At 40.9% G+C, this 144,179-nt stretch overlaps 2 protein-coding genes, 1 long non-coding RNA gene, 1 other non-coding gene and 1 pseudogene across 7 annotated transcripts; 3 read left to right on the plus strand and 2 right to left on the minus strand.

The window, feature by feature from the left end:
* Positions 1-13,007: 13,007 nt before the first annotated feature.
* On the minus strand, positions 13,008-13,157 carry LOC122890778. The gene has a single exon (XR_006381201.1). It is a non-coding gene; the product is annotated as a small nucleolar RNA SNORA62/SNORA6 family (small nucleolar RNA).
* A 2,772-nt stretch (positions 13,158-15,929) lies between these two features.
* LOC122889214 (cilia- and flagella-associated protein 91-like) lies at positions 15,930-22,085 on the minus strand. Of its 4 annotated transcripts, none has more exons than XR_006380848.1 (3): positions 20,183-20,203; positions 18,014-18,181; positions 15,930-16,527 (listed from the first exon to the last, which is right to left on the minus strand). XR_006380848.1 is itself a non-coding variant. In XM_044224135.1 (3 exons), exons 1-2 carry the CDS (start codon positions 21,827-21,829, stop codon positions 21,226-21,228), a joined length of 384 nt encoding a protein of 127 aa, XP_044080070.1. In that variant the 5' UTR covers positions 21,830-22,085; the 3' UTR covers positions 15,930-16,527; positions 21,214-21,225. The 4 variants fall into 4 exon arrangements, 3 of the variants coding, with proteins under 3 accessions (XP_044080070.1, XP_044080071.1, XP_044080069.1); XM_044224135.1 differs by lacking the exons at positions 18,014-18,181; positions 20,183-20,203 and adding exons at positions 21,214-21,561; positions 21,782-22,085; XM_044224136.1 differs by lacking the exons at positions 15,930-16,527; positions 18,014-18,181; positions 20,183-20,203 and adding exons at positions 20,279-20,307; positions 21,214-21,561; positions 21,782-22,085.
* Positions 22,086-44,995: 22,910 nt separating this feature from the next.
* Positions 44,996-58,634, plus strand: LOC122889215. The gene is made up of 5 exons (XR_006380849.1): positions 44,996-45,069; positions 55,513-55,534; positions 57,249-57,337; positions 57,560-57,634; positions 58,571-58,634. It is a non-coding gene; the product is annotated as an uncharacterized LOC122889215 (long non-coding RNA).
* Positions 58,635-58,868: 234 nt separating this feature from the next.
* Positions 58,869-77,069, plus strand: LOC122889216. Its single transcript, XM_044224137.1, has 9 exons — positions 58,869-58,939; positions 61,566-61,667; positions 69,084-69,144; positions 69,367-69,434; positions 69,558-69,652; positions 70,631-70,695; positions 73,643-73,796; positions 74,371-74,453; positions 76,899-77,069. The coding sequence occupies exons 1-9, from the start codon at positions 58,896-58,898 to the stop codon at positions 76,917-76,919; spliced, it is 693 nt and encodes a 230-aa protein (XP_044080072.1). The 5' UTR covers positions 58,869-58,895; the 3' UTR covers positions 76,920-77,069.
* A 39,528-nt stretch (positions 77,070-116,597) lies between these two features.
* LOC122890725 lies at positions 116,598-116,695 on the plus strand (annotated as a pseudogene).
* Positions 116,696-144,179: the final 27,484 nt, after the last annotated feature.

The raw sequence follows: 144,179 nt of genomic DNA on the forward strand, positions 1-144,179 counted from the left end.
AACTTGGTTAGATATTCGTTCTTTTATTTCTCCAGAAAGGGCTTTTATATCTCTGGAGAGGGTTTCTCTAATATCTTCCATGCCTTTTTCAAGCCCGGCTAGAACCTGGAGAATTGTCATTTTGAACTCTAGATCTTACATATTACCAATGTCTGTATTGATTAGGTCCCTAGCCTTCGGTACTGCCTCTTGTTCTTTTTTTTTTTGTTGTGAATTTTTCTGCCTTGTCATTTTGTCCAGCTAAGAGTTTATGAAGGAGCAAGTAAAATACTAAAAGGGTGGCAACAATCCCAGGAAAATATGCTTTAACCAAATCAGAAGAGATCCCAAATGGTGAGGGGGGATTTCTCCCCCCCACACGATTGGGTGAGGGATCTCCTCTGATTGGGATCTCCTCTGATTGGGATCTCCCAATCTCTTCTGATTGGCATCTCTTCTGATTTGGGGATAAAAAGAGGTTCAAAAAGAAAGAAAGAAAAAAAAGAATTAAAAAAAGAGATTGAATTAAAAATTCAATCAAGAATTTAAAAAAGAATTTAAAAAAAGATTGAAGAGATTGGGATCTCTTCTGATTTGGGGATAAAAAGAGGTTCAAAAATAAAGAAAGAAAAAAAAGAATTAAAAAAAAGAAAACGAATAAAGAAAAGTATAAAGAAGAAAAATATATATATAGATAGATAGATAGATAAACTAGTTAAAAAACGTTAAAAAAGAAAAGGGTAAAAGTTAAAAAAATTTTAGCAGAAGAAGAGAAAAAAACTGAAAAAGAGAAAAATTAAATTAACTGAAAGACTAAAAAAATCACAGGGAGAAAGCCATGAGTTCCGTGGTTTGTTTTCTCCTCCTCTGGAGTTCTGCTGCTCTCTCCTTGGTATTGCAACTGCACTCCTTGGTAGGTGAACTTGGTCTTGCCTGGATTTTTTGTTGATCTTCTGGGGGAGGGGCCTGTTGTAGTGATTCTCAAGTTTCTTTGCCCCAGGCAGAATTGCACCACCCTTACCAGGGACCGGGCTGAGTGATCCGCTCGGCTTTGCTTTCAGGAGCTTTTGTTCCCTGAGCGCTTTCTGTAGAGTTCTGGAGGATGGGAATACAAATGGCGGCCTCCTGGTCTCCAGCCCAGAGGAGCCGAGAGCCCGGGGCCCCGCTCCCCAGTGCACCCTCAACGAACAGCTCCTAGTAACTCGCGTCGGCCTAACCTCCGGCCGCGCTCCGAGCTCACCGTGCCTGCAACCGGTTCAAGGCAACACTGAGCTGTGAGCTTACTGTCGGCTCTGTCTCTATAGCCGGCTTTCCCGTTCCAATATCCGCAAGCTCCACAACACTCAGACAACCGCGATCCTTCTGTGACCCTGCGGGACCTGAGGTCACGCCGTCCCCGCGTGGGCTTCGCACCGGTTTAGCCTCCGGAGCGATGTCCCTCAGCGGAACAGACTTTTAAAAGTCCTGATTTTGTGCTCCGTTGCTCCACCGCTTGCCGGGAGCCGGCCCCTTCCCCCGGGGTCATCTTCCCGTCGCTTTGGATTCACTTCTCCGCCAGTCCTACCTTTCAGAAAGTGGTTGTTTTTCTGTTTCTAGAATTGCTGTTCTTCTTCTCTTCGATCTGCCAATGGATTTGCAGGTGTTTGCAATCTTTAGATAAGCTCTCTAGCTGATCTCCTGCTAGCTGAAGTAGTCTCAGTCTGCTACTTCTCCGCCATCTTGACTCCTCCTCCTCATCATGTACTTCTAAATGTACTTCTGAAAGCCTCATATAACCATGCTGATCAACCTTCAACTCCAAGACAACCAGATGTCCCATATGACGAGACAATCTAGTATTTCCAATGCATGTTTTGTAGAGCTAATCTCATAAACTTCAAAAAGGACAAAAGCATGTAAAGCATTCCACCTCTGCCAAAGTACTACAGAGAGCTCCACAATCATCTATGAAGAAAATCATCCGAGAAGAATAATCAAAGGAAAGGCGTCAAAAAACAAAGGAAATCTTAGGGAGTTTTATGCATGTGATGGCAACAACAAATCACCACCCACATTCATACATCTCTCCCACTGGGAGACATTAGGTCCACAGACAAATCAAGAGAAAGATAATTCACACCCTGAATCCCCTTGTATCAAATTTCCCTGTTGTGCAAACCAAATCACAGGGCTTCCTATGACAACACCCAAGTTTTGGAAGTCTAAGATAGTTCAGACTGTAACGGGGAGTATTTCACGGAAGTGCTTTCTACAGAGAAAAATGAGAGCTGGAAATTGAGAAGAAACAGTTCTTATTTCGTTATGAAATACACACGTGCCTACCACAGTTCTGAATCTTCAATGTAACGAAACCATAAAATCTGAGGCATAATAGCACTCATACTGCAGATTACAGAGGAATGCCTCTTATCATCTTCCTAATGCTTGGTCTTTCATAAAGGTGATATGACTTGGCAGAAGAGGACAAAACTAGTCCAGAAGTCTAGTCCAGGTTCTACTACTACTAGCCTGTTTCGTGACTTGGGGCCAGTCACTTAAGCTCACTGGATACCTGGATGTAATGACTGGATAACATGATCACTAAGGTCCATTGTAAAGCACTTTTTTCATGGAGGAAAAACAGTACCCGGGGTAATTCAAAGAATTGAATTGGGCCAGCTGCAACTATAGTCATTATGAATGTAGATTGAACATTAGTTCATTTTATAAAAATTTTCCTTATTTATTTCCCAACAGCCTACAGGCTTTAAGTAGAAAGCACAGTGCTGCTCAACAAACCCTAAGCACAAGAAACATGTAGAACACAACACCAAGGACCATCATAAACTGCTAAAAGCCAGGGATAAAGAGAAATCTTAGAAGGAACTAAGACACACCTTGTAGACAAGGAATAAAGGGGGTGGGAGATGGCAGCAGATTATTCATCTGAAAAAATGAAACCCAGAAAACAATGGAACACCGCCTTAAAGGTACTGAAAGAAAGAAACTGAACCCAGAATTCTATACCCACTGAAAACATCTTTCAAAACAAGGACAGAAACTGGAAGCCTCATACACCGTTGGCAATATGAAATGGTGCAGCCAATTTGGGAAACAGCCTACACTTCAAAAGGTTAAAGAGTTACCATTTGTCCCAGTGATTCCAAGTCTAAGCCTAAATCCCAGAGAAATTAAAACATGGATCCATACAAAAACGTGTACACTCACGTTCATGGCAGCATTATTCATTCATAGCCAAAAGGTGGTTTACCTATACAACGGAATATCATCTGGCTATTAACAGGAGTAGGTACTGATACATGCTACAACATACATGTTTCCAAGGTGAGCCTTAGAAACATGATGGTAGTGAAAAGACCCAGTCACAAGAGATCATATGTCATCTGATTCCATTTATACAGAATACCCAGAACCCCGAATCTATAGAGAGAGGGTTTATCAGGGGTTCCCTAGGACTGGCGATGGCTGTGTGCACTGGGAGTGGGGGCACCCTGAACAGTGACAAGGAAAAACCAGGGGATTCCTTTTACGGGGGATGAAATGAGGCCACAGCTCATAAATCTGCCAATACACTCAAGACCAATGAACTGCACACTTTAACTAGATGAACCGTATTATTTATGCGTTGTATCCTCAAAAAGCTCTTATCAGAAAAAAAGCAAAAAAAAAAAAGCAAAATAAAAGCTGAGAAATAAACAGAAGAATCAATCACTGGCAGACCCAAACTATAAGAATGTTACAGGAAGGGGCACCTGGGTGGCTCAGAGTCAGGTGGCACCTGACTTCGGCTCAGGGCATGATCTCAGGGTCCTGGGATGGACTCCTGCATCGGGCTATCTGATCAGCAGGGAGCCTGCCTCCCCCACTCTCTCTTCCTGCCTCTCTGCCAACTTGTGATCTCTCTCTGTGTAAAATAGATAAATAAAGCCTTAAAAAAAAAAGAATGTTACAGGAGGTCCTTCAGGCAGAATGAAAACATTCCCCATGGAAATCTGGCTCTACACAAAGGAATGGAGAGCACCAGAACTGGTACGTATGTAGAAAAAAAGGAAGATTTCTTCTTTTATATTAAAAGATGAGTGAATATATAAAAAATTCTTTTACAGAGGATTACAACAGCACTATCAGCAGAAAGGCTAGTTACAGGAAAGTGGCAGCATACCTGTACTCTCCTACTACAGATGAACCTTGTACAACATGGTTTGAACTACGTGGGTTCAAGTACAATTGAATTTCTTTTCAAAAAAATACATGGTATGAAAAATACTGTACATGTATTTCTCTTCCTTGTGATTTTCTTAGTATTTTCTTTTCTCTAACTTAATTCACCACATTATACACTGTAAAATATAGACAGCATACATAATACGTTAACTGCTTATGTGATTGGTAAGTGTTCCTGTAAACAGTAGGCTGGAAGTATGTAAGTTCTGGGGGACACATCAGTTATATTGGGATTTCAACTCTATACGGGGCTGACATCCCTAATCCCCAAGCTGTTCAGGGGTCAGCTGGATATGGAAAAATCTGGAAGATAACTTTAGATACATACTAAAGAGGTATACTAAACAAACAACTAAATCTAGAGAGTTATAGCTAAGAAGAAATGATATAAACTGGATTTAAAACAAAAACAAAAACAAAACAAAAACCAATTCAACTAAGCCAAAGACAGTAGAAGAAAAGAGTAAAGAGGATGGGCTGGAAATACAGAGAACAAATAGCAAGACAGATTTAAAACAAATCATATCAATAATTATAACCAAAAATGGTCTCTTTAAAGAGGCAAAGACTACCATATTTACAAAAAAGAAACACAATTTTATCTGCATGAAGTAATCCATGTCAAATATCAAAAGCTTCTGCACAAGAAAGGAAACAGTCAACAAAACAAAGGCAACCCACAGAAGATATTTGCAAATGACTATACAGACAAAAGGCTGATGTCCAGGATCTATAAAGAACTTCTCAAACTCAATACACACAAAACATATAATCATGTCAAAAAATGGGCAGAACACATGAAAAGACACTTCTCCAATGAAGACATACAAATGGCTATCAGACACATGAAAAAATGTTCATCATCAGGGAGATTCCAATTAAAACCACATTGAGATACTACCTTACACCAGTTACAATGGCCAAAATTAGCAAGTCAGGAAACAACGTGAGTTGGAGAGGATGTGGAGAAAGGGGAACCCTCTTACACTGTTGGACGGAATGCAAGTTGGTGCAGCCAATTTGGAGAACAGTGTGGAGATTCCTCAAGAAATTAAAAACAGAACTTCCCTGTGGCCCTGCAATTGCACTACTGAGTATTTACCTCAAAGATACAGATGTCGTGAAAAGAAGGGCCATCTCTACCCCAATGTTAATAGCTGCAATGGCCATGGTCGCCAAACTGGAAAGAACCAAGATGCCCTTCAATGGATGAATGGATGAGGAAGATGTGGTCCATACATACTATGGAGTATTTTACCTCCTTCAGAAAGGACGAATACCCAACATTTGTATCAACATGAAAGAGAAGAGATTATGCTGAGTGAAATAAGTCAAGCAGAGAGAGTCAATTATCATATGGTTTCACTTATTTGTGGAGCATAACAAGTAAGATGGAGGACATGGGGGAGATGGAGAGGAGAAGGGAGTTGTGGGAAATTGGAGGGGGAGATGAACTGTGAGAGACTATGGACTCTGAAAAGCAATCTGAGGGTTTTGAAGGGGTGGGGTGGTGGGAGGTTGGGGGAGCCTGGTGGTGGGTATTATGGAGGGCAGGTATTGCATGGAGCACTGGGTGTGGTGCATTAACAATGAAATCTGTTACACTGAAATGAAATTAAATAGAAACAAACAAAATTTTAAAGAGGGGCTATACAAAGAGTAAAATTAAAAAACTAAAGAGAGGAAGTAAACGAATATTGGCAGTATATCTAAGTCATTTGCCAAGTGCTTTTTTTTAAAAAAAAATTATTTATTTATTTGATAGACAAGGATCACAGGTAGGCAGAGAGGCAGAGAGAGAGAGAGAGCGGGGGGAATCAGGCTCCCCGCCGAGCAGTGAGCCTGATGTGGGGACTCGATCCCAGGACCCTGAGATCATGACCTGAGCTGAAGGCAGAGGCTCAACCCACTGAGCCACCCAGGCGCCCCCAAGTGCTTTTTTTTCAGTTTTTTTTCTTAAGATTTTAATTATTCATTTGACAGATGGAGTAGGAGGAGAGGCAGGCAGAGAGAGAAAGGGAGGGAAGCAGGCCCCCTGCTGAGCAGAGAGCCCGATGCAGAACTCGATCCCAGGACCCTGAGATCATGACCTGAGCCGAAGGCAGCGGCTCAACCCACTGAGCCATCCAGGTGCCCCCTCCAAGTGCCTTTTAATAATTTTAATAGACATACCCTATTTGCAGAAAAAAAAAAAAACACTGACCAATATAGGATATTATTTTTAAAAGGAAACATATTAAAACTCGAGATTGGGAGAATGGATTACACTTTAAAATTATACCTAAGAGTACAAATGCTGTAGCACATTAGGACCTTGCCTCTGAAGTTTTAACAATGTGTCAGAGGCACAATCCTTGGCCATGTGGGCTTCCAATTTAAATCTGGGGTAAAAAAAATGTAAAAAGGAAATTCCAACACAAAATGAAATAAACATACTTCTTCAGTGACCACAGAAAAAAAGGAATCAAGAGGTTTCCCCAAAGAGTTTACAAGAGCTAGGTCTTACATCTAAAAGTGGCTTTTACCAAGTAAAACTAAGAAGTGGAAAGTCTTCAGGAAACACAGGGACATGAGAGAACATGCTGAGGAACACAAGTTTAACCCGAAGGCGCATGGTAAGAAGTGGCAAAGATGAGCTGGTAGGTAGGACAGAGCCAGACCGTGAACAGGCCTCACAGGTCATTCAAGGAAAAAAGGCAATACCTCCTCAGGCAATCAGGCAGCCATCAGGCAGCAACCAAGAATTCTAGGCAGACAAGCTACATGAGCTCTATGTTTCCTACAGAGATCACTGGACACCTGGCTGAGCAAAGCTACTCCAAGAGTCCAGGTGTAGGTCTGTACTGTAGAGATTTGCAATTAATGAAGTTCACACTGAACTGAAAAATTAAAGAATGAGGACTTAAATTAAGGTGGTAGTGACAGGAATACAGGAGGAATCAAACAACAGAATTTGGCATCAGACTGCTACAGTGGGTGGCTAATGATGCGTACAGACTGGTGGTTGTAGTGATGGTAATACCCTTTTCAGGAAAAGACCTTATTAAAAACAATACAAACGTGAAGTTGGAAAAGATCTGAGTCAAGTGCAATAGTACAATATAGACCCAGCTGGAAATGTAAACTCTAAGGCTCATTTTGTTACCTGCCAAATGGAGCGAAGTATCACACCCTTAAAAGGATTAAATGAGACAATCCATGAAATAGGCTTAATATAGTGCCTATTTATTAAATGCAGGTTAAGTGGTGGCCCTTATCAGCATTCGTATTAGGGCGAGTGTAGGTTACAGATGAAGACTTGATAAGGTGTCCCACTCTTCTTCCTGTTACCCAACGAAGCTCCTTCTCGATCTGTTGTTCCGATTACTCCCTCAATAATGGACATTCAATAAACACTAAGCATGAAAAAGTGCAAATGTACACCTGTTTTAACAAAACCAAACGTTACCTTGGGGCATCACACAGTATTAACTATTTCAGTAATACACTTTCCAAAAAAAAAAAAAAAAGAAAGAAAGAAAGAAAGAAAAAGAAAAAGCGAAGCACTGAGTCTTTCTTTTAATTAAACAGCAAAGACTATGACGACCCGTAGGGCTGTAGTACACGATTATGTAGGGAGTACACCTTCCACACTAGGTATTTTGACAGAAAACTCTTATCTTAAAGATCTGTAAATAGGAGGATTACTGCGTCTAGTCATCTGGTCAGTCTGTGATGAGTTTAAGTTCTTAGACTGGGAAAGAGAAGACAAATATATTTAAGTCCATAAATGAAGGATTATTAGTGAAGGATTTGAACATATAAAGCTTAATTATAACTTAAATAAGGAGATTTCCACTGTACATACTTTTTTTAAAAGATTTTATTTATTTGAGAGAGAGAGAGAGCACAAGCAGGCAGGGTGGCAGGCAAAGGGAGAGAGAGAAGAAGGCTCCCCGTCTAACAAGTAGCCCGATGAGGGACTTAATCCTAGCACCCTGGGATCATGACCTGAGCAAAAGGCATCCGCTTAACCGACTGACCCACCCGGCATCCCCAACTACACATACTCTTGCCAGCAAGTTTTAACAGAGAAAACCTTCCTATTCAGAGATTTGGAAATGTATAAGTAGCTACTGACATATCCTGGGGGTGAAGGAGTGAGACATTACCAATCAATTATTTTCAATAAACTTTAGACAAGTAATTTGGCATCAAGATATTTCATAATTGCATTAGAAACTGCCAAAACTGACATAAATCACAGCATAACTGGAGGAACCAAGAAATCAATCAGTTCCATGAATTTCAGTGAACTTCAATTAACTGCAACCCAGGGTTTAAAATCCCAATCTGCATATGTGTCTACACATACATAATATCCTTTAATGTGATATTTTTAAAGCTTTTATCCACAAAGTTATTATTTACAAAAGCTCAGCAAGAACAGTGAGTGATCATATAGATCTTTTAGAATCTGCTGTACTGGAACTTCTTGTAAGGAATTTCTAGGTTGAACTTGTTATAGCCTCTCCAGGACAGAAGCCAAGCCATGTACTTGCCATCAGACATGCCTGCAATACCTGTCGATTTGGGTGAATTCCTCTTCTTGAGGTCCCCAAGGGTATCCCGAGGTTCCAGCACCTGCCAGGAAGTGACATTCTTTACACACCTGGTGAGGCTGCTTGGAACACTGTAAGCCAGGTATTGGGCCAAGAGTTCCAAGGGGCTTTATGGCTCCAGGTTTCAAAATGGCAACCTTAGTTCCTTAAAGCTGTCTGGTCATATCTGAGTTGTTCTTTTTGTCTTTCTCAGATAGGGCATTCCAGTCAAAGCCTTGGTAAAATAACCCATGTTTCCCATGGTTCTATTACAAGGAGAACAGATTCTTATTGAACTTATTCAAATGACTGATTGCCATGGAGGAAAATACTTACTGAGACCTTTTGAGTTTTAGAGGGTTCAGATAGAGAAAAAGGTGAATGTTTTATTTACAAATAAATATTTTTACATTGCTGTAAGTCAAGGACCTCTTAAGAAAAAAGTTTCCTTAGTCTGGAAGAGCAAACCTTAGAGTACCAGCAATGGTTAAAAGGACAACTCCAACAGAGGAGCAGAAGCCATATTTTCCCGCCAGGAAGGAGGGGTTAAGCAGTCCATGTCAGGCCAAAGAAGAAAGTGAATTTCCCTGAAACAAAGGTAGCTTTGGCAGCTTCCTGGTAATATTCCTCAAAGTCTCCATCTCGAATTAGACTAACCACAGTTGGCTCCAGTTATAGCCATTAACACAGAAATGAGTAAGGGAGAAGCCCCCACATCTATGAGGAGAAACAGAGAGAGGCAAAGTCAGAGTCCCCTTTCCTAGGGGTGACCTAGCAACCTGGGTTTACTAGAAGGCTTATTTATGTAATTATCACCCAATATGTCAGGAGGGAGTTGACTAGCTCACTCGTTCAGGCAAACACATTCTGCAAAACGCCCTTAGGTCGGGGTCCTGGTGTAGAGCAATGATGGCTTAGGCATAAACAATGAAGGCACCCTAGGTTTATTCACCCTCTTTCCTGTACAGGAGATCTAACTGATAGATCCCACTGAGGCCATGCAGTGTTACAGGAGCTCAGTCCTCTCCTAAGTTCTGCAATCCAAATTATTTCCAGTGGGTTCAAAGAAATCCCACGGTAGAGTCCTTGGGACTGAAGAAGCCTACTGAAACCATGCTCCCAGAAAAGGAATGAAGGTCCATTACCTAATCCCCCCTGATGCCTGGGTGGCGTCCCACACAGGATATGTCAGAGCTGCCCATATGTCAAAAGCCGCCCTCAAGAAGGCGTCCCTCAAGACCTCGCTATTGATCTCCATTCTACCTTCTCGGGAAGGCATTCCTGCCATAAAAGGCCCTGGAGGGGCGCCGGCGACCCTCTTCTTCCCCATCGCATCCTAGGCTACAGATGGGTGCCCGGTGAATAGACTAGGATATTGTGCCATCCTATACTCTAGAAGTTGTGGGGCTGCCCTGCCATTTTTAACCCATGGGAAACAAAAAAAAAAAAAAAAAATGTTTGTCAAGGGGAAATTACCCAATTTCATAGCTTTAAGTAGTTTGGAGAAGACACTGACGTGAAACAATAAAGACTGAAACCCATCATGGTCTATGTGACATTCCAACACATAGGGTCCTTACCGCCCACTTCCCTAGTAAACGATCCACGGTTGCGTTTTAATTCAATCGGGTACTGCTTTTGGCCATCTCCCAGTGGAGGTCCCATGGCAGGAAGTGGCTAGGCCAGGCATGTGGAGGAGATCACATTAGATCATTCAGGAAGAAACCTCACATGGGAGTCTTAAGAGTGGCAGCGGTCCTTCCTGGTGACTTAGGTGGCTGTCCCGTGCCCAAGAAAGCCATCTTTATGTAAGAACAGGAATAAAGAGACGACATCAAGTTTCTGGGTCTTATTACCATTCCAGCCAGCGTACTAACTTCCAGCCAAAAATCTGATGTTTTCTTCCCTGTGGATTAGCCACGGGCTAGAGGATTAAAGCCTGAGCAACTGACAATCAAGTGTTCCAATAAGAACATACTCCTTGAAAAGCCCTGAAGTGAGAGTAAAGGAAGGAGCGAGAACGGACTCACCAACTTTGCACCAAAGCTCAGAGTCCACATGTAAAGACTCACAGCCCCAGTTGGACGCCAAATGATGAACTTCTAGAACATAGGTGAGGTTTGGTGGGGTGAGGTCTGGAGCTCAGTACCAAGAAAGGATTCTTGAGGCCTCTCTGGTGAAAAATGGTGATTTATTAAAGTATGGGGACAGGACCTGTGGGCAGGAAAAGATGCTGCCCTGGGGTTCTCAGGAGTGGTCAATTATATACTTGTAAGATGGCAAAGGGATTAGGGATGGTGTCAGTCTCTAAGGAATTTTGGAAGCAAGGTTTATAGGACCTTGAGGGGCCAGCTATTTTGGGGGGGAAAGGTTATTCACTACTAGTAGTAAAACCTTTTTGTGAGACCCTTTACATGTCTATCAGTAGGCCATATGCTTGGGAATGATCGTCAACACTATCTGGGAGGTTTAGAGATAAAGTTTCCAAAGGAATTGTTAAAGTGCTCACAGGGTCCTGGTGAGGGGTAGGGGGTCTAAATTTCTTAAAAATGATTTCAACAAAGGACACCTGGGTGGCTCAGTTAATTAAGCTTGAGCTCAGGTTGTCATCTCAGAGTCCTGGAATCAAATTCCACATCCAGCTCTTTGATTACCAGGGAGCCTGCTTCTCATTTCTGCCTGGTCGGCCTCCTCTGCCTGCCCCTCCCCCTGGATTGTGCATGTGCCCACAGGGGCTCTCTGGCTTGAGAGCACATCTGCTCGAGCTCTTGCTCCTGCTCTTGCTCTCTGACAAAAAAATAAATAGAATCTTTAAAAATAATCATTTTGCCTGCTTTTTACTTTCTCAATGTGGTTAATGAAGCTTGAAATTTCATGTGGCCTGCAATGTATATACTTACATTGGACAACACTGGGGAGTCAGAACATCAAACGGGACATTTGTCATACCAAGAGCAAAAAAACAGCTTTAAATTTACATACACAACACGTTTTAGAGGATAAATATACTCTCCAATCTCAGCTAAGCGCTATTTAAATGCTAACTTGGTGTAACCAATATAAACAAAACTTTACAATCTCAATGTAACTGTTATTTAAATTTCAACATTCCAGAATTAGATTTTTGGAACTTATTATGAATACAGTTTTTCAAACGACAAAAGTGATACCTGCTCATCTAAACTATCGACGTTATAGAGAAGTATACACACACTCACAAAAGAATCCAAAAGAATCCACCATGCTACTGCTCAGAATATTTTGATCACTCATTACTTCCAGGTAAATGTATTAAGTGATATGAAATATTAAAGTGGGATCATACGTTTTATCACTTTGAAACTTGTTTTATTCTAATACTGTGAACACTTCCTTTTATTAGATATTCTTTCTAAAACTTCACATTTTAATTTGAAATAATTACAGATTCACAGGATGTTGCAAAAACAGTATGAAGTCCCATATAATTTCCACCCCATTTCCCAGACAGGGTTGCATCCTCTGGATTACAGGACATCAAAACCAGGAAACTGACATCGGGATGCATGTGTACCATTTTAGGTCACCTACTCACAAGTGTTGATTCAGGTAACAACCACCACAATCAAGATCAGATTTCATCAACACAAAAACATTCCCTCTCAGTACCCCTTTCCAGTCACAACTGGAACTGAATTCACTTAAGCAACTGAATTCAGCTCCCGTCATGATCCCAGAGTTCTGGGATCAAATCCCACATGGGGCTTCCCGCTTAGCAGGGAGCCTGCTTCTACCTCTGCCTGCTGCTCTCTCTGCTTGTGCTTTCTCATTCTCCCCCACCTCCTCCAACAAATAAAATCATTTTAATTAATTAATTAATTAATTAACCTCATCAGCCCTAACCCTTTGGTGACTGCTAATCTAACTTTGTGATAACAAAAACGTGAATGGCTGCCTACAGTGTGTCACCTGTACAGATTGGCTTTTTCCACTCAACATCATGCCCTTGAAATCCACACTAGTTGCTGCATGCATCCAGAGTTTGTTCCTTCTTAATTGCTGAGAAGTATTCCATCTGGTATGGATGTGCCGCTCATGTACTGAAGGACATTTGGGTTATTTCCAGTTTTACCATACGAAAAGTAAAGCTGACATTATTAAGACCTGCAAAATATTTGTAACTATTACACAGTTTTGCATCAATTCCCTGACCTCTATGTAGACTGTTTTGTTTGTTTGTTTTTAACTTGCAGCAAGAATTACTATCAAACTCCACTTTTTGGGCCACAGACCCTTGTGGTCTTAGCAAAAGACCTGCTCCTCATGAAGCATACTACCAACATTTAATGAGTGCATTGGCCAGGCAGCTATTTTTTGTTGTAATAATGATGTAACAAATGAATTTACACAGAAAATGTATATGCAGAGAACACTAATTCCTAGTGCAAATGCTGGGTCACAAGCTAAAAATATTTTTAAAGGAATTGCTACCAACTGGCCTTCAGAAAATCAAAGCAGCTTATCTTAGCCACCAAGGCTGTTACAATGTCCACTTCTTACAAGATGGACTAAGATTTTTGTAGTCTTTAAAATCTGACTTGCCAACAATGTTGTTTTGTATTGAAGTAATAGAAGTTATATATTTCTCATGTTTCTGGATTTGATTTGTCATTCTTTAACTATCTATCCATATTCTTTGGCCAACATTCTATTGAAAAGTTAGTTCACTAACCTATCAAACTTGGCTCTAACATACGTTACAAAGAAATAGCCTTTAAAACTACATGGATCTGAAATCCAACACACATATTAATAGCCCAAGACAATATCTGACTTTTCAATGTGGACGATAAAAATTTAGTGGATATGGTTCCCCAATTGATTAAGTGCTCTTGTACTACACACAATGTCTTTATTAAGAAATCGCCCTAATTCCAGCTCTAAGTGAAATAAATGAATGTAGGGATGCCTTGGTGGCTCAGGCACTTAAGCAACTGAATTCAGCTCCCGTCATGATCCCAGGGTCCTGTGATCAAATCCCCCATGGGGCTTCCCACTTAGCAGGGAGCCTGCTTCTGCCTCTGCCTGCTGCTCTCCTTGCTTGTGCTTCCTCATTCTCCCCCACCTCCCCCAAAAAATAAAATCATTTTAATTAATTAATAAATTAATTAAAACATGAATGGATATCACTTCTCTTAAATTCCCTGTGAAATACCAAAACATCAATTTTCTGTAACATCAAAACTATCTCCAATTTCATTAAGAAACATGGCTGGCCTCTCTTTCACATTTAAGGTCATCTAACCAATAGTTCCCAATAGCGCTCTTTAGACCAGCACTAGCAGCACTAACATCACCTAGTAACTTCTAATAAATAAATGCAAATTCACAGGCCCCACCCAGACCTACTTCATAAAAAAAAAAAACCCAGAAGGTGGTGGGTAGAGCCAGAAATCAAGCAATGTGTTTCAACAAGCATTCCAGCAGATTCCGATACACAGGAAAGTTGGAGCACCACAACATTAAACAAATTTAGTAGAAAGACATTAAATCTGGATTGTCTTCCATACTTTTTCTCTTCATGAAAGACTTTGGCAAAGTTAATCACGCCACAGATACTAAGAATCCAGAAACATATTTTCATTCTCCCCCAAAGCAAAACAAAATAAAACGAAACAAAAAGAAAACTGGAAACTGGAGGTTAGCTTTATTTCCTACAAAAAGGAATCCCTAAAACTATGAAGTGATCACAAACAATTTCCTTAAAGAAGAAAAACCCAAAATGAAACACAGAAAACCAACAGGTCAGAACTTATGTCTTTCAAACCAGAGACTCAATTAGTTTTGTATCATACACTGCCTGATACCCTCATTCCTACACGGAACTACAACCTATAGCACTTTCAAAATTCAATGAACTAGCATATTAAACAGCACCTAGAAAACTATAATTACGCAAATATTTGTGGTCCAGGGAACAAACAAATAAATTGGTCAAATAAAAGTAATTCTGCATGGGCAGAATAAAAATGACCTTTATGTTGTTTTGTCCCCTAATTTCTTTTAAGCATGTATTACCACCTTCACATCCAAAAGAAAGGAGAATCAGGAATATATGGAATGATACAGGAAAATACCCTACAAATACATCAGTTATTTTTTAAATTTTACCAATGCGCTGATAATCTCTCTCCTTCATGGGATCAAAATTCAAAAGAGGCTTTGGTAGAACCAGATAAACTGAGTTCCAACCTTCATGCTTATTAAAGTTTGAAACTCAAAGTGAACACATTACACTATTAACATTACGCTATTAACACAGTTACAAGCAGGTGTTATTATGGTAGCTACCCCCTATCCACCTGGGTAAGTGCCCCATTTCCCTCCAAGTAAGAACTTCTGAGCAGGGAGCCCAATGTGGGGCTCAATCCCAGGACCTCAGAATCCTGACCTGAGCCAAAGGCAGACGCTTAACCAACAGAGCAACGCAGGCACCCCAAGACCACAGAATGGTTTGTTTTTGGTTTTTTGGTTTTTTTAAAGATTTTATTTATTTATCTGACAGAGAGAGATCACAAGTAGGCAGAGAGGCAGGCAGAGACAGAGGAAGAAGCAGTCTCCTGCTGAGCAGAGAGCCCGATCTGGGGCTCGATCCGAGGACCCTGAGATCATGACCTGAGCCAAAGGCAGAGGCTTAACCCGCTGAGCCACCCAGATGTCCCAGAACGGTTTGGTTTTGACTGAAGTTCGTTTTAAGTTGAATTTTTATTTCTTGAAACCTGGAATATTCTGGCAGACTTATGATATTCGACAACTTTTACTTCTAGAAAAGAATGAACAGTGTATAAACCTTCTACCGTACATAGGAAATCTCATCTCTTCTCAGAAAGCAGTCATCAGGTTTATTTTCTCCCTGACTAACCACCAAGTACTCGAGAGATTTTAAGATCCAATACTGGCTGATAATACTGGCATTCTACATCCCTTTTAATTACCTGTTCCCCGCAAAAGCAACTTCATCTTTAAATGTATTGCGAATGCTCTTAATATGAAGTTTTAAGTAAGATTTTTTTTTAACATATCCCTCTACCAGTTTCTTCTCTCAACCAAAGGATCATTTAAATAGTTTTTCTAAACTGAGAAAGGGAAGGAAAGGAGAGCATGATCTAATCCTGTTGAAAAATTAAAAATTCCCTTGTTTACCTTATGATTTCCACTATTCCTGATTTCTGACTAACACTGCAGTTTTCTTGCAGTGTCTTTACTGACAATTCTTCTTGGACACGACAGTCAATCACTGCATAGAACTGAAATTAAAGCTCAATACGTGGAGTGAATGGTCAAGACTTCCATTTAACAGAATTAATCCACAGTCCTCAACAGAATATACTCTGTGTACAACTTCCAACTTATAGGTATATGAGCACAAGACAACTTACATGATGGACAGCATAACCCCTCCATCGATACGCAACATGTTCTGTTCCCATTCTTAAACTGCCTTTAGACACCAGGTCACGTGCACACCCATCTAGTTCCTCAAAACTGATTTTGCGCATGATGGATCTGCACTTCCTCAGCAGACTTTTAAGACTTTCTTGGCCACGTAAATAACCAAATGGACACCCAAAAAGGATTAGGAATCATCTAGTTGTTGCTCAGGTCAATGTGCTCATGCTCTGAAGCTCCACACCGTTCCAAGAAGTTCTTTCAAGGCACTGCCTACAGCATCCAAGACTCAAGTTCTGGGTTTAATTTCCAGCCCCTGGTGAGATAAACAAAATGAGAAAAACAGGTATATTACTTTTAAGGACACACTTCATAAAGACAACTTTCCCCTATCCTAGTATCATTACAGACACAGGATTCAAGCCCTAGGTATGAAAGCTTATTTATTATATAAAACTTTCAAATGGATGGAACAGTTTGAGGCGGGTTCCAACTAAAACTCGTCTTCATCTATTCTATACACTTTTCCTGAAGCCCTGTCACTGCCAGGCACTGTACTACACAGTTTAGAAAAATAAAGATGTGAAAAGAGAGGTCCTGCCCTCAGGGGGCACCTGTGTGGCTCAAATCAGTTAAGGGTCAGATGCTCAGCATCTCAGGGACATCAGATGGAGCCTCATGCGGGGCTCAGAGTCTGCATGAAGACTGCTTAAAACTTTCTCTCTCTCTGTCCCCACCCTCCCTCCCTCTCTCAAAATCATTAGGTTGTTTTGTTTTGTTTTTAAAAGGTCCTACCCTCAAAAATGGTAAAAAGTAATAGGTGATCCAATAAAACTTCTGTTCAAGTGTTAAATGAATTGTACATGATTTGGAGGGTGAGGTAAACCAATAAAAATACAATTGGAGTGTTGCAAAGATGAGCTACACCTCACTGGAGTGATGAAAAGGCTTCCTGAGACATCTAGGAGTCCAAATGGTAGTGAGGCAGGACAAAGAAGCAAGGGAAAGCATTTCAGAGAAAATCCAGAGGAAGAGAAGGTGTGAAGGTATGGAAATGAGGTCCCATGGTCCCAGCCCAAGACACAAGCAGTTGGAAGTAAACACAGACCCCTATATGTGGAGGGCACATGGGGATTGGTGGCAGTCTGCTTGAAGAAATCGTAAAGGAGCACTAAAGAACTGAATCAGGAGCCCCTCATGATGCATGGCATTTGAACATTATTTCAAAGGCAATGAGAGGGGCACCTGGGTGGATCAGTGGCTTAAAACCTCTGCCTTTGGCTCAGGGCATGATCCCAGGGACCTGGGATCCAGCCCCACATCTGGTTCTCTGCTTGGCAGGGAGCCTGCTTCCTCCTCTATCTCTCTCTGCCTGCCTCTCTGTCTACTTGTGATCTCTGTCAAATAAATAAGTAAAATCTTTTAAAAAAAGAAAATAAAAAGGCAATGAAAACTGCCACGTAATTTAATTTGACCAAGCAGAGAGAGTCGGATTTGCTTGCCTTGGGCCTGGACGCATAAGGCTGGTGATGGTTATTATACAGTAAATGGTAGTTACCAGCCTGTGGGGCGAAGTGGAAAGGTGTGGATGCCCTCTGAAGTGAAGGAAGAGCTGAAAAAGGATGGAGGAGGGAACAAACAACTAACTTGTATGGGTCTGCCCAACAAACGACCTCCAAGAATCATAAATCCCAGATTCAGTAAGGCCTTTCCCAATGTACCCACAGAGACTAACTATCTCTCCCATGGACTCATTTATTCCATGGGTGCGCCTCCCACCACTGAAGACTTAATTGTCTCACCTTTTCAACATCCGTTTGGTTCCCTGAAAGCAGGCATATTCTATCCACTTCACCAATGACTTGAAAGAGCGGTGACTGATAAAACTCTACAACTGAGGAGGCAAAAGCTTTCTCCGTTTATGGGCTGTAGAAAAGTTCCACACACCAGGCTTGATCCTTACACTAGAGCTGAAAGAAGACACCTGTGTTCAAGGATGCAGGTAATTAAAAGGCACCAAGGAGCTATCCTATTTCTAGGATGTCTAAGGGTCTACACACAGAGTGGAGCTCTAAAATAGTGTGAGGATGAAACAGCAGCACTGGTAAACTCACAACCACACACACAAACACGGATGACTCTCCGTAAGGCAGGCCCAGGAGTGCATCCAACTGGATGACTCCACGTACACCAAATTCACGAACATGCACAACAGCTCCCCAGCAACGGAAGTCAAGAACCATGGCAGAAGTGACCCTCACGAGGGTTATCACAGACTCTGGGGTCCTGGGTGTAAAGTCACATGGTGTGTTCCCCTTGTGAAGGTTCCTCAAGCTTTTGGCTTATGATCTCTGCACTTCTCTGTATATATGCTGCGGTTCAAAAAGTTTACTTAAAGGGGTGCCTGGGTGGCTCTGTGGGTTAAGCATCCAACTCCTGACTCTGGCTCAGGTCATGATCTCAGGGTCCTGGGATGGAGCCCTCAGTCTGGCTCCTGGCTCAGTGCAGAGTGTACCTGACATTCTCTCTATGTCCCTCTGCCCTCCCCTGCCCCCACAGAGACTCTCTCAAGGAAACAAGTATCTTTAAGAGAATAAATAAGCCTTAAAAACAAACAAACAAACAAACAAACACAAAACTCCCTTCCCTTAAAAAGAAGAAGGGAACTTCCCCATGGGGAGGAAGACAACACAACCAAAAAGGCCCAGGTGAAAGCGCCAAAGAGAAACTGAGAGCCAAAACAATACAGCATGTTTCAGTTCAGACTGCAAAGAAGACATCCAGGGATCCACTATTACCTGAAGTTCTAACGAATTGAGTTAGTGCTGACCACTTCCTCACCCAGCTGCCGTTTACCAAAATAGGTTTTTTTTTTTTTGTGGTAGGGGGGCATAAAGAGAGAGAGAAAGCACACAAGCAGGCAGAGAAGCCGGCAGAGGTGGAGAGAGAGGCAGGCTCCCCACTGGACCCCAGGACCCCAGGACCCCAGGATCATGACCTGAGCCGAAAGCAGTGGCTTAACCCACTGAGTCACCCAGGCCTCCCTACCAAAATTGTTTTTATTCATCTTGGCATTTCTTCAGTATTGACTGAAGCACAGGATGAACCTACGTCAGTCAAACCTCCCATCCCAGCAACTAACAGCATACACTGACAGGTTAGCTGGCCTGGCCTCAGAAAATGGCAAGCAACTAAGGAAAAGCAGACTATCCTCTACACAAAGGTCTCAATTTTACATTATCCCCAAACCAATGAGCTAAACGGCAAAGCCTACAGTAATAACCTACAGAAGTAACTACCCCTTGCTACAAAAGAAAGGAGATTGTATGCTGCCCAAAAGGACTAATGTGTATCTTAACACTGTCTAGAAAGACACCCATCACCACTGCAGAAGATCATCAGAAAACAAACAAACACAAACTGACAATTGAGCTTTCCAAAAAATTACACTTTCTTTATCCAACCCCAACGTTTATCTTCAAACACAAGAAAGGAACAGACATTTGCCGCTCAAGACAGGAAAAGCACAACAACCAGCATAACTGTACCTCCACCACCAAATCGCTCAGGAGAAGAAAACGTAATTCAGGACATGCAAATTAAAACCGTTCTACACATGGTCAAAAGAACATGTGTAAACTCCTCCAATCCACAGAAAAATCCCTGCTTCCTCTCTTTTTGAGCCCATCCATACCAATAACCCAATGGATACAAGTGGCAAACCAATCCAGCCCGTTAGAAATGAGACAAAAACTTGGACAAATGTCCTCCCACAAGTCATGCAGTGAAAAGGACCCCTTTGCACCCAACACGAAATACACACAACCAAAACCACACATCAACCACCTGCAAATACAAAAAAGGCATCCTCAACAAGTTGGAAAGAGGACCTCAAGGAGAGCCCTCCACACTCTCCCACACCTTAAGCAACAAAAGTCCTCCCACCAAAGCTAACCCAGATCTTCTAGTACCTGGTGGAGGTGCCTTCCCTCTCAAGGCAGAGGCTGCCTATGAAGGCTTCAGCGCAGCTTCTGAAGGTGCAGATGCTCAAACCCCAAAAGCCTTTCTCTACAGCAGGTTCTCTGGTCATTCTGGCCTTCTGAGGAGTGAGAAGTGGGGGAAAGGGGAAGGAAGAGACAGGGATCCAGTTAAAAAGGAGAAGAAACAGCAAAACACAGGCACTGGTGAGCCCTTGCAACTTCCCAAGCATCCAGTGCCTCAAACTTGGCTCTGAGGCCAAACACCCACCCTTTCCAGGGACCCAAACAGGGACCGGGGAGTGCACGGGGTGCCCCCAAGGGCACCCCACAATCCAGGGCCCAGACCCTGCTACCTCTAACAGGCGGCAGAGATGGCAGCGGCCAAAGAGAGGACGCGGTGGGCGCGGGGAGCGGGCGGACTTGAGGACTGCAGTGTGGGGCTATGGGGGGGGCGGGGGGGGTGCAGCAGAGGAGATGCTGGCTGGATCAGACGGGGCACGCAGAGGCAGCCAGAGGCCAGTGGCAGAGAGTGGGCCGGCTCCTTCCCTCTCCCCTCCCAAGCTGGCTCCCTCCCTCCCTCCTCACCAGGGTAAATCTCCCTTTCCCTGGGAGGAATGGCCATGGCGGTGGCAGCGGCGGACGGCCGCTGAGGAGCAGGCGCCAGGGCTGCTGCACCAGAGCAGCCAGGCCTGAGCAGGAGCGACCTGGCCCACTGCCGCCGCAGCCTCCCCCATCCCCAAGAATCTCCATTTTAGCATCGCGGGCCTCCCTCGGCCCTGGGGAGCCACGGAGACTTGTCGTCGCCAGACCCTTCTTGCCACCAACCCTCCCTCCCCTTCCACCTTCTCAGCTCAGAGCAGGTACCTGGTCGGGCTCTCCTTATCGCGCAAGGACAAGGGTTGGCTGTACCCCAGCCCGCCCACCCCGAAGCCCAAAGTGGCGCCAATGGAAGGAGAAGTGCCATCCAGGAATTCCTCCCAAATCTGCCCCCCTCCCTTCTCCGCGCCAGTCCTCAGCCCTACCTCTGCCCTTCCTCAGTTGCTGGGCCTCCCTGGAGCTGCCGCTGCCGACTCTTCCGCAGCCCCCTCTGGCATCTGCGTTGCTGCCATCTGTGTTGCTGCCATCTGTGCCGGATCTGCCGCTTGAGTCAGATGTGGCATCTGTGCCAACACCGCTTGTGCAGCCCACGCAGTCTGCGCCGACGCCGCTGTCTGCTCCACCGCTGCTACCACCGCGGACGCCGCTGCTTCCGCTGCTGGAGCCGTGGACGCCCAAGCGGTTGTCGCTTGTGCAGTCCAACTCTGCGCCAATGCCGCTTGCACCGACCACACCGTCGTCTGTGCTGCCGCCGTTTCCGCAGCCAACACCGCCTGTGCCACAGCCGACAATGCCGCCACCACCAAAGCGACCGACGCCTGCACCGCCACCACTTTCTGCCCAGAGGCCGCCTGAACCGCCAACGCCATTGTCTGCGCCACCGCCGCTTCCGCCGCCGCAACCGCCGGCGCCGCCGCCGAAAAGGCCGCCGCCACCAAAGCTACCGCCATCTGCACCGCCACCCGCCTTCGCCGCTGACGCCGCTGTCTGCACCTCCGCTGTTACCGCTGCCGCCGCCGACTCTGCCGCCGCCGCTACCATCAGCGCCACCACCGCCACCGCTTCGCCGCCGCCGTCTGGGCCGCCGTCGCCACTTGAATCCCCACGCCGCTTGTGCAGCCTAGGCCGCTTGCGCCGCCGACGCCCTCCCCGCTTGTCTGGCGACGCCGCCACCTGCGCCGCCGCCTCTTCTCTGGTCAACGCCCTCTGCACCGCCTCAGACACCGGTTAAGCCGCCCAGGGATGCCCCGACTGCGCCGTCCCCGCTACGGAGGCTGATGGCGCTGGCGGCGCAGACAGTGACGGCGGCGGAAGCGGTGGCGGCGGAAGCGGTTGCGTCAGAGACGCAAGCGGCCCTGCGGCGTAAGCAGTGGCCGCAGACAGCGGCGTTGAGGGCGCCAAGCGGCGTAGGGGCAGATACCTTCAGCTGCATAAGCGGCTTCGGCTCCGAAGGTGTCCAGGGCTCAAGCGGTGGCGGCAGCGGCATAAGTGGCGGCGACGGCGGGGATAGCAGTGGCAGCGGCTTTAGCGGCGGCACAAGGGGCGTCGGTGACGGCGCAGAGGACGTCAACGGCGAAACCAGCGATGGCGCCAAGGAAGGCGTCAACGGTGCAAACGACCTCGCCGCAGACAACGGCGGCGGTGCAGACAGCCACGGCTTCAGCAGCGTCGGTAGCAGCGACAGTGCAGACAGCGGCTTCGGCGTCGCAAGCGGCGGTGCAGATGGAGGTGGTTTCAACGGAGCAAGCGGCATCGGCGGCGGCGCAGGCAGTGTTGTCTGCGGAAGGGGCGGCCACACAGACGACGGCGTCGGCGGTTCAAGCGGTATTGGCGCAGACAGCTGGACTGCACAAGCCGCGGCGGCGGCGGCGTCTGCGGCGGTAGCAGCGGTGGAGCAAACGGCGGCGTCTGCGCAGACTGCTTTGGCTGCACAAGCGGTGTTGGCAACTCCAGGGGCGGCTGCGGCGCAGATGGCAGCTACGCAGATGGCGGCGGGGGAGCGGCGGCGGGGGCTGCGCAAGCGGCGGCAGCGGGAGCCCGAGGGCCGGCAACTGAGGAAGGACAGAGGTAGGGCTGAGGACTGTCGCCCAGAAGGGAGGGGGGCCGGTTTGTGAGGACTTCGTGGATGGCATTTTCCTTCCAGTGGCGCCACTTTGGCATTTGGGAGGGGGGCATGCGGGGGTAGAGCCCACCCTTGTCCTTGTGCGATAAGGAGAGCCCGACCAGGTACCTGCTCTTAGCTGAGAGGGTGGGAGGGAAGGGAGGGCTGGGGGCTAGAGGGGGCTGGCGACGACAAGTTTCCGTGGCTACCCAGGGCGGAGGGAGGCCCGCGCTGCTAAAATGGAGATCCTGGGGCTGGGGGAGGCTGCAGCAGCAGGGGGCGCCGTCGCTCCCGCTGGAGGCTGGCGGCTCTGAGTGCAGCAGCCCTGGCAGCTCCTCCTCAGCGGCCCTCCGCCGCTGCCACCGCCATTACCATTCCTCCCAGGCAAAAGGAGATTTACCCAGGTAGGGAGAAAGGGAGGGGGCCAGCCTGGGAGGGGAGAGGGAAGGAATTGGCCCATTTCCCGCCACAGGCCTCTGGCTGCCTCTACATGCTCCCTCCAGATCCGGCCAGCGTCTCCCCTGCCGGCCCCCTCCCCAGCAGCAAGCTGCAGTCCACAAGTCAGCCGCTCCCCATGACCGCCTTGGCCTCTCTCAGGCCGCTGCCATCTCCACTGCCTGTGGGAGGCAGCATGGTCTGGGCCCAGATTTTGTGGGGTGCGCATGGGGGCGCCCCGTGCACTCCCTGGTCCCTGTTTTGGTCCCTGGAAAGGGTGGGTGGGTGGTCGGTCTCCCAGCCAAGTTTGCAGTACTGGATGCCTGGGAAATTGCGAGGGCTCACCCGTGCCTGTGTTTTGCTGTTTCTCCTCCTTTTTAACTGGATCCCTGTCTCTTCCCTCCCCTTTCCACCACTCCTCCCTCCTCAGAAGGCCAGAAAGACCAGGGAACCTGCTGCAGAGAAAGGCTTTTGGGGTTAGAGCATCTGCACCTTCAGAAGCTGTAGTGAAGCCTTCATAGGCAGCATCTGCGATGTGAAGGAAGGCACCTCCACCAGGCACTTGAAGATCTGGGTTAGCTTTGGTGGGAGGATTTTGTTGCTTAAGGTGTGGGAGAGGGTGGAGGGCTCTCCTTGAAGTCCTCTTTCCAACTTGTTGAGGGTGGCTTTTTTGCATTTTCAGGTGGTTGATGTGTGGTTTTGGTTGTGTGTATTTCGTGTCGGGTGCAAAGCAGACACATCTCCGATGGAGACATATAAATGGCCATCAGACACATGGAAAAATGTTCATCATCACTAGCCCTCAGGGAGATTCAAATTAAAACCACATTAAGGTATTACCTTACACCAGTTAGAATGGCCAGAATTAGCAAGACAGGAAACAACATGTGTTGGAGGGGATGTGAAGAAAGGGGAACCCTCTTCCACTGTTGGTGGGAATGCAAGTTGGTGCAACCTCTTTGGAGAACAGTGTGGAGATTCTTCAAGAAATTAAAAATAAAACTTCCCGGGACGCCTGGGTGGCGCAGTTGGTTGAACGACTGCCTGCGGCTCAGGGCGTGATCCTGGAGTCCCGGGATCGAGTCCCACATCAGGCTCCCAGCTCCATGGGGAGTCTGCTTTGCTCTCTGACCGTCTCCTCGCTCATGCTCTCTCTCACTGTCTCTCTCTCTCAAATAAATAAAATAAAAATAAAATAAAAAAATAAAACTTCCCTATGACCCGGCCATTGGGCTCCTGGGTATTTACCCCAAAGGTACAGATGTAGTGAAAAGAAGGGCCATCTGTACCCAAGTGTTTATAGCAGCAATGGCCATGGTCACCAAACTGTGGAAAGAACCAAGATGCCCTTCAACAGACGAATGGATAAGGAAGATGTGATCCATATACACTATGGAGTATTATGCCTCCATCAGAAAGGACTAAGGCCCAACTTTTGTAGCAACATGGAAGGGACTGGAAGAGATTATGCTGAGTGAAATAAGTCAAGCAGAGAGAGTCAATTATCATATGGTTTCACGTATTTGTGGAGCATAACAAATAGCATGCAGGACATGGGAGGATAGAGAGGAGAAGAGAGTTGGGGGAAATTGGAAGGTGAGGTGAACCATGAGAGCATAGGAACTTGGAAAAACAATCTAAGGGGTGTGAAGGGGCGGGGGGATGGTAGGTAGGGGGAACCAGGTGGTGGGTTTTAGAGAGTGCAGGGATTGCATGGAGTACTGGGTGTGGTGCAAAAATAATGAATATTGTTATGCTGAAAATAAATAAGAAATAAATTAAAAAAAAACAAAAAAACATTCCATTGTGTATACATGTATATATATATATATATATAGATATATATATATATATATCTGTTTATGTATGCATATGCTTGTGAATACATGTAGTTTTCCAATTTGGGGCATTGTGAATAGAGCTAAGGACATCTGTGTAATACGTTTGCATAGTTTTATATGAAAAAAAAAAAAAAGAAAAGGTTGAGTTTCAAATATGCAATTTAAGAGTGTGTAACCTTGAGAAAGCAATTTATAACCCTATATATTATACAGTAACTAGGTGGTACAGGAGAAAATACACACATTTTATCTCAATAAAATGCATTTTATAACTTTTATGTAGAAATATGTAACATTTGATGTAAAAATGCATAAATATTAAAGTATTAAGTAGAGCTGATGTTATTCCCAGTTTACAAATAAGAGCATAATTTAATGATTGATTTGTCTACAGTCTGACAGTGTTTAGATGCAACAATTAAAACCAAGCTCAACCTTTTGTCTCGATATCCATTTTACATCACATGTCTATGATGCGTAGGCAGAAAGCGTGACACAATTTGAATCCCCATTTTTCTATGTATTTAATAATCTTTCTTGATTTGAGTGTATTGGGGAGCTCAAGTCATATGAAAGCATACATTTGTGAAAATTTCACATTTCATTTGTGAAATGAAAAACAACATTTGTGGTAAGAAAGCCAATAGAATTTTGTTGCACTCTTGATGCACACTCCATGGAGTAGCAGCTAAAAGAGAATCATTGTATAATTAGAAAATAACATCAAAAAAACATTATTCATTATTTTTTCACCACACCCAGTGCTTCAGAATGTTTTTCTGAAAATAAATAAATTGGGGAAAAAAAGAAAATAACATCAAAATTAAACAGCAGTAAATAAGTAATAGACATATGCATTCCACTACAAAGGTTAATAATTAAAATACAGTCATATGAAGTGTGCAAATATGTGTATGTAGGGGGGAAAACAGAGTGAAATGTAGTCTCAGGAGATCTGGCCTTGATGTTTAGGCTACCTTTCAAAACCCAGGGGAAGGATCTACTTTCGATAGTTACCACATTATATTGTTTAAACCTTAATTTTCTCAAGAAATTGCACAATACTCCAGCAAAAGTGAAGTATAGCTATCTATACACTAGGAAAAAAAAAAAAAACAAAATACAATTAATTAAAGCCATTTCCAAAGAACTCCAGATATAGTTTGAATGGATAAAGACGTGGACAAAAACGGTCATTCTTAGTTTCCATATGTTAAATAACTGAGGAAAAACCATGTTTAAAGAATACACCGGGGTGCCTGGGTGGCTTAGTGGGTTAAAGCCTCTGCCTTTGGCTCAGGTCATGATCCCAGAGTCCTGGGATCTAGCCCAGCACTGGGCTCTCTGCTCAGCAGGGAACCTGCTTCCTCCTCTCTCTCTTTCTGCCTGCCTCTCTGCCTAGTTGTAATCTCTGTCTGTCAAATAAATCAATAAAATCTTACAAAAAGGAATACACAGGAAGTACAAGAATGGTGCCCCACCAAATCAAGAATATACTAAAAATAAAATTAGAACAGAATGAAATGAAAGTTGCATTATAACTGAAATAAAATATTCTCCAGATGAGCTCAGTGATAGTAAAAGATGAAATAATCAGGGAATATAAATAGAGATCAATTGAGATTATCCAGTCTGAAAAACCAAAAGACCTATAAATGTAGTATTCATGTTGAAGAACTAAAGTCACTCAATGTATGACTCCATACAATAAAATAAAGGTCATTCACAAAAGGAAACAGAAAATTCACAAATATGTGGAAAATAAATAACACACTCCTAAATGAGACAGGAGTCAGAAAAGAAATCACAGTAGAAGTTAGAAAATACCTTGAGATGATTGAAAGCCAAAAATCTGTCAATTGCTCATCTCTTGAAAGTGAAAATATAAAATACAAAGTCTTATGGGATACAGTTAAGTTGTTTTTTTTTTTTTTTTGAGGGAAACATAGGATTATAAACATATATTTAAAAAGGAAGAAAGTGTTACTTTAATAACCTATCATCATAAGAAATGACAAAATGAAAAACAAATTAGGGGCTTTTAGGTGGCTCAGTTGTTTAGGTGACCAATTCTTGGTTTTGGCTCAGGTCATGATCTCGGGGTTGTGGGCTCAAGCCTCATGTTGGGCTCTGTGCTCAGCGAGGACTGCTTTTGTCTCTCTGCTCTTCCCTTCTCACTCACTCTTTCAGTCTCTCATATAAAGAGATAAAAATAAAAACTTGATAAAGGAAGAATGAGTTAAAAGGCAAGCAAAAGGAAAGAAATTTTGAAAGATGAGATCAGATATAAATGAAATAAGACACAACAGAGAAAATCAATATATACAAAAGCTAATTCTTTTTTTAAAAAAATATTTTATTATTTGACAGAGACAGATCAAAAGTAGGCAGGAGGCAGGCAGAGAGAGAGGAAGGGAAGCAGGCTCCCTGCTGAGCAGAGAGCCTGATGAGGGGCTTGATCTCAGGACCCTGAGATCATGACCTGAGCCAAAGGCAGAGGCTTTAACCCACTGAGCCACCTAGGTGCCCCAAAAGCTAATTCTTTAAAGAGATGAGCAATTGACAAATTTTTGGCTATTCTTACCAAAAATAAGATAAAAATACCAAATTATGAAAAAATCTGGAATGAAAGGGAGGCATTCCTATTAGCCTTATAGAAATTAAAAGAATTAAATTGCAATACGAGGAACAATTGCATGCTAATAAATTAGAAAACTAAAGGAATTTGGCAGGTCGCTAGAAAGACTCAAATTCCTTAATCTTAACCCCAAAGTAGACATTCTGAATAGAATTTAAACAAGTAAAATAATCGAACAGGTAATCCAAAAACTTTCCATAAAAAAAATCTGAGACCATATGGCACACTGGTGAATTCTGTGAAAACATTTAAGGAAGATTCAAAAATCATTCAAAAAGTAGAAGTGGAGAGAACAGTTCGCATTCATTCTGTGAGAATCAGTATTAGCGAGATCCCAAAACCAGGTAAAGAACACACAAGAAAATGAAATTATAGACCAATATCTCTTAGAACTGTAGACACAAAAATCTTCAATACTAATGCTAGTAAACTGAATTCAGCAACACATAAAATGCTATGGCCAAAGAGGATTTATCTCAGGTATGCAAAGTTTGCTCAAAATGTGAAAATGGGGCACCTGGGTGGCTCAGTCATTGGGCATCTGCCTTCAGCTCAGGTCATGATCCCAGGGTCTTGGGATCAAGCCCTGCGTAAGGCTCCAAGCCTGGCAGAGGGCCTGTTTCTCCCTCTCCAACTTCCCCTGCTTCACTCATTCTCTCTCTTTCTCTCTCTCTCTCTCTCTCTCTCTCTCTCTGTTAAATAAATAAATAAAATGATATTTAATCCATATAATTAATATACCATATTAATATAATAAAGGGTAAAAAACATGATTACCTCCATAGATATAGAAGAAAAAAGTTGTTAAATGTCAACACCATTTGGTGATAATAATCTGTCAACTGAATAAAAGAGAATTTTCTTAACGTAATAAAAAGCTGTATATGAGAACCCACACTTACATATTTAATGGTAAAAGGCTGGATGGTTCCTCCCTAAGGTCAGGAACAAGAAAAAAAGCCTGCAATTGCCACTTTTATTCAACATTTTATTGGAAATTCTGTCTTGGGTATTTAGCAAGAAAACGAAATAACAGGAGTATGAATAAGAGTGGAAGAAGTGAAAATGTCTCTATTTTCATAAGATACTATAGAAAAAAATTCTTCTATAGAATTCTTCTATAGATGGGCGCCTGGGTGGCTCAGTGGGTTAAGCCGCTGCCTTCGGCTCAGGTCATGATCTCAGGGTCCTGGGATCGAGTCCCGCATCGGGCTCTCTGCTCAGCAGGGAGCCTGCTTCCCTCTCTCTCTCTGCCTGCCTCTCCATCTACTTGTGATTTCTCTCTGTCAAATAAATAAATAAAATCTTTTAAAAAAAAAAAAGAATTCTTCTATAGAAAAAGATTAATCCACAAAAATTCCATTAGGCCTCAGTATGTCCAGCATAGTTCCACGATGCAGGATCAGTACTCAGGACAAGTTGTAGTCTTATTCACCAAAATTGAGCAGTGCAAAAATGAGATTAATAGATTAAGAACAATCCCAGTTCCAAAAAACATCAACCTAAATGATTTAGGAATAAATTTGACATAATCGCAAAACTCATAGATACTCAGTCAAACTCATACTTAAAAGATCCATGATCACAAAACTCAGGCACTGAAAATGCAGCCCCGTAAGGGGGACACAAGGGTTCCAGAGTCCATCACTGCTTGTGGGGCTCCCAGGCTCCACCTCGCCAGGCCCCCGGGTCACCAGCAGTCCCACGCTCCCTGAGCAAGCACACCCACCCAGGGAGGCGCACGGAGAGCTTGGCACATGGCACAGCACACCACGCTGTGCCATGCCACACCACTGCACGCCTCGGCACAGCCTTGCCCCTCATCAGTCACTTGGAGAAGGCGGTGCAGTTGGGAGGGAGACTGGCAGGGAGACTGGCAGCTGCAGTGGTGCAAGCAGAGGTGTCCTGGGAGCTTGAGGCCCAGGGACTGAGGTCCAGCTGAGGTCGGCCATGGAAGGGCTTGGGGAAGGGAGGGGGACTGCGTTTCTTCTCCCAGCAGTGCCACTTCCCGCTTGGGGTGGGGGTGGGTTGCTGGGGGTACAGCATATCATTGACCAGGTACCTGCTCAGAGCTGAGGGTGTGGAAGGGGAGGGAGGGCTGGGGACTTGCTGTGGAACAGTGACTGCTGGGCTCCAGGGCCACCCAGGGTGTGGGGAGGCCCGCGCTGCTAAAATGGAGATCCGTGGACAGGGAGAGACGGTGGCGGGGAAATACACACAAAACACACACAACCAAAACCACACATCAACCACCCCCAAATGCAAAAAAGCCATCATCAACAAGTTGGAAAGAGGGCCTCAAGGATAGCGCTCCACCCTCTCCCACACCTTAAGCAACAAAAGTCCTTCTGCCAAAGCTAACCCAGATCTTCAAGTATCTGGTGGAGGTGGCTTCGCTCACATTGCAGATACTGCATTTTAAGGCTTCAGAGCAGCTTCTGAAGGTGGAGACGCTCCAATCCCAAAAGCCTTTGTCTGTGGCAGGTTCGCTGGTCCTTTTGGCTTTAGGAGGAGTGAGGAGTGGGGACCCGGAGCAGGGGAAAAGTGGGGAGAAACAGCAAAACACAGGCACTAGCAATTTCCTAGGAATCCTGGACTGGAAACATGTTTTGGGCCACCACCCACCCACTCTTTCCAGGGACCGAAACAGGGACTGGGGAGTGGACAGGGTGCCCCCACTGGCACCCCGCAACATCTGGGCCTGGACCATGCTGCCTTGCACAGCTGGGGTCATGGTCCTGGGGTCCTGGGATCCATCCCTGCATTGGGCTCTCTGCTAAGCAGGGAGTCAGCTTCCTCCAATATCTCTGCCTGCCTCTCTGCCTACTTGTGATCTCTGTCTGTCAGATAAATAAAATCTTTTTAAAAAAGAAAAGAAAAGAAAAAGCACTTACTGGGGGCTGAATAGATTTTGTTTTGCTCTCTGAAACAGGGAATTCCATCAAATGGCATGAAAGTTGAGCCTGCTTCCCCCTCTCTCTCTGCCTGCCTTCTGCCTACTTGTGATCTCTCTCTATCAGATAAATAAATAAAAATCTTTAAAAAATGTTATTTAAAGCAGTGTGATTGTGTTTAATTTATGTGTCCTGTTTTTTTTTTTTTTTTTTTACATGTAGTATCCCGCAGAGGCCAAACCTCTTTATTGTGTTATTGCTTTGATTGTTCCCTTAGATGATGTTCAAGTAAATGGCTAGGAAAGTCCTAAGAACTTGAGAAATTTACCAGTGAAGACCAAAACCAAATTCAAGTTTATACTGATGTATTGCAGGGAATAATTATCTTCTAATGAAATGCATTTCAGTTTCTACATGTTTCTTAAAAAAATCTGATTTACCAAATTTTGGAAGCATGTAAGAGGTTTTGATTTTAAAAGTCATAGAAATGTTCGAAGTTTGTTCCAGAGTTACAGATGTTGAGAGTGACATTTCGATTTTTAATGAATCTAGGAACCTAGATTACTGAAGTCAGACTGTTTTAGGAACAGGATACTTCTCTCTTCTCTTTAAGGGTTTTCGTGTAATTTTTTTTCCAATTTATTTATTTTCAGAAAAACATTATTCATTATTTTTTCACCACACCCAGTGCTCCAAGCAAGCCATGCCCTCTATAATACCCACCACCTGGTACCCCAACCTCCCACCGACCCGCCACTTCAAACCCCTCAGACTGTTTTTCAGAGTCCATAGTCTCTCATGGTTCACCTCCTCTTCCAATTTACCCAAATTCCCTTCTCCTCTCTAATGCCCCTTGTCCTCCATGCTATTTGTTATGCTCCACAAATAAGTGAAACCATATGATAATTGACTCTCTCTGCTTGACTTATTTCACTCAGCATAATCTCTTCCAGTCCCGTCCATGATGTAAAAAGTTGGGTATTCATCATTCCTGATGGAGGCATAATACTCCATAGTGTATATGGACCACATCTTCCTTATCCATTCATCCGTTGAAGGGCATCTTGGTTCTTTCCATAGTTTGGCGACCGTGGCCATTGCTGCTATAAACATTGGGGTATAGATGACCCTTCTTTTCACGACATCTGTGTCTTTGGGGTAAATACCCAGGAGTGCAATTGTAGGGTCATAGGGAAGCTCTATTTTTAATTTCTTGAGGAATCTCCACACTGTTCTCCAAAGAGGCTGTACCAACTTGCATTCCCACCAACAGTGTAAGAGGGTTCCCCTTTCTCCACATCCTCTCCAACACATGTGGTTTCCTGTTTTGTTAATTTGGGCCATTCTAACTGGTGTAAGGTGATATCTCAATGTGGTTTTATTTTGAATCACCCTGAGAGCTAATGATGACAGGCATTTTTTCATGTGTCTGATAGCCACTTGTATGTCTTGATTGGAGAAGTGTCTGTTCATATCTTCTGCCCATTTTTTGATGTGTTTGTCTGTTTCGTATGGGTTGAGTTTGAGGAGTTCATTATAGATCCTGGGTATCAACCTTTTGTCTGTACTGTCATTTGCAAATATCTTCTCCCATTCCGTGGGTTGCCTCTTTGTTTTTTTGACTGTTTCCTTTGCTGTGCAGAAGCTTTTGATTTTGATGAAGTCCCAGAAGTTTATTTTCGCTTTTGTTTCCTTTGCCTTTGGAGACGTATCTTGAAAGAAGTTGCTGTGGCTGATATCAGAGATTACTGCCTATGTTCTCCTCTAAGATTCTGATGGATTCCTGTCTCACTATGGGATACAGCAAAGGCGCTCCTAAGGGGAAAATATATAGCCATCCAAGCCTCGCTCAAAAAAATTGAAAAATCCAGAACACACCAGCAGTCAATACACCTTAAAGAACTGGAGGATCAACAACAAATCAAACCAACTCCACACATAAGAAGGGAAATCATCAAGATTAGAGCTGAGATCAATGAGGGAGAAACCAGAGATACAGTAAAACGTATCAATGAAACTAGAAGCTGGTTTTTTGAAAGAATCAATAAGATCGATAAGCCACTGGCTACACTAATCCAAAAGAAAAGAGAGAAATCCCAAATTCATAAAATTATGAATGAAAAGGGAGAGATTACAACTAACACCAAGGAAGTAGAAACAATCATCAGAAGTTATTACGAACAGTTATATGCCAATAAGCTTAGCAACCTAGATGAAATGGATGCATTCCTGGAAAAATATAAACTACCAACATTGAGCCAGGAAGAAATCGACAACCAGAATAGACCGATATCTAATAACGAGATTGAATCAGTGATCAAAAACCTCCCAAAAAACAAGAGCTCAGGACCTGACGGAATCCCTGGGCAATTCTACCAAACCTTCAAAGAAGAAATAACACCTATTCTCCTGAAGCTGTTTCAAAAAATTGAAGCAGAAGGAAAACTTCCAGACCCTTTCTATGAAGCCAGCATTACCCTGATCCCCAAACCAGGCAAGGACCCTACCAAAAAGGAGAATTTCAGACCAATATCACTGATGAATATGGATGCTAAGATTCTCAACAAGATCCTAGCCAACAGGATCCAACAGCACATGAAAAAGATTATCCAACATGATCAGGTGGGATTCATCCCTGGGCTACAAGGATGGTTCAACATTCGCAAATCAATCAATGTGATACAACAAATTAATATGAGAAGAGAGAAGAACCACATGGTCCTCTCAATTGATGCAGAAAAAGCATTTAACAAAATCCATCATCCGTTCCTGATTAAAACGCTTCAAAGTATAGGGATAGAGGGAACATTCCTGAACCTCATCAAATCTATCTATGAAAGACCCACAGCAAATATCATCCTCAATGGGTAATAGCTTGCAGCCTTCCCATTGAGATCAGGAACAAGACAAGGATGCCCACTTTCACCACTCTTGTTCAACATAGTATTAGAAGTCCTAGCAACAGCAATCAGACAACAGAGAGAAATAAAAGGTATCCAAATTGGTAATGAAGAAGTCAAACTCTCTCTCTTTGTAAATGACCTGATTCTTTATATGGAAAACCCAAAAGACTCCACCCCCAAACTACTAGAACTCACACAGCAATTCAGCAACGTGGCAGGATACAAAGTCAATGTGCCGAAATCAGTGGCTTTCTTATACACTAACAATGAAAATACAGAAAGGGAAATTAGAGAATCGATTCCATTTACTATAGCACCTAGAACCATAAGATACCTGGGAATAAACCTAACTAAAGAGGTAAAGGATCGTGTAATTTTTTGATGTCTCTGCTTGAGTGGGATTTCAGATTTCCAAGATCAGAAGACTTAACACTCTGAAAAGTGTTGCCAACTTTCTGTGGCCTTTTTGTTTCATCTTTTTTTTTTCTTCCAATTTATTTATTTTCAGAAAAACAGTATTCATTATTTTTTCACCAGTTGGTTATTGTCAGTATTTAGGTGTTGGAGAAACATTCTTGAAGCCATCTTTAATTGGAAAGCAGACCCCATTTGGGCTTTCTTAGGCTAGAAATGGGATTCCTGTGGAAAGGGGACTTTCAACAGGTCTTCACCCAGGTGTCATGAGGTAGAGAAGCAGTTGGTTAATTTCCCTGCCATCCTAGTTACTGCTCTGTGATCTTCCTGGGTCTTTTTCTTGTAATTCTTTTTTGGTACTGCAAAGATTTCATACTTTCTGTCTTGCATATTGGTATTGATGACAGTAGAAAACTTGTTGGGTTTGGATGCTGAGGATGAGGTAAGAATTTAGGATTTTAGAATAACTTTTAAAATTATTAAAAGGGGGGGTGCCTGGGTGCTCAGTGGGTTAAGCCACTGCCTTCGGCTCAGGTCACGATCTCGGGGTCCTGGGATCCAGTCCCACATTGGACTCTCTGCTCAGCAGGGGGCCTGCTTCCCTTCCTCTCTCTCTGCCTGCCTCTCAGCCTACTTGTGATCTCTCTATGTCAAATAAATAAATACAAAATCTTTAAAAAAATCTTAAAAGGGATTCGTTAACCTCTTGGCTGGTGTAGAAGTTAGGTTTTATTGCTCTGAGCTGGTATTTCATATTGGTATTATGACAACAGCCTCACTGGTGGTCTAACCCATGGTCATTTTGGAGTTTGTTCATCATTTTGGTCTTTATTGCCATAATTGACCAAGTCTAGGAAGGAAGTCAGAGTTTGATGAGTGGTAGGTCCAGTAGGACACAGAACTGTATTTACCCTTTGAGGATAGAACAGGTGTCACTTAATTGGGTGAGGAGAATAATAACTTCCCCAAAGAGCATTTATGAAATTCCTAGGAGGTGAAAGGTACTGGTCAAGATATTGGTGAGGGGTGGAGGAGGAGTTGGTTAGAAAGGCACTAGGATGAGCAGAATCCAAGTTTTACAGCCTTGGAGACAGGTATAAATAAGGTGATGTGTGGGAGATTAGAGCACTCTGGCTAGGGGAATCAATTTGAATGCCTCCTTTTCCTTCCCATTTATTCTGAAAAAAGGAATCGACTTCTACAAGATCACCTGCCAACTTTTCATTGTTATTGCCAGGTGTACTTTATGTGTTGAATACTCCAGGTGGATTCGTGGAAGGGATTCATAAGGTCTTCTCTGGAGCAGAATGGGAAGTAGGTTAGATGCACCAGAGGAACATGTGAAGGGAAGCAGGAGGAAATACTGAACAGGATCCTCGGAGTTTCTGGGAGCAACAGAGATGTATATTGGGTGTGTCAATCATATGGAGGGTCTCTTTGGGTCTTGGATACACTCCTTTTTCTAACTGTGTCATCGCAGTCTGCCCCTGGCTGGTGATTATTGTGTAGTTTGATGGAGGTATGATTTCCATCTTGTCGAAGTCACTCATGGTAAGTGCATGATTCATTGAATTTCAGTTGTTTTAAAGACTTGTGCAAGCATCACCACAAACCAGTTTGGAAGATTTCCATCCTATCCTGTGGTTGTCTCCTGTTTGCTCTGTGATACAACTTAAGAGCCTGAAGGGGTCACCTGCTCCCGGCCAGGAAGGTTGCCTCCTCACCATGCTGAGAGAACTCTACCCTAAGCCTTTCAACACAGGAAATAAAGGGGTGTATATTGAAGGTGGCTGTGGGTGGGGAGGAAACTCTGTCCCTTTCTTCTGTGATAAGAGGAGACGGATAAAGTAGGGTTTGCCAGTGTCATGAAGGATGATGCCATCAGCTTTTAGGATGAGCCACCCCTGCAAATTGACAACTTTACTTAACCCTTTTGTGAAGTGGACGTTCTTGACTGTTGAGCAGAGTAACTTCTTAGACTCGGTGGTAGATTCGATGTACTTTGCTTCGGTCTTGCTGCTTCTCTGAATCCAATCATGTCCTTTTTGGAAGTAAAGATGGCCAAGATACTGCTGCAGCAGGAGATGATTAGTGCCTCTTTGATCATAGTGCCGCATTTGAACCCTCAGCTACTGCTTACGTGACACTCACGTGCATTCCTCATATGGCATAGGTTTCTCCTGTGCTTCTGTCAATGCTGTAGAAATTCCAAGACTCGTAAACGCTCTTTTGGTAAACGGCAGCTACTTGAGGAAGTTGTCAGCACTAACTCAGTTCAGTAGAACTTCAGGTAACAGTGGATCCCTAAATGACATGTGCTGCAGTCCTTTGGCTCTCATTTTCTCTTTGGCTCTTTCAGGAGGGCCTTTTTGTGGGTGGCGTCTTTGTCCCCATGGTTCCCTCCTTCCTTTTTAGGTAAGGAGGGTTTTGTTTTTGTTTTTTGGTTTTAAAGGTTTATTTATCCTTTTAAGGATATTTGTTTATTTGAGAGTCTCCATCGGGGGCATGGGAAGGGTAGAGGGAGAGAGTAAAAATGTCAAGTACACTCTGCACTGAGCCAGGAGCCAGACTGAAGGCTCCATCCCAGGACCCTGAGATCACGAAGTGAGCCAGAGTTGGGAGTAGGATGCTTAACCCTCTGAGCCCTGAAAATGGGCTGAGAATATGTAGTATGACACTGCTGACTGTACTACTGTTTGTCACTTTACTCATTCAGAAAATTACACAATTCCTCAAAAGAACATGGCATGCCATCATTAAAATCAGTAGTCCCAGGCAGGAGAGAGATTGTGAATGACTCCCCCCCCACACAGGGCACTGGTGTCTGGACAGGGTCTGATGGAGCATGTGTAATTAAGCCTTTGGTCTCTGTGTTGTCATGTGTGGATTCAGCTTTCCAGGGTATGCATTGCTGTCTTTATTTTGTCAGCACAGTTCTCTCCTGCCTCAGGAGCCTGGGAAGGGGCTTCAGCCTGGGATATGGGCAGGAGGCCAGAACTCTTAGGAGAGGCTGCTCCAAAGCTCCTGGTGGCAGAAGAGCAGAAGGGAGCAGGGTAACTGGGGCCAAAAGAAAGAGGCCCGCTGGCTCCCAGGGCACTCCAAGCCTGGAGGCATAGCAAGCAGCACTGGCAGTTGCAAGCCTCAGTGTGGGGAACTGCTTCCCTGGGAATGGCTCCTGGACTGGGTCCCCGCTACAGCCCCTTAAGGCAGACTTGCAAGGTCCGGAGCCCATCGACACTTGCCAGAATCACACGCTCCACCTCGCTGGGCCACTAGGTCACCAGCAGGCCCGCGCACCCCCAAGGAGCACACACTCCCTGTCATGCACTCAGTGGAGGCAGCACAGGTGGGAGCTGGTCTCAGGAGACTGGCAGATGTGGAGGCTCAAGGAGCGGCGGTGGAGGCGGTGGCAGTGGTGGAGTGTGCTCGAGGCCCAGTGGCCTAGGTAGGGCTGAAGTCCTGGTCTGTGAAGGGAGAGGGACGGACCACGAGGACTCCACCTATGACGTTACTCCTCCAAGCAGCGCTGGTTTTGGCTTTTAGGGGGTGGGCGGGGTACAGCCCATCTTTGACCATGGGCCACAAGAAGAGCCTGACTAGGTACCTGCATGGAGCGGAGGGGATGGAATGGGAGGAAGGGCTGGGGGCAGGCAGGGACTGGCAACGGCTGGACTCTGGGGCCACCTGGGGTGTGGGGAGGCAGGCACTGCTAAGATGGAGTTCCCGGGGCTGGAGGATATCCTGGCGCTGGGAATGTATCTCTCCCGCTAGGGATCGGGATTGGGGCTGTTCCCACTGCTGCAGTCTTCGGAGCTCCTTCTCAGGGGCCCTCCGTGGCTGGGTGGCTCAGTCAGTTAAGCATCTGCCTTTAACTGGCATCCTGATCTCAGGGTCCTGAGACTGAGCCCTGCATCCTCCCTGCTCAGCGAGGAGGCTGCCTCTCACTCTCCCTCTGTGCCTGCCCACAACTTGTGCTCACTGTCTCTCAAATAATAAAATCTTTCTAAGAAAGTAAATATAAAGTTTATTTAGCATAATGTTGAGAAAAACAAGTTCAATCTTTAAGAAAAAATTATGATAGTGATAGGTATAAGTTTAAAGTGATAGGTATCAGTTTAAACTAGCTTTGTATGTTGGAACTCGATGAATCTTGGCATCCATGCCCTGAGGAATGAAGCCGTCCTGTCCCTACATCACAGAGAAGGACACAGAGGTTTGGAGAGGTGAAGGAATTTTCCAGGCAAAGAGTAGAAATTGGAAAAATGGAAACTGGTCCTGTTCTCTTCCAGAGGCTCAACTGGCAACTTGTTTTTTACATTTCCTTAATAAATATATACTTTTTAGACTATCAACCAGTGCTACATGCTGTCCCTCCAGGATTCTCCCCAGGCCCCTAGCCATCAGAGAGGGCTCTGGGGCCTGATTCTCCCTCCCTGTTCCAGGGGCCCCGGGTGACTCCTTCTGTCTATTCAGAAACAAGGACACAGAGCTCTGGGGAGGGACCCTTCATTGGCTGTGGGTGTGCACCTCTGCTTCGCTTTCCCACGCCCTGCTGGAAGGTGAAGTCAGGGTCAGAGGTTGAGTGGTGGCTGGGGAAGGAGGAGGAGGCCAAGGGCATCCCAGCCTGGTGATTCCACTTACCTGCCAGACCATTCTTCCCAGGTCCATCCAGCATCCCATTGATCTGCTGCTACTTCTGTTGCTGGTGCTGCTGTTGCTTCCAGATCCCTGACAGCACCAGCAGGAGTGTAGGAGGGATCTGCCCTGTGGGGACCCAGGAATCTTGTAAGATGCCTCCAGCCCTTTCCACAGGTGCCCAATTCCCCATTCCTTCCAGGGTGCCCCAGAGCTCAGTTCACCAGTCCTGTATAATCCCTCAGTTGATCACCCTTCCCCTGTTCCAGGAATCTCTCAGTCTTGCCAGGGGCCCAGAGCTCTCCCCACAGTTCATGGGGTCCTCCTGCCATTGGAGCCGGAATGCTGATGTGGGCAAAGGGTAGGGCATAGCATGCCTGAAACAGGAGGGACATGTGGTTGTAACCTGGGCTGCCATTAACAGGGGTGAGACATGAGGCACTGGATCTCCAAAGACACTGAGCCCATGGAGGTGATGACGCCACTGCCTGTGTGTTCTCAACATGTGACTTTTTCTTGTCCTCCACACAGTTATGGACACTCCCAGCCCACTGAAGGAAATGAGCACCGGGCCAAACAACAGGTAAGCAGGACAGCTGGATCTCAAACTCTAGGCTCCCGGCTTGTCTCCAGGGGCTACAAAGGGTTTCACAGATGGGAGGCTGACAAAACTCCATGACTGATCTCACCTGTTGGAGGCCCCCAAACTCTGTCCCCTGCTTCTTTCCCTGCTCCCAATTCCAGTTCTAGTCAAGGTGACTCTGGCCATCTTCCATGGAAGTCCCTGGCCCCCCTTACAGGTTGGACCTCTCTCCTGTTCACTTTTGGACTAGTCTGACTCCACCCCTTCCATAGCCGGTCTCCTTCTACAACCAGGGCAGCCCAACTCTGGGGCTCTTGAGGTGGACAGCAACATCTAAGCAGAATTGAATACTTTGTTTTGCTATCCTTGTTTTGTTGTTGGCTTGTTTCTTATGGTTTCTGTATGTGTATGTTTAAGGTATTGTTTTAACTGAGGGTGGCAGGAGTGGAAGTGGGTGGGAAGGATGGGGTGGCTGGGGAATGGGCATTGGAGAGGGTATGTGCTTTGGTGAGTGCTTGAACTGTGTGAGACTGATGAATCACAGACTACCCCTGAAACAAAAAATACATTATATGTTAATTAGAAAAAACAAGCTGTTGTTCTAATTAAGTGTTCTATTTAAGTTGTTCCTGTTTACAAAAAATATACACAATAATAAAGTGGTGGTTTATAGAGCACTGACAATCAGCTGTCTTGGGCCAGAAGGAGTTGAGGAAATATTTGAGAGTCCTAGGGAGACACAGTTTAAGAAGTTCAGCTCAAGACAGGCCCCAGGAGAGAGGATAACAAGGGTTTTGTCTAGTCTGCTGGGTCCCTGGCCCTGCCCACCTGCTTGGCTGTCCCCACCCAGCACAGATGGAGCTGCCAGCTCTCTGGGTGTTGTCCTGGATCCGCCAGGGTAGAAGCTGGTTAAAGTCTTCTCTTAAAAGGCTCTCATTCCTGGAGGTCCCAGAAGATGACATTAGAGTCTGAATGGATTGTTTCCCTGTAAAGTTTCCTCATGTAAAGCCAAAGCTAGTGGGTAGGAGGGTCACAAAGAGAAGTGACAGATCCACTCTGTCGGAGGTGTTCCAATGTCTCAGCCAATTGGGGATGATTTTGAGACCATTAAGTCTTCTTAGGCTAATACTGGAGGATATTCCAGCCCAGAAGACATATTTGATTTCAATTGTATCATCCTCATATCATTCAGTTCCAGTGTTGCTCTTTTCCTTTTCTCTTTCTTTTTTACTTAACATTTTATTTACTTATTTGACAGAGAGAGAGAGGGAGAGATCACAAGTTGGCAGAGAGGCAGGCAGAGAGGCAGGCAGAGAGTGAGAGGCAAGCAGGCTCCCTGCTGAGCACAGAGCCTTATGTGGGGCTTGATCCCAGGACCTGATCATGACCTGAGCCACCAGGAGCCCCTCTTTTTTCTATTTCTTTACTCCTGTTCCATTGATAGAGGTACTTATCAATTTCTAACCATATGGGAATTTCTAGTTCACTTTTTATCAGTGATTTCTAGCACATTATATTGTCACAAGATGCTCTGTAGTTGCCTGAATTAATGCATCTGAAACAAAATTGAAATTTCCCTTATGGCTAAAGTTAATTGGGCGCACTTTTGTAATGGTCTCCTATGTGCCTAAAATCAGTGGATGTGGATGTGGACAGATGTATGGAGACAGCTATGGGATTCAGATGGTTTGCCATTAAGGTCTACATCTTGTGGACGTTCTGTCTGTGTTGAGTTGCTGAGAGAGGGCTCGAACCTCCTACTCTGGTTGTGTACTTGCTTGTTGTTGCAGTTTGGTTCTCCTTTGCTTTCTACATTGTTCAGCCAGTGGCTCTCAGATGGGAGTTTGGAAGGGAAGGAGAGAGCGCCCAGAAGAGGGATCAGGGACCTGGGTTGGAGGGAGCAAACAAGAAGTATGGCCAAAGATCCAGAGAGGATCTGTCATTGGGATGGCCCGTGTTGGGGTATCAGATGGGAAGGGGCTTTGTACAAATGAGGTCCCCTGTGGCATCATCCATGTTGAGCTACTAGGGGCAAAGGCAGCGGATTGGTGGAGAGATTAGAATGTTTCTAGGTTGCTAAGGAAACGTTCAAACCCGGGAAGGCTTGGTGGAGGATGGATTCTCCACACCAACTGCTCCTGAGAGTTCACTTTACCTGCTAATGTGTCCTGCTGACCTTGTCCTTTACTAACCTGCTGACCTCCTAACCTTTCTGAACTGTGCTATTTCCCCTCGAGTACTTTATCTGACACTGACACGTCCCTGACCCCTTCTTCTCCTGACCAACACCTTCCCCATTCTACCCTCTCTTTCTTCCCTATTCCCATTCCTAATTACCACCCAGCCCCTCCCCACCCCTTCCGAACACCCTCACCCTCCCCTGCCCCCCAAATATCTTCACTTCCCCCCTGGGCCCAGTGCCCCTTAAAAGGACCATGACATGATGGTGCAAAGGCTGCTCTTCTGGCTTATCTTGCTCCAGTGTCCCAGTTCCCCAAATCCAAATGTGAGTAAATGTGACACTTCACTCGTGTCTTCCTTCTTCTCCTTCTTCCCCTTCTCCTTCTCCTCCTCCTCCTCCTCTTCCTCCTCCTCCTCCTTCTTCTCCTTCTTCTTCTTCTTCTTCTTCTTCTTCTTCTTCTTCTTTTTATATTATTTATTTGAGGAATAGACAAAAAGGGCTCATGTGTAGGGGGCAGAGCAGAGAGGGTGGGAAAGAGAAAATCCCAAACCAGCTGTGAAGTGAGCACAGATCGCAAAGTGGGCCTCAACCTCAGGACCATGAGATCATGACTTGATCACTTATCTGACCAAGACTTGGTCACTTATCTGACTGAGCTACTTGGGTGCCCATGAGCTGCTAGTGGTGTCTTTCTTCCAACTGGGTTATTTAACCAGAGCTTTTTCATGGGATTCTTGATGGTAACTTTAGAAGAACGAGAGTTCTTCCTGACAACTGGGCACCACAGGGCAGGCTTCAGGGTCAACCTGAAGGGATTGTGGCCACAGCCATTTCCCTCATGTTTTGGGTCCTGTCTGTGCTGCTTGGTCCAAGAAGCACAGCTATGGTAGGATGGAAACCTGAAGGCTCCAAGTTTATAGTGTCAAGAGGAAGGATTTGTGAACATAGGAAAAGCCATTGAGCTCTTTGTCCTAAATAGGGGGCTTGTGTGATATATACATTATATCCCTTTAAAATTGTCTTTGAAAATGTCAGGAATTCTAATTTAGTAGGAGCTAGGGGTGTCAGATTATCCCCTGGAATCCCGGTGAAGATCCTAATGCAAGCCTGATAAATTCAGGGTCCAGCTTCTGTTTAGTTTGTTTTTGTGTCAGCGCATTGTTTATATTTGTAAAGTTTGACAGCCCTGGGTATCTTAAGCATTAGTGTTGGGACTTGAGTGTTAAGAAGTGAAATGTCCTTTTTGCTCTGCTTCTTGGTTGGTTGACTTTTAGCAATTTCTGAATCAGCGCTTTCCTTCTGTTCTTGGAGGCTGTCCCCAGGGACTGTGTGTCCCACCAGGTCCATGGAGACCTGAGAATCCCAGAAGACACTAATAGACCACAACCTGCTGGGATATATGTCACGGGAAAAGCACTAGGAGTGATGTGATCAGGAAGTGAATGAGTTGTTGTCCTTTCTTTGACCAAGTATGTGCAGAGTGTTGATTTCCCCAAAATAAGAGTTCTGGATGTCCTTAGGATTGTCCAAATATAAAGAAATACGTGGTTTCCAGCATTAATATTTCACTCTGTCATGAAAAAGTAAACCCTGTACCCGAGGAGAAAGACAGAGTCAGACAACAGTTAGGGAACACCCCTGGAAATAAGTAGACCTCTTTAGATCCGCTCGCACCAGATTATGAAAGAGGGATCCGGAAGTGTCAGTAGTCAAGAAAGATGCTTGTATTGAGGCAGACCCATCCCACATGAAGACCTCTAGTCAAAGGAGACTTCATTCTGTTTCATTTGAGTCTTCAGAAGAGGGAATTTCTTGGTCGTCTGGATTGGAATCATTCCCCTCTACCTGGGCTGCATCTCATGGATCAGTTCACCTTTCTCACCCTTCATGAGAACTCTTGCCTAAATGAACTGGTCCTGCATTTCCCACCTCCACCTGCTCATGGCCACTGTTGGAGGACTGAGGGTTTTTGACCCTGCTGGCTGTCCTCTAGTTAAGACTCAGCTACTGGTACCAGCATCCAGACAGCTGCCAGATGTACTGAGTGCCCACAGCTGGGCATGTTTTACATTCCTGACAAGACAGCCTCTGTCTTTTGTGCATTTGATCCCCATGACCAACCATTGTGCTGACAGCTACTGCTCTCTTCCACACAGTGGCTATTCAAAGACAATGTACGTTTCCCACCAACACACATTTTCCTGACCTCAGGTGTGAGGGCTGAAGAGGAAAATGTTTTAGATTTCAGGAGCTCCTTTCTAGAGAGGTGGGCTTGCACAAAATTAAAGCTTGGTGTGAATTAGTATGAATTGCATTGTTAGTGTCTTTTCTCCTGAAATACTTCTAAATGTAGTTTTTGTAAAATGATGTGTTCCTAGCCTTGGTGTTCATATCCAGGAATTTTGTATTCTTAGAACTCACAGGCACCTGGGTAGTTCAGGCAGTTAAGTGTCTGCCTTAGGCTTGGGTCATGATCCCAGGGTCCTGGGATTGAGCCCTGGTTGGGCTCCCTGCTCAGCTGGCACTCAGTTACTCAGTCTCCCTCTGCCCTTCCCCCTCTCTCTTTCAAATAAATAAATACATTCGTTAATATTTTCCCTCTTTAGAAAGTTAAATTTTAAGTTGCTCTTGCATGACTCATTTACAGTACCAAGAAATAGGCACATGAATTGCTTCCATTGGCTTTTTGGAGATACTAAACCTCACAGATATCCTTAGAACATACATGATCACCTGATTATGTACTTCAGAAATCTGACATCTGGGTTTGTGATTCAGAATCAGAGTGAACATTGAAAGAAAACATCAATGTTTTCAGAAACTAATCAGTAACTCTGATTTATTTTTATTGAGCAATAATCACATGTCATATTAATGAGCAGCCTCCTGTCTCTCTCACTTGTGTCCTGATCTATAAACATGTGTCCATATAATGTGCTCATTTGTACCTCTAGTACAAATTCTATTCATGCTTTCTCTCATTCGTCCATAAATTTTGGGTGTAGTTTTGGAAATGGTCCAAAGGAGTTTTTCCAGGTCCTTCATGGATGTACAATACAAGTCACTGACTCCTTACCTATTCTAAGTTTACATTGACTTACCTTGTTTATTTTATGTTGGCTTATAAATTCTCAAGTTCTGTTAGCTATAGAAAAAACAATCGCAATGTGCTTGTAGATAAAATCTCTTAAGCTTTGTCTATTAGATTTTGCCTGAAGCTTTAGTGTGTTATAATGTATATATGATCACAACATCTTTTCAAAGAATACTTTTTGTTGATATTAGACATAGGTAAGCAACAAGGAAGCCATCATCATGGTAAGTTGATAAACATACTCATCACTGCCAAAAGTTTGCCCCAGCTCCTTGGAAATGCCTCTGTGCTCCTTCTCCTCCAGGAGGAGGTAGTTGAGAGGTATGCTTACCTCCTGGAGGCTGATTAAGTGTTTGTAAAGTTGATTTTTTGTGACAGATACACAGTAAATATCTTTGAGATTCCTCATTGTCTCAAATGGTATTTCAGCTTGTCCTTTCCTTGCCTGACCATTTCCATCTTGGCCCTCATGGGATTAAAGTTCTGTGGAAGCTTCTCATTTTAACTGCCTTCTTGGGAACTTGTGCCTTTCTCATTTACCTCTGGAGAACCATCCTCGCTGTAAGTATATTAATGTACCTTCTGTACTTTCATTCATAAATAAGCAAAAAATGTTTTAGTCCCTGGACATTTTTATGTCCATTCAGTACTACAAATTTCCCTCTAATATGTCAATTTTGATTATCACCTAGATTGATGTAGTTTTAAATTTCTATTGAAGTGCCTTCTTAATCCTTATGTTCTTTTTTTTAAGTTCAAGCATAATTGGCAAACAGTGTAATGTGAGTTTCAGGTGTACAACATGACTCCACAATTCTGTACATTTCTCAGTGCTCAGCAGAAAAAGTGCACACTTCTTTCCCTTCACCTCCTTCACCCATCCCTCCACCCACCTGCCCTTCCACCCATGTCTTCCTTAGAAGTGGGCTGTTGAATCTCTCTCTCTCTCCGGTCATTTCTCCAGCTATCTTTCTGTTCTCGATCTCTAGTTTGAGACATCTGTGGTCGGAGAGCATAGTTCCTGTGATTTCGATCCCTGTGGTGGTTCCTATGTGTTGTATTGCCCCAAATATGGGCTCTCTCAGTGACAGTTCATGTGAGCTTGAGCAGAATTTCTATACCTCATTGTTGAATTAAGTATTCTGCCGATGTGTGTGGATGCGGTGGATGGGTGATGCTGGTCAGTTCAACTGTGTTCTCATGGAACTCCTGCATCTCTGGATCTGTCAATGAGGGATAAGAGGATTTTGAATTCTCCAGCTGTAGGAATGGATTCATCTGTTCCCACCTGCAATATTTTCAGTTTCTGCTTCATGTGCTCTGATATTCTGTTGTTGATGCATGCGCATTAGAAATTGTTGTGTCTTTTTGGAGAATTGACCCCCTCATCATTGAAATAATGCCGTCATTATTCCTGACGGGTTTCCTTACTCTGTGGTGTGTTTTGAAGGATCATTTCACTGGCCACAGGTTTCTAGCTCGATGTTCCTTTAAACAGTATAAACACTTCATCCTTCTTGATGGCACGGTTTCTGAAAAGAAGTGTGATGTCGTTCTTATCCTTTTTCTCTGGAGTAAGGTGTTACTGCTCACCTCTCCCCTTCCCACACACACTCCCAATCCCTGCTCCAGATTTCCAGAACAATTTCTTTGTCTTTAATGATCTGTAGCTGAATATTCTAAATTAGGAAACATTGGTGTTTTTGGATCATTGTTTGTGTTTGTGTTTTGGTATTTATCCTGCTTACAATGTTTTGATTTTCCTGGTTCTTGATTAGGTAACTCCATTAATTTCAGACAATCCTCTGTCATTTTTGCTTCAAATAGCTCTCCGTCCACTCTCCTATAGGAATAGGTATTCCTGTTATGTGTGTGTTACACATTTTGTAATGACCTACCAGTCTTGGGTTTTCTGTGTTGTCTGTGTAATTTTTGTCTTTGTGTTTCTTTTTTGGAAGTTTCTTTACTGTCAATGATTCTTTCCTCTGGTTTATTTTGAGTCTCTTCATGAAGCCAGCACAAGCACTCTTGATTTTTATAATGGTGTTGTTGTCTTTCTAGACAACATGTTACAATTTTAGAGTTTCCTATCTCTGCCCACATTTACCATCTCTTCTTCCTCTTGTGCACTTTTCCCTTAGGCCCAGTATCATACATCAAAGAGATTTTAAAGTCCAGCCTGCTCTCCCCGTCACTTCTGCCACAGAAAGTGTGATTCTCGTGCTTGCTGTGATGGTTTTTACGTACAGCATGCCTTGTAGGGTTGTGTTGAAAGCTAGATACCATGTCCTTTTGAAGGAAGGGAGGTAAGTGGGAGTTAGGGTGAGGTTTTCTGCTCCTCTGGCTCGGGGTTAGACTGAGGTCCTCGCCAGTGAGACAGGGAGGAGATGGCACTGGAGTTGAGTATTTCCCTCCCTCTTTGGGAAACCGCCAGTTAGACTCTGGAGACATAGTTTCATTTGAGGGCAGACCTTTGTAAAAAGAAAGAATTCTTTTGAGTTTATTTCTCTGTTGGACTATTCCCCCTCTCCCTTACAATGGAGAATACTTCCCTTCAAAGAGAAAAGAAAAATATTATATATTTGGTGTAGCCATCGACCTTTCCACTTCCCCTGCCCATGGGGTTGGTGACATGGGCCACAGGAGCTCAGAGATTCCTAATCAACATGTGAAATTAAAGGAATAACCATGGCTTTCTGATTTCTCTCCCCTGATGCACTCTCCCCAACAACATACTATGACTGGTTTATTGATAGCATGGTGATATTCCAATAACCTGGCAAGATTTGGGGGTTGGCCCCAGCCTCTCATTATCCTGTAAATCTTTTAAAACAGGAAATATGTTAATGGTGTCAAAATGAGGTCTTGCCTAGATGTTATTGAGCTATAATAACATGAGGGTGACTCAAATCTGAATTGCCTCACTCCCCTTTTTGGAAACATCAGCTGTCATTTCTGTCATGGCTTATGCTTCATCTCATCACGGGCCACTCTTTATCTCATCCGATGGCTTTTACTTCTTTTGGATGACACTGCATTTAAACAATCTGGAAAACTTCATAGCACCTGATGTGCCATAACTGTGTGTGAATTCAGCAAACAGCCAACTCTTTGTAAGGTTTCAGGATAGCTTTGTAGAGAAGGAAAGAGGTGGCATATCCTTGACACAGCCTTTGCTCCCTTGCCTGCCTGCCTGCCTTCTTTCCTCCTTCCTTCCATTTTCTTTCTTTCAGTATTTTAAAATAGTCCCAGATTCTGTACTTCAGTGCAGATACTGGGTTGCAAAAATGTGAGGGAAATATACTAAGTGAAATAAGTCCAGTGGAGAAAGTCAATTATCCTTTGGTTTCACTTATTTGTGGAACATAAGGAATAGATAGGCAATATTTGGAGAAGGAAGGGAAAAATGAATCGGGGGGAAAGAGTCAGAGGGGGAGATGAACCATGAGAGACTATGGACTCTGGAGAGCAAACTGAGGGTATTAGAGGAGAGAGGTATGAGGAGCCTGGTGATGGGTAATAAGGAGGGTACCTATTTCATGGAGCACTGGGTGTTATACGCAAACAGTGTATCCTGGAACACTACATCAAAAACTAATGACAGGAGGGACAAAATGGCACGGGAAAGTAGGAGGAGGCACCTTTTCAACCTGTACTCTAAAGTGAGCTGATTACCTACCAAAGAACTCTGATCACCCATGAAATCAGCCTGAGATCAGAATTTTACACATCTGGATCTCTACAGAGGCAGAAGACTCTTTACCTGCCAATGGGCAGGTAAAGCGGAGTGGGAAAGGTGGACTGATACTGCAAGATAAACAAAAGGCGGAGGGTGCCACCAGAGCTGACCAGTTGGAAAGTAATACCCTAATACGAGCGAGCGTGCCCTGTGTCTGTGGACCAGCATTAACTTGGAGACTGGTTGAAAGCACTCCAAAAGAGCAAAGGAACGCGGCGGGTAAATTGTGGGAATCGGGGCAGCTAGGGACAGGGGCTTAAGTTCCCAGTCCCAGGACAGCCTCCCCTGCCTCTGAGCCAGAGAGAGTGTGACAAGGAAACCAGATCTTGGTCCCAGAGCCTCCATCACACCTGAGTTTGCGTGGGTTCTGGCTCCTGTGAGGGGATGGGAGCCACGCAGGACGGCAGAACGTGCGAGCCCTGCTACAGCGCGTGTAATGCACGCATCCCTCATCCTCCCCTGAGAGAGGGACAAAAGCCCAGCCAGCGCTCTTTGATACCCGCCATTGTTTCAGAGCCTAACACAAGCACCCCATACTCTCCCACATGAGAGGTGCACGAAGGCCCAGCCTGGTGCTTTCGGACCTGCACCCGTTCTCAGAGCCTGAGACGCGCACGCGACCCACAGCCTCCCCCGAAAGTGGTACACGCAACCCAGGTGCTCCTAGACCCAGAAAGACTAGGCACTCCCAGCCTGGGCCAGCGGGTAAAATCTCAGAGTGTGATCGCTGCTTAGAACCTCTCTGGCGGTCTGGAGATCCCAGACAGCCGCTGCTGCCATGCTTTTGGGTACAAGCAGAAGATCCTGCGTCCCCAGGGACCACGACTCAGAACCTACTCTGCCAGCAGCCAAGGAGAAATTTATATGGGCTCCGCAACACCCACAGAAGAACAGACTGAGGCTTCTCTCTGAGAGGGAATTCAGGGTAAAGTTTGCTTTCCTCTAAACCTACAAAAACCATCAAAAGAGGTCAAGGCGGGGGTGGGGGGGAAGGTGAACAAACATAAAAACCTCCAGAGAACAAAAGCCTGAAAAAAACGGTTTCCTCAGAGCCCACTCCCTAGAGGGGGACTGGAGGACTTAACTCAGGGAACATTACTGACTGAAAACCAATGTGGCAGGCACCTCCCCAAGAAAACCAACCAGGAAAGAAAAAAAAAAAGACTACAAGAGAACCACCACCACTACTTCATAGGACAACTTTTATTTTTAATTTGTTCCCACTATTCTGGCTCATGTCTTGTATATAGATAATTGTTTAACCTATTTACCATCACAGTGAGTTGTCCAGCACATCAAATTCCATAATAAACTTCCATCCTGAACTTTATGATGCATACACCTGTGTTTCTCTTTTGCACTTCTAATTTTTGAATTTTTAAAAATTTTAGTTTAGTTTAGTTTATTCCTTTTTTATTTTTATTTTCTAGTATTCATATAGAGTTAAACTTCAAAGTAATCCCCATTCCCCAATCAATACTACCCCTATAGGTAAACCAATTTTTAATCCCCCTTTATCCTAGGAAAGTTGAGTCCTTTAACAAAGATATCAAGATACATCCAGGAAGGATGAAAACAAACTTCCTTAGCCACACTGAGAATTTATAACCACTCTCCCATCTCTTTCTTCCACCAGTGTTTCTGTGTTTTTGTGTTTGTCCTGATAGTATATAAATCTTACACTTGGGGTTCTTTTCAACGAGGTTCTTCCTGTATTTGCATATATTTATATATTTTTCTCTTGTTATATTCTTTTATTAGTCTTTTTCTTTTTCTGTTTTCGTTGTATACCTCATAAATCTTACCTTGGGGTGCATTTGGGCTGAACCTTCTCTTTCATCTTCCCTTTCTTTCCTGTCTCTCTCTCTCTCTCTTATTTTTCTTTCTTTTTCTTGTCTTTTTTCTCTCATTTGGGTGGGGAATCCTGACTGATCAGAAGAGTTCCAGAATGCACCCTGACGGCACCACGGTCGATACATGCAACTACATCTGTTCAGTCATCTCTCACCAAAATGACTAGGAGGAGGAAACCCAATAGAAGAAAAATACAGAGGATGGACCTTCCACAACAGAGCTAAGGGCTATCAACATAGACAATATGTCGAAAAGAGAATTCAGGCTAACATTTATCCAGGCAATATCTAGGTTGGAGAAAGCCATGGATGACCAAACGGAATTGATTAGGTAGGGCCGAGCTGAAAGCGACCAGACAGGATGTTCACAATGTTAGGGCAGAGTTAAAAGTTACCAGGGCTGATGTTCACAATGCTCTCAATGAGTTCCAATCAAATCTAAATTCTCTCAAACCTAGGTTAACTGAGACAGAAGATGGAATTAGTGATCTGGAGGACAAACAGATAGAGAGAAAGATCAAGAGGAAGCCTGGAACAAACAGCTTAGAAACCACAAAAACAGAATCAAGGAAATAAATGATGCCAGGAAACGTTCCAACGTCAGAATTATTGGAATCCCTGAAGGGGAGGAGAAAGAAAGAAGTCTAGAAGATATAGTGGAACAAGTCCTTCATGAAAATTTCCCAATCTAGTGAATGGAACCAGCATTCATATACTAGAGGCCAGATGTTCTCCACCCAAGATTATAGATTCCAGAAAAACATCAAGACACCTGATAGTCAAATTGAGGAATCATAATTGTAGGTATAATCTCTTGAAAACCTCTAGCACAAAGAGGCTCCTTACTTAGAGAGGAAAGCCCATGAGAATAGTTTTAGACCTGTCCACAGAGACCTGGCAAGTCAGAAAGGGCTGGCAGGATATTCAGGGCACTAAATGAGAATAACATGCAGCCAAGAATACTTTATCCAGCAAGACTGACATTCAAAATGGGTGGAGAGATAAAGAGATACCAAGACCGGCAAGGCTTAAAAGATTATGCAACCACCAAGCCAACGCTGCAGGAAATCTTAAGGGGGGAGTTCTGTAAAAGAGGAAAAATCCTAACAATAGTATTGAACAGAAATATAGAGACAATCTACAGGAAGAAAGACTTAAAAGGTAGCACGATGTCAATAAAAACATATCTATCAATATCACTCTCAATGAAAATGGCCTAAATGCTCCCATAAAATGGCAAAGCGTTGCAGATTAGATAAAATGACAGGACCCATCCATATGTTGCCTACAAGAAACCCATTCTGAACCTAAAGATACACCTAGACTGAAAGTGAAGGGATGGAGAAACATCTTTCATGCCAATGGACCTCAAAAAAAAAGGCTGGGGTAGCAATTCTCATATCAGATAAATGAGATTTTAAACTAAAGACTGTAGTCTGAGATACATAAGGACACTACATAATCCTTAAAGGGACTATCCACCAAAATGATCTAACAATTGTAAATATCTATGCCCCCAATATGGGAGCAGACAATTACACAAGAAAACTGTTAATCAAGGTAAAGAGTCATATTGATATGAATACATTAATAGTAGATCTTAACACGCCTCTCTCAGAAATAGACAGATCATCGAAGCAGAAAATCAGTAAAGAAACAAGAGCATTGAATGACACATTGGAACAGATGGACCTCATAGAAACATACAGAACATTCCACCCTAAAACAACAGAATACTCATTCTTCTCAAGTGCACACGAAATCTTCTCAAGAATAAACCACATACTGGGTCACAAATCAGGACTCAACCGATACCTAAAGACTGAGATGATTCCCTGCATATTCTCAGATCACAATGCTTTGAAACTGGAGCTCATTCACAAAGAAAAGTTACGAAGGAACTCAAATACCTGGAAGCTAAAGACCACCTTGCTTAAGAATGCTTGGATCAACCAGGAGATTAAAGAAGAACTGAAACAATTCATGGAAACCAATGAGAATGAAGACACTTCAGAGAAACCAGAGATACAATAGAACGTATCAATGAAACTAGAAGCTGGTTTTGGGAAGAATCAATAAGATCGATAAGCCATTGGCCACACTAATCCAAAAGCAAAGAGAGAAAGCCCAAATTCATAAAATTATGAATGAAAAGGGAGAGATCACAATGAACACCAAGGAAGTATAAACAATCATCAGAGGTTATTATCAACAGTTTATATGCCAATAAGCTTAGCAACCTAGATGACATGGATGCATTCCTGGAAAACTATAAACTCCCAAAATTGAAACCAGGAAGAATTCGACAACCGGAATAGACTGATGTCTAGTAACGAGATTGAAGCAGTGATCAAAAATCTCCGAAAAACAAGAGTCCAGGTCCTGACGGATTCCCAGGGGATTCTACCAAACTTTCAAAGAAGAAATAACACCTATTCTCCTGAAACTGTTTCAAAAATTGAAGCAGAAGGAAAACTTCTAGATTCTTTCTATGAAGCTAGCATTACCCTGATCCCCAAACCAGGCAAAGACGCTACCAAAAAGGAGAATTTCAGACCAATATCGCTGATGAATATGGATGCTAAGATTCTCAACAAGATCTTAGCAAATAGGATCCAATAGCACATTAAAAATATTATCCACCATGACCAGGTGGGATTCATCCATGGGCTACAAGGATGGTTCAACATTCACAAATCAATCAATGTGATAGAACAAATTAGTATGAGAAGAGAAAAGAACCACACATGGTCCTCTCAATCGATGCAGAAAAAGCATTTGACAAAATCCAGCATCCGTTCCATTAAAACGTTTCAAAGTATAGGGATAGAGGGAATATTCCTGAACTTCATCAAATCTATCTATGAAAGACCCACAGCAAATATAATCCTCAATGGGAAAAAGCTTGCAGCCTTCCCGTTGAGATCAGGGACACCACAAGTATGCCCACTCTCACCACTCTTGTTCAACATAGTATTAGAAGTCCTAGAAGCAGTAATCAGACAACAAAGAGAAATAAAACGTATCCAAATTGTCAATGAAGAAGTCAAAACTCTCTCTTTGCAGATGACACGATTCTTTATATGGAAAACCGAAAAGACCCCACCCCCAATCTACTAGAACTAATACAGCCATTCAGTAATGTGGCAGGATACAAAGTCAATGTACAGATACCAGTGGATTTCTTATACACTAACAATGAAAATACAGAAAGGAAAATTAGAGAACTGATTCTATCTACAGTAGAACCAAGAACCTTAAGATACCTGGGAATTAACCTAACCAAAGAGACAAAGGATCTGAACTCGAGAACTACAGAACACTCATGAAAGAAATTGAAGAAGACACAAAAAGATGGAAGACCATTCCATGCTCTTGGAACGGAAGAATAAACATTGTTAAAATGTCTATACTGCCTAGAGCAATCTATACTTTTAATGCCATTCCAATCAAAAATTTACCATTATTCTTCAAATACCTGGAGCAAATAATCCAAAAACTTATATGGAATCAGAAGAGACCCCGAATCGCTAAGGAAATATTGAAAAACAAAAATAAAATGCGGGGCATCATGTTACCTGATTTCAAGCTTTACTACAAAGCTGTGATCACCAAGACAGCATGGTACTGGCATAAAAACAGACACATAGACCAGTGGAACAGAGTAGAGAGCCCAGATATGGACCCTCAGCTCTATGGGCAAATAATCTTTGACAAAGCAGGAAAAAATATACAGTGGAAAAAAGACAGTCTCTTCAATAAATGGTGCTGGGAAGACTGGACAGCTATATGTAGAAGAATGGAACTCGACCATTCTCTTACACCATACACAAATATAAACTCAAAATGGATAAAAGACCTCAACATGAGACAGGAATCCATCTGAGTCCTAGAAGAGAACCTAGGTAGTAATCTCTTCGATATCAGCCACAGCAACTCCTTTCAAGATATGTCTCCAAAGGCAAAGGAAACAAAAGCGAAAATAAAATTCTGGGACTTCATCAAAATCAAAAGCTTCTGCACAGCCAAGGAAACAGTCAATAAAACATAGAGGCAACCCATGGAATGGGAGAAGATATTTGCAAATGACAGTACAGACAAAAGGTTGATATCCAGGATCTACAAAGAACACCTCAAACTCAACACACACAAAATAGATAATCATATCAAAATATGGGCAGAAGGTATGAACATACACTTCTCCAATGAAGTCATACAAATGACTATCAGACACATGAAAAAATGTTCATCATCACTAGCCCTCAGGGAGATTCAAATTAAAACCACATTGAGATATCACCTTACACCAGTTAGAATGGCCAAAATTAGCAAGACAAGAAACAACATGTGTTGGAGGGGATGTGGAGAAAGGGGAACCCTCTTCCACTGTTGGTAGGAATGCAAGTTGGTGCAGCCTCATTGGAGAACAGTGTGGAGATTCCTCAAGAAATCAAAAATAGAACTCCCCTTGGACCCTGCCATTGCACTACTGGGTATTTACCCCAAAGGTACAGATGTAGTGATAAGAAGGGCCATCTGTACCCCAATATTTATAGCAGCAATGGCCATGGTCGCCAAACTGTGGAAAGAACCAAGATGTCCTTCAATGGATGAATGGATGAAGAAGATGTGGTCCATACACACTATGGAGTATTATGCCTCCATCAGAAAGGACGAATACCCAGCTTTTGTAGCAACATGGATGAGACTGGAGGAGATTATGCTGAGTGAAATAAGGCAACAAACAGAGTCAATTATCATATGGTTTCACTTATTGGTGGAGCATGGTTGACATGGGGAGTTAGGAGAAGGGAGCTGGGGAAAATTGGAAGGGGAGGTGAACCATGAGAGACTATGGACTCTGAAAAACAATCTGAGGGGTTTTAAGTCTTGGGGGTTGGAAGGTTGGGGGAACCATGTGGTGGGTATTAGAGAGGGCACGGATTGCATGGATCACTGGGTGTGGTACAAAAACAAAGAATACTGTTAGGCCGAAAATAAATAAAAAATAAATTAAAAAAAACAAGAAAACAAAAACTAATGACAGACTGTGTGGTGACTAACATGAAAAAAGCTAGGGAAATAATGAATTAATGTATATTTTTTCAATGTCTGCATGATCCCTTGTCAAAATTGAATAGGTTGAACATTCATTGAATACTATGTGAATAGAATTTGGGGGCAAAAATAAGTTAAACACACTGCGCTCTTTATCATAAATTTATTGTGAACCATGATGACTTCATCAGAAATTCTAATTATATCTTCCATTTTAATCCTGTGAATTCATGCTGCTAAGCAAAGTGATTGTTTTAATATCTTTGGATTTCAATTGTGGTACTATCTGTACTATAGATTATTACTCATAATATGTTTTGTCATCTAGCTTATCTTTGTTTCTTCCTCTCTTAGATAAAGCCTCGACAATATGAAGGTAAGATTTGGGGCTTCAGTTTTCTTTGCCAAAAATTCTCAGTACCCGTGTTTGATGTGTGTTTAATTTGATGCAGGATAAATATGGTGACTTCTGATGTCTCACTGACTTAAGTCTTGAAAATGCTTCTCTTCCCCATGGGGAGTCTTAAGTGACAGTGTGGAGGGAGTTGCCATTTCTATGAGACCAGGAGAAGGAACTCTTTGTGGGACTAGGGAGAATACAAGGTGTAATTTTGCAGAGAGATGTTTAGGAGGCAAGTGATGATGACAGCGTGATGTCTGGAGAGAGTACTTCACCATGAGCTGGCTCTTGGTGAAATGTCAAGAGGAGAAAACACTCAGTCTAGCAAACCAGCTACACTTAGAGAAGAAGGCAGATATTGCCATGCAGAGCGTGTGTCACAGGAGAGAAGTAAACCATGGTTTTAAGTCTGAAGTGGAGGGGGCCTTTCCTGCCAGGGGAGAATGAATGGAATAGAGCCTGTGCCAGAGGGGATAATGGATAGTGTGTGGGGCTCATGGATTGTGGTGATTCCATGGTGCTGGCTGATGACAGCCTGGGTGGCCACCTGGCACTTAGGAAACCATTGAATGTTGTTGTTCGTTTTTGTGAGTGTGGAAGTGGTACTGGTGAGAAGAGAGGTCTCAGAGCAGGAGAGTGCTCACAGTGGGTCAGGAGAAGAGAAGTTTGCACTTTGAGGCAAGATTAGAGAGTTATTTTTTTAAGAGATTCTGTTTATTCACTTGATAGAGAGAGAGAGAGCACAAGCAGGCAGAATGGGAGGCAGACAGAGAGGGAGAAGCAGGTCCCTGCTGAGCAGAGAGTTGGATGTGGGATGCGATCCCAGGACCTGGGCTCCTGATCCCAGCAGAAGGCAGACCCTTAACCAACTGAGCCACCCAGGTGCCCCACGATAAGAAAATGAAGTGGCTCTTAGAGGAGTCTGTGTTCTAGACCTTTCAAGTGTTATGCAGCTGCCATCAGTCTCCTCATGAGTGTTGTTTTCCTTTAAGGGTGGAGGGTAACATTCTCCTGTTGTGATGAAAAAAGCTTGTCTTCTAAGTCTTGTGCATTATCCAGGGCCTCCAAAGACTCTCTGTAACATGGAGTGTGTTTATAGCAGAGATCTTGTCCTCTAGAGCCCCCAGCCTGGGGTCCATGAAAGGCGATCTCTGAGCAGCAGAAAGTCTCTGAAGGCCTGTGAGTTGTCACTCACCTGACATCTTGAGCTTTCCTTGTGTGGAATTCCAAGTAGGACCTGGAAGTGGACGTTCCACTGAGCAGGAACAAAGTATAGTTTTGCTCATTATGGGTTGTTTGCAGGGACCTGCTTTTGTATCTCAGTCACTGGAGGAGAGAGATGTTAGTTGCTAGGATGCTTGATTTTTCAGTCACATCTCTGGCGATGACATTAGCATATGCAAGGTTTGAATTTTCCAAGAATGGTGCTTACAGGTGGGAGAAAAATGAGAAAGCATTCGATTGTTTTTTTATTTTTATGTTTGAAAAACATTTTAAGTAGGAATCTCACTGATATAGAAAGTCTTAGGTTTCAAATGCTGCTACAACATGCTTCCTTCAGGCACAATGGGAATGCTAGCAAGTTAGTGACACCCAAGTGTCAGAGAATGTACTCTGGTGCTAATATATTGGGATTATTCAATGTCGCTGTTTTTGCTAATTATCTTAAAATTCTTCTTTCTCCTTTCAGTTACTTTAGACCAAATCAAGATGAAGATTAATGATTTTAAAAACGAAAACAGGGATCTTGAAAAAAACATAGCGAGTTGGGAGGAGAAGGTATGTGTGCCCTTTCAAATATTTTCTTGTGATTTCATTTTGGTTACTTACCTTCTGGTAGTTCATTCTATCGATCATATCATGCACCCAGAAATGGTCCTTGAGTAGGAGAAGCTTCACAAATGTAGAGTACTGCCTCTTTCTTTGTGAAAGGAGTCACAAATATAGGTTTCTTTAACATGCTATTTTGGACTTCTAATTCCTTTTTCATATTTTTTATAGGCCAGGGAAGCAAAGAAGCAAGAAGAAACAAAAAGAGAACATAAGTGTTCCCTTGCTGGAGTACGTATATTAAAAGTAAGACTCCTTTCTTTGCCTGACATGTGTTTTAACAGCAGAAATAAATGTAATAAAATATTATTATTATTATTAAAATTATTATTATTTCAAAGATTGATTTGAGAGAAGGAAAGAGTGAGGGGAGGGGGTCTGAAGGAGACAGAGAGAGAATGCCAAGAAGACACCATGCCGAGTGTTTCGCCTGATGCAGGGATCAATCCCATGACCCTGAGATCAGGACTTGAGGCAAACGAAAGCAGGAGTCAGACACTCCACAGACTGGGCTACCCAGGCGCAACCCAGGTGCCCCAAGGAATGAATCTTTGTTACTCATTCAATATGTTTTCTTGAAGAACATCAAAAAGGTGGAAGAGATTAATGAAAATTTGAAGGTCTCCCTTCATTGTAAACAGGCTCTCTTACAAGCTCAGAGAGAAAAGAATATCAAGAATGTTGATGTGGGAAAAGTTAGGTGTTAATTGTACTATAATGTGGCTTGGGAGGCTTTTGGTTCATTGGGTGAGGTGAGTGCAGTGTACTCGTGTTCTGTTTACGCAGTAGAGCCTGGGCATCTGGGACCTGCAACTCCTACTGAACCGTGAGCTGTGATTTCACTTAGGACCACCCCGATGAGGTTTGCAATTTCAAGGCCTAGGAAGTATGGCTTATTTCAGAACTGGGTAATCATCACATCATTCAGCACTGCCCTCCAAGTTATGTAGAAAATCCCACAAAATACGTGAGCAGTGAAGGATGATAGCAAGCCCAATTTGTATAGTAGAATATTATTTTATATCAGTTCCTCTAAGAAAGCCATTTGTGCTTTTTTTGACATGAACGAGTTTCTTTACTTTCCCCTTATTCTATTTATGCCTCAAGGGCTTTCTTTGTTGCCCTCCATGATCCTGTCCTGTTAGGTGCCCTCATATGTCTTTTCTCAAATTTGTCTTAAAGGCCCAAGATGCACTGGCGGATCAAGAGCTGAGAGCCTTGACATCAAAAAACGAAGAACTGAAAGGTACTTTGTTTTGGGGGATGAAATCTCCATATGGTGGCAATGAGTTTGCATTGGGCAGGGAGAGAATGCCTTCCTGCCTTCACGGCCTTGCCCTTCTCCTTTCCCCATTGAAACCAAGTTCTTAGGTCATGGCACAAACACAGAAAAGCAAACTCATCCTTTACAGAAAGGAAAACAATCCTGGAAGACCAGTGTAATGCCCTGAGTTCTCACAAAACATCTAAAGAAGCAGAATTGAACCTGCTAAAGAAGAAATTGGATATGGTGGTGGAGTTCTCTGAAAACCGAAAACTGACTGCAGAAGAGTAAGCTATTGCTGTGTTGTCATAGATACTCTTGCATGAATTTTCATGGCGGCAAGTATTTGGACCTTTTGGAATTGGATCTTTGCGTACTTTTGCCAAATGCATTCTGTAGAATTGTGCCTTCCCTTCCTATCTTGATTTGTGTAACCTGAATTTTCCTTTCTGTTCCAATGACTTGCCATATGTTGTTGTGTGATTCATTGGGGAAGAAGTGGGAAGGTACCAGCATTAATCACTTTGATACCTGGATCCCCTCTGGGTCAGTCTACATTGTCCCTTTATTTTAACTCTCATCACGTGCTCTGACCACTCCTGCATTAGGTCCATTTCTTGTTCAGTATGAGACTTGGGTCCAGAAAGTGCAGAAAAATGGAATTCTCTTCCTGCAGAAACAGGAAAAGTTTCTTTGTGGAAAGTGCACTGGGGCTCCAGCAATACTGTGTCCCTTTATCTGGTGTACAACTGAGATTATTCGCTGCAGCCCAATACCTTAGAAAACCAGGGTATTTCCTGTCCACCTCATTTTCTGTTTCTTTTCTTTTCTTTCTTTCTTTTCTTTCTTTCTTTCTTTCTTTCTTTCTATCTTTCTTTATTTCTTTTTTAAAACTGATTTTATTTATCTATTTGACAGAGAGAGAGACACCACGAGAGAGAGAACACAAGCAGGGGGAGTGTGAGAGGGAGAAGCAGGCTTCCCGCCGAACAGGGAGTCCAGTGTGGGACTCTATTGTAGGACCCTGGGCTCATGACCTGAACCAAATACTATTAAGCAGATAGTGACTGAGCCATCCTGGTGCTCCTCCACACGATTTTCTAGGTGTAAGTCTCTTGGATCCCAACCAAAGCCTGCAGTTTCACTAAGTCTCATCTTTGCTGGCTGGATGAGAGCTTCTCTTGTTGCATTCCAACCTGTCCCCCAAAGGTTGCTTGTTCATTTACTTCGTATTCACTAGCCTGTTCTAGAATTCACTGATGTGTCCTCAGGAAACTAGCTCCCACTGCCAGGCTGGCTTTCTCCTAGGCTTCCTTCTTCTCCATCTGGTTATCATGTTTCTTCATGTGCTCTTTAGAAATTGGGTGCATTCACTCACAAGTTTTCTCTCTTGCCCAGTGTTTCCTTTTATTTCTCAGGAGGAGATAAGGACGTTGGAGTCCCTCATTCATGTGGAAAAGCAAAACTGTTCCTGTCTACCCTGGAGATTCAGCTTTGTGTTATTCCTTCCCACATCGGGGGTGGGGGCTGCTCTCTCTCACAGGCACTTGGGTTCTGTTCATTGGTAAAGACCCCCTCCCCTCACTCTTTCCTTCTCTCAAATCAATCTTTGAAATAATAATAATTTTAATAATAATAATAATAATAATAATTCATTACTTTTATTTCTGCTGTTAGAACACAATTCAGGCAAAGAAAGGAGTCTTACTTTTAATTTACATACTTCAGGACCTTCTTGGGGCAGGTCCAATGTCCTGACCACCTTTCTCTCTTCAACAGCATATCCCTGAGCCACACACTGACTGCCGCTCCAGAAGACATTTGCTGAAGGATAGTTGAGAGACCAGAAGCAAATGCCCCTGTCCTTCTCTTTCTAGAGCTTTTGTCTGTCCCTAAGTCTTTCTGCATGAGATTCTTGACAAGTGTCCTGTTGAAACCTTGTGAATGAACACCATGAACAAAAGAGTCAAGGGCAGCCCAGCAGACCAACCTTTCTAAGCATCGCCATTTGCTGCCTTCACCATCCATGAACTTGGTCTTGGTCAAGAAGGTTGACTTGGGGCGCCTGGGTGGCTCAGTAGGTTAGAGACTCTGCTTTCGGCTGAGTTCATGGTCCCAGGGTCCTGGGATGGAGCCCTGCATTGGGCTCCCTGCTCAGTGGGCAGCCTGCTTCCCCCACCCCCTGCCTGCCTCTCTGCATACTTGCGATCTCTCTCTGTCAAATAAATAAATAAAATCTTTTTTTAAAATAAAGGTAGAGTCAATGGAGCTGACAGTTCTACATCTGAACTTTGTTCCACTGAGATAACACCCTGAGTATGTGACAGTTCACATGGATTATTTGAGGACATATTTTCGGCACTAAGATTGGCCTTTTCCTATACCAGGATCTTTCACAAGGGGCCAGGGGTTGTACTTCTAAAGCCTAGAGATGTGTGGGAGTGAGTTTCCATACCAGTGAAGCCATATTCTGAAAGTTCCTTTGGGCTGACTGTGGGGGCACAGCCTTGGTCTGAGGATCAGGGCTCCCCACGGAGACTAATGGTGGGCCCCTATTCATCCTAACGAGTGTAGCTCATCAAGCTTGGCTTTTCACTTTGAATTGAAATGAGACTTCACCATCTCAAACCAAAGACGTATTCCAAGAGGGCACGGAGTGCAATATTATTTGGTGATATGGTGAATGAATTAAAGTATACAAGTATAAAGATTGCAGGGAGCCTGGCCAGCAGCCAGAGTTCAATGTTTCTTCAACCCTAAATGGGGCCTTCATTCATTTTCCTGTTGTGTTGTCAGTCTGTGCTTTTAGCGGGGACATTCCAACATAGGCCATCAAGTGTGCTGGGAGAATAATAAATGGCAAAAATTCAGGACCTTGGCTACTGGACAATGTATATATTTCTCCCATCTTAGGAAGCTAGAAGAGACACTGTATAAATTGAATGCAACTAAGAATGAGCTGTTAGCTGCCGATAAATATCTGAAAGTAACTGAAGAAGAAATGGAGAAGTACAAGTAAGTTCCGACACTACATACTATTGGCTCCTGAAGAGTTCCCTTTGGATTTTTTTTTAATTTTTTAATTTTCTTATAAACCTATGATGTATTCTTAGCCCCAGGGGTACAGGTCTGTTATTTGCCAGGCTTACACACTTCACAGCACTGACCATAGCTCATACATTCCCCAGTGTCCGTAACCCCACCATCCTCTCCCTACAACCTTCCCCCCAGCATCCCTCAGTTTGTTTTGTGACATCTTGTTTAATTTATTCTTTTCCTACCCCACAGCCCCCCATGTTGCATCTCCACTTCCTCATATCAGGGGGATCATATGATAGTTGTCTTTCTCCGATCGACTTCTTTAGATAAGGATAATTCCCTCTAGTTCCATGCACGTCATTGCAAATGGCAAGATATATTTCTTTTGATGGCTTCATAGTATTCCATTGTATATATATACCACATCTTCTTTATCCACTCATTTGTTGATGGACATCTAGGTTCTTTCCATAGTTTGGCTATCGTGGACATTGCTGCTGTAAACATTTGGGTGCACGTGCCCCTTCAGATCACTACGTTTTTATCATTAGGGTAAATAGCCAGTAGTGCAATTTCTGGGTCATAGGGTAGCTCTATTTTCAGCTTTTTGAGGAACCACCGTGCTATTTTCCAGAGTGGTTGCACCAGCTTGCATTCCCACCAAAAGTGTAGGAGTGTTCCTTTTTCTACGCATCCTCGCCGGCATCTGTCATTTCCTGACTTGTTAATTTTAGCCATTCTGACTAGTGTGAGGTGGTATCTCATTGTGGTTTTGATTTGTATTTCCCTGATGCCGAGTGATGTGGAGCAATTTTTCGTGTGTCTGTTGGCCATCTGGATGTCTTTACAGAAATGTCTGTTCATGTCCTCTGCCATTTCTAGATTGCATTATTTGTTCTTTGGATGTTGAGTCTCCAAGCTCTTTATAGATTTTGGATACTAGCCCTTTATCTGATATGTCGTTTGCAAATATCTTCTCCCATTCTGTCAGTTGTCTTTTGGTTTTGTTAACTGTTTCCTTTGCTGTGCAGAAGCTTTTGGTCTTGATGAAGTTCCAATAGTTTGTTTTTGCCTTTGATTTCCTTCCTTTTGACGATGTTTCTAGGAAGAAGTTGCTGTGGTTGAGGTCGATGATGTTGTTGCCTGTATTGTCCTCAAGGATTTTGATGGATTCCTTTCTCACACTGACGTCCTTCGTCCATTTTGAGTTTATTTTCCTGTGTAGTGTAAGGAAATGGTCCAGTTTCATTTTTCTGCATGTGGCTGTCCAACTTTCCCAACACCATTTGTTGAAGAGACTGTCATTTGGACATTGGACATTCTTTCCTGCTTTGTTGAAGATTAGTTGACCATAGAGTTGAGGGTCTATTTTTGGGTTCTCTCTTCTGATCCATTGATCTATGTGTCTGTCTGTTTTTGTGCCAGTACCATTCTGTCTTCTTGATGACAGCTTTGTAGCAGAGCTTGAATCCCAGAATTGTGATGTCACCAACTTTGGCTTTCTTTTTCAATATTGCTTTGGCTATTCGAGGTCTTTTCTGGTTCCATATAAATTTTAGAATTATTTGTTCCATTTCTTTGAAAAAAAAATGGATGGGATTTTGATAGGGATTGCATTAAATGTGTGGATTTCTTTAGGTAGCAAAGACATTTTCATAATATTTGTTTTTCCAATCCAGGATCATGGAACATTTTTCCATTTCTTTGTGTCTTCCTCAATTTCTTTCATGAGTACTTTAGAGTCTTCTTAGTATAGTTTCTTTGCCTCTTTGTTTAGGTGTATTCCTAAGTATCTTATGGTTTTGGGTGCAGTTGTAAATGGGATTGACTCCTTAATTTTCATTCTTTTGTCTTGTTGTTGTGTAAAGAAATGCAACTGATTTCTGTGCATCGGTTTTATATCCTTACACTTTACTGCATTCCTGTACAAGTTCTAGCAGATTTGGAGCAAAGTCTTTTGGGGTTTCCACATATAGTATCATATCATCTGCAAAGAGTGAGAGTTTGACTTTTTTTTGCCGATTTGGATGTTTTTGATATCTTTTTGTTGTCTGATTGCTGAGGATATGACTTCTAGTACTATGTTGAATAGCAGTGGTGATAATGGACATCCTTGCCGTGTTACTGACCTTAGTGGAAAAGCTCTCAGTTTTTCTCCATTGAGAATTATATTTGCAGTGGGTTTTCCATAGAAGGCTTTGATCACATTGAGATATGTGCCCTCTATCCCTACACTTTGAAGTGTTTTGATCAGGAAGGAATTCTGTACTTTGTCAAATGCTTTTTCAGCATCTATTGAGAGTATCATGTGGATCTTGTTCTTTTCTTAGTGTATTGTATCCCATTAATTGATTTGCAGATGTTGAACCAACCTTGCAGCCCTGGAATAAATCCCACTTGGTTGTGGAGAATAATTGTTTTAATGTACTGTTGGATCCTATTGGCTAGTATTTTGGTGAGAATTTTTGCATTTGTGTTCATCAAGGATATTGATCTGTAATTCTCTTTTTTGATGGGATCCTTGTCTGGTTTGGGGATCAAGGTGATGCAGGCCTCATAAAACGAGTTTGGAAGTTTTCCTACCATTTCAGTTTTTTGGAACAGTTTCGGGAGAATAGGAATTAATTCTTCTTTAAATGTTTGGTAGAATTCCCCTGGGAAGCCATCTGGCCCTGGGCTTTTGTTTGTTTATTGATTTTTGATGACTATTTTAATCTCCCAACTCGTTATGGGTCTGTTAAGGTTTTCTATTTCTTCCTGGCCCAGTTGTAGTAGATAATATTGTCTCTAATAGTGCACCCATTTCTTCCAGATTGTCAAATTTGTTGGCGCAGAGTTGCTTATAATATGTTCTTATAATTGTTTGTATTTCTTTGGTGTTGTTTGTGATCTCTCCTCTTTCATTTGTGATTTTATTAATATGGGTCCTTTTTCTTTTCCTTTTGAAAGGTCTGGCCAGGGGTTTATCACTCTTATAAATTTTTTTCTGCTCCTAGTTTCATTGATTTGTTCTATTGTTTTTTTGTTTGTTTGTTTGTTTGTTTTTATTTCATTGATTTCTGCTCTGATCTTTATGATTTCTCTTCTGCTGAGTTTAGGTTTTCTTTGGTGTTCTTTCTCCAGCTCCTTTAGGTGTAGGGTTAGGTTGTATATTTGAGACCTTTCTTGTTTCTTGAGAAAGGCTTGTATCGCTATATATTTTCCTCTCAGCACTGCCTTTGCTGTGTCCCACAGATTTTGAACCATTATGTTTTCATTATCATTTGTTTCCATGAATTTTTTTTCAATTCTTCTTTATTTTCCTGGTTGACCCATCCATTCTTTAATAGGATGCTCTTTAGCTTCCTTTCTCTGTCATTTGAGTTCCTTCCAACTTTCCTCTTGTGATTGAGTTCTAGCTTCAGAGCATTGTGGTCTGAAAATATGCAGGGAATGATCCCAATCATTTGATACCAGTTGAGACCTGATTTGTGACCCAGGATGTGATCTATTTGGGAGAATGCTCCATGTGCATTAGAAAAGAATATGTATTGTTGCTTTGGGATGGAATGTTCTGAATATATCTGTGATGGTCCAGCGTGTCATTTAAGGCCTATATTTACTTGTTGATCTTTTGCTTGCATGATCTGTCCATTTCAGTGAGGAGAGTGTTAAAGTCCCCTACTCTTCTTGTATTATTGTTGATGTGTTTCTTTGATTTTGTTATTAATTGGTTTATATAGTTGGCTGCTTCCATGTTAGGGGGATAGAGATTTAAAATTGTTAGATCTTCTTGTTGGAGAGACCCTTTAAGTATGATATAGTGTCCTTCCTCATCTCTTTTATTATAGTCTTTGGCATAAAATCTAATTGATCTGATAGAAGGATTGCCACCCCAGCTTTCTTCTGATTTTCATTAGCATGGTAAATTGTTTTCCACACCCTCACTTTAAATCTGGAGGTGTCTTTGGGTCTAAAATGAGTTTCTTGTAGGCAGCATATATTTGGGTTTTGTTTTTTTTTTATCCATTCTGATACCCTGTGTCTTTTGATTGGGGCATTTAATCCATTTACATTCAGGGGAACTATTGAGATATATGAATTTAGTGCCCTTGTATTGCCTGTAATATGACTGTTACTGTATGTTGTCTCTGTTCCTTTCTGATTTACAACTTTTAGGCTCTCTCTTTGCTTAGAGGACTGCTATCAATATTTCTTATAGAGCTGGTTTGTTGTTTGCAAATCATTTCTGTTTTTGTTTGTCCTGGAAGGTTTTTACCTCTCCTTCTATTTTCAATGATAGTCTAGCTGGATATAGTATTCTTGGCTGCATATTTTTCTCATTTATTGCTCTGAATATATCTTGCCAGTCCTTGCTGGTCTGCCAGGTCTCTTTGGATAAGTCTGCTGTCAATCTAATATTTTTACCATTGTATGTTACAGACTTCTTATCCCGGGATACTGTCAGGATTTTCTCTTTGTCGCTAAGACTTGTAAATTTTACTATTAGATGACGGGGTGTGGACCTATTCTTATTGATTTTGAGGGGGGTTCTCTACACCTCCTGGATTTTGATGCGTGCTCCCTTTGCCATATTAGGGAAATTCTCTCCAATAATTCTCCCAATATACCTTCTTCTCCGCTCTCTCTTTCTTCTCCTTCTGGAATCCCAATTATTCTAATGTTGTTTTGTCTTTTGGTATCACTTATCTCTGGAATTCTCCCCAAGTGGTCCTGTAGTTGTTTGTTTCTCTTTTGCTCAGCTTCTTTATTCTCTGTCATTTGGTTTTCTATATCACTAATTCTTTCTTCTGTCTCATTTATCCTAGGAGTAAGAGCCTCCATCTTTGATTGCACCTCTTTAATAGCTTTTTTGATTTCAACATGGTTAAACTGTAGTTCTTTTATTTATGCAGAAAGGGCTTTTATATCTCTAGATAGGGTTTCTTTAATATCTTCCATGACTTTTTGGAGCATGGCTAGAACCTTGAGAATCATCATTCTGAACTCTAGATCTGGCATATTACCAATGTCCGTATTGATTAGGTCCCTAGCCTTCGGTACTGCCTCTTGTTCTTTTTTTTTTTTTTTTTTGGGGGGGTGAGTTTTTCCGCCTTGTCATTTTGTCAAGATAAGAATATATGAAGGAGCAAATAAAATACTAAAAGGGTGGCAAAGACCCCAGGAAAGTGTGCTTGAGCCAAATCAGAAGAGACCCCAAATCATGGTGGGAGAGAAAGGGGGTAAAGGAAGTTCAGGGAAAAAAACTAAGAAAGAAAACAAATAATGAATTAATATAAAAAAGAAAAATATATATACATATTAGACTGGTGACTAGAACAGGGTTACTCACTTAATTTTGGGTGTATTTTTGTCTCTTAGAAGAAAATACCTCCCCAAATTTTAAAGAATGGAAAACATATATAAGAGTAAACACAATGAAGGGACGGAATATGAATATTAAGATGAAAAGAATTTTTTTTAATTTCTAAAAAAAGAGTTGATATGTAAGTTGGTTGGGACAATAAAGAAAAAGAAAGTGGAGAAGATTTGCTCAGGCTGGAGAGTAGAACAAGCCCGATGGTAGATTTAGGGTATAGTTCCATCTATTAGAAGAAGTTGTACCCCAAATTTTTTAGAAGAAAAAACCCTATGTGTATACAAAAACTGAAGTTAGATACAATGAAGGATAACATATGACAATAATAATGAAGGTTTGAAAAATATTTTTTAATGAAAAGTATTGTTAAGATAAACTAGTTAAAAAACGTTAAAAGCAGAAAGGGTAAAAGTTAAAAAAATAGCAGAAGATAAAAAAATAAAGTTAAAAAAATTAACTTTGCAAGACTAAAGTATCATGAGGAGAAAGCCATGAATTCCATGGTTTGCTTTCTCCTCCTCTGGTATTCCGCTGTTCTCCTTGGTAAGTGAACTTGGTTTTGGCTGGATTTCCTGTTGATCTTCTCAGGGAGGGGCCTGTTGTAGTGATTTGCAGGTCTCTTTGCCCCAGGCAGAATTGCACCACCCTTTCCGGAGGCCAGGCTAAGTAATCCGCTGGGGTTCGCTTTCAGGAGCTTGCGTTCCCTGAACACTTTCTGTAGAGTTCCAGAGGTCAGTAATGAAAGTGGCGGCCTCCCAGTCTCTGGCCTAGAGGAGCTGAGAGCTCAGGGACCCACTCCTCAGTGCGCCCTCAGAGAAAAGCGCTCATCATTTCCCTCTCCCTGGCCTCCAGCTGCGCTCAGACCTCACCCAGGCTGTGACCAAGCGTCTCTGTCTCTGGCACACAGCTCCACCTGGAGTCTCCGAAACCCTTAGATTGCTGAGCTCTGGATTACGGTTCAAGGTAATGCTGAGTTGAGAGGTCACTCCTCGGCTCTCTTTCTGTTGCCGGTGTCCCCGCTCTAATACCTGCGAGTTCTATGATACTCAGACACTGCCGGTCCTTCTGTGACCCTGCAGAACTGGGGCCACACCGTCCCCGCTTAGGCTTCAGCCCGGTTTAGCCTCTGGAGCGACGTCCCTCAGTGAACATCGCTTTTAAAAGTCCTGGTTTTGTGCTCCGTTGCTTGTCAGGAGCCAGACCCGCCCCCCAGGGTCTATCTTCCCATCCCTTTGGATTCACTTCTCCGTGGGTCCTACCTTTCAGAAAGTAGTCGATTTTCTGTTTCTCAAATTGATGCTCTTTTTCTCTTCGATCTCCTGTTGGATTTGTAGGTGTTCGGAATGGTTTGATAAGCTATCTAGCTCATCTCCTGCTACCTGATGTCAACTCAGCCTGCTACTTCTCCACGATCTTGACTCCTCCCTCCCTTTGGATTGTTAATCTTTGTACATTTTGAGGACTTAATTAAATAATATACACTAAAATTCAGAGGATGTATCCAGAGCGAATTAACTGACACGGAAAGATAAGGCACAAAACAATTACGTTACTATACATATCCGGATCCCCAGTGTTGGCCTGACTGTGGAAACTAGCTCCATACCAGCGTCCTTGAGGTGGTGTTTGGAGGAAAACAGTTAGTCCTAGGATGAGTCCTTCCCATAAGCCCGGTAGTGGCATCTGATGGTGCTGGTCTTTGCAAACCTGGGAACCATAGCGAGGATAGAAGTTAAAGGAGAATAGAGCTTCATGACAAAAGACATTTGTCATGTGATAACTGAGGGAAAGATTGAAAACGGGTAAGGAAGTTATGTCGGTTTTGATCCTGTAGGCAAAGAAAAATGATGAAGGAAAGGCTGTAAGAATAGCTTTGATCCTACAGTCCAATTATAGTCAGGTGAAAGTGTTCCCTGTGTCAGGATCAATTGTATGAGGGGACAGATAAGAGGAGGATGGCCACATTGGCAGATGATTGAAAATCACACCCAGTGTTGGGTTATGTCTGATGAAAACAATTGCCCCCCTCACAGACAAGAAGTGGAAGAAATGCGAGAAGAGCTGCAGGAGTCTAACCTCACCTTCAACCACAAGGTAACCGGAGTTGTGTCCAACACACTGACCCCTTGGCGCCCCCTGCAGGTGATGGTAGTGGCCCTTAGAGCCCTGAACATGGGTTTCTGGTGTGTTGGCTTTTTCAGATGGCAGTTCAAGAGAGGAATGCTCTGGCTAACTGAGTAAGTGTTTTCCATTTCCTCATCTTCGTTTGTGGTACAGTTGGGCACAACTGAAGGTGGGTGTGTTTTTCTGCCGCAGATGAAGGCTCAGTATTGGGAAACAAGGATGATGCAGCAGAGCAGGGAGAACGCCTACCTGAAATACAGGTGTGAGAGTTTGACGTGCGTTTTTATGGGTGTTTGGAGAGGTGACAGCTATGCTGTTTACTGCCTAGGAGAGGACGTGGTGTTGTAATTCTTAGAGATGTCCACTCTTTTTCTGTGTTCAAGATTGCGCATGATGAAAGGGGAGATGCTGCCTGTGGGATCCATGAGGCATGAACTGATGCCCGGAAGGCCTGAGTTGCAGAAGCCTGTGTGGCAAGGTAGGGAGCACGATGTGAAATGCAGCAGCAGCCTGATTTCGGCTGTGAAACCACACGATGTCCTTCCTGTTCCTGTGGGTGATCGCTGTGTGTCCTGCAAAGAATCACAAGCCTGCAGCTTGTCTGAAGGGGTGACAGGAGGGTGCATTCCTTATATGCCCCCAGGCAGCAGGACACTTGCCCCCGTGACAGGTGGAGATCACGCCGCTCCACACCTTCCCCCTGTACCCCCTTCGGAAGAGCTGAACCTGAGAAGGTGGGAGGCGAGCACCCTTCCCACCTTGACTCAGTAGTCAAACCTTGGCAAAAAAAAATGACTATTTGTGAATAAGGGCATTTATTTACTCATTATGGAGGCTCCTATATTTTTGTTTTATTTGTCAGCCATAGGACCATATTGAGCAATGAAATATATCTTTCTCCTCTCGTGTTATCGGTGCAATGCCATAGCTTTATTGCTCAATCTGCCTATGATTCCTTGTTCGTGACTATACAAATGTCAACGTCTGTTACTTCCCTATAATGTTTATTTGTTGGCCAGTCACGCATTCTAGGTCCCTACTGCAGGATAGACAAATGAACCATCCGCCTGTGGCTTGAGAAGGGAACATGGGCTGTTCATGTTAAGGGTTTGTGGATGTCACCCATGCAAGGCTATTCTTACTTAGGTATTTAATCTATGAAGAGAAAGTTATTTTGTCTGATGTTTGTTGAGCACCCCAATTTTAGTGTTGATTTCCAGCCAGTTGTACCCCGACCAGTCTACACATGATGGATTACTTACAGAAACACTGGAGCCAGGGCCCTGGAGTGTCTCACGCAAGAGGTGACTGGTGTCTCTCTTTGCAAAGGAGTCACTTGAGACCCGGGTGAAACCCTCTGATAAGGGACCCAATAGTGGGAAAGAGTGCACGATGGGAGAGGAAGGCAGGGAAGGCATGCAAACCACAATAAACCTCTGACCTTTGTCTGATCTAGCATCTAGACTGGTTCCCAGGATGAACAGCAGCACTAGCCCTCAAAGGGACCCAGAGATGCATATGGTAAGTGCTTGGGCATTTTTAGTCATGTCCGTTTCTGAAATGGATTGCAGTGTGGACAGGTCCCTGTCCTGGCCTTGTGGCCTTGGTGTGTGTCCTGCGATCATCCCTTTCAGAGTGCATGCTGTTCACTGAGGAGCCTCCAGGCTGCTCCGTTAGAGATCTTCAATTGCGTGCTTCCTCCCAAAGCTGTAGATGCTTTGAGACATGTGATGGAAGGATGCTCACCTCATGCATCTGTGTGTGTGTGTGTGTGTGTGTGTGCGTGTGCACGTGCGTGTATGTGTGTGTGTACATAACTCGAGGAGGATGACATCTCACTCCACAGTGAAGTCAGCTAGCCCAGCTGACTCCTTGCGGTTTGCTTTCCTGTGGGAGAAGGAGTATTTTTAGTATTCGGGGCAGGAGACTCACCTGGAAATGGGTCTGCAGAGGTCCTCAGATGGAGAATGGGAAAAGCCAGGACTGCGTCACATGTGCCCCACATGCTTTGGGCAGCTTGAGTGTTTGTGGAGAAGGTGAGCTGTGACCTCCTGTGTGTCCCATCTGAGTGAATGAAGATGAGAGCTGGAATCCTTCCAGTTGGCCCCTGGGTGAGATGATGGTGAACTCTGGCAGGTGCCAGGTGTGTCATAGAAAATACCCCCTGGAGAAGCAGCCCTGAAGAGGGAATCCCAGTGACTCTCTGCAAGGCCCAGACCTCACATGTGTTTTACGTGTGCTCCCGTTAGCGGGTTCTGATGGGGTCTGATGGCTGTGCCAGCTCATAGCATCTCTCCCGACCCATCCTGGGAGCATTGCCTGTGCTCTAGACACACTGGTTTGCATTTGGGGATATCGAATCGGCCCATCAGTGGTTCTCAGCACCAAGGACTAGGCATTTGCTCTGTGCCTGAGCTAAGGACTGTCCAAATGTCAGGGACATGGATCCACAGTGCTGGTCTCGCTCACTCGAAGGGGTCCTGTTTCTCCGCAAAAGCACTCTTCCAGGTCCTCTGCAGGACTCCAGACACTCCTATCTCCTCAGCAGTGTCTGTGGCCCTGGACAGACCTTGTGGAGCGTAGAAGATCCCATTGTCAGGGAGGGAAGCAGAGCTGGTCAGGTGGGATGCTGGTGAGCTTCCAGTTGACCCACAAGTGCCTGCACTTCCACGTGTGGACACCAGGCTTCTCAGGGCCTCTCATTGTGTTTGTTCTCAATGTATAGAAGGAGATGCTGTGCTTGCCATGATGGGGGAGGTGTGGTCCCAGCGGTCAATACTGACCTGTCCTGAATGGAGTTTTTCCTTAGTTGATTATCCTTGGTGGCACACTCTTGTCTCTGTTGAGGTGTGCAGACCTATATTAACATGTGGTGACAGTAGTTTTCCCCATGGCATCTCTTCACCCCAGGTTCTAGGTGAGACACAGGGGGCGGGCAGCCATTCTGGCACAGATGCTACTGTCTTGGAACATGATGGTGGGGAAGATGCGTGTGCGGATGTGTACCCCCAACTGCCCACAGTGCACACCAGGGAAGTAACTGGGGGAGGAGGACCCCTCCCTCCACAGTGAAGTCCTCTGGCCAGCCCGACTCCATTTAGGTTATGTTCAGGTGCACTGGTGTTGTCTCATGCTCGGGATAGATGGGTCTGGTAATCCTCACAAATGGAAACTGGGGAAAATTCTCTCTGCATTTTATACTGTCTCCTTTGCAGTCTGCAGTGTTCTCAGGGCATGTTTCACGAGTCATCCCCATTTTACTTCTGCTGGAAAATGTGCCGTGCAGAACCAGCCCACTTAAGACCCTTTCTACAAGTATTTTGAAGTGTCAATGCTCTCAGGTGCACTCTTGTAATCGCACACTGACTCACACGTTCTGAAGGGGGATATCAGTGATTACATGCATGACTACTGCCTCCCAGCCCTTCAGCTGGGTTTCCAGGAGCAGCTCATTTGGTCCTAAGTTAGTGTGAGAGCTGATTTCTTTTCTCATCACACGTGTGGAGCTTTCCACTGGGAAGCATATACCCTTCTGTGAATTCTCTTATATGGCCTTCCCATCTTCATTTCCCATTGTACAAAATTACTCTGGAACTCAGTAGGTTGAAATTTCCAAATGACTGTGTTTTAAGACAAACACAGGGGGCGCCTGTGTGGCTCTGTGGGTTAAAGCCTCTGCCTTAGGCTCAGGTCATGATCCTAGGTCCTGAGATCAAGCCCCACATCAGACTCTTTGCTCAGCGCAGAGCCTGCTTCCCTTCCTCTCTCTCGCTCTGCCTCTCTGCCTGCTTGTGATCTCTGTCTGTCAAATAAATAAAATCTTAAAAAAAAAGACAAATACAGCTGTTGAGTGTAAATAAAGGTTTTTGGTATCATGTCCCGTGGAAGACACTTTTCCAGTGCCCCTGTCAGACCACAATGCCCTAATTCCTCAATTGTCTTTGTAGCCATGGACAGAAGCTGTAGATTGTTGAGGACCCCTTTTTCAGGAGCGAGGCAGCGTGGGGAGAGTCGGGGACTTACAGGCCAATGATTCCCCTCAAGTGGCTCGGAAACTTTGTGGAGAAAGGACATTCAGTTTAGTCACATTCTCTCTATTCTGACCAAACCAAAATCTTCTCTGGTGGCTGAGGAGGATAGAGGAAGTATTGTCCAGGATGTCGATGCCTTACTAGTTTGCAGTGATCTTTTTTCATCTTTAAGTCACGACTTCTTGCTGGAGAACGTGGGCAGACATGGGCAGTGATGTTTGGTGACAGGCTATTCCTGTAACAGCCATTGCCCTCTCCCCCCTCATTGTACTGGCCCCAGCTGGGAGGGGCATGTAAGTTTTCTAGCACGATGCAGCTCTCCTGGAAGGTGGCATTGGAGAAGGAGCCAGATGCTGAGAGCTCTTTGTTTTGGTTTCTTTTCTTGGTGTTGCAACTTTTGTCTGTTTTGCTAAAATATTTTCTTGTCTGTTCTGCAGGTCGGTAGAGGTGTGAGAGAGTTCCCTCATTGCCCAGGGCTCCTCCGTATGCCCTACCACATGGGGTGGAATGTACCAGACTTCACTCCTCCTCATCCACCTCCACAGTGGTGGACATGGGGGCCTCGGCCACACCTCATTCCTCCACCACATGGTGAGATGATCTGAACTGATGTGGGTTATCGAGCTTATTCGTAGTTGAACCACTTCTGTTGGTGGAGAGGATGGAGAGGTGGTACCACAAGACTTTGCAATGCAGCAATAAGCCCAAGTGAGGACATGGTAACATTCCTCCACTTTGTCTGACGTCCATCTCATGGACTGTCTGGTTCACTATACAGAATTGGGCAGCAGGCCTCTACCATGGAGAAGAAAAGTGACATTTCACAGAGGACAGACAGAGAAGCATTGCCAGGTGCACTGCGCAGACACGATGTTTTGGGCTCTGTGCTGGACGAAGAACAACCTTCACATCAGTCTCACATGTGGAGGCCCCAGTTGTCCAGCATGATAGATTAATTCTGGAAACATCTGTTCCCAGGCAGAGTGGTCGTATCTGTGAGGGTGATGGACAGTTCCCTCCTTCGTCCACAGGGGTCAGGGGAATCCTGTGAGAAACAGAGTGGACCCTCCAGAGGGAGAACGGGGAAAAGGCTGGGGCAGCGGGGGAGGTTTGGCTTGATCCTGTGTGGTCATCACCAGTCTGAATCCACCTCTGTCCCTTCTAGGCCTCCAGTCCCAATCAGAAGCCTGTGGAGCTCAAGGCCACAATAGCAGCACTGTGCCCGAGAAGGTCCCAGAGAAGAACCAAGTAAATGCTGGGGTGTTTTCAGTTGTACCCATTTCTGGAGTTCTTTTCCTCTCTGGGCAGCACAGTGTCCTGACATGTGTGTGTTGGGTATATCCTGGGGTCCATGTGTGGTGTCGTTTCACATTCAAAGTGGCAAGTCTTCATGTAGAGCTTACAGGCATCTCTGTTTCCAGATCATCACCTTCTGGTTGTGTCAGTGGAGCAAAGGCAGAGTTTGTGTTCAGGGCTTGACACTGAAGGGGAAACCAGGCTGGGGACGCTGTATGATTCTGAAGTTCTTCAGGACACACGTGCATGTGCCTGGCTATTTGCACACACTGAGCAGTGGGCAGGTGCCATTGATGGGAAGGAAGTGTCTCCATTGCACAATGGCAGACTTCTTTCTCTTACCGTCGTGCACATCCAGTATCTGCATAAGTTGTTCTGGGAGGGATGAAACACCTCTCACTCCATCTGCAGCATGTTGGGTTTAAGCATCATTTCCTTAGTTGTATAAATGCCTGACACAGGGCTGTGGTCCCTGTATTGTTCATTAGCACAGGAGTCTGTCCTTGTCCTCCGCAGTTTAGAAAGTTGTGGGTAATGCTCTTGACTGGTCTGGGAGGTGAGAATGAAAGAAAAAGTGGCAGATGCCGGAGGCAGGTGTAGAGGGTTCATTGGAATGTTGCTCAGTCACTTCCAGGTGGAGAAGCTTCTGTCTTTTCCATGGTGTGGGTCAGATACAGATGCTGGCGTGTCCTCCACAAGGACTAGTGATGCTGCCCACAGGCCTCTCGTGGCATGGCAGAGTGAAGGCTGCTAAAGACATGGTAACTTTTTTCTGGTTGTTCTGTATTTAGAATTGATGGACCTTGTCTTCCAGTCATACTGAGAGGGTTGTAGGTTCCTTGTGGTGGCAGAGAGCTTCCCTTCTCCGAAAGCTGTGCACATCAGGTGTCACACGCACATGGTATGGAGACGATGTTCTGTGCTCTGGGAGGGATGAGGCCTTAATGTGAGTAATTGAGGGTGTGTGACTGAGAGAAGGGAGGGACACACTGATGACAGGACATAGACCGTGTGTTCTGTATAAGGGAAGAACTAGAGATGTATCCAGAAAGAAGGGAGGGAGCCCCGAGTCACACAGAAACAGGAGGATGTGGATGCCGAGAAGGCTGGAGGTATTCAAGGGAGAGGCTGGGCTTCTCTCAGGGAGGATGAGGCTGTTCCTGGCTGCCAGCAGCCTGAGAGTGAGTGTGAGGACACGGTGGGGCCTACACCGACTGCTGCATGTGTTCACTCACACAGTGTGGATCACGCCGTTATTTGCCTCAGAATGTCGTTTTTGCCATGAAGCCATTCACTCATAGTCTGTGAAGAGCATTGTTGCCCTGAATTTCTGAAAATTCTGAACCATGTGAAAGAGTGTCGTGGAGATTTGGGAAACTTAACTTGGTCTTTGGGGATTCTTGTCTGGCTGACTTTAAGTCCCGCAGTGAGAAAGAATGAAGACAAGACGGAGAACCAGTGAAGGGTGGCCGCCCTGCCCTCAGCCCGAGTCAGAATGTTAGTGGGAGAGTCACGGTTGGCCAGGAGCCGCCCTAGCTGGAGCCCTGTCACCAGGCCTCTGCATCTGCATCACCACCATGCCTGCAGCTGTGCACTTCCCTGGGACTTCAGTCCCAGTGTCCAGATTTGCCTGTGTTCCTGAATTCTCAGCCCAAATACCAGCTCTCAGTGGGGCCTTCTCAGGGTGTCAGCTTTTATTTTAATCTGTCATAGAGAGAACATATTGGATTCTGAGGTCACTAGAGCAATAGGAGCATGAAGAACCTGCAGGGGCTCCTGGGCTACTCAATCGGTTAAGCAGCAGAATCTTGATTCCTGCTCAGGTCATGAGCTGGAGCTTTTGAGATTGAGCCCCAAGTCGGGCTCGGTGCGGAGTGTGGAGCCTATCAGGGATTCTCTCTCTCCCTCACCTTCTCCCCCATCCCTCTTTGCTCACAAGTTTGTGCTTTCTCTGTCTTTTTCTCAAAAAGAAAAAAAAAATAATAATAATTGGCAAAGAATCTGGGCTCTGACCATTCACTGTTCTCACTGTTTAAATGAAAACAGCTCCATGCCAATGAGAATCAAAAAATGTTTATTTAAGTCCACAAATACACTAAGAGTGTAATACCTCAGCCCCGGTAGTGGCAATTCTCATTTCAAAGACAAGGCAAAGAGCCCCCTTTTTTTCTATTAAATGTCAGGTCCTAGCCACAATGAAGTAAAATATAGCTAAGAGAACAGGTACAATCAGATATTTCTATGTGAGATGTGAAGATAATTATTGTCTATTACATACAGACTCACAGATGTGGCCACAAGTGTTCATCCAAGGCCTCAGATACACTATGGGAGGCAGAAAGCAGTTAGGAAAACACAAGTTCCCATCGTACTAACCCAAATACTCTTGCCTTACAGGGTAATCATTTTGTAATCTGAAGACTTCCTTGACCTCCAACAACCAGGCTCCAGTGAGTTTCTACTCAAGATATGAATGTTTCTGCCTGGCGGTCTGAATGCTTTCCCTGCCCATCCTGTCCCCTGTGCTTTGTCTCTCCTGGTATATCCCCAATAAACTGTTCATGGTTCTGTGTCTGTGTCAGCATCTCCCTTCAGGGGGACCTACAATCCCTCTCCTTCGAGGGCACAGGGTGAAGCCTTCAGACACAGATAACACCCTGGCAGCAGTGGGGGGATGGAGGATAGAACTAGATTACCCTTTGTGGTACTTCTACTGCAAGGGACCCCAGGAACCTTTCTGGGGAGGGGGCCCAGACTGAATTTAGATTTGCTGGTGTTTGTATTAACTCTGGTGACAGATCCTCTTGAGCACATGGCACCTGCTAGTTTAGGGGGGTAGTGATCAGCAGGACAGGTGGCTGTCCCAAGGCAGTGGTCTACTGTGACAGTGATCAGAGCATGAAGTGTCTTGTGGGGCCCTGAGAACCTGGTGATGAGGCCCTGCATTAATCCAGGTTTTGGGCAGGGTTTTCACCTCACCAGCTTCCCCCCAGCCACAGGGTACCTTGAGTGGAGCTGATGGTGGCAGTGTTTGTGGTAAGACCCATGATGCTCCACAGTCCTCCCACAGTTTCCCTGTTGAGGGATGGGCAGGGCAGAGGTCCCTGACAGGAGACCCATCCCTTCCTCAGCAGCAAGAGGATTTGAGTGCTTCTGTCCTTTTAGGCCCTTTTTGCCAATCCCTTCTGATCCTGCAAAGCCCTCCTTCTTCCCAGGTCATGGGATCCAGCTCCATTCTCACTGCCCCAGGATAGAGAGCCAGAGCTGTATTTCCAGCCGGTTCACCCGATGCCCTGGGGAGACCCTGGGGCCTTTGCAGCAACTTCCTGCCTCCTGAGGTGTGATGGAGAAGCTGCCTTGTTGGCTGAGTGCAGAGTAGGGAGCTCTGGGAGCTTCCCCAGAACATGCTGGTAGGTGAGAAAGTACAGGCGATGACATATTGGGGCTCTTCCCAGGGTTTGGTCCTCATTGTCCCTGAGGGCATTTGAAGACCCTATTTTACTCAGGGGTCTCTGGATTGAGAGGTCATGGGACACTGAAACAGAAATACTGTGGTTGGTTTTTTACCAATGCCGACTTGTTTCTGGGGAGAAATCATGACTCAGCTTCAGAGAAACTGGAGCTACATTGGGTTGGGCCAGGAATGCAAGAATCGCTGACCTTCAGGACCTTCTAGAAGGAGGAGCTGGGATCCTGCTCTCTGAGTTCTGCTAGACCCAGTACCCCATGTAAAAGCACAGACTGTCCTGCACTGATGCTTTTGTTACTTTTCAGTGTTTATTTTTTTCCAACAATGTTACAGTAGTTGGAAAACAAGTGCAAACTTGACAGGTACCTGATTCCATAAACCTTTCATTTTTTTTAAGGTTAAATTTACAAGGAAAACAGGAATTTTTTTATCCTTTCTCGTGTTCATTGGAAGGAAACTCATCAATAATATCTTCAAAGCTTGCCTTTTACCTCATCTCCTTTTCTCTGTTTTCTTTTTTAATGATTTTATGCAAGTACAGTGGTGAGGAGGGGGAGGCAGAGGCAGAGGGGGAAGGTGACTCAACACTGAGTGGGGACTCCAACGTGGGACTCGATCCCAGGATTCTGACATCAAGACCTGATCCACCCAGGTGCCCCTGCTTATCTCTTTATTTTCAACTGAGATTTGCCATGTTCTCTAATTTTCTCATGAGCTGGTAACAATCTTCAGCAGTTTTAAATTGGTTGCAGTTTAGTAAGAGCTCTTTCGCAGGATTCCACTGAGACTTCTTCTGTTCAAACTGTCAAGACCACTTCTCAATATGCAGAAGATTGTACTAAGCAAAATTTGTGAATCAGCGTTTGAAAAAAAGCTGCTGCTATTTGTTGAAGATATTAAAATAGATGTTTAGCTCCACTGATTCATGCACTCCCACTTTTTTCTTTTCCTTTGTTGCTTATTTCTTTTTTTTTAAGATTTTTATTTATTTTATTTGACAGACCACAAGTAGGCAGAGAGGCAGGCAGAGAGAGAGAGGAGGAAGCAGGCTCCCCACTGAGCAAAGAGCCCGATGCGGGGCTCGGTCCCAGGCCCCTGGGATCATGAGGCAGAGGCTCTAACCCACTGAGCCATCCAGATGCTCCCCTTTTGACATTCTTTTTTTTTTAATTTTATTTATTAGTTTTACAGAGAGAGAGCACAAACAGAGGGAGTGGGAGAGGGAGAAGCAGGCTTCCCATAGAGCAGGGAGACTGATGTGGGGCTTGAGCTCAGAACTCTAGGATCATGACCTGAGCCAAAGCAGATGCTTAACAACTGAGTCACCCAGGCGCCCCACTTATGACATTGTTAATATGACATCTCTTTAGAGTGGTAGTGTGTCAGAACACCCCCTACCAAAACCTCTTCCCTCTGCTGTGACATTCCCCTTATGACTTTGCCCCGTCTGATCAAGGTTTGCCTTGATAAACAAAATAAGTCAGTCAGAGAAAGACAGGTACTATACGATTTCATTCATTTGTGGAAATTATGATATAAAACATATGAGCAAAGAGAAGTAAAAAAGAGGCAAACTACAAAACAGACTCTTAACTAGAGAACAACCTGTTGGTAATCAGAAAGGAGGTGTTGGTGGGACGGATGGGTTCAACAGACGATGGGGACTGAGTTGTATTCTTGTGATGAATGCCAGGTATTGCATGGAAGTGCTGAATCATGATTATACACCTGAAATGAACACAACAGTGTGTGTGATTTAATTGTACTATAAATTAAAGCTTCAGGAAAGTTTCCTTGGAGGAATTTCAAATCTACAGTCAGGCTCTTTGTATTTAGTGGTTTTGTGTTTCAGTGCCAGCAAAGCCTTTTCTAGTTGGCATATCCCATGTTGGTTGAATGTGCATGACAGTTGTAAACTACTCAAGTGAGCCTTGAGGAACAGAGAGGTTTAAAAGGGAGAAACTCTCACCCACTCCCCTTGTGAAGGCTGTGTCTCCTCAAGATTGAAACCAGTGAGCCAGCATCACCTCACTGGGGATGGTGTTAACACAAAGGATTTGAGGAACAGCAAGTACAGAACCAAAGTAAGGAGACAATTCCAAACCATATGTTGTTTCTAAACCAGGACTCTAGATATGATAGGAGCCAGCTAAAAATAAATATTGGCACTTGTTTGGACCGAAGGAGGGAGGGTTTCTCCATATGAAGGCCAACTCAGAATCCTGTATGCCTCCTGGAAGTGTCCTCCATGAGTGGCTATGAGCAAAATAGTGAAATACTGTGAGAGTGCACTGAATGAAATCAGGGAGCGTGTTTGGGGACATAGAATACACTGAAAAATGTGAAACATTCATTAGAGAATGTGTTGTAGACTAGGAATACTTCCGGGACATTTCCAAACAGTATTGTTCTTTCAAAAGAACAGTTTATAATTCTATGTGTTATCAAAAGTGGTCTGTTATGTTGTAAGTTCAGAAACCATGCATTTGGCTTAGAATCAGGATTCAGTTAATAGTAGAGGTAAAGGAATGACTTTTGAATTCTGAACCATCTAAATGTCTAGAAATGCTCATGAGATCAAAATTAGTGTTTTCTGGAAAGGCCATAATCCAAAGAAGTTTCCTCCTTTGCAAGAGACTCAGAGATGCAGAAAATGACATGTTCTTTGCACAGAATATGGAGAAGGAGCAATAGTGAGGAGAGGAATGCAGGCCTGGTCCAGACATGTGGGGAAGGCTGTCTCCCCAGATGATTTGTATTTCAGTTGGTGCAGTATTAACCTTCTTGTGACCAGATGATGTATAGGTCAAGTCAGGCTTTGCTTCTTCCTTTAAAGGTGTCCCGTGGACCCAAGCGTCCATTCCCTGGAGTTTGGGAGTGCAAGGTTTGATTAGCAGTATTGGAGAGAGGCTTCTCGGGGATGGTTGGAGAGAATCTTTGTGGAGATCTTTCCCAACAGATCTCCAGGTTGCAATATGTGGCGGTCAAGGTAAGTGTCCCTGGGAGTGCATTGTGATAAAGTCTGCTCTACTGCAGTGTGGTTAGGTTGAATAGAGGAAACTCGATCTTTGCTTTATTGAAATACAACCCCTTTTCCCCACTGTGGGTCCAGAGAGGCAGTGGTCGAATGCACAGTGTCCAGTGACTATATGCAAGTAGGGACTCTGATTTCCAAAAAGGGGTGGACTTGAGATTTAGGAGGACGGCAATCCCTTTGACCCAGGGAGCTGGAAACTCTCTGTAGATTTTGCCAAATGAGTCCCCAGCATTGTGGTCATTGTGTGAGACTAACTTTGAAGATAGAGGACAGTAACATACAAGGAAATTGTAAAACTAGTGAAACATCGCAAATTGGTGGAGAGCCTGCATGGTAGAATGCGTTTCCTGGTCACTGTGTATAGTTCAAGAGGGCTTCCCTGGGAGGGGTAATTTTTTCTAACAGGATTTTAGTCCCCCAGTGAGAAAACATGAAGACAAGACGAAGAACGAGTGAAGGGTGGCTGCCCTGGCTTCAGCCTGATTCAGACTGTTAGTGGGTTTTGGTTTTGGTCTTCACTGGTAAATTTCTCAAGTTCTTAGGAGTTTACTAGCCATTTACTTGAACATCATCTAAGAGAACACTAGAAGCAATACCACAATAAAGAGGTTTGGCCTCTGCAGGATTCCACATGTAAAAAAAAAAAAAAAACAGGACACATAAATTAAACACAATCACACTGCTTTAAATAACATTTCTAAACTTTCATGTCATTTGATGGAACTCTCTATTTCAGAGAGCGAAACAAAATCTATTCAGCCTTCAGTAAGTGCTTTTTCTTTTCTTTTCTTTTTTTAAAAGATTTTATTTATCTGACAGACAGAGATCACAAGTAGGCAGAGAGGTAGGCAGAGAGATTGGAGGAATCTGGCTCTCTGCTGAACAGAGAGCCCAATGCAGGGATGGATCCCAGGACCCCAGGACCATGACTCCAGCTGTGCAAGGCAGCATGGTCCAGGCCCAGATGTTGCAGGGTGCCAGTGGGGGCGCCCTGTCCTCTCCCCAGTCCCTGTTTCGGTCCCTGGAAAGAGTGGGTGGGTGGTGGCCCAAGCCATGTTTCCAGCCCAGGATTCCTAGGAAATTGCTATGGCTCACCAGCGCCTGTGTTTTGCTGTTTCTCCCCACTTTACCCCTGCTCAGGGTCCCCACTCCTCACTCCTCCTAAAGCCAAAAGGACCAGCAAACGTGCCACAGACAAAGGCTTTTGGGATTGGAGCGTCTCCACCTTCAGAAGCTGCACTGAAGCCTTAAAATGCAGTATCTGCAATGTGAGGGAAGCCACCTCCACCAGATACTTGAAGATCTGGGTTAGCTTTGGCAGAAGGACTTTCGTTGCTTAAGGTGTGGGAGAGGGTGGAGTGCTATCCTTGAGGCCCTCTTTCCAACTTGTTGAGGATGGCTTTTTTGCATTTGGGGTGGTTGATGTTTGGTTTTGGTTGTTTGTATTTTGTATATATTTCCCCGCCACCGTCTCTCCCTGTCCCCGGATCTCCGTTTTAGCAGCACGGGCCTCCCCACACCCCGGGTGGCCCTGGAGCCTAGCAGTCGCTGGCCCACAGCAAGTCCCCAGCCCTCCCTCCCCTTCCACCCCCTCAGCGCTGAGCAGGTATCTGGTCAGTGATATGCTGTACCCCCACCCACCCACCCGCACCCCAAGCGGGAAGTGGCACTGCTGGGAGAAGAAACGCAGTCCCCCTCCCTTCCCAGAGCCCTTTCATGGCCGACCTCAGCTGGACCTCAGTCCCTGGGCCTCAAGCTCCCAGGCCACCTCCACTTGCACCACTGCAGCTGCCAGTCTCCCTGCCAGTCTCCCTCCCAACTGCACCGCCTTCTCCAACTGACTGATGAGGGGCAAGGCCGGGTTCTGCACCGAGGCGTGCAGTGGCGTGGCATGGCACGGTGTGGTGTGCTGTGGCATGTGCCAAGCTGTCAGTGCGCCTGCCTGGGTGGGTATGCTCGCTCGGGGAGCGCGGGACTGCTGGTGACCCGGGGACCCGGCGAGGTGGAGCCTGGGAGCCCCACAAGCAGTGATGGGCTCTGGACCCCTCGTGTCCCCCTTACGGGGCTGCATTTTCAGTGCCTGAGTTTTGTGATCATGGGTCTTTTAAGTATGAGTTTGCCTGAGTATGTATGAGTTTTACGATTATGTCATATTTATTCCTAAATCATTTAAGGTTTGATGTTTTTTGTAACTGGGATTGTTCTTAATCACGTAATCTCATTTTTGTGCTGCTCAATTTTGGTGAATAAGACTACAACTTGTCCTGAGTACTGATCCTGCATTCGTGGAACTATGCTGGACATACTGAGGCCTAATGGCGTTTTTGTGGATTAATCTTTTTCTATAGAAGAATTCTATAGAAGAATTTTTTTCTATAGTATCTTATGAAAATAGAGACATTTTCACTTCCTCCACTCTTATTCATACTCCTGTTATTTCGTTTTCTTACTAAATACTCAAGATAGAATTTCCAATAAAATGTTGAATAAAAGTGGCAATTGCAGGCTTTTTTTTCTTGTTCCTGACCTTAGGGAGGAACCATCTAGCCTTTTACCATTAAATATGTAAGTGTGGGTTCTCATATACAGCTTTTTATTAAGTTAAGAAAATTCTCTTTTATTCAGTTGACAGATTATTATCACCAAATGGTGTTGACATTTAACCACTTTTTTCTTCTATATCTATGGAGGTAATCATGTGGTTTACCCTTTGTTATATTATTATGGTATATTAATTATATTGATTAAATATCATTTTATTTATTTATTTAACAGAGAGAGAGAGAGAGAGAGAGAGAATGAGTGAAACAGGGGAAGTTGGAGAGGGAGAAACAGGCCCTCTGCCAGGCTTGGAGCCTTATGCAGGGCTTGATCCCAAGACCCTGGGATCATGACCTGAGCTGAAGGCAGATGCCCAATGACTGAGCCACCCAGGTGCCCTTAAATATCACATTTTGAGCAAATTTTGCATACCTGAGATAAATCCTCTATGGCCATAGTATTTTATGTGTTGCTGAATTCAGTTTACTAGCATTAGTATTGAAGATTTTTGTGTCTACAGTTCTAAGAGATATTGGTCTATAATTTCATTTTCTTGTGTCATCTTTACCTGGTTTTGGGATCTCGCTAATACTGACTCTCACAGAATGAATGCGAACTGTTCTCTCCACTTCTACATTTTTTTAATATTTTCAATTTATGTATTTTCAGAAAAACAGTATTCATTATTTTTTTACCACACCCAGTGCTCCATGCAATCCGTGCCCTCTATAATACCCACCACCTGGTACCCCAACCTCCCACACCCCCGCCACTTCAAACACCTCAGATTGTTTTCCAGAGTCCATTGTCTCTCATGATTCACCTCCCCTTCCAATATACCCCAACTCCCTTCTCCTCTCTAACACCCTTTGTCCTCCATGATATTTGTTATGCTCCACAAATAAGTGAAACCATATGATAATTGACTCTCTCTGCTTGACTTATTTCACTCAGCATAATCTCTCCCAGTCCCGTCCATGTTGCTACAAAAGTTGGGTATTCATCCTTTCTGATGGAGGCATAATACTCCATAGTGTATATGGACCGCATCTTCCTTATCCATTCGTCCATTGAAGGGCATCTTGGTTCTTTCCACAGTTTGGCAACCGTAGCCATTGCTGCTATAAACATTGGGGTACAGATGGCCCTTCTTTTCACGACATCTGTATCTTTGGGGTAAATACCCAGTATTGCAATGGCAGGGTCATAGGGAAGTTCTATTTTTAATTTCTTGAGGAATCTCCACACTTCTACTTTTTGAATGATTTTTGAATCTTCCTTAAATGTTTTCACAGAATTCACCAGTGTGCCATATGTTCCCAGATTTTTCTTTATGGAAAGTTTTTGGATTAACTGTTCGATTATTTTACTTGTTTAAGTTCTATTCAGATTGTCTACTTTGGAGTTAAGATTAAGGAATTTGAGTCTTTCTAGCAACCTGCCAAATTCCTTTAGTTTTCTAATTTATTAGCATGCAATTGTTCCTCTTATTGCAATTTAATTCTTTTTATTTCTCTAAGGCTAATAGGAATGCCTCTCTTTCATTCCAGATTTTTTCATAATTTGGTATTTTTATCTTATTTTTGGTAAGAATAGCCAAAAATTTGTCAATTGCTCATCTCTTTAAAGAATTAGCTTTTGGGGCACCTGGGTGGCTCAGTGGGTTAAAGCCTCTGCCTTTGTTGGCTCAGGTCATGATCTCAGGGTCCTGGGATCAAGCCCCTCATCAGGCTCTCTGCTCAGCAGGGAGCCTGCTTCCCTTCCTCTCTCTCTGCCTGCCTCCTGCCTACTTTTTATCTGTCTCTGTCAAACAAATAATAAAACAAAATCTTTTTTTAAAAAAAGAATTAGCTTTTGTATATATTGATTTTCTCTGTTGTGTCTTATTTCATTTATATCTGATCTCCTCTTTCAAAATTTCTTTCCTTTTGCTTGCCTTTTAACTCATTCTTCCTTTATCAAGTTTTTATTTTTATCTCTTTATTTGAGAGACTGAAAGAGTGAGTGAGAAGGGAAGAGCAGAGAGACAAAAGCAGTCCTCGCTGAGCACAGAGCCTAACACAGGGCTCGAGCCCACAACCCCGAGATCATGACCTGAGTCAAAACCAAGAATTGGTCACCTAACCAACTGAGCCACCTATAAGCCCCTAATTTGTTTTTCATTTTGTCATTTCTTACGATGATAGGTTATTAAAGTAACACTTTCTTCCTTTTTAAATATATGTTTATCATCCTAAGTTTCCTTCAAAAAAAAAAAACAACTTAACTGTATCCCATAAGACTTTGTATTTTATACTTTCACTTTCAAGAGATGAGTAATTGACAGATTTTTGGCTTTCAATCATCTCAAGGTATTTTCTAACTTCTACTGTGATTTCTTTTTTGACTCCTGTCTCATTTAGGAGTGTGTTATTTATTTTCCACATATTTGTGAATTTTCTGTTTCCTTTTGTGAATGACTTTATTTTATTGCATGGAGTTAGAGACCATACATTGAGTGACTTTAGTTCTTCAACATGAATACTACATTTATAGGTCTTTTGGTTTTTCAGACTGGATAATCTCAATTGATCTCTATTTATATTCCCCGATTATTTCATCTTTTACTACCATTGAGCTCATTTGGAGAATATTTTATTTCAGTTATAATGCAACTTTCGTTTCATTCTGTTCTAATTTTATTTTTAGTATATTCTTGATTAGGTGGGGCACCATTCTTGTACTTCCTGTGTATTCTTTTTTGTAAGATTTTATTGATTTATTTGACAGACAGAGATTACAACTAGGCAGAGAGGCAGGCAGAAAGAGAGAGGAGGAATCAGGTTCCCTGCTGAGCAGAGAGCCCAGTGCTGGGTTAGATCCCAGGACCCTGGGATCATGACCTGAGCCAAAGGCAGAGGCTTTAACCCAATAACCACTCTGGCACCCCGGTGTATTCTTTAAACATGTTTTTTCTTCAGTTCTTTAACATATGGAAACATAAGAATGACCGTTTTTGTCCACGTCTTTATCCATTCAACCTATATCCGGAGTTCTTTGGAAATGGCTTTATTCATTGTATTTTGTTTTTTTTTTTCCTAGTGTATAGATAGCTATACTTCCTTTTTGCTGGAGTATTGTGTAATTTCTTTAGAAAATTAAGGTTTAAACTATATAATGTGGAAACTATAGAAAGTAGATCCTTCCCCTGGGTTTTGAAAGGCAGCCTAAACATCAAGGTCAGATCTCTTGTGACTACATTTCACCCTGTTTCCCCCCCCTACATACACATATTTGAACACTTCATATGACTGTATTTTAATCATTAACCTGGGTGGTGGAAAGCATATATCTATTTACTTATTTATTGCTGTTTAATTTTGATGTTATTTTCTAATTATACAATGATTCTCTTTTAGCTGCTACTCCATGGAGTGTGCATCAAGAATGCAACAAAATTCTATTGGCTTTCTTACCACAAATGTTGTTTTTCATTTCACAAACGAAATATGAAATTTTCACAAATGTAGGCTTTCATTTGACTTGAGCTCCCCAATACACTCAAATCAAGAAAGATTATTAAATACAAAGAAAAATGTGGATTCAAATTGTGTCATGCTTTCTGCCTATGCATAATAGACATGTGATGTAAAACGGATATTGAGACAAAAGATTTAGCTTGGTTTTTAATTGTTGCACCTAAACACTGTCAGACTGTAGACAAATCAATCATTATGCTCTTATTTGTAAACTGGGAATAACACCAGCTCTACTTAACACTTTAATATTTATGCATTTTTACATCAAATGTTACATATTTCTACATAAAAGTTATAAAATGCATTTTATTGAGATAAAATGTGTATATTTTCTCGTACCACCTAGTTACTGTATAATATATAGGGTTATAAATTACTTTCCCAAGGTTACACACTCTTAAATTGCATATTTAAACTCAACCTTTTCTTTTTTTGTTTTTTTTCCATATGAAACTATGCAAACTTATTACACAGATGTTCTTAGCTCTATTCACAATGCTCCAAACTGGAAAACTATATGTATACACAAGTATATGCATACATAAACACATATGTATATATATACATATATACACAATGGAATACTGTTTTTTTGTTTTTTTTAATTTATTTCTTATTTATTTTCAGCATAACAATATTCATTATTTTTGCACCACACCCAGTACTCCATGCAATCCCTGCACTCTCTAAAACCCACCACCTGGTTCCCCCTACCTACCACGTCCCCGCCCCTTCAAACCCCTTAGATTGTTTTTCCAAGTCCCTAGGCTCTCATAGTTCACCTCCCCTTCCAATTTCCCCCAACTCCCTTCTCCTCTCTATCTTCCCATGTCCTGCATGCTATTTGTTATGCTCCTCAAATAATTGAAACCATATGATAATTGACTCTCTCTGCTTGACTTATTTCACTCAGCATAATCTCTTCCAGTCCCTTCCATGTTGCTACAAAAGTTGGGTATTTGTCCTTTCTGATGGAGGCATAATACTCCATAGTGTATATAGACCACATCTTCTTTATCCATTTGTCCGTTGAAGGGCATCTTGGTTCTTTCCATAGTTTGGCGACCGTGGCCATTGCTGCTATAAACACTGGGGTACAGATGGCCCTTCTTTTCACTACATCTGTACATTTGGGGTAAATACCCAGGAGCCCAATGGCTGGGTCATAGGGAAGTTTTATTTTTAATTTCTTGAGGAATCTCCACACTGTTCTTCAAAGAGGTTGCACCAACTTGCATTCCCACCAACAGTGGAAGAGTGTTCCCCTTTCTCCACATCCCCTCCAACACATGTTGTTTCCTGTCTTGCTAATTCTGGCCATTCCAACTGGTGTATGGTGATATCTCAATGTGGTTTTAATTTGAATCTCCCTGAGGGCTAGTGATGATGAACATTTTTTTCATGTGTCTTATGCCCATTTATATGTCTCCATTGGAGATGTGTCTGCTTTGCACCGTGAAGCTAAATGCAATGACAGAAATGTTTGAAAGATATTAAGGTTTAATTCACCATGCCCTTAACAACAGTGAATGATTTTCTCTCTCAAATTTAATAGACAAAATGGCAACATGCCCTATAGTAGTATCTTTGTACAGTATGTTGTAGAAGAAGTCAAAAACTCCCTTTTTTTATCCATCCTCCTGTAATATGAATGTGCATGTCCTCCCATCAAGAAATAGAAGCTACTTCTCTACCTCCTGAATCTGTTGTGGTCACATGACTCGCTTTGGCCAATGCTTTAGGCAAAATGATCCAAACATTCTTGACAAGACTGCGGCTATTTCTGTTGGGGTCCTTGAACAGAAAACTTAATTTAACCTTCTGGAAGATGAAAGACTGTATAGAAAACTGAGGCAGCCGAGTGGATACCTCGCCAACTGCCAGACATGTATGTGAGGCTGTTGAGAATTATCCAGCCACCAACCAGTCTGCTATCTGATTACCCAAGAAGAATGAAAGAGCCCTAGAGATTGCTCAGACCAAGCCAGATCTGAAAAATTGTTCAGCTGACCTTCAGAAACAGGAGCTAAAGAACATGGTTGTTATTTTTAGTTGATAGAATGTTAGGCAGCATTTCAAAGGCTACCTTTAAAATATTTCACATAATTATATTTCTTTTGTGAGTTAATTATCCTTTGTCCTTTTCTATATTGCTGTATCAGTGTATTCTGATCAATAGATTTGTACGTACACTTTCCTAGATGATAAAGGTCATTTTCTTCAGTATTCTGCTTCTGCCTTTAGTGAAAATAGAACACACTAATTAGCTGTATGTTGAATGACTTAAAGAGCTATTTATAATCAATATATATTTACCCTTTGCTATACATAATTTGATTTCTAATAATTTTTCAATAACTTAATTCATTTTGAAATGTTTCTTATATGGAAAAATTTAATCTCTCTGCAATGGGTTCTATTAGTTTGCCTTTGTGAATGTGCTTCCATTAATCCAGCCTTAGGAAAATTATCCTGGTGCCAGAAAAACCAGAAAGACAGATTAACCATGGGGTTCATATCTTCTGTTTCCCCTCTTTCAGGGGTCACTGTCCAGTCATTATCAATGTTTAGTGTTTGAAAACCATTATAAGTATATCTTATCTAATTTATTTTTAGTTGTTGAAGACAAAAGTATAAATCTAGCGCTTATTACTTCATGTGATCAGAAGGAGAAGACTTGAAGAAAAAAAAAAAGCATAAGAAATCTGTTGTGAACATCAGCCAAAGTAGACTTCAGAGGAAAAAACACTACCAGGGATAAAAAAGAACATTCCATAATGATAAAGAAACAATTCATCCAGAAGACAAAGCAATCTTCATTGTGTGTGCTTCTAAAAATATAACTTCAGGGGTGCCTGGGTGGCTCAGTGGGTTAAACCTCTGCCTTCAGCCCAGGTCATGATCCCAGGGTCCTGGGATCGAGCTCCGCATCGGGCTCTCTGCTCAGCAGGAAGCCTGCTTCCTCTTCTCTCTCTCTGCCTGCCTCTCTGCCTACTGCCTACTTGTGATATCTCTCTGTCAAATAAATAAATAAAATCTTTAAAAAAATTAAAAAATAACTTAAAAATACATTCAATAAAATTTGATACAACTAGAGAGAGAACAGACAAATCTATAATTGAAAGATAATTTAACACCTTTCTAATATTATTTGATACAATGAATACCCCAAGATACCAGCATGTATATATACTAATTGAAAACAAAACAAAACAAAAATAAGTGTGTGATGTTTATAATCAAATAGTTCCAAAATACACATTTTTAAAATACTTACGAAGCATTCACCAACATAGAATATACATACAATGAGCCATAAATCAAGTCTCAATAAATTTGCAAGATTTGAAATTATAGTAGATTCTCCGATCACAAGCATGTTAAGTTAGAAATCAATAAAAACAAGGTATCTAGAAGAACTGCTGTCTGGAAAATAAACAACACACTCTGCACAGTCAGTACAAATGTCACTTCAAATTCTGATATTGGTATTTTGTGTTTTTCTTTATTTCCAGCTTTACTATGTGTTAAACACATATATTCATCTTTTCAAAACTTAAATTTAAAATTTTTGTATTCTTTCTGTCTTTATTTTCTACTTTTATTTTTATTGTTGACATTCTTCTTTTTACTTCAACTATAATATATTCCTGTCTGTGTAGCCTCTTGTGGATGCCTAAATCATTGATTTTGTACCTCTTTTCTGTAATATAAGTATGCGAAATTATAATTTTTTTTGTTTTATAAATCTCTAAAAAGCTATACATTTCCCACAAGTTTTGATATAGTGTAGTATAACTATGATTCAGTTCAAAGTATTTTTAAGTATATTTTTAAATGTTTGTGTATGTGTGTGTGTTTTCCTTCAACTGATGGATTTTGCAGAAGTGTGAGAGGCTGAAAACACACTTTTGAGAGACACACACTGAAATATACCTGGGGATAAAGGGATACTATGCATCCTATTATAAGGAGGCACCATTAAGGCAATTATAGGGAAGATTCAATTTACAGTATTTATTAATACTATTATGACAACTTTTCTGGAAGGCTGAAATTATATCAAGATGAAAATTTTAAAGAAAGAAAAAAAGCTGTTAGTTAGACAAAAATATTTATTTTAGAAACAAAAGACAAAAATTTTTGTCTAAAAATCTTTTTAGACAAAAAAAATTATTTTAGACACAAAAGAAACAAAAGAATAAAAGAATTTTATTTTAGAAACAAAATAACTTTTTCAATAACCAATAACAATTTGGTTGTTGAAACCAATAAGTGCATTTCAATTTATTAAATTATTAAAACAGAAGAACTGTTTGGTTACCTTCATTGTATAAAGCAATGTTAAAATTAAATATTTATTCCAAATAAAAGTTAATAATAATTTTTGACAACTAATAAATAGAAATAAAGTCTTTGTTTTGGTAGACAAAACAAAATGTCTCATAGACATCTATGAGAAACATACTGTAGTCATGCTTATAGCAAAATATTAAAAGGGTACCTTTAAATTAAATATATATATAGAGAGAGAGATTAAGATGCCAGTTACCATAACTATTATTGAATGTTAAATTTAATATAATTGCCAATTAAATAAGGGAAAAAAACTAAAACGTACACCAAAGGACAGATATTAGAGAAGATTAAGGTTCTCACTTAGGCAGAGTAATTATTTAAACTATTAAGAATAAATTAGGTATGGGGTGCCTGGGTGGCTTAGTCATTAAGCTTCTGCCTTTGGCTCAAGTCATGATCCCAAAGTCCTAGGATCCAGCCTCGCTTTGGACTCCCTGCTCAGGAAGAAGCCTGCTTCTCCCTCTCCCACTCCCCCTGTTTGTGTTCCTGCTCTCACTGTCTTTCTGTCTGTCAAATAAACAAATAAAATCTTTAAAAATAAAAGAACGAATAAGATATAAAAGATGGAAAATTATAAGATCAGCAATGATAAAATGTTTTTCTTATACATTATCATAGTGATAGTAAAGGTATATAAGAAATTATTTTATAGTAGGAAATATGTGTCTACATACATATTAACTGAGAATAAATTTAACAAGAAATATATAGAAATAATCTGTTAATGATTACTAGACTACATAAGAGAAGCAAAAATTAAAATAATTACATTTAATGCATGGCAAATTCAATATTTAAATAATTCAATTGTTCCCAGACTATACTATTAATTCAAAGCAATATCAGTCAGATTCGTCTAAGGTATTTTTTGGAACCAGATAACCTGTTTCTAAAGTTTATCCATAAGACTAGATGGAATGGGAGTGGCAACTGCAAAGAAACTTATGAAAAGAGTATAATATTTTACCAAGCTCATGATCCTTCTTTATGTTTACTAAGCATATGATATTTACCTAAATATATGATAACAATGTTAATTCAAACCAAAATATTAATTCTGGAACAGAAAAGTTAAGTAATGGAGGAGAAGGATGAGACTAAGTATTATAGTTTAGATTTTGTGAAATTTGGTCTTTCAAATCATTACATTCACATTTGATTATATTCACACCAGTTACTTGTGAATGAATATGTCCAGATATTTAACAATTTCCCTCAGCAATGCGATTATATATTTTTTATCATTATCATTATTTTTTTCATTATTGGACCATATGACATGATAGAACAATCTTACTTTCCTGAGATCTCTTGTTGATTTTAATTTCTGTTGGGTTTTTGTTATTATATTTTCTGCATTCATACTTCTAAATGATATTAATTTGGTGTATGTGTGCATGAACATGCTCAGGCACATGCATTTTTTTTTGATGGGGGAGGGACAGAGGGAGAATCTTAAGCAGACTCCACACCTAGCACACAGTCCAACATGCGGCTCAGTCTCACCACCCTGAGATTATCACCTGAATGGGAATCAAGAACCAGCCAATTAAATAAGTCACTCAGAGAAAGACACTTATCACATTATCTCTCTGATATGAGGAATTTGAGAGGCAGGGAAGGGGTTCCTGGGGAGCAGGGAGGAAAAAAATGAAGCAGGATGGGATCGGGAGGGAGACAAACCATAAAAGACTCTCAATCTCAGAGAACAAACTAAGGGTTGCTGGAGGGGTTGGGGGAGGGATAGGGTGGCTGGGGGATGGGGTGGCTGGGTAAGGGACATTGAGGAGGGTATGTGATACGGTGAGTGCTGTGAAATGTGTAAACTTGATGATTCACAGACCTGTACCCCTGGGGCAAAGAATACATGATATGTTAATAAAATTAATTAATTAATTAATTAATTATTTAAGAGTCAGCCACTTAACCAACTGAGCCACCCAGGTGCTCCAGACTCAAGCATTTTTTGAAGTTAATATTAGCTTTATAAAAATTAATTTCTAGTTATTTTTCCTGTGTTTCTTTTTGTTTTGGATCAATTTATACATTAAGGCAATTGTGCGTTTTTTCTCTTACTTTCTAAAATAATAAAATATTAACTCTAAATGCACAGAGACTTCATTAGGGGTAATTCTTTGTTAAACTTCTCATTGAATTCATTCATTTGTCTTAGTGTTTTAGGATTGGTTTTTTTCTGGAGTCAGTTTTGATGTTTTTAGACTATATGATTTTAAAAAGGCTTTGAAAATGTTATTTTATTATTGACTTTGAACATTTGGTCAATTATATTTCTATACTTTTTTTCCCCTGAATGAGCCTTCCATATTCTATTTATATCTTGAGCTTTTAATGTAGCTAAATATTTTTAACAAAATATTTTTATGATATAGAAGAACCTCAATACTCTGCCTATAATTCATATCATTAAACCAGTTTAAAGATCAAAAAAGTGAAAAGTCCTATTAGTTTATTATAAAATAATTTCTCCACACCGAGATACCAAGTGAGTGATGTGAAGTATAAACCAACGATCTGCTATATTTTATGTTTTTGTAATACACTTGTTTCCTTCTTCATAATGCTAGAAAAAATTCTGTGTGCAGTCATTAGATGATTTTCTGGGCGTGGTTCTCCTTCCAGATGTAATTTTATGATAATCCATTTTTTGTTTCCCTTGCAATATACTCATTTAGTAGGAATTTGGTGAATGTCATCTATGTACATTGCTCTGTACCGAAATTAATAGTTTCAAAAAAAGTGTAAAATATGTTCTTTAGTTTCTGGCAATATTCATTGTTCATGGACATCAAAGAAATAGATGAATGCAAGAAGAGATTGTAACAATATAAATTTATGTATAATACAAAGTATACAAATGCATGATACAGAAAATAAATATTATAAGTAACAGAATATACTTCTAAAGACTTAATAGAAAGATAATAAGAATCTAGACTCAAACTGGACATTGAATAAGTCAGTTTTGAAAGGCTAGGGGCATAGAGAGACAATTGGAAAATTAGGTACTTGACACAAATATTTTTTAAGAAAATTACTCTTCTTGTTTTCATTCCAATGAAATTTTGGTAATATTTGCCCGATGGAAAACTAAGAGTTTACCATGCAATAGTATATATGTATCCATAGGCCTTAACTGTTTTATAAACCAGAAGCTATATATTGTTGAAGTTGGTCTTTGTTTAAGAAAAACATGCATTATTTTAGTCTTTCGTCTCTCTGATGAATTTATTTTTCTTTTCAGAAATATATATTGAATATCCATTTTATAACAGGTGAATATGTAGATAACTGAGCAAAGCCATGAACGAGAAAATTACTTTAGCTCTCATGAAATTTACATTCTAGCAAAGACAACAAAAAAAGATTTAGAAGATTTAGTATATAAATCAAATAATGGGTGTTTTATGACAGTAGATATAAATCAAGTCAAAGGTTCATAGAAGGTCACTTGGATATGAACGTGATATGCCAACATGTGCATTATAGAAATATCACAGGATGTTTAGTGTGAACAATACTTGGAAGAGTCAATCTTGGACACAGAAAAATATGCAAAAGGTTTTTGTAGAACTATAAGCAGGAGATAATGATGATTTAAAAATACAAGTGAGGATGAGTTTGGAAAATGAATAGATTCGGAAAACATTTGAGAGTCACGCATTCTCTGGCCCTTATTGATTTATTATTGAGAGAAATGAAGGAAAAGGTGTAAGTAGTAATTTTCAGTTTTCTGGCCCCAAACTCTGCTAATCCATTGTCTGGCATAAGGAGTATTGGTTAAAACCACTTAGGTGGCCAGCCAAAACTCTTGACTTGGTCAGGAAGAGGCAGGAATAGATAAACTATGGTCTGTGGGCCAAATTTACCCCACGCCTGTTTCTGTACATCAGGTTTAATTGAAACACAGCTATGCCCATCATCAGAGTTGAATATTGGCACCTGAGTTGAAAATGCCATATAGTGCATAAAGTGTAAAATATTACCCTCTAGCCTTTTATAGAAAAACATTTGCTGATGCCAAGGTAAAATAAAACACCAATATTCATTGGAGTTTACGTGGCTTTAGATAATCAGATGGAATTACCAGATCCCTACCTCTGTATCTCTCAGCCTTGCATTTATGTCGCCTCCTTATTTATCAGGCTCAGAATCTTACTACCCTAAGAGACAGAAAGATTGCCTCACCAATTTAAAAGCGGATTTTAAATAGAACAAATCATTCCCCCCAAACTGGCAAAAACTCATTTGCTCCATCCAGACCTGGATCGTGTATCTTTACAATCATGGATGGAGTAAGACTTCAAACTCACTTGGAGTATAAAGCAAGATTTGGAGTCTCCAAAGGAGAATAATGGTGCTGTTAACACCCATACCAGTACATAAAGTTAAGGGAGGTCTAGTATATTGTGAACCAAGAAGCAGCAGATTTAAAAAAAATAAAATGAAATAAAATAAATAAAATAAAATTTGAGAAGAAAAATCTTTGAGGAAATTTTTTGAGAAAGAAATTACTGTTAATCATAATAACAGAGAAATGATACAATAATAAAATAATTCTATTATATAGTGCATATTTTGTGCTAGTCATAGTTTTAATGTTTGGAAAACTTTGCCTATATTGACTATTTTATCTCTCACAATCCTTCTCTGAGGTAAATATTATTGTACTCTTTTTGTAGATGAAACAACTGAGGTAAATGGAAAATGTCTAGGAATAATAAGAGCCAAATAATACTATTTATTTACTACATGCCGGACACTTCACTAAGGAAAAATAATAGTAAGACAGTGTTTCTTATCATTCTCAATCCCGACAAGATATAATTATTTATGAATCACTGCTCTGGGCATCAGGTGCTAAGCAATTTGTGAAAAGACAAAGTTCTTGTCCTTTTGGAAATTGCGATCTACTATGACATAACAGGAAAAAGCTAGGAAATGTTAGCTTTCAGTATCTATATAGCATTAACAAAATATAAAAATATGCTTTCCTTTTAAATAAATGCTGCATATTTAGCTTGATTCTATATAGAAATGATCTATGAATTAATATTGCACTGGGTATGCCTTCATCTTGCACGTCAGCATGAGTTTTGAGGGAAAGGAAGAGAAACATACATCTTTACCTGCTATAAAATGTTTTCTCTACTGGACAGCAACCTGCAAAAGAATGAAACTGGACCAATTTCTTACACCACACACAAAAATAAATTCAAAATGGATGAAAGACCTAAATGTGAGATATAAAATCATAAAAATCCTGGAAGAGAACATAGGCAGTAACCTCTTTGACATGGGCTGTAGAAATTTTTTCCTATATATGTCTCCTGAGGTAAGGGAAATAAAAGCAAAAAATAAACTATTGGGACTGCATCAAAATAAAAAACTTCTGCACAGTGAAGCAAACAATCAACGAACCTAAAAGGCAGTTTATAGAATAAGAGAAGATGTTTGCAAATGACATATCTCAATAAAGGGTTGGTATTTTAAAAAGTGGTAGTATTCAAAATACACAAAGAACATATAAAATTAGACACCAAGAAACAAAAATTCCAATTAAAAAATGGGCAGAAGACATGAACAGACATTTCTTCAAAGAAGATACACAGATGGCCAATAGATACATGAAAAGGTATTCATCATCACTTACCATTAGATAAATGCAAATCAAAACCATAATGAGATATCACTTCATACCTGTCAGAATGGCTGAAGTCAACAACACAGGAAAAAACAGGTGTTTTGAAGAGATTACTGCCTATGTTCTCCTCTAGGATTCTGATAGATTCCTGTCTCACGTTGAGGTCTTTTATCCATTTTGAGTTGATCTTTGTGTACGGTGTAAGAGAATGGTCGAGTTTCATTCTTCTACATATAGCTGTCTAGTTTTCCCAGCACCATTTATTGAAGAGACTGTCTTTTTTCCACTGTATATTTTTTCCTGTTTTGTCGAAAATTAAATGAACATAGAGTAGAGGGTCCATATCTGGGCTCTCTACTCTGTTCCACTGGTCTATGTGTCTGTTTTTATGCCAGTACCATGCTGTCTTGGTGATCACAGCTTTGTAATAAAGCTTGAAATCAGGTAACGTGATGCCGCCAGCTTTATTTTTGTTTTTCAACATTTCCTTAGCGATTCATGGTCTCTTCTGATTCCATACAAATTTTAGGATTATTTGCTCCAGCTCTTTGAAGGATGCTGGTGGAATTTTCATCAGAATAGCATTAAAAGTATAGATTGCTCTAGGCAGTATAGACATTTTAACAATGTTTATTCTTCCGATCCAAGAGCATGGAATGGTCTTCCATCTATTTGTGTCTTCTTCAATTTCTTTCATGAGTGTTCTGTAGTTCCTCAAGAACAGATCCTTTACCTCTTTGATTAGTTTTATTCCCAGGTATCTCATGGTTCTTGGTGCTATAGTAAATGGAATCGATTCTCTAATTTCCCTTTCTGTATTTTCATTGTTAGTGTATAAGAAAGCCACTGATTTCTGCACATTGACTTTGTATCCTGCCACGCTGCTGAATTGCTGTATGAGTTCTAGTAGTTTGGGGGTGGAGTCTTTTGGGTTTTCCATATAAAGAATCATGTCATCTGCGAAGAGAGAGAGTTTGACTTCTTCATTACCAATTTGGATACCTTTTATTTCTCTCTGTTGTCTGATTGCTGTTGCTAGGACTTCTAATACTATGTTGAACAAGAGTGCTAAAAGTGGGCATCCTTGTCTTTTTCCTGATCTCAATGGGAAGGCTGCAAGCTTTTTCCCATTGAGGATGATATTTGCTGTGGGTCTTTCATAGATAGATTTGATGAGGTTCAGGAATGTTCCCTCTATCCCTATACTTTGAAGCGTTTTAATCAGGAACGGATGTTGGATTTTGTCAAATGCTTTTTCTGCATCAATTGAGAGGACCATGTGGTTCTTCTCTCTTCTCATATTAATTTGTTGTATCACATTGATTGATTTGCGAATGTTGAACCATCCTTGTAGCCCAGGGATGAATCCCACCTGATCATGGTGGATAATCTTTTTCATGTGCTTTTAGATCCTGTTGGCTAGAATCTTGTTGAGAATCTTAACATCCATATTCATCAGTGATATTGGTCTAAAATTCTCCTTTTTGGTAGTGTCCTTGTTTGGTTTGGGGATCAGGGTAATGCTGGCTTCATAGAAAGAGTTTGGAAGTTTTCCTTTTGCTTCAATTTTTTGAAACAGCTTCAGGAGAATAGGTGTATTTCTTCTTTGAAGGTTTGGTAGAATTCCCCAGGGAATCTGTCAGGTCCTGGGCTCTTGTATTTTGGGAGGTTTTTGATACTGATTCAATCTCATTATTAGATATCAGTCTATTCTGGTTGTCGATTTCTTCCTGGCTCAATGTTGGTAGTTTATATTTTTCCAGGAATGCATCCATTTCATCTAGGTTGCTAAGCTTATTGGCATATAACTGTTGGTAATAACTTCTGATGGTTGTTTCTACTTCCTTGGCGTTAGTTGTGATCTCTCCCTTTTCATTCATAATTTTATGAATTTGGGCTTTCTCTATTTTCTTTTGTATTAGTGTTCCCAGTGGCTTTTTGATCTTATTGATTCTTTCAAAAAACCAGCTTCTAGTTTCATTGATACTTTCTACTGTATCTCTGGTTTCTACCTCATTGATCTCAGCTCTAATCTTGATGATTTCCCTTCTTATGTGTGGAGTTGGTTTGATTTGTTGTTGATTCTCCAGTTCTTTAAGGTGTAGAGACAGCTCCTATGTCCTGGATTTTTCTTTTTTTTTGAGGGAGACTTGGATGGCTATGTATTTCCCCTTAGGACCCCCTTTGCTGTATCCCATAGGTTTTGGACTGAAGTGTCTTCATTCTCATTGGTTTCCATGAATTGTTTCAGTTCTTCTTTAATCTCCTGGTTGATCCAAGCATTCTTAAGCAAGGTGGTCATTAGCTTCCAGGTGTTTGAGTTCCTTCGGAACTTTTCCTTGTGATTGAGCTCCAGTTTCAAAGCATTGTGATCTGAGAATATGCAGGGAATAATCTCAGTCTTTTGGTATTGGTTGAGTCCTGATTTGTGACCCAGTATGTGGTCTATTCTGGAGAAGGTTCCATGTGCACTTGAGAAGAATGAGTATTCTATTGTTTTAGGGTGGAATGTTCTGTATATATCCATCTGGTCCAATGTGTCATTCAATGCTCTTGTTTCTTTATTGATTTTCTGCTTCGATGATCTGTGTAATTCTGAAAGAGGCGTGTTAAGATCTCCTACGATTAGTGTATTCATATCAATATGACTCTTTATCTTGATTAACAGCTTTCTTAAGTAATTGGCTGCTCCCATATTGGGAGCATAGATATTTACAATTGTTAGATCATCTTGGTGGATAGTCCCTTTAAGGATTATGTAGTGTCCTTCTGTATCTCTGACTAAAGTCTTTAGTTTGAAGTCCAATTTATCTGATATGAGAATCGCTACCCCAGCCTTCCTTTGAGGCCCATTGGCATGAAAGTTGCTGCTCCATCCCTTCACTTTCAGTCTGCGTGTATCTTTAGGTTCAAAATGGGTCTCTTGTAGACAATATATGGATGGGTCCTGTCGTTTTATCCAACCTGTGCCAATTTATGGGTGCATTTAGGCCATTCACATTGAGAGTGATTATTGATAGATACGTTTTTATTGACATTGAGATACCTTTGAAGTCTTTCTTTCTGTAGACTGTCTCTATATTTCTGTTCAATGCTACTCTTGGGATTTTTCCTCTTTTATAGAACCCCCCTTAATATTTCCTGCAGTGTCGGCTTGGTGGTTGCATAGTCTTTTAAGCCTTGGTGGTCTTGGAAACTCTTTATCTCTCCATCCATTTTAAATGTCAGTCTTTCTGGATAAAGTATTCTTGGCTGCATGTTATTCTCATTTAGTGTCCTGAATATATCTTGCCAGCCTCTTCTGGCTTGCCAGGTCTCTGTGGACAGGTCTGACGTTATTCTGATGGGCTTCCCTCTGTAAGTAAGGAGCCTCTTAGCCCTGGTGGCTTTCAAGAGATTATACCTACAATTATAATTCCTCAATTTGACTATCAGGTGTCGTGATTTTTTTTGGAATGTATAATCTTGGGTGGAGACCGTTCAGCCTCTAGTACATGAACGCTGGTTCCATTCACGAGATTGGGAAAATTTTCATGAAGGACTTGTTCCACTATATCTTCTAGACTTCTTTCTTTCTCCTCCCCTTCAGGGATTCCAATAATTCTAACGTTGGAATGCTTCATGGCATCACTTATTTCCCTGATTCTGTTTTCGTGGTATTTAAGCTGTTTGTTCCAGGCTTCCTCCTTATCCTTTCTCTCTATCTGTTTGTCTTCCAGATCACTAATTCTATCTTCTGTCTCAGTTACCCTAGCTTTGAGAGAGTTTAGATTAGATTGGAACTCATTGAGAGCATTGTGAACCTCCTCCCTGGTAGCTTTGAGCTCCGCCCTAACATTGAGAACATCCTGTCTGGTCGCTTTCTGTTCGGCCCTAATCAATTCTGTTTGGTCATCCATGGCTTTCTCCAACCTAGCTATTGCCTGGATAATTGTTAGCCTGAATTCTCTTTCCGACATATTGTCTATGTTGATAGCCGTTAGCTCTGTTGCAGAAGGTCCATCCTCTGTATTTTTCTTCTGTTGGGCATTCCTCGTCCTAGTCATTTTGGTGGGAGATGACTGAACAGATGTAGCTGGATGTATCAACTCTGGTGCAGTCAAGGTGCACCCTGGAACACTTCTGAGCAATCAGGATTCCCCACCCAAATGAGAGACAAAAGAAATGAAAGAGAAAAATAAAAAAATGAAAAGAAGAAGAAGAAAAAGAAAAGAGAGAGAGAGAGAGAGAGAGAGACAGGAAAGAAAGGGAAGATGAAAAAGAAGGTTCAGCCCAGATGGGCCCCAAGGTAAGATTTATGAAGTAGACAAACAAAAAGAGATAAAAAGTCTGATAGAAGTATATGGCAAGAGAGAAAAAAATATATATGCAAGTAAAGAAAGAACCTCGTCAAAAAGAACCAGAAGAGTAAAATTTATATGCTATCAGGACAAACACAAAAAACACAGAAACACTGGTGGAAGAAGATGGGAGAGTTCTTATAAATTCTCAACCTTCTCAGGAAGGTTGTTTTGATTTTTCCTGGATGTATCTTGATATCTTTGTTAAAGGACTCAACTTTCCGAAGATAAAGGGGATTAAAATTTGGTTTACCTATAGGGGTAGTATTGATTGGGGAAAGGAGATTATTTTGAAGTTTAACTCTATATGAATATTAGAAGATAAAGATAAAAAGGAATAAACTAGACTAAACTAAACTAAAATTTTAAAAAAGGATTTCAAAAAATAAAAATGCAGTAGAAAAACATAGGTGTATGTATCAAAAAGTTCAGGTTAGAAAGGTATTATGGAATTTGGTAAATAGGTTAAAAAATTACCTATGTGTAAAAAAAAAATATGAACTGGAATAGTGGAAATGAGTGAACGATACAAGATTTCCTATGAAGTTGTGGTTGTTCTCTTGTAGTCCTTTTTTTTCTTTCTTGGTTTGTTTTCTCGGGGAGGGGCCTACCACGTGGGTTGTCAGTCAATGATATTTCCTGAGTTGAGTCCTACCGCCCCCTACAAGGGGGTGGGCTCTGGGGAAACTGGTTTATTTTCAGGCTCTCAGGCATATAAAGCGGTTTTTATGCTTGTTCACTTTTTTTCTTCTCACCTTGACCGCCTTTGATGGTTTTTGTAGTATTAGAAGAAATCAAACCGCAACCTGATCTCCCTCTCAGAGAGAAGCCTCAGTCTGGGTGCAGAAGCTGAATAAATTCCCCCTTGGCCGCTGGCAGAGCAGGTTCCAAGTTGCAGACCCTGGGGGCACAGGATCTTTTGCTCCTACCCAAAGCTGAGGCAGTGGCGGCTGTCTGGGAGCTCCCGACCACCAGAGAGGTTCCAAGCAGCAGTCGCACACTGAGATTTTGCCACTGGCCCGGGCTGGGAGTGTCCGGCTTGCCCACACCTCTTTTCAGAGGCGGCTGTGGGTCGGGCGCGCATCTGGGGCACTGAGAATGGGGCACTGGTCTGTAAGCCCCAGGCTGGGATTTTGCGTGCCTCTGTCAGGGGAAGAGTTTCGGGCATGCAGCTTAGGTTTTGAAACAATGGCGCGGGTCAAAGAGCACCTGCGGGGCCTTTGTAACTCAGGGGAGCATGAGGGATGTGCGCGCGTATCTCGAGCTTTGTGGTAGGGCTAGCGTGCATTCTGCAGACCGGCACGGCTCCCATCCCCTCACAGGAGACAGAACCCACCCATTCTTGGGCACGCTGGTGGCTTAGGGACCAAGAGCGGTTACTCCACCGCACTCTTTCTGCCTCAGCGCCGGGGAGGCTGTCTGGGGCCGGGGACTTAAGCCCCTCTCCCTAGCCGCCCTGATTCCCACAATTTCCCCCCACGATCCTTTGCTCTTTTGGAGAGCTTTCAACCAGTCTCCAAGTCAATGCTCGTCCCCAGACGCAGGGCACTCTCCCTCGTATTGGGGTATTACTTTCCAACCGGTCGCCTCTGGTGGCTCCCTCACCCTTTTGTTTATTTTCCGATATCAGTCCGCAGTTCCCATTCTGCTTTATTTGCCCACTGGCATCTTCTGCCCCTGTAGAGATCCAGACGTGTATAATTCTGATCTCAGGCTGATTTCATGGGTGATTGGAGTTCTTTGGTAGGTAATCAGCCTACTTTGGGGTACGGCTGAAAAGGCGCCTCTTCCTACTACCCCGCCATCTTGTCCCCCCCAACCACAACTCTTTTTTTTAAATATTTTATTGATTTATTTGACAGAGAGAAATCACAAGTAGATGGAGAGGCAGGAAAAGAGGGAGAGAGGGAAGCAGGCTCCCTGCTGAGCAGAGAGCCCAATGCGGGACTTGATCCCAGGACCCTGAGATTATGACCTGAGCCGAAGTCAATGGCTTAATGCACTGAGCCACCCAGGCGCCCCAACAACTCATTTTTTTTAAAAAATTCTGTGCCAAGAAGTACCATTGTGTGGGATTAAAATCCAATAGCACAAAAATATGTGGGAAGGATAGAAGTATGAGCATATTTTAAGTTAAACTATTACTTTAAACTGAAGACTAAATAATGTTTATCTATTGCTCAGAGAAAAGATTATATGCCAAGAGTATATGCCATCTTTAGATGCTATATCTTTAAAGTCTCCAGAATTATGACAGTGTCTAAATTTGTTAGTCCCAAGAATGATACAAGTAGTTATATCCACCAAAATATAATATTATAGAGCCTACAGATTTATCTTAATAAATGTATTTAAATAAATTTTAAGTGGAGTTTCATGCATGTTTTATCTAATATCAACTTCTTAGTAGTTGGGGGTTGGTGATATTTGAATTATATCTAGTTCAATATAATATTTTAGGCTATTCATCTGTTCCAGATGTTCACATAGTTTTATTATCTATAATTTATATTTAGTAGGTTACCACATGCCCCTACCCTCTTTCCATGGCACAGGGTTCCCTCCTCTACACCAGTACCATTTGACAGAGCAGCACTTCCTCCAATCCTTTGTTTTCCAAAGGATTGTATTGTCCAAGGCTTGTCCTAGATATGCAAGAAATAAGGGCACGAGGATACCTTATATTTAAGCAATGCTATTTAATCAAAGAATCTTAACTTCTCTTTGGCTTTCAGTCACTGATTTTCAAATCTGAATTTATTTTCTGAAAAATAAAGAGAATGAAAGATGCCTCTTTTTTAAAATGCCAAGGCAGTTAGCACAGAGTGTTGTATAAGTTTCAGGTGTACAATAGACTAATTTAGTAATTTCATTTGCTTTTCAGTGCTCATCAAGATAAATGTGAGAGATGCATTTTAACACTATAATTCATAGGTATGTGCAGCATGTCAATCCTAATATTTTGAAACATAATCTCATCACATAGAACATAAAATATGTTTTGAATTTTCAATATTTCATGTTAACAACATTATGGGGTTTATTTCTCATATGAGAAAACACACCAATGAACGTACAATTCCAAAGGTGTGTTAGTGTCTAATTCCATCTTGTGAGAATTTGTTATGAAATGGAAAATAGATCGTTAAACTATAGAATGCTTCATGGAAGACAAGGTAAACTTGAAGGATGAAAGGTGGGTTGACATTGTTTTCAACAATCCAGCTTCATTATTTTAAACACGTAATACATCTATAATATTCTACCAAACAATTGAAATAAATGTTAATTTCTTTCTCTGGTTGTGTGTCCATGTCATGAATCGCAATGATTTTAAAAATTATAATGGAGGGATTTGTAAGAATCTGAACTGCTTGAGGAATGATTCACTCTTCAAGTTGGTAGTATTGTATCTTACTCTCCCATGTATAATCCAAAAATATTTCACCATGATTAATGTTAGGATAGTGAGCCAACAGAAACAATAGTGATTTCCAGTTATTCTTTGCTATTATCATACAGGAATATTGCAATTTAGTACTATTATTTTTCTCAAAACTTAAATGAATGGAAATATAGTTTTCAACAAATAAGTATAAACTGAATGATTCTAATTTCCTGTGCTATTGTTGTGGGTTTTTTTTTTCAGTCATGGTAGATTTAACATTAATGATAGATTCCAACCTGATAGCTCAGCAAGTGATGACCTGTGTATATTCTTAAGAAAGTAATCAAAAATGTACTAGGCAGGGTGCCTGGGTGGCTCAGTGGGTTGGGGCCTCTGCCTTCAGCTCGGGTTGTGATCCCGGGGTCCTGGGATAGAGCCCCATGTGGTGCTCTCTGCTCAGCAGGGAGCCTGCTTCCCTTCCTCTCTCTGTCTGCCTCTCTGTCTACTTGTAATCTCTGTCTGTCAAATAAATAAATAAAATCTTAAAAAAAGGTACGAGGCATCTTCTAAAATAATATCTTATGGTTGTGTTTGAATCTAGAAATTCATCAAGCTGTCTACTTTTTATACCAGCTTACCCTATACTCTTTCTTCTGAAGTTCTGTTACATAATATGTTATTAGAAATTCTTGGTAACAGATGTGTTTTCAAATTCATAGTCTTCCTAAATATATACATGTAATACAATCACTAAATTATGTTACATACTCTAGTTAGCAAATTGGTTTTCTGCCAGGATATACAGTAGTAATTCTGAAACTTTTTCTTGTGTATATAAAGATAAGTTAATACATAAGGGTATTGTAGATAAAGAGAACTAGGTTTGTCACTGTTGGAGAAAAAAATAATAACTATAAGTATTACTTATATTTCATGATTCATAATATTATAAGTAACAGAAGGAGACTAGAATGATTCCTTGTGATACAAAATTAGAATCAGAAGTATCAGTATGATACAAATATATTAAGTGATACATAAAATATTATATCTAGATCATAATATCATATATTATATCATAACTATTATATATTGATAGAGTAGTATGGATGCATATGTATACAGTTTTGTGTATATGAACATATACATAATCATATATATATACATACACGTTATACACACACACACACACAAACACACACACAATTTCTATGCTGAATCCACTGAAAGGGCCTCAAACCAATGACACCGTAGTAGCAGTGAACACAACTACGGTCTAGATCATGGTTTCTAAATACCATTTTCCATTGAAAAGAACCAGAGCTACTAAAACAAGTACTTGGTTCTAGAGCTGCTATAGTGAAGATACAAAGTAAAGCAAAAAATATTTTGCGTACTGGAAACATGGCAGTGTTCCAAAAAGAGTGAGATCATTTCAAAAGGACAAAGGAGCCAACTTGAAGAAACTATGAAAGGCCGAGCTGGACCATGTAAGCAACAAAATAAACTGTAGTATTGAATTATAACTGATAGAATAAAATAAATATCCATGAGTTTCATAGTTATATAAAATAGTAATTGAATAATAAATAACTGTGGGAAAGAAGGGACAGTTCTCCATTATATGAGAATTCAAATTTTAAAATATAGAAGGAAAGAAGCAAATATAAAATCACTATTAAGGGGGTGCCTGGGTGACTCAGTATGTTAAGCCTTTGCCTTCGGCTCAGGTCATGATCTCAGGGTCCTGAGATCAAGTCCTACATTGGGCTCTCTGCTCAGCAGGGAGCCTGCTCCCCACCCCCCCCGCCTGCCTCTCTGCCTACTTGTGATCTCTCTCTATCAAATAAATAAGTAGAATATTTTTAGATTAATAATTACTGCAGGCTGGGGCACCTGGGTGGTCCAGCCAAGTAAGTGTCTGTCTTTGGCTCGGGTCATGATCTCCTGGTCCTGGATCAAGCCCTGCTTCAAGCTCCCTGCTCCATGGGAAGTCTGCTTCTCCCTCTCCTTCTGTCCCCCCAATTTCACTCATGCTCTCTCTCTCTCAAATAAATAAACACAGTCTTAAAAAATAATAAACAATGAATTTTGGAACACTGAAAAAATTAAATTAATTTATAATTGTTGTTGTTGTTACTGTAGGCAAACTCCACACATGGATGATAAATCAGTGACAAAAGTTTGAAAATTGGGTATCATCATGATCTAAAAGTATCTTTTCCAATATATTTTTAATTATAAAAGGAATAATACAGAAACACCTGGGTGGCTTAGTCTGTTAAGCATCAGATATGCCTCAAGTCATGATCCCAGAGCCCTGGGAAAGAGCCCCACATTGGGATCCTTACTCAGCAGGGAGCCAGCTTCTCGTTCTGGGGAACCAGCTTCTCCCTCTGCCTGCTGTTCCCGCTGTTCCTGTGCTCTCTCTCTCTCCTTGTCAAAAAACTATAATCTTTAAGAAAAAGGAATTAATGGCAACTTTACCATGAAGAAACCTAGCAGACAACTTCAGATAGCTATCAAGTTTAACATCATCTGTAATAAACATGTTAAGTTCATGGATCACCTGATACCATGCACTAAAAAGAACATATCATCACTTCTGCTGTATTTTTGTCAAAGTCCAGAACTTGAGCCAAATCAGAAAATATCAGACAAATCCAAGTTTAGCAACATTCCACAAATAATTTATTGATCATCTTCAAAAATTTAAGGATCACAAAAGACAGGGAATGACTGGGAACAATCGTAGACTGGAGAAGATTAAGGAGACACAATGACTGAATTACTTCATAAAAGACATTCTTTGCAACTTAAAGAGTTACGTTATAAATCAACATAAGTGTTCAACAGTGGTATTGAATTTTTATAGATGAATCTTCTAAACATTGCTTGTATTTTTTTATATAAAGATTTAGAAATCTTTAATCAATGTATTCAGCAAATGCAACTCAAGAACAATTCAGCTTCCAAAGCTTTCAGGGAAATGTAATTATTGACAATCTTCAAACGGGCAGACATTGTAATGTATCTCTGTAAAAAGCAAGGGAGCTAACAAATGTAATAGAGATCTCAAAGGATATCCTGGCTTTAACTTGAAATTACCAAGTTGCAATTTGGAATGTCTTAACTTCAGGTACAGAAAATATTTTAAAGGAATCCATATTTCTAAATGAATAAATTTATATTCTGTGGTGGCATTGAATAAAAATGAGAAGACATTTTTTGCTGCATTAAATTGAGCAAAATATAAATAGTCCTAGAGAAAATGGATTTTTTTTATAAGAACACTTTTTGGAGAAAGGTAATTTGAATGGAGGCCAACAGTAAATTTCTATTAAAATAAATAATAAGATTGAAATATTTACACATTTAAATATAAAAATATTATAATTAAGAATATATTTGATTTCACCGAATATGCTCCCCTTACCAAGTACCTCAGTATCTGCACAGTATTTATCAGTTAAAACTATTAATGTCAGCAGAAAAAAACTTAGTTAATGGTGTGCATAATACCACATTTAGTAACCGTAAAATTCAACTTTAAGTGAGATTTCAGGGAATTATATGAAAAAATATGAATATCTTGAAAAATGTACCCTTCAGAGAAACAATATGGTATTAGTGACATAGTATTAGGGATAGACACAGCTAAGAAATTTGGTGGCTATGCACCATAATTATTATACTCCCTATATTACTTCTAATGTTTGATTAATAAATGCATGTTTTATTTTAATGCACATATGTTGTTTTTATTACATTCTAAAGAATAAAAAACCTCATTTGAAACAGAAACAAAAACCCATAATGCCATTATGATAAATTTAATAAAATTAACGATAATTTCATGTTAAAAAGACAAATATTTTTTTCTTAAAATAGTGCTTGAATAAATTACCAATTTGTTAGTTATTCTATAACTCTTCCAAAAAGTATAACATTTTTATGAACTTTGCCTCCCTTCCACTCTTAAAGTGCCTCTAATGAACAATATAGATTGTTTCATTAAAAAAGCTATTGAATAGATAGAGTATCAATTCTCTTACTGCAAACATACAATCCAAATAAGAAAACAGAAATAAATAGTGTCCTAGATAAGAGGTAAATGGGAGAGAGGCATATCCTGCCGTGTTAGGATTGTAAGCCAGTACAAGATGGTCAGGAAGGTTATTTGGGCAGAGCACAAGGAACCCCGAAAGTTGAAAATGCTTCAGCTATGTGAAGAAAAGAGAAAGCATTTAGGGCAAAAAGCACAAGAACAAAGCCAGAAAACATTTGGGAAACCCCAGAGATTGAAACTGATCAAAGACCAATGTCACTGGGTATTGTGACTCAGGAATAGTGGCGTCAAGTAAAGTTGGACGAGTGGGCAGCAAACAGAAATGCCTTCTTCTAGTCTGGTTCCCTAAGAATTTTACTCTATGACAGAGATTTTCATATAGAATTCTTTTTTTCTGAGAAGTGTTCTCGATAGCCTGTGTGAGATAGACAAGCACAACTTAGTGTACAGAGTTGAATGGACGTGTGTAGGTCATATATCATAGATCATATATATTACAGATCATACGTCTCCTAGGAAATGGGTTGCATCATTGAGAGTGGAAAAAACTGGAGCCTTATACGTTGCCTTTTACATGCTTTGGCTAAAAGCGAAACAAGTCACTCCCACCGACAGCCTGTTAACTAGAGTAATAATTTGGCCCTACTCAGTTACATGGGATTTGTAAAATGTGTAAGAAGGGGCGTTAGAGAGGAGTAGGGAATTTGGGTAAATTGGAAGGGGAGGTGAACCATGAGAGACTATGGACTCTGAAAAACAGTCTGAGGGGGTTGAAGTGGTGGGGGGTAGGAGGTTGGGGTACCAGGTGGTGGGTATTATAGAGGGCACGGCTTGCACGGAGCACTGGGTGTGGTGAAAAAATAATGAATACTGTTTTTCTGAAAATAAATAAATTGGAAAAAAAAGAAATAGATAGACAGGTGCAGTTAGGACCACCATACTGGAGATAAAAGAATTATTCCATGTAATCAGTATCTATCTACATCGCCCATTGTAGCCTAATAAAGGCATCAATGGCATTTTTTATGTGTCACCACATGTGAGACTAGCATTAAACAGATAACTACGTGTATAAGTAGAAACTCAATACATATTTGTTGAATAAATAACCTTGACATTGAATTGAATAAATGGCATTCCATGTATATTCATTTTGTATCTATTTTATTTGCATTGTTATTTCAACATTCTACTCAGATTTCCTCCAAATGCATCCTCCTTGCAAATTTTTGTTCCTCAAATCTTGAATTAACTGAAATACATGTTTTAATGTTTCAGCACCAAATAAACGTTTGAATAATTTGATAGAAGGAAGATGATGAATAGGTACATATGGTTTCTACATGATGGTCATCTCTTCTTTTAGAAATATTACCCACATAGTATGTATTCTTTTTTTTATTGTACCCAGCCTGAGTGAACTATCATATTTATTTCAAATATGTATTCAGAGACAGAAATATTACCAACAGCTTTCTTTACGATCCTGTTGGCCTTACCCTGAGATAAACTAGGGTCAAATTTCATTTATCGCTTGACAACTATGAAGCTTATTCTGATCAATAGATTGCAATAGCATCCAGCTCATCTATCTGAACAGCCACAGGGTGCAGAGCAAAGATTGGAAGAAGACACGTCTGTTCTATAAAACGACATACTTCCTGAAAGCTATGCACCGTCACAATATTTGCCTCTTTAAGCATAGGCAACACTAATTTCAGGTGCTAAATCAGAATAGAGTTTTCCTAAGTGAAGGTGAGATAGGTAGGATTGGAGGGGAAGATGAAGGAGATTTGGCGATTTGGGATAAGAGTCACAACACTCTGGCATTAATTAAAAAAAAATAGCCTTGGTTTCCCAGATCTAGAGAAGTTTCCCTATGGCATGAAATTGCTCGGGAGATGGAAAAGTTTTATATCTTATTTGAAGTGGGTATATACATTTACAAAAACTCATCAGTTGCCTGCATAACAGCTGTGCATTTCATCTTGAGTAAAATTTTTTTTTCAAAACAAAATAGAATATAGCTTCTCTGGAATCTCCAAAAATTAAACCACATCAAAAATGTGAAAAAGGTAGTGATAACAATTCCTAGAGCATTTTTCATTTAATTCTCCAGTAGCATAAGTGCAACACCGAAGGTATTGAAGAATAATTATCAAAAGTAATAATAGTGTCAGAATTCATATATTCTACTAAGTAAATTATTCCAGTCACTAACAGTTAGTGTTCAGTTACTCCAAAGCAAAATGATCTAGTTCTTTGCATGTGATACACATTTATTCTTCTAAAAATGGATTTTTTTATGATAACAATACTTCAGAAGGAGTTTGCTTTCATCTGAAATAATGCCTTGCGTTGTCCAAAATTTATTCACATAGACTGTGGCTATATAAATAATTCAAAGACTATTATACTGCTACACTATTTTCACAATACTGAGCTGATAAAAACTAGAACATAGAAACAAATAGGTACCCTGAATGTCTTGGTATATAGTATTAGGGATACTAATTAGGGATACCCAAGGAGGGTTAAAGTTAAATTATTTAAAATTGCAAAAACTTGCTGCATTAATAAAATCCTATGTTAGTATTCTAGGGACATTTTTGCATATTCTCTCAAAATTTAGGGAAACTGTGTGTATCTTCGATGTGGTTTTACTAAGATCCCATCTCTGATACCTTTGTTATTCACTTGCCAGTTTTGAGAAAGCCATGCAAGGTAATCATATGTGCTGCATGCTACAGCCCAAGTAAACCTTCCTATTGGTTTTTAAGGCTTTGCAGAGTTAATCGACCTTGAGAGTTTGTGGCAGAAAGAGGTGCAATATGGAAAACTTCCAGACTCTTTCTATGAAGCCAGCTTTACCCTGATCACCAAACCAGGCAAGGACCCTACAAAAAAGGAGAATTTCAGACCAATATCACTGATGAATATGGATGCTAAGATTCTCAACAAGATCCTAGCCAACAGGATCCAACAGCACATCAAAAAGATTATCCACCATGATCAGGTGGGATTCATCCCTGGGCTACAAGGATGGTTCAACATTCGCAAATCAATCAATGTGATACAACAAATTAATATGAGAAGAGAAAAGAAGCATACATGGTCCTCTCAATCGATGCAGAAAAAGCATTTGACAAAATCCAGCATCCGTTCCTGATTAAAACGCTTCAAAGTATAGGGATAGAGGGAACATTCCTGAAATTCATCAAATCTATCTATGAAAGACCCACAGCAAATATAATCCTCAATGGGGAAAAAGCTTGCAGCCTTCCCGATGAGATCAGGAAAACCACAAGGATGCCCACTCTCACCACTCTTGTTCAACATAGTATTAGAAGTCCTAGCAACAACAATCGGACAACAAAGAGAAATAAAAGATATCCAAATAGGCAATGAAGAAGTCAAACTCTCTCTCTTTGCAGATGACATGATTCTTTATATGGAAAACCCAAAAGTCTCCACCCACAATCTACTAGAACTCATACAGGCATTCAGTAATGTGGCAGGATACAAAGTCAATGTACAGAAATCAGTGGATTTCTTATACACTAACAATGAAAATACAGAAAGGGAAATTAGAGAATCGATTCCATTTACTATAGCACCAAGAACCATGAGATACCTGGGAATAAAACTAACCAAAGAGGTAAAGGATCTGTACTTGAGGAACTACAGAACACTCATGAAAGAAATTGAAGAAGACACAAAAAGATGGAAGACCATTCCATGCTCTTGGATCGGAAGAATAAACATTGTTAAAATGTCTATACTGCCTAGAGCAATCTATACTTCTAATGCTATTCCGATCAAAATTCCACTGGCATTCTTCAAAGAGATGGAGCAAATAATCCTAAAATTTGTATGGAATCAGAAGAGACCCCGAATCGCTAAGGAAATGTTGAAAAACAAAAATAAAGCTGGCAGCATCACCTTACCTGATTTCAAGCTTTATTACAAAGCTAGGATCACCAAGACAGCATGGTACTGGCATAAAAGCAGACACATAGTCCAGTGGAACAGAGTAGAGAGCCCAGATATGGACCCTCAACTCTATGGTCAATTAATCTTCGACAAATCAGAAAAAAAAATATACAGTGGAAAAAAGACAGTCTCTTCAATAAATGGTGCTGGGAAAACTAGACAGCTATATGTAGAAGAATGAAACTCGACCATTCTCTTACACCGTACACAAAGATATACTCAAAATGGATAAAAGACCTCAACGTGAGACAGGAATCCATCAGAATCTTAGAGGAGAACATAGGCAGAAATCTCTTTGATATCAGCCACAGCAACTTCTTTCAAGATACGTCTCCAAAGGCAAAGGAAACAAAAGCGAAAATAAACTTCTGGGACTTCATCAAAATCAAAAGCTTCTGCACAGCAAAGGAAACAGTCAACAAAACAAAGAGGCAACCCACGGAATGGGAGAAGATATTTGCAAATGACAGTACAGACAAAAGGTTGATATCCAGGATCTATAATGAACTCCTCAAACTCAACCCACAGGAAACAGGCAAACGCATCAAAAAATGGGCAGAAGATATGAACAGACACTTCTCCAATCAAGACATACAAATGGCTATCAGACACATGAAAAAATGCTCATCATCATTAGCCCTCAGGGAGATTCAAATCAAAACCACATTGAGATATCACCTTACACCAGTTAGAATGGCCAAAATTAACAAAACAGGAAACAACATGTGTTGGAGAGGATGTGGAGAAAGGGGAAACCTCTTACACTATTGGTGGGAATGCAAGTGGTGCAGCCTCTTTGGAGAACAGTGTGGAGATTCCTCAAGAAATTAAAAATAGAGCTTCCCTACGACCCTGCAATTGCACTCCTGGGTATTTACCCCAAAGACACAGATGTCGTGAAAAGAAGGGCCATCTGTACCCCAATGTTTATAGCAGCAATGGCCACAGTCGCCAAACTATGGAAAGAACCAAGATGCCCTTCAACGGATGAATGGATAAGGAAGATGTGGTCCATATACACTATGGACTATTATGCCTCCATCAGAAAGGACGAATATCCAACTTTTGTAGCAACATGGACGGGACTGGAAGAGATTATGCTGAGTGAAATCAGTCAAGCAGAGAGAGTCAATTATCATATGGTTTCACTTATTTGTGGAGCATAACAAATAGCATGGAGGACCAGGGGCATTAGAGAGGAGAAGGGAATTTGGGTAAATTGGAAGGGGAGGTGAACCATGAGAGACTATGGACTCTGAAAAACAATCTGAGGGGTTTGAAGTGGCGGGTGGGTGGGAGGTTGGGGTACCAGGTGGTGGGTATTATAGAGGGCACGGCTTGCATGGAGCACTGGGTGTGGTGAAAAAATAATGAATAATGTTTTTCTGAAAATAAATAAATTGGGGAAAAAAAGAAAGCAGTGCAATATGGACTCTGAAGAAAACTAGGGAAAAAAATCATAACATTGTTCCTTTACTTTTGGAAAGGAAGCCATGCTCCCTTTTTGCACAAGTAACTCTCCTTTGAGAACATTATTCCTTTCAGCAATACTAAAGGAACAAACATAAATAAATAAAAGTTTGCCCAGTAGCTTCAGAGAGTCTATTTCATTGGAACAAATTAGGTCACAGTCACATCTCTGAATTTAAAAAATTAAAAACAGGCTGGGGAATTAGGCATTTTGATTAGCCATTTCTGAATCACTAATGGCCCTGGAGCTTGGAGGCAGGTATAGAATCACCTGAGGCAAATAGAAGCAAGTGAGTGTTAGCATTAGCAAAATAAATAAATAAATAACAAACAAACAAACAAACAAATAAATAAATAAATAAAGGTAGATCTGCTGCAGTTTTATATTTATATTTACCTATCATTGCACTTTCTCTGATTGGTAAGAACCGAAGTCATATCTGGAGATGCAAAATTGCATCTGAAGTTGGAGTATGTCCTTTTTATTTGTTTCATATCTTAAAGGTCAAAGGTAAATAAACTTTACTGCATGCATTCACAATGCTAAATATTCAAAGAAAATTTCTACCCACTTTTCATCCTTTTTATAACTCTAGGCCATACTAATACTTTTCTTTATCTTTCTTTCTTTTCTTTTTTCCCCAGAGAAGTGAGGAACATTATCCACATGTATTCTTTTATCATTTTATCATTTCCCCATCTCTCGCCGATCTCCCTCCTCTGAGGTCAGTGGTGTGGAACACTAATAACGGGTCTTGTCCTCACCTGGCAGATATTTCTACTTCTGTAATTATGAACACATGAGATAACAATAAGCATGGAATGTTATTTGACAATCTATCTTTCATATTTTCTTTTTTTGATTTCTTGCTATGTACATCTTTAATTCACATGACTTTTTAACTTGTATATTACTTTGAATAGTTCAAAGTAATATAGATGTAAGGAGTACAAAAAAAGGTAAATATACTTAATCAAAGCATAAAGATTTAAAAATTCCATCACTTCATTGAAATTTATGGAGAACAAACATAGCAATTTTTTATTATAATTATAATTGTGTTAATTACAATAATCTGTACAAATTTTTCTAAAACCCAAAATCAAACCAAGAAATATCTTGTGCCTGATAAGATAGCTTTATTTTAAATTGGAAGGGGAGGTGAGCCATGAGAGACTATGGACTCTGAAAAACAATCTGAGGGGTTTGAAGAGGCGGGGGGGTGGGAAGTTGGGGTACCAGGTGGTGGGCATTATAGAGGGTACGGCTTGCATGGAGCACTGGGTGTGGTGAAAAAATAATGAATACTGTTTTTCTGAAAATAAATAAACTGGAGAAAAAAATAACTTTAACTGTTCTAAAGACATTTTCTTACACTTTTATAAAGTATAATTTTTGTTTCTGGAAAAAAAAAGATATAACGGTCTTCACAAACACTGTAGCATGATTGTTGATCATGGTCAATTTAACAGAGTAACTTAAAACTGTTCTCTGAGGATATGATTCTTTTTCAAGACTTTAGAACAGGATAGAAATAGAATGAACAAAATCTCCTTACTTTCCTGTTTTTATACCTAGAGAATAGGTTACATTATATATGAAATCAGGCATATCCACAGACTGGGGTAAAAGCTAATAGGCAATAAGATGATAAGAAAAAGTTATTTTTAAATAACAGGAAGCTTTGTTGGTACTGAGTAACATTTATTTTAAAGAGGAAGAAGCACTCTAGATTGATTTTAATAGCTGGAAGAAAGGCATAGGAAAGGTTGCAGGCAATCAGCAGGAAGGAAATGACTGCTGATGAAGTTCATTCATTCTATTAGACTTAATCTCCCTTATTCCACTTCATTTTCTCAGGAACGTTTTGAGGTTGCTGTTATTCAATATTTATTTCATGAAAGCTAAATCTGAATTAAGTAACTTCCCCAAAGGTTTCAGAGTTAGAGTGGTCAGAATCAAGAAACAAATGGTGCACTGGGTGTGGTGAAAAAATAATGAATACTGTTTTTCTGAAAATAAATAAATCAATTTAATGAAAAAAGACAAATGGTGAGTGCATTATTGTATTCACAGCTAGCACCAAACTTCCTTGTGAGGAAGAATGTTCTGGTTAAGGAAAATGTTCCTGTGGAGTCAATTAGGGTAGAAGACCAGAGCCTCTGGGAGTAGGTGGAGGCAGGAGCTCAAACTGCAGAAGAAAAACAAAAAATTTAAATAATGATGCTTTTCATTAAAAGAAATAAGATTGAGTGCCCACTTGGACAGTACTGGAAGGATACAAAGAGGATTAGCATGGCCCCTGCCCAAGGATGACACCCAAATTCATGAAGCATTCCACATTTTTAAAAAAACAGACAAAAAATTAAATAAAATAGAATTGGGGGATCACTGTTTTGGTATGCTCATGAAAGGAAAGACAAAAAAGGGAAAAAAAAGAAAAAAGATTGAAAACAGATTTCTTTGTAAAACTAGGTGCTATATGACCTAAAATTCAGAGAAGTCACAGGATACATGAAGAAATTTTGAGGAACAAGAATTGAGTACAAAGTAATTTTGCCTTGTGTTCCTTGAATCCCCAGTCAAGACTGATGAACCTTGGTCAAGTTTTGCTATAGGAGTGCCTGGGTGGCTCAGACAGCTAAATGTCTGCCTTTGGCTCAGGTCATGAGGTCCTGGGACTAAGTCTCACATTGGGCTTGCTGCTCAGTTGGAAGCCTGCTTCTCTCTTTCCCTCTGCCTACCATTACTCCTGCTTGTGCTCTCTCTCTTTTTCTTCTCTGCCAAGTAAATAAATAAATAATTAAACAAATCAATATATAAATAAAACCTTTCAAAAACAGAGAGAGAGAGGTTTGCTGTAGTTGTTCAAGTGGATTTCTAAAATGTGAACATGGGTCTAGATTTCTAACCTGAAATTCATGTGTGAACCAAACATACATAAATGATAGGAAAGCCTGCAGTTTGAGGCTCCTCAGTTCACAGACTTTTCTTCTTGTCAGTTTTCCTAGATCTTAGTCAGAAGGGGTTATCTAACACCTCTCTTTTATTTGACTTGTTTTCTTAGCTGAGCACTAAAGAAATAATTTATAGGAAAGCACAATTTAGGTGAATTTGGTCTGAAATATTACTGAAAACTTTTGGAAATTTAGTGTGAAATAGCAAAAATCCAGATAAATGTATTTTTTAAAGGATGAAAAACTATGTGGTTCTATTGGTTTAAAATAAAGTGTCTCTAAGTAGAGACTATGTCAGCTTGTTTCAACTAATAGATAAAATAAATTTGTAATTAAGAGCAGCTGCTTGGTTATAAAGACACATATGTTTTAGCCATAAACTGAGATTATTCTCTTAAGTAACATGTTCCCTATAGTACTACTTGAAATTTGACTCTCTTTGGAAAAACATTTCTAGATACATATTGAGATTCTGCATTATGCAGTGGTTGAGACCAAAGAGAATGTGGTTCAAATCCTGGCTCAGCAACCTCATATTCGTGTGGACTTGGGCAAATTTCTCACCTTCCCTGAGTCTTTGTGGGCTCTTCAGAATAGTGGGGTTTGGTCTATTTACTTCTGCCATTTGGTCGCTAATTCACAGTATCTGAGAGTATCTGGTGCCTGTGCTCTGGCACCCAGCTGGGTTTTAGTGGTTTCTTCATCACTGCCCTGCTATTTTAATGTTCTTTGGCTTCTCTTTCCCCATGTAGTATCTCATCTTTCAGGATCTTTCTAAAAGTTTCTTGAGCTTTTCACAGTGTAGTGGACTTCGGGATATTGCAAATCCTACATAGTGACTGGTTTCTTAGAGACAGGAAGTAGAAGTGGCTAGGCCAATCAAGGACTATATGAAATGGCACAGTGCCAGCCACACTGTGTTCTTTATTCGAGGACACAGAGCCTGACCAGACTGAAGAGTAGAGAATGTTTAGGACAATTTGATAAAAAATGGCAACGTCATGTTGCAAAAAGCACTTCCAATGGATAATATGGTTCTGGACATTTTTAAGAAATATATCATGTGAGATAATGAAGCCTACCTTACAAGGGCTTTGTGAAGTTCAGAAGATGTACCAGGACCTGGCACATACTGAGCATTCATTAAATGATGATGGTTTATTAGCGTGGACAGCTCAGTTTGGATTATCACCAATTCTCAGGTAGTAAAACTGAAGTTAAGATTATTTAGAAAGTATTGTGATTTGATCATAGTGCTAAATCAAAATAAAGAGAAAGTTAAAATGACAGGATTCTAGTACAAAATACATAAACCCACCACAAATTTCATAAAACTCTTTTTACTAATGCCATGCATTAACACTGTCAACTCTTATTTGTTGTTGCTCCAGTCTCCCCAGTAAAGCAGAGGAGTGACCCATCTCAAAGTTACCCCACTTGTGGAATTGTATGAAGGGTCAGGAGATAGGTGTGGTTGCACAGGACCAGATTTCTATAGGAGAAAACTCAGAATGATGAGAGCCAAGGAATCAGGAAATCCAAAGTTGTTTGGGAAGAATCAATTTTAGGTTTTTTTTTTTTAGTTTTTTTTTTAAGATTTTATTTATTTATTTGACAGAGAGAAATCACAAGTAGATGGAGAGGCAGGTAGAGAGAGAGAGGGAAGCAGGCTCCCTGCCGAGCAGAGAGCCCGATGTGGGACTCGATCCCAGGACCCTGAGATCATGACCTGAGCCGAAGGCAGCGGCTTAACCCTCTGAGCCACCCAAGTGCCCCGTAATTTTAGTTTTTTATGACAGAAAAATTCCATATTCTAGTAACCAGAGACCGAAATTGGAAATGGTGGTCATGGAGTTAGCAGTCTAACATCGGCTGGAAATCAGTGTAGATACACATGGTAACAGTGGGGAGTGGTAGTGCCAGTGTGGCCAATCATTTTAAGTACCATCAGATCTTCAGACTTACTTATATTTGATTGAAGATGCATTTATCCATCATTTTTAAGGCCAACAACCAAGTCTTATGCAGAATTTGGAATGACACCTGAGCTGATATAAATATTTGGCAAAATGATAGCCTCAGGGTTTAATCTGTCCTACGTATGAATATCAGATAAACTGTCCTTTCAGTTTTGATTTATTTTGTGACCTCTCTTTGATAATTTGTCAAAAGGACACCATGCTGAAAGAACAAAAATGAACTTGATTAATGCGAACTGTTCTAACTCACCGAAGATTGAAATGGTTGGAGTATGTTTATCTCTATTTTTTTTTCTGATAAATCTGGGTAAAGGAAGGATATTTCAGTAGCGTGAGTCACACTTATATTTGTATCAGTACCTACATTTTTACTTTCATTGGCTTGCCACAGACTTAGGGAAGTAAAGCATTATTTGTTTCCAGTTTAGTGCTAATGTACATGACTAATGCACTAATAAATATTGCAAGCAAATCAATTGTACTTCCTAATAGCAAGGTGAACAGCAATAGCATTTTATGCAAGATCATAGGAGATTGAGCACTAGACCTGAAAAGGGATGGTTCTAACCCTGACATTTCATTATTTCTTGGGATTTGTGCATCTTCCTTAATGTACAGTTAATGTAATTTGAGGTTATGAATCTTTTTTTATAGTCTTCACTTATATCTTTAAAGTTACAAATCTCAAGTTGTGACTAAAGCAGAAAGCATTCACAGGATTCTGACCGGGAAACTAAACTAACACACAAATTTTCATTCTTCCTGGGGAAAATGTATAAATTCTATTTATTTTTCATTGGAATATATACTTGGGGTGAATAATGTTTGACACATATTTGTTGCTAATAAAAATCTCAGAATCTATCCCATTCAGTTCATTGTTTCTGCCAGGGAAGCATGGGGTTGATATAACAAGAAAGAACAAACAAGGGAAATATTGGTTTTAGCCATAAATGCAGTATGATTGATCATCTCAGGACTCTCTGTGCCCACTGAGTTGTATTTGCAGCATTACTGAAGATGGCTTAGCACCTTATGTGACCAATTCTGTAAGGAAGCCAAAAGAATGAATTCTCCTCAGAGACTTTGAAACATATACAAAGGAACATTTTCCATTCATTTAAAATATGAATGAGACTAAAATTTTCTTCTTCAGAAAAGTTCGCAATTTTCTTTTTTATGTAAAATAAGCAAATATTTTTCCCTGTGGTATACAGACTTATTGGCATTTAGGGTAACGTGTGTGTGTGTGTGTGTGTGTGTGTGTGTGTGACCATTAAGTAAAAGAGTTCCTTTGAGCCCTATATCATTATTCTTGAAATTCACAAAAGGTCAAAAGGGACACTTGCACTTAAGCAAAGTCAGTTATGTTTAGCTCTCTACAGCAAGTGAAACACACACCAGGGGAAGTTGGAGACATTTCAGAAAAGGAAATTGGGAGGACTTCTTCTAGGGTTTGGGGTACTACTTGGTAAGTTTGTGGAGAAATTAGAGAAATAGGGACCTGTTCTGGGTTGGATAGTGCCCAAAAGTGAAGAAACGTGTTGAATTTATGACTTAATAATTTTTTTTCTCCCAATTTATTTATTTTCAGAAAGACAGTATTCACTATTTTTTTCACCACACCCAGTGCTCCATGCAGGCCGTGCCCTCTATAATACCCACCACCTGGTACCCCAACCTCCCACCCCCCGCCACTTCAAACCCCTCAGACTGTTTTTCAGAGTCCATAGTCTCTCATGGTTCACCTCCCCTTCCAATTTACCCAAATTCCCTACTACTCTCTAACGCCCCTTGTCCTCCATGCTATTGGTTATGCTCCACAAATAAGTGAAACCATATGATAATTGACTCTCTCTGCTTGACTGATTTCACTCAGCATAATATCTTCCAGCCCCATCCATGTTGCTACAAAAGTTGGATATTCGTCCTTTCTGATGGAGGCATAATACTCCATAGTGTATATGGACCACATCTTCCTTATCCATTCATCCGTTGAAGGGCATCTTGGTTCTTTCCATAGTTTGGCGACTGTGGCCATTGCTGCTATAAACATTGGGGTACAGATGGCCCTTCTTTTCACGACATCTGTATCTTTGGGGTAAATACCCAGGAGTGCAATTGCAGGGTCGTAGGGAAGCTCTATTTTTAATTTCTTGAGGAATCTCCACACTGTTCTCCAAAGAGGCTGCACCAACTTGCATTCCCACCAACAGTGTAAGAGGGTTCCCCTTTCTCCACATCCTCTCCAACACATGTTGTTTCCTATTTTGTTAATTTTGGCCATTCTAACTGGTGTAAGGTGATATCTCAATGTGGTTTTAATTTGAATCTCCCTGAGGGCTAATGATGATGAGCACTTTTTCATGTGTCTGATAGCCATTTGTATTTCTTGATTGGAGAAGTGTCTGTTCATATCTTCTGCCCATTTTTTGATGTGTTTGTCTGTTTCGTGTGGGTTGAGTTTGAGGAGTTCATTATAGATCCTGGATATCAACCTTTTGTCTGTACTGTCATTTGTAAATATCTTCTCCCTATCCGTGGGTTGCCTCTTTGTTTTTTTGACTGTTTCCTTTGCTGTGCAGAAGCTTTTGATTTTGATGAAGTCCCAGAAGTTTATTTTCGCTTTTGTTTCCTTTGCCTTTGGAGACGTATCTTGAAAGAAGTTGCTGTGGCTGATATCGAAGAGATTACTGCCTATGTTCTCCTCTAAGATTCTGATAGATTCCTGTCTCACGTTGAGGTCTTTTATCCATTTTGAGTTGATCTTTGTGTACGGTTTGAGAGAATGGTCGAGTTTCATTCTTCTACATATAGCTGTCCAGTTTTCCCAGCACCATTTATTGAAGAGACTGTCTTTTTTCCACTGTATATTTTTTTTTCTGATTTGTCGAAGATTAATTGACCATAGAGTTGAGGGTCCATATCAGGGCTCTCTACTCTGTTCCACTGGTCTATGTGTCTGTTTTTATGCCAGTACCATGCTGTCTTGGTGATCATAGCTTTGTAATAAAGCTTGAAATCAGGTAAGGTGATGCCGCCAGCTTTATTTTTGTTTTTCAACATTTTCTTAGCGATTCGGGGTCTCTTCTGATTCCATACAAATTTTAGGATTATTTGCTCCAGCTCTTTGAAGAATGCCGGTGGAATTTTGATCGGAATGGCATTAAAAGTATAGATTGCTCTAGGCAGTATAGACATTTTAACAATGTTTATTCTTCTGATCCAAGAGCATGGAATGGTCTTCCATCTTTTTGTGTCTTCTTCAATTTCTTTCATGAGTGTTCTATAGTTCCTCAAGTATAGATCCTTTACCTCTTTAGTTAGGTTTATTCCCAGGTATCTTATGGTTCTTGGTGCTATAGTAAATGGAATCGATTCTCTAATTTCCCTTTCTGTATTTTCATTGTTAGTGTATAAGAAAGCCACTGATTTCTGCACATTGACTTTGTATCCTGCCACGCTGCTGAATTGCTGTATGAGTTCTAGTAGTTTGGGGGTGGAGTCTTTTGTGTTTTCCATATAAAGAATCATGTCATCTGCGAAGAGAGAGAGTTTGACTTCTTCATTACCAATTTGGATACCTTTTATTTCTCTCTGTTGTCTGATTGCTGTTGCTAGGACTTCTAATACTATGTTGAATAAGAGTGGTGAAAGTGGGCATCCTTGTCTTGTTCCTGATCTCAACGGGAAGGCTGCAAGCTTTTTCCCATTGAGGATGATATTTGCTGTGGGTCTTTCATAGATAGATTTGATGAGGTTCAGGAATGTTCCCTCTATCCCTATACTTTGAAGCGTTTTAATCAGGAACGGATGCTGGATTTTGTCAAATGCTTTTTCTGCATCAATTGAGAGGACCATGTGGTTCTTCTCTCTTCTCATATTAATTTGTTGTATCACATTGATTGATTTACGAATGTTGAACCATCCTTGTAGCCCAGGGATGAATCCCACCTGATCATGGTGGATAATCTTTTTAATGTGTTGTTGGATACTGTTGGCTAGGATCTTGTTGAGAATCTTAGCACCCATATTCATCAGTGATATTGGTCTGAAATTCTCCTTTTTGGTAGGGTCCTTGCCTGGTTTGGGGATCAGGGTAATGCTGGCTTCATAGAAAGAGTCTCTAAGTTTTCCTTCTGCTTCAATTTTTTGAAACAGCTTCAGGAGAATAGGTGTTATTTCTTCTTGGAAGGTTTGGTAGAATTCCCCAGGGAATCCGTCAGGTCCTGGGCTCTTGTTTTTTGCGAGATTTTTGATCACTGCTTCAATCTCGTTATTAGATATCGGTCTATTCAGGTTGTCGATTTCTTCCTGGTTCAATTTTGGTAGTTTATATTTTTCCAGGAATGCATCCATTTCATCTAGGTTGCTAAGCTTATTGGCATATAACTGTTCGTAATAACTTCTGATGATTGTTTCTACTTCCTTGGTGTTAGTTGTGATCTCTCCCTTTTCATTCATAATTTTATGAATTTGGGATTTCTCTCTTTTCTTTTGGATTAGTGTAGCCAGTGGCTTATCGATCTTATTGATTCTTTCAAAAAACCAGCTTCTATTTTCATTGATACGTTCTACTGTATCTCTGGTTTCTCCCTCATTGATCTCAGCTCTAATCTTGATGATTTCCCTTCTTATGTGTGGACTTGGTTTGATTTGTTGTTGATCCTCCAGTTCTTTAAGGTGTAGAGACAGCTGGTGTGTTCTGGATTTTTCTATTTTTTTGAGCAAGGCTTGGATGGCTATATATTTTCCCCTTAGGACCGCCTTTGCTGTATCCCATAGGTTTTGGACCGAAGTGTCTTCATTCTCATTGGTTTCCATGAATTGTTTCAGTTCTTCTTTGATCTCCTGGTTGATCCAAGCATTCTTAAGCAAGGTGGTCTTTAGCTTCCAGGTGTTTGAGTTCCTTCGGAACTTTTCCTTGTGATTGAGCTCCAGTTTCAAAGCATTGTGATCTGAGAATATGCAGGGAATAATCTCAGTCTTTTGGTATCAGCTGAGTCCTGATTTGTGACCCAGCATGTGGTCTATTCTGGAGAAGGTTCCGTGTGCACTTGAGAAGAATGAGTATTCTGCTGTTTTAGGGTGGAATGTTCTGTATATATCTATGAGGTCCATCTGGTCCAATGTGTCATTCAATACTCTTGTTTCTTTATTGATTTTCTGCTTCGATGATCTGTCTAATTCTGAAAGAGGCGTGTTAAGATCACCGACGATTAGTGTATTCATATCAATATGACTCTTTATCTTGATTAACAGTTTTCTTAAGTAATTGGCTGCTCCCATATTGGGAGCATAGATATTTACAATTGTTAGATCATCTTGGTGGATAGTCCCTTTAAGGATTATGTAGTGTCCTTCTGTATCTCTGAGTACAGTCTTTAGTTTGAAGTCAAATTTATCTGATATGAGAATCGCTACCCCAGCCTTCTTTTGAGTCCCATTGGCATGAAAGATGCTTCTCCACCCCTTCACTTTCAGTCTGCGTGTATCTTTAGGTTCAAAATGGGTCTCTTGTAGACAGCATATGGATGGGTCCTGTCGTTTTATCCAATCTGCAACCCTGTGCCGTTTTATGGGTGCATTGAGGCCATTCACATTGAGAGTGATTATTGATAGATACGTTTTTATTGACATCGAGTTACCTTTGAAGTCTTTCTTTCTGTAGACTGTCTCTCTATTTCTGTTCAATGCTATTCTTGGGATTTTTCCTCTTTTATAGAAACCCCCTTAATATTTCCTGCAGTGTCGGCTTGGTGGTTGCATAGTCTTTTAAGCCTTGCCGGTCTTGGAAACTCTTTATCTCTCCATCCATTCTGAATGTCAGTCTTGCTGGATAAAGTATTCTTGGCTGCATGTTCTTCTCATTTAGTGCCCTGAATATATCTTGCCAGCCTCTTCTGGCTTGCCAGGTCTCTCTGGACAGGTCTGACGTTATTCTGATGGGCTTCCCTCTGTAAGTAAGGAGCCTCTTTGCCCTAGCAGCTTTCAAGAGATTATACCTACAATTATAATTTCTCAATTTGACTATCAGGTGTCGTGATGTTTTTTTGGAGTGTATAATCTTGGGTGGAGACCGTTCAGCCTCTAGTACATGAACGTTGGTTTCATTCGCGAGATTCGGAAAGTTTTCATGAAGGACTTGTTCCACGACATCTTCTAGACTTCTTTCTTTCTCCTCCCCTTCAGGAATTCCAATAATTCTGACGTTGGAACGCTTCATGGCATCACTTATTTCCCTAATTCTGCTTTCGTGGGATCTAAGCTGTTTGTTCCAGGCTTCCTCCTGATCCTTTCTCTCTATCTGTTTGTCTTCCAGATCACTAATTCTATCTTCTGTCTCAGTTACCCTAGCTTTGAGAGAGTTTAGATTAGATTGGAACTCATTGAGAGCATTGTGGACCTCCTCCCTGGTAGCTTTAAGCTCCGCCCTAACATTGTGAACATCCTGTCTGGTCGCTTTCAGTTCGGCCCTAATCAATTCTGTTTGGTCATCCATGGCTTTCTCCAACCTAGCTATTGCCTGGATAATTGTTAGCCTGAATTCTCTTTCCGACATATTGTCTATGTTGATAGCCGTTACCTCTATTTCGGAAGGTCCATCCTCTGTATTTTTCTTCTGTTGGGCATTCCTCCTCCTAGTCATTTTGGTGGGAGAAGACTGAACAGATGTAGCTGGATGTATCAACTCTGGTGCAGTCAAGGTGCACCCTGGAACACTTCCTGATCTCCGTCTCAGAGAGAAGCCTCAGTCTGGGTGCAGAAGCTGAATAAATTCCCCCTTGGACGCTGGCAGTGCAGGTTCCAAGTTAAAAACCCTGGGGGCGCAGGATCTTTTGCTCGTCCCCAAAGCCAAGGCAGTGGCGGCTGTCTGGGAGCTCCTGACCGCCAGAGAGGTTCCAAGCAGCGATCACACACTGAGATTTTGCCACCGGCCGGGGCTGGGAGTGCCCGGCTTGTGCGCACCTCTTTTCAGAGGTGGCTGTGAGTCGGGCGCGCGTCTGGGGCACTGAGAACGGGGCGCTGGTCCGTTAGCCGCAGGCTGGGCTTTTGCGCTCCTCTGTCCGGGGAAGAGATTCGCGCCCGTGCGGCTTAGACTTTGAAACAATGGCCCGGGTCAAGAAACGCCCCCGGGCCTTAGAAACCCAGGAGAGCTGGAGCGACGTGAATGCGCATCTCAAGCTTTGTGGTAGGGCTAGCGCGCGTTCTGCAGACCGGCGCAGCTCCCATCCCCTCACAGGAGCCGGAACACCCGCGCTCTGGGGCGCGCTGGCGGCTTAGGGACCAGGAGCTGGTTTCCCCGCCGTACTCTCTCTGCCGCCGTGCCGGGGAGGCCGTCTGGGACCGGGGACTTAAGCCCCTGTCCCTAGCCGCCCCGATTCCCACAATTTCCCCCCGAGATCCTTTGCTCTTTTGGAGTGCTTTCAACCAGTCTCCGAGTTACTGCTGGTCCCCAGACGCAGGGCACTCTCGCTCGTATCGGGGTATTACTTTTGCACGGGTCGCCTCTGGTGGCTCCCTCCCCCTTTTGTTTATCTTCTGATATCAGTCCGCTGTTCCATTCCGCTTTACCTGCTCACTGGCGTCTTCTGCCCCTGTAGAGATCCAGACGTGTATAATTATGATCTCAGGCTGATTTCATGGGTGATCAGAGTTCTTTGGTAGGTAATCAGCTCACTTTGGGGTACCAGCTGAAAAGACGCCTCTTCCTAGTACCCCGCCATCTTGTCCCCCCATGACTTAATAATTTTTATACAGGAGGAAGGACTAAGTCAGAACAAGATGTGGAGTTGTTCAAAAGTAAAAAAAAAAAAAAAGTAATCGTTGTTCAGAAAGAGGGATTAGTCATGTTTGAAGCTACATCATGGCCTTGGCTGTGTCTTGTGGGAAAATACACTTACATTCTAAGGATCTGATTCTCAGTAGGGCTAATATTTACTTCTTCATTATATTGGAAAATACAGAAAAAAATAGCCCACATTTTGTCTCTTTCAGAAGTATGTATTTTTAAGGAATTTAAAAGATCTTAGAGAGGAGTAGGGAATTTGGGTAAATTGGAAGGGGAGGTGAACCATGAGAGACTATGGACTCTGAAAAACAGTCTGAGGGGTTTGACGTGGCGGGGGGGTGGGAGGTTGGGGTACCAGGTGGTGGGTATTATAGAGGGCACGGCTTGCATGGAGCACTGGGTGTGGTGAAAAAATAATGAATACTGTTTTTCTGAAAATAAATAAATTGGAAAAAAAAAGAAAGAAAAAGATCTTCAGAAAAACAGAATTAGAAATAAATCTGTTAGGAAACTTAGATCAAAACAGATAGATGGCATATAGATAAGGATATAAACAGGTATATAATATACAAGTATATATCTCTGTGATATATACAGACAGTCTCCAACTTAAAAGGTTTGTCTTGTAATTTATGATGGTGGGAAAGTGATATTCATATGGTAGAAACTGTCCTTTGAATTTTAAATTTCGGTCATTTCCTGGACTAACACTATGGGGTCTGATACTTTCTTGTGATGCTGGGTAGGGGCAGCACTGCAGCTCCCAGTCAGCCAGGCGATCACAAGGGTAAAGGTCTTCCACACCGGCAACCATTCTGTACTCGTGCAAGAATTCTCTTTTGCATTTTCAGGATAGTGGTCAATACATTACATCAGATAGTCAACACTTAATTTTAAAATAAGCTTTGTGTTGGATGATTCTTCCCAATGGTAGTCTAACATAAGTGTCCTGAGTACATGTAAGGTAGGTCAGTGAGGGTTATGAAATGCAGTTGGACTTGTGATATTTTCAGCTTAGAATGGGTTTATTAGAATATAAGTCTACCGTGAAATGAGAAGCTCTACAGATATTATATAGATGCAGTAAATAACTGATTATATATAACATAGCAAATCACCTATATAAATTTATGACTTGAGCTAAGAGCAAGGTATTTTTGCAGTTATAATGAGATTTACTATTATAATACTTTGGAGATTCCCAGGAGCATAATTTGCTTCATGATTTAAGCTCTGTATTTATAGGGATTTGTTTTAGAGCTATTAACAGTTAGAAAATATTAATTCTAAATTTAGGAATAAGGAAGTTCAATGCTGAGCCTCAGGTACAACCTAAAATAAAATAACTCAAAGGACAATTTGAAACTTCCTGTAGAGAGGAAGACAAAGAGAAGATAAACAGGGCTCCAACTTCATCTGCTTTGATCAATCCTCACAGAGATACATATAATAACATCTGAGGACTTCTTTTTGGACTAAAATATCACCTTCTTTCTGGGCTTATCTTTTTTATGCTCTCCCATTTTTCAAATTCCTTTTATCCTTAGTGGTCAGATACTGCTATTTCTACAATTTGACAGAGAAATCTATGTCTGAGGCAGTGAGAGTCAGCAGATTGGATAGACTTTTCAAAAGAGAGAGAGAGTAGTAGCAAAGCATCATCATGACATATGGTCATTCCAGAATGAGTTCCATAGTTGCAGGAGGATAATCTGCTTTTTCTACCATTAGAACCTTCATATCTAGTACAGTGCCTGATATGGTGTAGTATTCAAAGTATTAGTGATACAAATGAATAAATCCATGATGAAGAATCTGGGTTAATATGTCATAATAAAACACGAGTTGTTGCAGTGATAAAAGTTCCTCAAATCTCAGCAATTTACAACAAGAAAATCTCATTTCTTATGTATGTTACATAACTGTCATGTGGACCTGTGGATCTCTTTTGCATTGACTACCTTCAGCAATTAGGCAGATAGAAGGACTTGTGTCTGGGAAAATTGCTTACTGATAAGGTAGAGGAAAAGAGTACTGATACTTAACAATTTTTCATGACATTTCATGAGTTAAAGCAAGACCAGAATTAACAATCAGGTGGAGAAGAATTAAAGTACTTCAGAAAAGAGAGAGTATTTGCAAATTATCATATAATATTCCATATTTGGCCTCACTGATATCAAAAGTGTTTGAAAATGCAAATCAGAAGGAGACTGATAAAATCTTGTCCTGAAAAAATTCTGACTAGAAATCTACTTTGGGATTTATTTCAATACTTTCAACTACCTTGTTATGAGAGAAGTTAAAAAGATTAGACAAAGGCATTAATAGATTAAAACAAAATTCTTTGAAAACTGAGTGTAATCACTTGCATGCTAATAAATTTTGGTTTAGATTGATATTCTTTCATATTTATGGAAATAAATCATATAATCCTTTACTACATTCCTTGTAAAGACATACTAGTAAGAACTATGGCACTTCTAAACTCCAAACTTTTGGGGAGGTGAACCATGAGAGACTATGGACTCTGAAAAACAATCTGAGGGGTTTGAAGTGGCGGGGAGGTGGGAGGTTGGGGTACCAGGTGGTGGGTATTATAGAGGGCACGGCTTGCATGGAGCACTGGGTGTGGTGAAAAAATAATGAATACTGTTTTTCTGAAAATAAATAAATTGAAAAAAAAACTCCAAACTTTAAAGCAATTGAGGGAATGAAACTCAGCTAATTTGAAAGAAGGAAAGCAGAGATATCCCACAGACAACATATTCAGTGTTTATATAATTCAAAACAGTTGTATCCTATTACTAAAGTAAATACCTCCTAGTATTTAAGTGTGACAGCCTCCAGGCAATCAGTAAAATTACTGTGAACCTGACACATTTAGTAAATCTCTTTCAGTCTTTCATAACTACAAGTGGTTGAGAATGAGGATTTAACAAATTTAATTTTTTTTTCTTTTGCTGCTGGTAGCAGCCATTTTCCTATAAATCAATTTCAGTGGTGACACTGGTGTTCAACAATGAGAATTCAATGAAGGCTGCTTAAGGTGAACTTACTTAACAGGGTATTTAAACATTATTATAGTTTTCCCATTAGAAGAGAATGCATTTAAAATGCTTCCCTTACTGTTAATATTAAAATGTTGCATTAAATAGCTGCTTCCCTCCAAATGATGTTCACTCTTAAAGACCTAAAGAAGCTTCACCTTTTGCATAATGCCCTTTCCATCCATTCTAAATCCCATTCATCTCTTTTTTTCTGTGCCACACCTTAGTGTGTGAACTATTGGTTTTGTTATTTTATAATGTGCATCATCTGAAATTGTTCCCAGGGTAACCTATCTCCTACAAAAATCATTTTTTACTCTCCTCACTTTTAATACATTGAATAAAGCTAGCAGCTACCACAAGCCTGTCACCTACCATGAGGGATTTAGTATAGTAGACCTCTGATATTCATTCATTAATAATAAATCCTGTTGAGACTTACAGTTCCAAGCATCCTTCTATTATCTTAGAATATGGAGATGAATAATACAGACAGAGACCTTATAATTATAGTATCATTAATATTTAATAGTTACAACAGCTTTGTAAGGTTGGTATGATCTTCCTTTGTATGTGACATAAATGAGTTGGATGAGTAGGGCAGAAGTGAGTGACTTTTTCATGTCAAGCTACTAGTAAGTGGCAGACTATGTTAGTTTGCTTGGGCTGCCATAACATTTGCTTTCCCCTTGTGGTAATGTTGACTGACTGTGGTCTCCCCGTTCAGCTTTTCTACCCCATTATGAATTCCTGCATGGTGGCCTGTGAGTCTCTTCCTCAAGAAGCCTGTTTGTGCCTTCATTTCTTAAACCATTCTATTGAGGCATATTTGATACACCAAAGAATTGGACATATTTAACATACACAAGCTGATGAATTTGGAGATAAGCTTATACCCAGTGAAACTGTCAACCACACTCAATATGAAAAACATATCCACCATCTCTAAAAGTTTCCTCTTGCCTCTTTTTGTTTTTGTTGTAAGAACACTAAACACTTTTTATTAAGTTTTTAAGTGAATAATACTGAATTGTTAACTATAAGCACTATTTGTACAGCAGATCTCTAGAACTTATTCATCTCATGTAACTGAAACCCTATAACTATAGACTAACAACTCTCCATTTCTTCTCCCCATCTGCGCCTGAAATCACTAGTCTACTCTCTGTTTCTAAGAGTTTGATTATTTTAGATCTCTCATATAAATGGACACATGCAGTATTTTCTCTTCTCTGATGGACATATTTCACTCAGCATAAGTCCTCCAGGTTTTTTAACGTTCCATATGACAGGATTTCCTTTTTTCTTAATGCTCAATAATATTACATTGGATATAGAAATCACCTAAATATCTATTAAATGATGAATGACAAAAATGGTCTTTCACTTTTAGTAGAATGGTTTTCCTAAAATCTTTCTCCATCTCCATCCTGAGTCATGGCAAAGCCTCTCGACCTAACGGTATCTCCATCACTGAGCACGGGTAATCAAGCGACTTATTTCTCACAGCACCATAGGAGCAACAAAAGACACTTACAGATGATACATTTTTCTTGTTTCTCAAAACAAAACAAAATTATTTTTTAATGTTAAAGTGATCAAGAATTTTTTGAAGGACCGTAAACCTCCTTTTTTAAAAAAAGATTTATTTATTTATTGACAGAGACACGAGAGAAGGAACACAAGCAGGGGGAATGGCAGAGGGAGAAGCATGTTCCCCACTGAGCAGGGAACACAATGCAGGGCTCATTCCCAGGGCTCTTGGATTAAGACTTGAGCTGAACACATATGCTTAATAACTGAGCCACCCAGGCACCTCCTTGACTATACATTTATGAACCTGTTGAATGAAGTCAGTAGAAGAATTTTCGAATAAGAATAACTACGCACAGGGGTACCTGGGTGGCTCAGTGGGCTAAGCATCCAGTTCTTGATTTTGGCTCAGGTCATGATGTCAGGGATGTGAGAGTGAGCCGTACAACAGGCTTTTTCCTGAGCATGGAGCCTGCATAAGATTCTCTCCATTACTATCCCTCTGCACTCCCCCACTCCCTACTCATGTGTTCGATCTCTCAAAAAATAAATAAGTTAATTAATTAATTAATTAATTAAAATTTTAAAAAAAGAACTATGCACACTTACTTCAGTCACTTCATTCTAAATATATATCACCATCATCAACACATATTGTAGACCACCCATCATGGACCACATGGCATAAACATTTTTCCTGCTTATTTTATATATATATATAAATATATATATATTTTATATATATATATAAATAATATATTATTTATATATATATAAATATATATTATTTATATATAATTTATATATATATATAAATATATATTATTTATATATATATAATATATAAAAATATATATTTATTCTTCACATATATATATATGAAGGAGAAGAGATGGAGTAATAAGGGAGGGGAGAGAGAGAGAGAGGAATATTTTAAAGAATTAGCTCACATGATCATAGAAGCTAGAAAGTTCAAAATTAGAAGCCAACAGGCTGGAAACTCAGGGGACAGTTGGTGTCACAGCTGGAGCCTGAAGGTAATCTGGAAGTAGAATTATCTTTTCCTTGGGTGACTTCAGTTTTTTTTCCTTTTATTAAATTAATTAAAAAAATTTTTTATAAACATATAATATATTTTTATCCCCAGGGCTACAGGTGCATGAATCGCCACGTTTACACACGTCACAGCACCCACCATAACACATACCCTCCCCAATGTCCATAACCACACTACCCTTTCCTGACCCCCCTCCCCCCAGCAACCCTCAGTTTGTTTTGTGAGATTAAGAGTCACTTATGGTTTGTCTCCCTCCTGATCCCATCTTGCTTCATTTATTTTTTTCCTACCCCCCCAAACCCCCCACATTGCTGGATGGAACTAGAGGGTATTATGCTTAGCTAATTTTTTTTTAAATTTATGTATTTATTTGACAGACAGAGATCACAAGCAGGCAGAGAGTCAGGCAGAGAGAGAGGAGAAAGCAGGCTCCCCGTGGAGCAGAGAATCCTATGAGGGGCTCGGGTCTCTGTCCCAAGACCCTGGGATCATGACCTGAGCTGAAGGCAGAGACTTTAACCCACTGAGACACCCAGGTGCCCCCAGGTTTTTTCCTCTTAAAGTAAGGCCCATGCACATTGTGGAGAGCAATCTGCTTTACTCAAGTGGTACTGGTTTAAATGCTCATCTCATCCAAACAGACAAACAAACAAAAAAACATTCACAGAAGCAATTAGTTTTTAGTTTTAGTTTTAGTTTTTAGTTTTTGACCAAATATTTGAGAGACATGGACTAATAAAGTTGACACATAAAATTAACCATCACATAGAACATGATTTCAGAACCAGGTCTGTCTCTCCCGAAAGTCTCAAGCTTTCCCATTTTAACTTGCTGACAGGCACAATACTTTGAATATAGAGGAATAGAGACACTATTGATTGAATGCATAAAATAACAGATATTCAATTTTTTCTTCTCATTTTACATGGTGTTATTTATTACTCTAAGCTAAATTAGAAGCTCAATGTGATAGCCGTTTTGGTTTGTCTCTTGATACTTAATGAGTGTTATTTGCTACCAAGACTACCCAAGTCAAAGTGATTATAATCAGTGCCAAAGTTATATTTTGATTGCAATAAATAGATCAAATGTCATTAATATTGAAGCCAGACTGTTAAATCTACTGTTCTTTCCTCATTTACTTTTATTAGCATTTTAAAATTTTTAGATAAGGCCTAATTAATTTCAACTATGTTCAGAGAAACTGGTTTTATTAGAATAAAAAACAAGAAATTATGAAATGTGCACTTTAAGGGGAGGGAAAAAATGTGTCCTGTGGGAGGAAGGCAGTGACCAACTAAGAAAATAATACTCATCCTGACTCTCCCATATTCATTCAAATATTTTGATATAACAAATTCTCCACCAAGCCCACCTTTCTTGCTAAACTACTCCTTAAATTCTGATCCCCTGAACTTTCCTGTGTTTGATGTTAAAAAATTAACTTATAACTTTCATCTGTGAATTTCTGCTAAAGGACAGTACTTAAATGTTTAATAGTCAATTTAAATATATCCAAATAAAGTCTCCCTTTCACAATCCACGTAGAAAACAAAAACAACAAAAAAATGTAACTATTTCGGATAACTACAGAGTTATTTCAGATGAATACAAGTAAACATAGGAACTATCATTTCTTGATTGGAGCTTTTACACATCTCATTTTTTTAAGATTTTATTTATTTATTTGACAGAGAGAGATCACAAGTAGGCAGACAGGCAGGCAGAGAGAGAGGAAGGGAAACAGGCTCCCCACTGAGCAAAGAGCCCGACGTGGGGCTTGATCCCAGGACCCTGGGATCATGACCTGATCGGAAGACAGAGGCTTTAACTCACTGAGCCACCCAGGCACCCCACATCTCAGCTTTTTATGTAGAACCTAAATATATTTGAATTTATGAGGTGTGGTGGGAGGATTTTGGATGAAACAACTTTAAGCTCTTTAATATTTTGCTTTTATGGGGTGCCTGGGTAGCTCAGTCAGTTAAACATCTGCCCTCAGCTCAGATCATGATCCCATGGTCCTGGGATCCAGCCCCAGGTAATGCTCCTTGCTCAGCGGGGAGTCTGCTTCTCCTTCTCCCCCTCCCTCTGCCTAAAGCTCCCCTGCCTGCATTCTCTCTCACTCTATTTCTCTGTCAAATAAATTAATAAAACCTTTAAAAAAAGTTTTACTCTTGTTTTATTTTTTCCATATCTAAAAGTTTAATCATAGCTGAGGCCTTTTGCATACACTCAGATTAAAAATGTATTCAAATTCCTTTTAAGTCTCATATTAATCTATACCTGCAAATGTTGATACATAATTTCCATTTGAATGTTCCTTTGTTTCCAATTTAAATAATATCATTGATTAAAAAAAATCTTTGTTTAGTTAAATACTTATTTTCAAATTCAAATCTATTATATGCCTTACTTCATGGAACCATTAGGACATTATTGTAAATGTCTAATGTTTAAGCTTGTAGACACTTAAAATGTATAAAAATATAGGAAATACCATACTACATGCCCTTCCGGTTTATATTGTTTTTAAAATTGTTGGTTTTAAAAGGCATAGCTATTCTTCTTCTTTCAAAAAGGACACAAAATGTCCAGAGATCTAAAATCATACTTAGAGAATGATAAATTCAATCCATTCATAGTTAACGCTTACCGGGGCTACTGGAAAAGAACAACCTCCAGGCCATTTTATCCTTGGTGACTACTGTCTGCACTGTTGTCAGAAGAATCATTATGATGTGGAAATCTGATCACTTCTCTCCCTGCTTGTGCTCCTCAATCACAATTCACTGCTCTGATGATAGACAACAAAACTCTTAAGATCTCAAAACCCTAGGTGATCTCCTTCTTTCCTGGTTCTTGAGCTCAGACACCTCTTTGCCTTCTGTGCTTTATTCTCACTCATCTTCCACTAATTCTCCCCAGCCAGTATTGAACACATTCCTACAGAGGGCCCTGGAGTCTGCTGTTCCCTCTGCTGGGGCACTGCCGTACATCACCCTTCTCCTTCTCTTAGGCTGCCCTCTGTCTAGCCCATCTCCCTGTAGTCATCAGTTCTTGAGAAAATCCTCCCCACAACTGCTTGACTGGACAAAACCTTCCTATTATTCGTTCTGTAGCACTGTTTACCTCCCTCATGTTACTTACGACACTTAAAAGTTTCCATTTATTTGAATGTGTTGAATCCCTATTTCCCCCACCGGTCCATGTGCATTTTGAACATCAGTGTACATTGGAATTTGCTATACAATTAGTGTATAAGTGCCTATTAAATATTTTTGAAATAAAAAGTAAATGAATGAATAGAGGTATGAACTGTGCTTATCTGGTTTTGTGTTGTGTGGAGGAACCATCAGATATGAATAAAGGTCTCCAGAAATGATTTCCTAGAGAAGTTGATAAATGTAAGTTCAAAAAAATACCAAGAATTTTTTAGTTAGAGGTGTAGCATCTATATTAAATACCAAGATTATATCTGTCATAATTGAAAGATAGGTAATGTTTTGAATGTCAATTATGAGACAGACTATGATAGTGATCATGTGGTTTAAAAAATACTCCTTGTGTCAGAGACTGGTTTTCTTTTTTTAAAATTTATTTATTTTCAGCATAACAGTATCATTATTTTTTCACCACACCCAGTGCTCCGTGCAATCCATGCCCTCTATAATAACCAACACCTGGTACCCCGACCTCCCACCCCCCTGCCACTTCAAAACCCTCATATTGTTTTTCAGAGTCCATAGTCTCTCATGATTCAACTTCCCTTCCAATTTACCCCAACCCCCTGATTTTCTTAATATTGATTCATTCCTTCTTTCTTTTAGTGACTTGGACCATGCTGTCTTACCAGCATATTAGATGCTGCCACATTTCCCAACCTCCTCTGTAGCTTCCTGTGGCCATATAACTGATTCTGTCACTAGTATGTGAATGCAACTATGGTGTACAGATTCTGAGTCTTGCCTTAGGGTGGTTGGGTGTCGAATGAGGGCAAAACCCTACGTATGGTGAAGCAAGGTAGAAGGAAACCTGAGCCCCTGGATAAACTTATAGAACACGGCTGACTGTTAGCCTTGAATACTTCCCTCTGTGTTTTGATATAAGAAGGGGAAAAAAATGACTTCTGTCTTTTTTAGTCTCTATATTTTAGCATCTCTTTATCAGAGCCACTTAGTTTATTTCCTAGCTACTAAAATTCCTATTCAATTCTATGTGAATTCATATGACTTTTAAGCTGTGCAGAAATAAAACTGAGTTTATAAATTGATATTCAAATTTCTGCAGAAAAAAAATGGACCTATAAATGTGAGGAATGTTTCTTCTCTGGGTTTATGCTGATTTATGCAGAGTAGATTTAACAAAGGACCTCATTGTTAACAGCTAGCAAGGTTAATGGAGTTGAAGGTTTTTTCTGAAGAGGGGGGAGAGGAACTGTAGATATAGGACATAGGCTACATGACTGTTTGGGTGTGTTCAGTGATTTTTAAGTATTACCAGGACCAAAATTATTTTTGCTATGAGTCACTATGTTATTGCTTAAAGTTATAGCAGTGCCATCAAGGCTATAATAACAATAAAGCAATACTGTGCCTAGCTAAGATGTCGTGATTTCTCAAAGAAATCACTGGTTAACATTGAATCCAGCATAAAAGACACCTCCCCAAAAGAACACCTTCTTACTCTTTCTTCCCTTCACCTGAACCCAGATAAAATCCTGTTGCCTCATTATTCTCCTAATCCATTTACTTGGATTTCAACTGCACCATACAGAGCATAGATTATGATGTTTTATTTAATTTGAATCCTGCATAAACTTTAATGTCACATTTTTCCACATATTCCTTGACCACTATAAGTATGTAAAAAACACTGATCTCATTTTATAAATGTAAATAAAGGGAGATAAATAGTCGAGATCAATTTAGGATTTTTTTAAAGATTTATTTATTTATTCATTTATTCATTTATTTATTCATTAATTCATTTGTTTTGGAGAAAGAGAAAGTACAGACAGGGGAAAGGGCAAAGGAAGAGGTAAAGAATCTCAAACAGACTCTGAGCTCACAGCGCAGCCCTACATGGGGTTCAATCTCACAACCCTGGGATAATGACCTGAACTTAAACCAACATTCAGATGCTTAACTGACTGAGCCACCCAGATGCTCCTTAATCTAGGATTTTTTTTTAAATCTGCCTATTTTCTTTTCATGAAATGCTCTTCTGCATCTGACCTCTGACTTCTGACATACACATCTGACTTCTCCATCAGCTAAAATATCCTTGCTAATAAGACATATTTCCATTATTCTTTATCATTGTCACTTCACTTTTCCTTAATGGCACACAATAGTTTTTAGGATGGTTACATGTGTATTTGCTTGTTTAACTGGCTCCCCCACTGACCTGTAAGGATCGTGAAAATAGGCAGTATGCCTCAATTGTTCACCACTGAATGTGTAGAGTCTGATCTAGTGTTCCACCAACTGTAGGTACTCAATAGATTTCAAACAAGCTACAAAAGGAAACAGGAACATGAGCTCCCAAACAAAATAAAAAGAAAATTAAAGATTAGTACACAGTGATTTAAAATGAGAGGAAATGATAAATACTGGGAATGTTTTTACATTTTTTGGATATAGTAAATTAAGGACACATGTCTCATACTGTTAATGACTGAAGAGATGCTCTAGATTATCTATAGGAATGAATTCTAAATAAACCTTTTCTAGCATTGATCAATACCAGTACATCTATGACCCTGATGATATGAGGATATTTTGTAGTCAATTGGGATGGACATTAGAAATATATAGAATGTCTATCAAATAAGGAGTTTATCTATAAATAAGAGACAGAAATAAACACAGAGAGAGAACAAGAGTGAGAGAGACAAGAAAGGAAAGATGATTTCCCGTTTCCCTACTTTTATGTGTCAGTATATTTGACAGGTCTGGCAATGCAGCTTTCTTCATCCAATGGCAGAGACTGGATTTGACTCTTGGCATTCTCTCTCTAGATTTTAGCTCTTTATTCTCCTCCATCAGTGTGTCATTTTATCTGTAATTAATACCTGAATGCCATCTTTAGGTTTAATTGAAAGGAATTGGGTATGGCCAAGAGCGAGGGATGTTATCCCACTTTTACTGATAAATTGTAGCTTCAAATTATTATATAAGTCAATGACATACCTATGAAGAACCAATTTACAAATTAAGTATTACAGAAGTGAAAATTGTAGTTTTATGTTCTTTTCTTCTACAACATAATCTCTTACCTTCTTGATTCTTCATTCATAAATCAGAGGAAATAGCATGTGGTGGATATTACTGTGATCTGACTTCCATCTTATATCTCTACCAAAGAACTGGCAAATGGCAAGTGTTAAAGGAGATTTAAGGATGCTATTAGGGCTTGTCTGCATAGACTGTTGACTGTCTCAATTTGTTGTAATTTGGATAGTGTATGCATCTATATCTAGTCTTGATGACTCTGCCTTCCATTTCTCTTTTTTTCCTTTTCTAAAAAGCAGATTGCTATACAAAACATCTAAACAGAAACACATCTCATCAAACTGTATATCAAATTCTTATTTTACTGAATAAATTTGCTTCCTGGATTTTAAATGCTTAAACTGTAGCACTGCAGCTAGTTTTGGTTTTCAGAAGCTAGCATAACAGGCATGCCTGCTGTTACTGTATTTGATTTAGTAATAAAAACATGTGGATGCAATTTCTCTTGGAGAAGTAGTTTAATGGTATTTATAGTAACATACGAATATGTTTCTAAAAACATTCTGATGGATTCTTCTACATACACACACCCACAAACCCAGAAAATCATTCAATATAATGAAATAATATTTTTGTAAGCCTTCTGTGTTCTGGAATTCTTTTTCTCATCTTTCTGTCACTGTGGAGATATTTGCATGAAAATAGTTTCTCTATTGCTAAGAGTTCATCTGTTCCTGCTGCTTATTTCTCACCTGAAGTCACAATTGTCTGAATGTACATCATAATCATCTCTACATAAGACAATTTCAATGTCACAAACAAAAGATTATGGCTTCAACTGAGAAATAAACAGCAGGGCAGATGAAATCTAAAAACCAAATATCCCTCTTTATGGAAATGTCCCAATTAATAAAAATTCAATTGAAAAGAAATATTTTAAGTTATATATCAGCAGAATTATCTCTCAACAGAAGTTTTTCAGTTTTTCATGATGTTCTAATGTGCTTTATACTCAGGCTACTTAAACCTGGTTTATTCACTGTTAATTATGCCAGATGTCTTTTTATCCTTCTGTTTATGTTTAGCAGTCTGTCCCAATTCTATCATTTTTAATTACCTAAAGCCTTTGTGGTAAGATTCACATAGAAGTAGTAACTCCTCCTTGGCTCCATTGAAAGCAACTGAATAACGTAAGAAGACAACAGATGGGCATGATCTGCTTTGTGGACTCACATGGAGACTTGAATGAACATTAAATACCTGTCTATTAAAAATAATGTTCCATATTTAATCATAATTCCATGTACCATTTTAGCTGCTCTGCCATGATGCCGTAAATTACCATACTTCAGAGATTATCTCATACCCCTGAATATATTTCAGTTAGATTTCTTTTTTGGGTGGTGAAAGTATTGAATAGAAACAAAAATAAGTCAATATACTCCCTACTGTATTATTATTTCCATAAAGTCAAAATTTTACCAGTTCATGAACCTTTTCCTCTTAATTAGGTTAAGTAACATTTGCTCAGCACCTTAAATTTGTCTGAAACAATATAAACAACAATGTAAACAACAGAGACACCATGAAAATAAGGCATATCTTCTTAAGAAGGTAAGTAGCTGGTGAGTGCTCTGAAATGTGTAAGTCTGATGATTCACAGACCTGTACCCTTGGGGCAAGTAATACATAATATCTTAATAAAAATAATTTTTAAAAAAGCAAGTGAAACGTTACATATATACCCACACACAAAAAAAAGGAAAGAAAGTAAGTGATCAAACGGCAAAATGTTCAGTAGTTTTATGAGAAATGCATGCAGTTGATAAAAGTTATGAAAAAAAGAACTACCAAGGAGAGACTAGAAAAGCTGCCTTATGTAAATATAGCAGGGACTGCTTCTTGAAAGATCATTAGTCTTTAGTCAAGAGGAATTTGGGAGAGAATAAGGGAGGAAATAAGTAAGAGAGAAAATTGTAGGCAGAGAGAGAGAATGTGAATCAAATGGAAAAATCAATAAAGAAACACCAACTGAACAACATAGACCAAATGAACCTAAGAGACATATATAGAGCTATCCAGTTAACAGACAGCAGACAAATACACATTCTTCTGAAGCACACATGTGTATTCTACATGATAGATCACATGCTGTTATGCCATCAAACTAAGAAAAAAAAAGAAAGAAAGAAGGAAAAAAAATTTCACAGCAAAGGAAATGTTACACATGGGGAAAAGGCAACCTACAAAATGGGATAAAATATTTGCAAACCATATATCTGATAAGGGATTAATATCCAAAATATATAAGGATCTCATATATCTCAAAATTAAAAATAAACCAAAAACCAAAAACCAAACAAACAAAACACACAACAACGACCAAGTAATCTTATTTGAAAAATGGGCAAAGAACCTGAACAGACATTTTTCAAAATAAATACATACAAATGGTCAACAAATATATGAAAAAGTATTCAATATCATTAATCATCAGGGAAATGCAAGTGAAAATTACAATGAGGTATTAACTAACACCTACTAAAATGTCTACTATCAAAAAGACAAGAGAGAGCTTTCTCTCTATTTCCTTCCTCCTTTCTTCTTCCCTCCCTCTCTCTCTCCATCTCTCTCTCTCTTTCTTTCTTTCTGGTCAAAAGACAATAAATATTGGTGAGGATGCGGAGAAAAGAGAATCCTTATGCACTCTAATGGAATTTAACTGGTAAAACCATTATAAAAAACATGGAGATATATCAAAAATTAAAAATAGAACTACCTTGTGATCCATCAATCCCACTTCTGGGTATATATCCAAAGGAAACAAAATCAGAATCTTAAAGAGATAACTTCACTCCCATGTTCATGGCAGCATTGTCCACAGTAGCCAAGATATGGAAACCACCAAAATGTCCACCAATAGATGAATGGATATAAAAAGTGTGTTACATAAACAGTGTAATGTTATTGAGCTATTCAAGAGCAAAATTTTCTGACCCTTTCATGGTCCTTCTAGCTGGACTAAGGATCAAAGTGACATGAGACAGATTAAAAGAAGAAACTAAAATGTAATAGCAGACATGTGGAGAATCCACACAGACATGAACATTTCAAAGACAGGTAAGCAAAATGAGGTATATATGCCATCCTGAACTAAGGAGAAGATGGCAGAGGTCTGGGACTTCAGAGGAAAGGAAAACAACTCACAGGGCAATTAGAAGAAGAGCAGATGTTTAGTAATTAGATGTTTGCCCCATCATATAGCTGTGTCACTCAGATAAAATTTATATCTGCTAATGACACTTATTCTGGGAAAGACCCCAAGTTTAGATTTTTCTATGTAGTTAAGGAAGGGGCAAAAATTTCTCCCAAGATTGTAGAGTCTTGATTACCTTCAGCTCAGAATAGTCTTCAAGCCAAAGTGGCCCATCTGGGGGTGGTCTGCCCTAGGATTCTATAAAGCCATAAAAAGGAAGAAAATTCTGTAATTTGTGACAATATAGATGAAGTTGGAGGGCAATATGCTAGGTGAAATAAGCCAGACATAGAAAGATAAGTATTGCATGATCTCACTTATATGTGGAATCTGAAATCATCAAAACCATAGAAACAAGAGAATAGAACGGTGGTTACCAGGGGCTGTGGGGAGAGGGATATTGGGAGATGTTCGTGAAGGAATACAAAGTCCAAGACTTACAAGATGAATAAGCTCTTGAGATCTAAGTTACAGCAAGTGACAATAATTAGCAATACTGTATTGTATACTTGGGATTTGCCAAGGGATCTTAAGTGTTCTCATCACACACACACACACACACACACACACACACACACGCATGCACAGAAAAACAAAAGAAAGAAAATGATTAATTTTATGAGGTGATAGATATGTTAATTATGTTAATTAGCTTGAATATTTCAAGCTGTGCATCTTAAAATGCACTACTTTGTCAATTACACATTAATTAAAGTCATAAAAAATAAAATAAAGCAAATCAAACAAAAAATAGCTCCTTTCAGAAAAAGTATGCAGTAATGAGAGGATAATCAGTGTCTTTCAACCTGGGGAGTTTGGGATCTGAAAATCTTCATGGTAGGAAAATCTGCAGCTAAAGAATTTATAGTGAAAAAGAGAGCTAGAAAGATGCGAGTGATCAAGGACCACAGGTTAACCTTTATAATTACTGCATGTGCACTCAAATAAATAAAAACAGCAATAAAATTAAAAATAAATGTATTTTCTATAATAGAAGGGGCATTTTAATAAATAAAATCATAAAAACAAAATAATAAGACATCAACCTTACTGTAAATGTGCAAGATCCCTATTAAGACAAAAGACAAGAAAGCATCAATAATGAGAAATAGAACCAGATCATGGTCCAATAAGAAGAATTCCAAAGTATATAGTAACAACTCTTAACACTAATCTATACATTTATAGCAAGTCCATTAAAATTTCAATTGATTTTTTTTCTCTCTCTTTTTTTTCCAATTTATTTATTTTCAGAAAAACAGTATTCATTATTTTTTCACCACACCCAATGCTCCATGCAAGCTGTGCCCTCTATAATACCCACCACCTGGTACCCCAACCTCCCACCCCCCTGCCATTTCAAACCCCTCAGATTGTTTTTCAGAGTCCATAGTCTCTCATGGTTCACCTCCCCTTCCAATTTACCCAAAAGCACATACCCTCCCCAATGTCCATAACCCTACCCCCCTTCTCCCAACCCCCCTCCCCCCCACAACCCACAGTTTGTTTCGTGAGATTAAGAGTCACTTATGGTTTGTCTCCCTCCCTATCCCATCTTGTTTCATGGATTCTTCTCCTACCCACTTAAGCCCCCATGTTGCATCACCACTTCCTCATATCAGGGAGATCATATGATAGTTGTCTTTCACCGCTTGACTTATTTCGCTAAGCATGATATGCTCTAGTTCCATCCATGTTGTCGCAAATGGCAAGATTTCGTTTCTTTTGATGGCTGCATAGTATTCCATTGTGTATATATACCACATCTTCTTGATCCATTCATCTCTTGATGGACATCTAGGTTCTTTCCATAGTTTGGCTATTGTGGACATTACTGCTATAAACATTCGGGTGCACGTGCCCCTTTGGATCACTACGTTTGTATCTTTAGTTAACAAAATCAAAAGACGCCTGGGTGGCTCAGTTGGTTAAACAGCTGCCTTCGGCTCAGGTCATGATCTCAGCGTCCTG

The sequence above is a fragment of the Neovison vison genome, chromosome 11 (assembly GCF_020171115.1).
Source record: "Neovison vison isolate M4711 chromosome 11, ASM_NN_V1, whole genome shotgun sequence".
In the NCBI taxonomy this organism is placed as follows: domain Eukaryota; kingdom Metazoa; phylum Chordata; class Mammalia; order Carnivora; family Mustelidae; genus Neogale; species Neogale vison.

What these genes read in the sequence shown, in the direction of transcription:
- LOC122889214 (XM_044224135.1), bottom strand. Translation starts at nt 21,829, where the DNA reads ATGGTAGCGGCGGCGGCAGAGTCGGCGGCGGCAGCGGTAACAGCGGAG. An exon ending in CGGCAGCGGTAACAGCGGAG is followed by an intron (nt 21,562 to 21,781) that starts GTGCAGACAGCG and finishes GCTGTGGCACAG; the next exon opens with GCGGTGTTGGCTGCGGAAAC.
- LOC122889216 (XM_044224137.1), top strand. Translation starts at nt 58,896, where the DNA reads ATGGTGGTGGAGTTCTCTGAAAACCGAAAACTGACTGCAGAAGA. An exon ending in GCAGAAGCCTGTGTGGCAAG is followed by an intron (nt 69,653 to 70,630) that starts GTAGGGAGCACG and finishes TGTCTGATCTAG; the next exon opens with CATCTAGACTGGTTCCCAGG. An exon ending in CCTCATTCCTCCACCACATG is followed by an intron (nt 73,797 to 74,370) that starts GTGAGATGATCT and finishes TGTCCCTTCTAG; the next exon opens with GCCTCCAGTCCCAATCAGAA.